The sequence below is a fragment of the Homo sapiens genome, chromosome 3, assembly GCF_000001405.40.
Source record: "Homo sapiens chromosome 3, GRCh38.p14 Primary Assembly".
Taxonomy (NCBI): Eukaryota; Metazoa; Chordata; class Mammalia; order Primates; family Hominidae; genus Homo; species Homo sapiens.
This window is the reverse complement of record NC_000003.12, coordinates 86,197,820-86,341,998: the sequence shown is the minus strand read 5'-3', so window position 1 is coordinate 86,341,998 and position 144,179 is coordinate 86,197,820. Positions and strand designations below refer to the sequence as shown.

General features: G+C 33.9%; 1 long non-coding RNA gene and 1 pseudogene across 3 annotated transcripts; one reads left to right on the top strand and one right to left on the bottom strand.

Moving 5' to 3' along the window:
- The first annotated feature begins 74,609 nt into the window (after positions 1–74,609).
- On the top strand, positions 74,610–136,787 carry LOC102723364 (uncharacterized). Of its 3 annotated transcripts, NR_188544.1 has the most exons (5): positions 74,610–75,003; positions 77,106–77,189; positions 82,774–82,855; positions 119,177–119,295; positions 136,066–136,787. It is a non-coding gene; the product is annotated as an uncharacterized LOC102723364 (long non-coding RNA). The 3 variants fall into 3 exon arrangements; NR_188545.1 differs by lacking the exon at positions 82,774–82,855; NR_188546.1 differs by lacking the exons at positions 82,774–82,855; positions 119,177–119,295; positions 136,066–136,787 and having other exon boundaries at positions 77,106–77,348.
- On the bottom strand, positions 106,575–106,678 carry RNU6-1129P (RNA, U6 small nuclear 1129, pseudogene; annotated as a pseudogene).
- Positions 136,788–144,179: the final 7,392 nt, after the last annotated feature.

The window sequence follows — 144,179 nt, the reverse complement described above, 5'->3', positions numbered from 1 at the left end:
CAAATTATATTACAGAGCTACAGTACCCAAAATAGCATGTACTGGCATAAAAACAAACACATGGACAAATGGTGCAGAATAGAGAAGCTAGAAACAAATCCACATGCCTACAATGAACTTATTTTTGACAAAGGTGACAAGAACATACATTAGGGAAAAGACAGTCTCTTCAAAAATAGTGCTAGAAAACTGGACATCTACATGCAGAAGCATGACACTATATCCTTATTTCTTGCCATACACAAAAATCAAATACAAATGGATTAGACTTAAATATAAGAGCTCAAACTATGAAATTACTTTAAGAAAACATTGGGGAAACTTTCCATAACATTAATCTAGGCAAACATTTATTGAACAATACCCACAAGCTCAAGCAACCTAAGCAAAAATGGACAAATGGGATCACGTCAAGTTAAAAAGCTCTTGTACAGCAAAGGATGCAATCAGCAAAGTGAAGACACAACCCACAGAATGGGAGAAATATTTGCAAACTACCCATCTGATATGGAATTCATAACCAGAATATATAAGAAGCTCAAACAACCCAATAGGAATAATTTTAAAATGGGCAAAGCATTTGAATAGACATTTCTCAAAAGAAGACATACAAATGACAAACAGGCATATGAACCCGTGCTCAATATCACTGGTCATCAGAGAAATGTAAATGAAAACTACAATGAGATATCATCTCAGCCCAGTTAAAATGGCTTTTATCAAAATATCAAGCTATAACAAGTGCTGCTAAGGATGTGGAGAAAAGGAAGCCCTGGTGTACTGTTGATAGGAATGCAAATTAGTAGAACCAGTACAGAGAACAGTTTGGAGGTTTCTCAATTCACTAAAAATAGAGCTACCATAGGAGCCAGCAATCCCACTGCTAGGTCTATATCCAAAAGAAAGAAAATCAGTATATTTAAGAGATATCCACACTCCCATGTTTGTTGCAGCACTGTTTACAATAGCTAAGATCTGGAAGAAACCTAGGTGTCCATCAACAGATGAATGGATAAATAAAATGTGGTATATACACACACACACACACACACACACAGTGGAGAACTATTCCGCTATAAAAAAAAAATGAGATTCTGTCATTTGCAACAACATGGATAGAAATGGAGGTCATTATATTAAGTGAAATAAGCCAGGGACAGAAAAATAAAAATCATATGTTCTCAGTTATTTGTGGAATTTAAAAATCAAAACAATTGAAGTCATGGAGCTAGAGAATAGAAGGATTGTTACCACAGGCTGGGAAGGGTAGTGGGGTGGGGAGGCAGAAGGTGGGGATGGTTAATAGATACAAAAAAATAGAATGAATTTGGTAACACAACAGGGGGACTATAGTCCATAATTATTTAATTATACATTTTGAAATAACTAAAAGATTACAATTGGATCATTTGTGACACAAAGGATAAATGCTTGAAGAAATCGATTCCCAATTTTCTTTGATGTGATTATTATGCATTGCATGCCTGTATCCCATAAATATATACATCTACTCTGTACCAAAAAATTAAATTGTTTTTCAAAAAGAAATAAAATGAACTTTTATAAACATATTTAGAATGATGCATACCTATTAAATTATCTTTTAGGTAATTCTCATCTTCTATCTTTTACTGCCAAAGACGTTATGTTCTTTTTAAGTTTTTTTTTTTTTTCCAATGGCAGATGCATTGATTTTCAGCGCAAATGTGTGCCAAAAGTTCAGTTCTGCTGTGTATGAAAGCCTCTTTATGGCCCAAAAAGTACATCTGTACTACTTTTATTATAAAGATAAAACATGACACATCCCAGCTGGGTAAATCTTCTGTCTATTTCTGGGTGCCCTCTGGGGGTAAGTTGGTTCACAGCTGGGGTACACAGGTTTCTCAAACTGCTGCTTGCACCGGGAGTATATAACTCCCAAAAGGCTGAACTTAAAACATTACCCTATCTGCCTGCGCTGGTTCTTTCTGCTGTTGATCCGTACCAAGTGTCAATCCCAGCCATTAGCTATCTTCTTTTCTTTGTTTATATTTTCCATGGGGGTTGCTAACAATACACCTCCCTCCTCCTAAGAAAACAACAGCAACAACAACAAAAACCTGCCACACTAATGGTACCACTAACAAGTCAACAGAAGAGAGAAAAATAGTATGTTCAAATGATAGTCCAGACCTTTGAGAAGCTTGTTTTAGCAGCAGCCTCTTTCAGTGTTCCTGGACTAATAATTTTGGATTTTGCTTGTAAGATAGATCATTATCAAAGACACCATTCACTAAACAAGAAACAGAGGCTAGGTCCTAGGAGTCATTATGTGGCAAAGTGTGTTTGTTTATTTGTTTGTTTGTTTACCATGTATGCAGCAAAGGGGCCTCAAACTAGAGCCATAACTGCAGCTCATTAAGAAAAGGAAAGCAACTGAAGCTTGATTTCTGCCACTCAAACTATCTTTTGCTACACTTTTGCATCCTGTATGTTAAAAAAACAGAGTGAGAAGAGCTTAAGCCAGCGATTCATTTGAATTGGGAAAAAGCCTATAATTCGGCAAAGGGTAGAATTTTATCATCTGGCAAACTATAACCCATAAAAGGATAGCCAGTAACCCCATAGGTTTGTGTACCTTTCATATCAGGGTCCAGATTTAGGTGAATCCTCTTTCCAACACACACTTCACACTCTCTGTCTCTTTGTTTCTGTCTCTGTCTCTGTCTCTGTCTCTGTCTCTCTCTCTCTCTGCTTACTGCATCTTTGCTTCTTTCTACATAAAAATCAAATTTGTTCTTATGGTCCCTTATTTTCTCCACTTGATAGAACAAATATGGCCAACAACATTTCCTGAGTATCAAAACTGCCTCAACTAAAAAGGATTGTAAGGATCCTATTTCTGATTTCTAGTTTATATAATAATGAAAAAATACTGTGATTGGTTCACGTTGGTTTAGGTGCCCACTCCAGATGAATCAATAATAGCCAGAAGAAAATGACAGACTCAAACAGAACTAAAACTGGTGGTGGTTGGAGAGGGGAATGTAGAGAATTTCTCAAACTCATAAAGAAGTGCTATATTCTAATGAAGGGTAGGGAAGACTGACTAGCATAAAAATTTGTCCAAAAACATGTGCGCTGTAACTTAAAGCCTTCTGACTTCAGTTATATATTCTTAAACCACAGTCCTTACAATTTTTTAAAAAAATTTCAAATTGTATTTTTAATGGAAAAATAGTAATTATATATATTTATTGGATTTATATATTTTAATATATTATATATTTTTTATGTTTACAATGTGGAATAATTAAGTCATGCTAGTTGACTAGTCTAACATCTCATTTGCTTATCATTCTTTTGCAGTGAAAATATTTAAGTTATGTGCCAGGAAAAAAAAATAGAGGACAAGTTTAAAAAGCACAAAATATTTGTACAAACTGGACAATAGATTTTTATACAAATTCCTGTGTCTTTTATTTATTTGCACGACTCAATTCCAATGTATCTTATTTATTTGCATATTTTTTGCAGGTTGTACTAATATAGTATTACTGAAAATCAAGTAAAAATTTAGCAACATAGCTCATCCTAATTGGGATATTTAAACAAATTAATAAATTATAAATAACTTGATAAATATATAGCAAATTGCAACAAAGTATAAAATTTTAACCTAAATTTATCACTTAAACACTATGTAAAATACCTATGGAAGGTTTTTATCTCAGTTAAATAATTTAGAGTTTGGGGAAAGATAAGATGAATATGTAAATTTATAGATTTTAACATAATAAGCATTTGCTAATTACTTCCAAAGAGGGATTTATGGGCGAGATTATTGTGTTCACAGTTGTATGAATAACTAACTCAAAATATAGGCAGGTGGAAAATAATGATTCCAAGGGAAATAAAATCTTACTTTCCAAAAGGTCAAATACAGAATTTATTGTTCAAAACTTTCCATTACTTGGGCTATTTACTACAGAGAGTATTAAATAACATAAGATGAAAGTGACAAAACCGATTTTTTGATATGCACACCATTTATAAGAAATATCTTCTGATAAAATGATGTGAAATCTAAAACATCTTGAAAATGAACTACCCTATTTCAAGTAGCTTAGAGCAAAAATGAGACATCTGCCAGGAAGTCAGCAAAAGAGACTGACAAGATCAACAGAAGTGGAGTGCCAGCAAGTTGTAATATATTATGACATGATCTAGGTGCTATATTTTTTTTCTTTTTTAAAATGAAAGATTGAAGGTGATTGTAACATAGAAAGGTATTTCTGGCAGGAAGGCAGTAAGGAAATTTCCTGATGGTCTCAACTTTGAAAGCCATCAGAGTGGGAGACTGCATATCTATAGTAGTATATCTAAAAAAAAAAAAAAAGAAAAGAAAGAAAAAAAAAGCTTTTTTTTTTTAATCAAAGGCTACATGATTTGAGAATTCAGATGACAGATATGACACAGAGAAGGGAGTCTTGCAGATGCTATTACATGTGGGGGTGTGCTAAGGATAAAAATCAAGCTGAATTTTAGAACATCCCATTCTCTTCAAGATCCCTTGATTGTTTAGTACTAACTGTACATTTCAAAAGTTCTTAGATACTTCACTGTGATCAGGTGTTAGATTCCAAAGTAGTAACTACAATCAAGTCACACGGAACAAAATGGGGAACATGTACTATAAACCCCCCAAATTTCCCAGGCCTTAAAATATTCTAGAGTACTAGAATAAAGAAAAAGTAAATAAATAAAATGGAAACTATGGCAGAATTGTTTTCCAGATTCATGCTTTGTGAAAGGATACTACCACTTATGATATAACTGCTATTTCTACTTTAAAAATTCAACCATAACCACTGCACGTTATCACTGAAATTTCGCTTTGTCTCCAAACTTGGCTTTATAAAGACATGGCACCTTATTTTAACCCCATAATCCCAGTGAAATTGATTCTACATAAGTAGCTTCTCCTCGCTCTTCCATTTTATGTTTAGACATAGAGAAGATCTGAGCTCTCTAATGCTGATAGTCTAGTTTTATTGATTAGACTGTCTCTTAATATTCTGGGTTTGCAGATTCCAAGCCCTTTCTATACATATTAGCTGATATAGATTGTGCCCATGTTATGTGCTTACCTTTTCCCCAAAAGGCCATCTTTTACAGCTCTCATTGTGGTTATATAACCCAGGTGACAGCAAGTTGGATCACGATAGTCCTAAAATCTTAGCATGCTTTGTGGCAAAAGAGTGTACATTTAAACTAGTAATGATGTTGCTGGTCTTTCAGACTTTCTCAAGCGATATATGCTTATTATTTCAAACTGATATATTATTTAAAACAAGATATATTATTTAAAACAAGAGCAAGGAGTCATAGATTCTCCATCTTTAGTCTTTTGTCCCAAGAGTAGGACTATTCAATATTCCCCACAGCACTGTATAATGATTTAATTTATACTGGTTGACTATGGATATGCTGTGTATCTTAAGAGTAGAAAAGAACTGATGAATATTTTGTTCTCATAAGATACACAGTAAAATTCCAACATAAAATAATTCCTAATATGAGCACGAAATATACCAAAAAAGAAAAAGAATTACAATCCTTAGATATCTCACAGTTTTACCCACATCTTATGGTCTGGTAAAGGATGTCTGCAGTGAAAGATGAATGAATATTCCATAAAACCTTATCATTTAAAAACTCAGCTAATCTAAGCAATAGTTGAACAGACAAAAAATATTGAATAGAAGATGTATAAGTTTGAGTTCTCCACAATCACATTCTGAGGCCAAAATATGCATTCAAAAGCAAGTTTATTTGGGAGATGATCCTAGAAGCTGGGTGAGGTTTTAAAAGCATGATGCTGGCTGGGCGCGGTGGCTCATGCCTATAATCCCAGCACTTTGGGAGTCCGAGGAGGGCGGATCACCCGAGGTTGGGATTCGAGATCAGCCTGACCAACATGGAGAAACCCCATCTCTACTAAAAATACAAAATTAGACGGGCATGGTGGTGCATGCCTGTAATCCCAGCTACTCGGGAGGCTGAGGCAGGAGAATCGCTTGAACCTCGGAGGCAGAGGTTGCAATGAGCCAAGATTGCGCCATTGCACTCTAGGCCAGGCAACAAGAGCGAAACTTTGTCTCAAAATAAAATAAAATAAAATAAAATAAAATAAAATAAAATAAAATAAAATAAAATAAAATAAAATAAAATAAAATAAAATAAAATAAAATAAAATAAATAATAAAAGCATGATGCAAAGGAAAAAGGAAAGCCAATAATGATGTGTTACCGAGCTAGTAAACTTTATGGACAAAAGGGAATAAATACTATTGGGGTTACTATGAGAGTCTGTGCAGAAAACACTTTAAAAGGTTCTCCCTGTGGTGTGGAATAAAGAATTTATGTATTGTTTCTGTATGGATAAGTTAAGCTTCTAGATTAGTGGTCAGCAGAATTTTTCTGTGAAGGACCAGATAGTAAATATTTTAGACTTTGCACGACATAGGATGTCTGTCACAACAGCACAACCCTTGTAACATGAAGGCATCTATAGATGATATGTTAGCAGATAACTGTGTCTGTGTTTCAATAAAACCTTATTTACGAAAACAGGTTGTAAGCTCAAGTTGGCCTGAGAGCCACAGTACGCCAACTCCTATTCTAGACCACCAAGTTCTCTGCTCAGCACAGCTGAAGATGATTATGCAGCTAGAGAATGCGGTTAGGTAGAAAGATGCAGGAAGCCACGGGCTATTATGAAAATGTCTATAAGTGGTAAATAGAAAATAAAATATTAAAAGTTGATTTCAGTAAGGGAGGTTATTTAAAAGAAAAATAAAAACTATGTTGCAGTTTTTAAATCAAAGAGCATCTAAAAAGTATTATGCTAGAAGGATCTCAAAATTATTATTTTTTACATTATAAATCTCCTGAATTAGAAAGAAATCTAGAATTCCTATCTATTTGATCCCTAATGATATCTAATTAAATTAATAATGTTTGATATGTTTAATCATATAAATACTCTTTGGAGAAGAATGTTTCCAAAAGCAAAACAAAACAGCTATTGCCCACTTATGTGTTCTGCATCTATACTATACCTAATTGGAAAGATTGCATGCTATAGTTAGTTCATTGCAAGTAACAAGTATTCAATTCCTATCAGTTTGGCTTTTTGTTTGTTTTTGTTTCTTAATCAGATGAGATTTAAATTAAAGATAGAGAAAAGAAGCTTGAGATCCAATGACATTGACTTATGTACCCTAAAATTAAAGCATCCTTGACCATACAAAAGGTTGAAGGTATAAAACAATGATTCAAGAAATAAAATTATCACTTTAGAAACATTAGCTAAATATATCATTGATGATTTGATGTTTTAAATTTAGTATTTATATTACAGACTTTTCATAAAATATCATTTAATAACAAGGAGGCACACATATATTCTATGTCAGTCAAATAAAGTTCAATAGTAGTAATTTGGGGAAATTTCAAGACACACAGATCAGCGGGTATTTTCATTTTATGACTTTTAATTTCATTTTCAGTTAGACTGCACCTGAAGAGCTTTGATTTATAACTATATATTTACTGGACATAATTTAAAAATAAATAAAAGATCAACCAAAAAATGTTTGTAAGGTAATAGCATTTCTTCTGTAGTTTTGTAAGACTGTAATCGAATTCACTTGTAAGCAATAAGATTATTGCTTCATAAAATAGCCCAGTAGTGTTATGGTATTTTCCCAACTGTGGTGCTCCAAGACCTGTTAAAAATGTGTGCAATAACTATGAACATAAACATATAAATGTATTGGATTTTTCTTTTTTCCACATCAAGATATAGGAGTAACAACACAAGAAAAAGGTTAAAAACTGACCAAACAAAATGAATTAGGCCAACCACAAAATATAGCCTAATGTGAAAAATTATAATATTTTCAAGAGTAAATATATTAATAGACAAAAATATCTGTGCTCACAATATACTTACAAATTAAAAGTTCAAAAGCTCAATTGTGAGTTTGATAGGGAACGGAGATGTTAGCATAATCAGAAGGTTATGCAAGTCTGTTATGAAAGTAAGATAATTACACCAGGTTTTGAAGAACTTGCCTTTGTATGTCTCTGTCTTTAATTTATCTGCGGATGGAGAAGTCAAGAGAGATGTGAAGGAGGCGGTGTGTGTGTGATAGACTTTCTAAGATGAACTCAAATTAGAACATTGTGAATGGAGATGCAGATTTCTACTTAGAATGTATTAGTTGTATTTAGAGGCTGAAAATATCACAAGAATTTATTTGGTTTGCTTTGTGTGTGTGTATTTTTTTAAATAAATTAAACTTTATTTTAGATTCGGGGGTACGTGTGCAGGTTTGTCACACGCGTGCAGGTTTGTATGCTGTGTGATGCTGAGCTTTGGGGTATGGATGATTTCATCACCCAGGTAGTGAGCATAGCACCCAATAGTTTTTCAAACCTTCCCTCTCTTTCTTTTTCACCCCTCTAGTAATCCCCAGGGTCTATTGTCGCCATCTTTATGTCCAGGATTATCCAATGTTTAGCTCCCTCTTATAAGTGAGAACATGTGGTATTTGATTTTTTATTCCTGCATTATTTTACTTAGAATAATGGCCCCCAGTTTGCTTTGTTTATTGCCTATTGATTTTGTGGGGGGTTTTGTTTGTTTGTGAGTTTGTTTTCTTAGAGAGAAATAATACCATGTCAGATAAAAATAGATTGCTGGACCTGTAACTTGCCATGTTATTTGAATATATCATAAAAATGTAGAGAAGAGAAAGGTAATTTGGAAAGCTAAGATGATCAACTATTCAGCTCTTCTCTCTTCCCAACATGTCTAAATGTGGTAGCCACGATTCTAAGATGACCCTTAGTAAACCCTCCCCTTGACTGGAGTATGACCATTGAATAAGATTTGATATCACTCCCATGATTAGCTTACTAATCAGTTAGGTTTAAGTGAATCAAAAGAAAAATTGCCTTGGTAGGCATGACCTAATCAGGTGAGCTCTTAAAGGAAGAGAAAGCATCAGAGAAATTATCCTCCTGGTATGAAAGGAGAAGTAAACCATCAGGTTTTGAGTAGGCCTATGAGCCACAGGCCCTTAGAAGCTGACACTGACCTGTAGCTGAGCAGCCAACTGGCAAAACAGAGATCTCTGTAACTACAACTTCAAAAAAATCTGTCAATTACCCCAAAGATTTTGGAAGAGAACCCCAAACTCCAAATGAAAATGCAATATGGCTATCATGCTTTTTTCTGCCTTATAAGACCCTGAGCAGATAACCAAGTGAACCCACTCTCATACTCCTGACTCAGGAAACTGGCTAAATAGATACCATTATTATTCCCAATCTACAGATGATAAATTGGGGCTAAGAGAGGTATAAATAACTAGCCCAAAGTTACACCATTGGTAACTGTCTGTGCTGGGATTTGAACCAAAGGAATCAGACTCTAGTCTGCCTTATTTTCTTCAGTGTAATAGTATGTTTGGTAGGACCTTGCTTTGTTTGCCTTCATACAAAGATCTCCTGAAATCGGTGGTGTAGCTGCTGATAATTATTTTGGCAACTGATTCGTTCATGGTTTTGTGAGGGTATGATTTATATCTTTTTGTATTTAATATCTAAGTAGTAAACCTAAACTAATTTTCTTTTTCAGCTTGTGTGTGTGTGTGTGTGTGTGTGTGTGTGTGTGCGCGCGCTACAGTTTGGGTAACTTTTATTGCAAGATTTACAAAACTCACTTTGGTAGTCGGAATTTTGAAAAGCCTAATATGCTGTTACAATATTCAGTGAGATTTTGTTTGTCATTGCTTTATACATTTCTGGAATTGCCATTTAGTTCTTTCTTGTTGGTTCTAATAACAGATCTAAACCTTCCTATTTGCTCATTCATTATATTAAAGTTTTATTTTAAATTTTTGAAGATATGTCTAATAGTTCTTTTAAACTCAATGCTTTTGCTAAATTTATTATTTTTGTTGTTTCCTAGTCTGCTTTTATTGGCCTGTTCTTACACCTGGTAACGAGGCACATTTTCCTGCTTATCGGCATACTTAGTAAAATTTTATTCTTTACTGTATGCTGCAAATTATGGACTTAACATTGTTGAGATGGAATTGTGTTTTCTTTAGTTAATACAGTATTTAGTTTTGTTCTGGACACCAGTTACTTTGGTAAAGAAGCAATTTTTTTTGGGGGGGGTTCTTTTATTTTAGCTGTGTTACAGCAGATCTAGTGTTGCCATTTGGGGATCAGATCAGGCCTACCAAAATATTTCTTTCTAGGTTCTTTCCTGAATGCCTGGTGATTTCAATGAGGTTTATTCAGTAGGACAGGTCAGAAATCATACTTTTTCTAGTGCTGGATGAGGTTCCGTAACTGTTAAGATCACAGAAAGCTAGCAGTTATTTTTTTCCCAGTAGTTGTACTTTGCCAGCACAATGCCTTGAGCTTTGAATGTACCCTTCAGTTTTTAGCAAAAAATTTTACAGTATCATGAAGATTTCTGGAGCTCCTTCTCTGCGTAATTCTTATCTATGAGGTGTTCTGCCCTACATTTCCATCCACAGAGTTAGAGTGACTCTGAACTCTTAATTTCCGTCTTGTCAGCTCAGTGAGACCTCTATTCACTGCAATCCCCTGCCTTTGCTGCAGTTAAGAAAATGCGTCTAAGACGTGCTTAACTCTCTACTTCTGCCTCTCAAGAGCCACAGTCCTTCCTGATGTGCAACTCTAAAAATTATTTTACGCATTTTGTTTAGTTTTAAAGTTATTTTCAGGCGTAGAGCTAGTCTAAGACAAGCTGCTCCATTATGACCAGAGACGGCAGTCCCTATTTTAAAATCTATACTATCCAAATTTTCATTTGAAACATTTCATCATATTCCACCATCTTCCACTGAAACCTCAGTCACCTCTGCCACCATCCTCCTTATCTATTAACCAGGTATTCAGTTCCCCGTCTGCTTAGCCCTGTACTCACTGATGGAAGGAAGTATTACTGTTTTTCCAAGAAATGTTTCTCCTACTGATTTGGCTGCAATTGGGTGCTATGTTCACTTTGTTCAAATGTTAATTTTTTGGTATGTATCTCTTAGAGATATTTTATTAAGGAAAACTTTGACTTCTAAAACACTTTGTATTTTCATATACTCACACAGCATATAAATATTTTATGTTGCATATTCTGTAGAGATTAATCTTTTGACATTTAGTTTTGGATTCTGATGAATTAGGACATACTTAGTTTTTGAGCTCAATATTATAAATATATATTCACATATGCATACACACACATAAGGACACACATATTTCAGTTAAAATATTAATGAAAATTGGACATTAAAATGAAACAGATTATTGAAACAAATTGAAAAAGAGAAATAGATTAGACAAATCTGAGTTTGAAAAACAAACACCTTTAGTGGTACTTTTACTAAAAATTAAACCACTGTCAAAAGTAGCAGTGAACTCATCAGTTGAAGCTGGAAACTATCATTCTCAGCAAACTATTGCAAGGACAAAAAACCAAACACCGCATGTTCTCACTCATAGGTGGGAATTGAACAATGAGAACACTTGGACACAGGAAGGGGAACATCACACACTGGGGCCTGTTGTGGGGTGGGGGTAGCGGGGAGGGATAGTATTAGGAGATATACCTAATGTAAATGACGAGTTAATGGGTGCAGCACACCAACATGGCACATGTATACATATGTAACAAACCTGCAGGTTGTGCACATGTACCCTAGAACTTAAAGTATATATATATATATGTATGTGTATATATACATATGTATGTGTATATATATATGTGTGTGTGTGTGTATATATATATATATATATATGTGTATGTATATATATATATAGGGCTGGGCACAGTGGCTCACCCCTGTAATCCCAGCACTTTGGGAGGCCGAGGCAGGCAGATCATGAGGTCAGGAGATAGAGACTATCCTGGCTAACATGGTGAAACCCCGTCTCTACTAAAAATACAAAAAATTAGCCGGGCGTGGTGGCGGGCGCCTGTAGTCCCAGCTACTCAGGAGGCTGAGGCAGGAGAATGGCGTGAATCCAGGAGACGGAGGTTGCAGTGAGCCGAGATCGGGCCACTGCACTCCAGCCTGCGCGACAGAGCAAGACTCCGTCTCAAAAAAAAAAAAAAAAGTTGCAGTGAAACTCATTTGTGATATGTTAAAATACTTTTAAAAGACATATCATTGGACAGTGTAGCACATCCAATATGCTCCCACTGCTTTTGACAGCAGAAACTTTCCAGACTAATGTCAAATATTTTTTACAGATATCTTAGAGGTTGACTGCCAACCACTCTAAGGGAGGCAACCAAACAGACATCACATTCATGGAAGTTTTGTGGTAGGGCCAGGAAGTAGGTGCATTACAATGACAAGGACAGTACTGATGAAGCCTTTCACATCAAACTTAAGAGTATTAACTAGCCGTTATAAACAAAAGTAAAAATTATCCTTAATTGAAGTCCTTATATTTATTTACTAAAAATCCTTGAAAATGAAAGTCCTAACATACCCTTGTTAAAATATCAATAGTTTGACAAAAATTTTTTTGTAGCATTCTGGCCAGGTTTTTATAGGGAGTTGCGGCTCATTATGTGCTTGTTTCTTTATAACGATTTCAAAAAGCATCTCATTCACAGAAAACTGTTGAAGAGTAATTGGGGGTGAAATCTCACTGAGTTATTGTGTTCAAACAGCAGAGACTGAATAGAGACAGAATTGCCTCAATTATATTTGGCGTATTTATTTTATCTGGTAATATATTTGTATGCATAATTCTTCTCTATTTGTTATTTACAAATAGCCGTCTAAAGTAAAAACCAAAAGTGTAATTTCAAAGAACACTTGACCAACCTAATGATACAGGTGCATTTTAAAGGTTAAAAACCAAGTTAAACTATAGAGAACATGCCATGCTTTGAAATTATCCAAAAGGTATTTTATAATAAATTTCAGAATATTAATAAAAATGAGATTTGTGAATAATCATCATTAATATTCAGCATAGTGTTATATAAAAAAGAAAGCAATGATTTTCAAAATTTAGCACCATTTCCTAACTTTTCACCTTTTAAACAATAGACATTGCGATAACAACAAAAGAAACAATGAAAAAGTATATGGCTTTCATAATGTGCGTAATATTTATATATATGTATGTATACGTATTTATATAAATAAGTATATATACATAAGCACACATACACACATACTCATATCTGAACTTCTTGCAGAGGTTGGTGTTCATAATTATATTGGGTATGTTGACTCAACACTGCAGAAACTGAATATTTCATGCTTATGAAAATGCTTAATGCAAACTGCACATGTTCTGTGTTATTAATGAGTGTGTAAAATAAGGAATTGGAAAATGTAAAACATTCCCATAAAGTATGCAGGGGCAGGTGGTTTATTTGTCCATGGAATAAATCTTTAATTTGTGCTCTGAAATATAATTTTGCAAAACAGTGTTTGTTCCTTCTTACCACCAAAAAAAAATACACTAAAGATATCTCTATCTCTTTAAAAAATAATTTCCTAATGTACTGTAAAAAGCATACATTTAGAAAATATTCTGTTATATTGTGGCAAAAAATTCTGATATATACACCATGATCACCGTAATAATCTTATTACTGAAGGTGTACTTTAGGTTGCTTTTTCCCCAAAATTTGAGAAGTAAGAGGTCAAGATAAGACTAGAAAATACAGTCATAACTTATATACCACATCACAAATGGGAATAGAAGAGGGAGAGAGAGAGAGAGAGGCAGGAATGTGTGTGGGGGCTGGGGAGTTAGATGTGGAAGAGACACAAACCTGTAGGTTAAGAAACCTAAGTAGTTATGGCTTCTGAAGAATGAAATGAGTTTGCATTTTTGAAATGTGAACAGACAACATTAATTAAGTCCAACATAAAAAGGATATCTCAGAAGGTTAGAAAGGTATACCTATGTAGAGTCTAAGAGCCGAAAAGGCAAAACGCAGAAAGAAAGATATAAGTAACAGCATTAACATTTGTGGAAATAAATAGCAGGGACTCATTCATGGTTTAGATACAGAAACACAATTCTCAAGAGAGGTCTTCAATTTTGCGGGAAAATTGTAAAGAAACCCCCACCTTTGGATTGTAGGAATATGGGGATGAAGCCACACCATCATTGAAGTTAACGGATTCCCACTGGCATTAAACCCAAACTTTCGGACACATGGTGCTCAACCATTGGCCTAGACCGCAGGACCTTCAGTCACTATGAGGTGAGTCAGAGGTAATTTGTTACAGTTATAAAAATGAAAATAATACAGAAAATATCAATGGAAATAGTTCTGAGTTAATTGGTATAAAAATGTCAGTCTATCTTACTGACAGTCTAATATGCTTTCAGGAGTAGGAAAAATAGAATTGGTTACCACTATCAGAAATGGCCACGGGAAGTGACACACAGGTGAATCCTTTCTGAGATGTCAACAGGAAGCAAAAAAAAGGGCAAAATTCTCTGCTTTAAAGAACAGAAGTAAGAAGCTAAAGAAGTTATATAAGCCTCTGGTAAACAACTATGGCTACAAACAATCAATCATCAACAGTTTTTTTTATTTTTTTTTTCCTAAACAGTTACTCTGGACAAGGTGCTATAGTTATGCAACAAAGTGAGGAACGCATTCTCTACTCCCAAGGAATTTATAATCTATTGAAAAATTAGGAACCCAAGGAGACATGATCAAATTTGATTTGTTCCTTGATGCCTTCTGATGTTCTTATAGCATCCTAGGAATTTTGCAGACCTGGGCACCTTGCTAATTTTCAGTAACATGATAAGAAGAAAAGCAAATGACTTGAATTCTGAAGATAAAAAGAAAGTGCAATGAATTCAACCAATTCACTCTTCTGAAAGTGTAGATAAAAAGTCAGGCAAAATGGCCAAATGTCCCTAGACATATGACTTCAAAAACTTTTGTTTCCTCATTTCAGAATGGTAGTAAAATTATTTACTTTGTTATGTTAATCTGAAGACTAGAGGTAACCTGGCAAAATTCCTAGTATTTTTAAAATTTTTAACTTTTATGGGTACATAGTAGGTGCATATATTTATGAGGTACATGAGATATTTTGATACAAGCATATAATGCATAATAATCACAGCAGGGTTGATGGGGTATGGATTGCCTCAAACATTATCATTTCTTTGTGTTAAGAGCATTCCTTTACGGGTTTTACATTATTTTTACATGTATAATAAATGATGGTTGACTGTAACCTCCCTGTTATGCTATCAAATAGTAGATCCTATTCATTCTAACTATTTTTTGTAGTTATTAACCATCTCTACATCCCCTGCATCTCACTACCCTCCTCAGCCTCTGGTAACCATCATTCTACTCTCTATCTCCATGAGTTAAACTGTTTAAAGTTTTAGATACAACAAATGAATGAGAACGTGCAAAATGTGTTTTTCTGTGCCTTGCTTACTGTGCCTTACATAATGATCTCCAGTTCCATCCATGTTATTGTAAATGACTGAATTTCATTCTTTTAATGGCTGAAAAGTTCTCCACTGTGTATATGTACCACATTTTTTTTTATCCATTCATCTGTTAATGGACACTTAGATTGCTTCCAAATCTTAGCTATCGTAAACAACGCTGCAATAAAAACGTAAGTGCAGTTATCTCTTGGATATGCTGAGTGGAATTTCTGGCTCATATGGTAGATCTATTTTTAGTTTATTGGGGAACCTCCATACTATTCTCCATAGTGGCTGTACTAATTTACATTCCCACCAATGGTGTACGAGGTTTCCCCTTTCTCTACAACCTCACTAGCATTCATTGTTGCCTGTCTTTTGGATAAAGGTCACTTTAGGGTGAGATAATACCCCATTGTAGTTTTGTTTTGCATTTCTCTGATGATCAATGATATTGAGCACCTTTTCATATGCCTGTTTGCTATTTGTATGTCTTCTTTGCTTTTGAGGAATGTGTATTTAAATCTTTTGCCCATTTTAAATCAGATTATTAGATTTTTTCTTATTGAGTTGTTTAAGCTCCTTATATATTCAGGTTATTTATCCCTTTTCAGATGGGTAGTTTGCAAATATTTTCTCCTATTATCTGGGTTGTCTCTTCACTTTTTTGATTGTTTCCTCTCTGTGCAGAAGCTTTTTAGCCTGATGTGATGTGATTGTCCATTTTTGCTTTTGTTGCCTTTGCTTCTAGGGTATAATCAAGAAATCTTCACCCAGACCAATGTCCTGCAGAGTTTCCTCAATGTCCTCTTTTAGTAGTTTCAAAATTTGAGGTTTTAGATTTAAGTCCTTAAATTTAGATTTAAGTCCTTAATCCGTTTTTATTTGATTTTTAATAGAGTGAGAGATAGGATTCTAGTTTCATGCTTTTGCATATAAACATCCAGTTCCCCAAAACAATTTATTGAAGAAACTGTCTTTCTTCAATAAATTCTTGGCCCAATGTATATTCTTGGTATCTTTGTCAGAAATGTTCACTGTAGATGTATGGATTTATTCATGGGATCTCTCTTTTGTTCCATTGGTCTAGGTGTCTGTTTTTATGCCATTACTATGCTGTTTTGGTAACTATAGCTCTGTAGTACAATTTGAAGTCAGGTAATGTGATGCTTCCAGTTTTTTTTTCTTTTATTTTTTTTCCACTCAAGATGGCTTGCACTATTCTGTCTCTTTTGTGGTTCCACATAAATCTTGGAATTTCTTTTCTGTGAAGAATGTCTTTGCTATTTTGATAGGGAATGTACTGGATCTGTAGATTGCTTTGGGTGGGATGGGCATTTTAACAATATTGATTATTCTAATCCATGTGCATGGATTATTTTTCCTTTGTGTGTGTGTTTTCTCCAATTTATTACATCAGGGTTTTGTAGTTTTCTTTGTAATCCTTTACTTCATTGATTTCTAGGTATTTTGTATTATTTGTAGTTTTTAATTGTAATTAATTTCTTGATTTCATTTCCAGGTTGTTTGCTGTGGGCATATAGAAATGTTATCAATTTTCATATGTTGATTTTGTATCCTGCAAATTTACTGAATTTGCTTATGAAATCTAATAATGTTTTGGTGGAGTCCTTAGGTTTTTACAAATATAAGATTATATTATCTGTGAACAAAAAATAATTTGCCATCATCCTTTACAATTTGGATGCCCTTTGTTTATTTCACTTGGATTGTTCTAGCTAAAACTCCCAATACTATTGAATAATGGTGGTGAAAGTGGCATCCTTGTCATGTTTCATATCTTAGATGCTAGACATACAGCTTTTCTTCATTCACTGTGATAGTAGTTGTGGGTCTGTCATATATGGGTTTTATTGTGTTGAGGCATGTTGCTTCTATTCCCAGTTTATTGAGGGTTTTTATCATGAAAGGATGTTGAATTTTATTCCATGCTTTTCCAGTATCAATTGAAACAATCATATGTTTTTTGTCCTTCATTTTGTTATTATAATGTATCACAGGTTGATTTGCATATGTTGAACTATTCTTGCATTCTATGATAAATTCCACTTAGTCATGATGAATGTCTCCTGGAATTCAGTTTGCTAGTAGTTTTTGGAGGATTCTTGCAACAATATTCATTGGAAATATTGGCCTTTAATTTGCTTGTTTGGTTGGTTTTTGAGGTGTGTGTTTTTGGTATCAGGATAATACTGGCCTTGTAGAATGAGTTTAACAGTACCTCTTTCTCTTCTATTTTCTGGAATAGTTTTCAAGTAAGCCTGGTATTAGTTCTTTGAATGTTTGGTAAAATTCAGCAGTGTAGCCATTGGGTCCTGGGCTTTTCTTTACTAAGAGACTTTTTGTTACAATATCAATTTTGTTACTTGCTATTGGTCTAGTGAAATTTTGAATTTCTTCATGGTTCAATCTTGGTAGCTTGTATGTGTCTAAGAATTTATCAATTTCTTCTAGGTTTTTCCATTTCTTTTTTTTATTATTATTATACTTTAAGTTCTGGGGTACGTGTGCAGAATATGCAGGTTTTTTACATAGGTATACACATGCCATGGTGATCAACCCGTCATCTACATTAGGTATTTCTCCTAATGCTATCCCTACCGTAGCCTCCCACCTCCCAACAGGCCCCAATGTGTGATATTCCCCTCTCTGTGTCCACATGTTCTCATTGTTCATCTCCCACTTATGAGCGAGACATATGGTGTTTGGTTTTCTGTTCCTGTGCAAGTTTGGTGAGAATGATGGTTTCCAGGTTCATCCATGTCCCTGCAAAGGACATGAACTCATCCTTTTATATGGCTGCATAGTATTGCATGGTATATATGTGCCACATTTCTGTTATCCGGTCTATCTTTGAGGGGCATTTGGGTTGGTTTCAAGTCTTTGCTATGTCTTAGTCTAGGTAAAAGTTTGCTGATTTTATCTTTTAAAAAAATTTAGCTTTTCCTTTTGCCAGGCTTTTGTATTTTTTTTTTGTTTCAATTTTACTTATATCTACTCTGATCTTTATGATTTCTTTTAAAAATTCTCAGTTTTGGCAAATAGGAAACCCTTTACTAAGCAAATACATACTTTTATGTAAATACGTGCATATAAGATCAACAGCACACAGTGCAAGAAATGGTAGCTATGTCCTCCATTTTGAAGGTATTGTTGTTATACAGTGAGAAACTGAAAAAAATAAATTTCTATACCCAGCCAATTATTGGTTATTTGAAAACATTCTTAATTAACTAGATATTTTTCCACTTACTCTACTAACTAATGCAGCCCACTCTGTTTTCTCTTTCTTATCTTCCTATTATCCTTGCTTCCCAATTAAATGCCCATTTTCTCCTAGATAAGGACTTTGAAATAGAACAAGAATCATAAATGCTGTTCTGATAAACACACAATAAAATTCTCCCTCCCTCAGGTATCTATTGATTCTATTTGAACTTGCTATTGCATTGAGGATAAATTTTCTGAGTGTCATCCCTATCATAGGGAACAAGATATGTAATATACATGAAAAATTTATAAGATTAGAATATGCAATGATGGAATTGTTTAAGTAAAAGGGCAAAAATTTCAAAATTATAAGATTAAACTATATACAAACTTAGATTATCTATTAAAATATTTAGAAGACTAGGCACTAGGCATTCATTCCTAAGTTAATGGCTTTGCTTGGTTTGTTTATTTTTTTATATGGTTTCTAGTTGGAAAGTCACAGCTTAAAAAATAATGCTTTTATATGACTTGAAATAAGATGTTTTGCTGTGTTTTTATAGTTAACTTAGCATAGATCCTTCTCGTTACTATTGAATTTCATGAAATAAGGATATAATAATCAAGCAAACTTTCTAAGACTACGATTTTATAAATAACTACTATTTAATGGATAATTCAACAACAGAAGGCAACCAACGTATAGTGGGATAAAAGAGAGATTTTAAATTTAAATTGCTCTCTGCATTTCTGATTATTTTTGAGTCTTAAGTTTAGTTTGTTTAACAGAAATGCAAGGACAGGTAAAAATACAATAAAGAATTCATTTAAATAGAAATATGTTTTACCTAATTCATGGAATTTTAAAACTGAAAAGGGACAATTTATTTCTTGTACTATGGAATGAATTATAGTTCAGAATGGTAAAGTAACACACTCAAAATTGTAATCTTTTAATTGCTGTAGAAAGATTAAAAACAGAGGGTTTTTTTAAAAAACTTTTAATCCCAAGGTGTTTCCAATATTTACCAAAAGACTCTTACACTCCAAAAATAATTTATATAGGATGATAATACAAATTCCTCATTATTTATATAATTATTAAAAATTAGTGCTTCTATAGAAAGTGTTCATACCGATTTAAATTTTGCTTACAATAACATTATATAAACAAGATACTGTTTTTTGGATTTGATGGAATTAAAGTTTATTTGTTATTTATAATGGATTATTATATTAATTTCAATACTTGCATATCTAAGTTTCAAAGAAAAATTTAGGCTGTCAATCTGACATATGGACAAACAGTAAAATCTATAAATGAGTTATATATATATTATACTATATATAGAATATATAGTATTTTATGTAGAAAGAAAAACTCATTAATATATTTTTATAATAGATTATATATATTATACATTATAGATTTTATATATAATATAGATTTTATATGGAAGAAAATAACTCATTTATGGATTTTACTGTTTAAAATACTATATGCAAATATAGTATTTTATATGTATATCTTTGTAATTTATGGTTGTTTGAGAGAAATTGATTGATTTGTACTCATCATTAATTCATCATTAACACACTATTCACATAAGACAAAATGTGTTTGCTAGAGGTGACTGATCAGTCTCCCACAGAAGAGTATTATAAGGGCTATAAGCTTCTTATGAACTTTTCAAGACCATTTCTTCTCATAAGTTCAGAGTGCTTTATCGATATTAGCTCATTAATCTTACAGCATCCTTGTGAAGAAGACAACAGGTATTATCACTGCTCTGCACATGGAGCAACACATAATAGAAAGGTCAACTGCCTTGTTCAGGTTTATAGTAAGACAATTATGAAACCAAGCACGTCTATGGATGCACATATACCTGAACTAAACTCCTGTGCTCTGAACTTCCCAAACTTTTTTGATAAGAATCTTGAGAGGCTTTTGTTAAAATGGATATGAATCTTTGGTAAACACATTGCAAGAACATGAAGCGATAATGAGAGGGAGTCCATATATTAAAAGACTTAAAATATATAAACATCAAGTAAATTAAGTGGTCTTGTGGATGATTCAGACAAACTAGAAAAACAATGTATTTATAAAACGATGAAAAATGTCAACAGTGATTGACAAATGCTATTTAGCAACTACTGGTGGATTTTTCTGAGTGATAATTTTATTGTGGCCTTATTAAAAGATAAGTCTCCTTTATGAGCTATATTCTGAAACATGTAGGGATGAATTGACAATGTTGTCTTGGATTTGCTAAAAAGTTTTGTCCAGAAGGGGACAGCATGGTATGTTCAAAGTTACCTTGTTTCATCATGAGTTGATAATTGTTGAAGCTGAGTGATGGGTGCAAATGAGTTTATTATAGTAACTGTTATATTTTTTACGTATTTGAAATGTTCTATCTTAAGTTTTTATTAATGTGGAAAAATTCTCCTGATGAGGCTTTGATTTAGTAGGTTGGTTTGTGGAGCCTAGGAGTGTTTTTAATATACCCCCATATGATTCTTATGATAAGGAAATTCTTGGAAATACTGCCCCTACTGACTCATTCTTGAGCTCTGTAGAGACTGACATAAAAAGTCAAATAGTTTAACATCTGGAATTTATTTACATGCAATTTTTATTTGTAGAATTTTAAACAATACCCAGTTATTGGTATAAAATAATTTTTAAGTTCCTTTTTAAAAGCAAATGACTCTGATCCAATATTTTAAAAATAACATAATAAAATAAATAATGTGTTTTTAGTAAAAATGTACTCTTGAATTGAGTGGGCAGTGCAGATATACCAGTAGATTTTACTGAAAATTGAAAAAGCAATGTTCATTTTTCACTATAAAATGTTCACACCCACCAACACACACTGGAGCCTATCCGAGGGTGAAGGGAAGGAGGAGGGAAAGGATGAGGAAAAATAACTATTGAATACTAGACTTAATACCTGGGTAATGAAATAATGTGTACAATAAACCACAATAAAGCCCCCGACACACGTTTACCTGTGTAACAAACCTGCACATCTACCCCTGAAATTAAAATAAAAGTTCAGATTAATTTTCTACTTCAAAGCAAGATAGCTCTGTTTTGACATAGAATGGTGTCAAGGCACATCTTATTAGACAAAGATGCAGGCTGTTACAGGGTCCTGAATACAGTTTTCATAATTACTTAAGCAATAGAAAAATTATGTAAAAGTAGATTTCTGCCTTTTCTTTTCCGAATAATCATATAACTGCTTATGCACATTTGGCATCAGAAATAAAAAAATGAAATGTGCTTTTGGAAAAGAACTAGTCACTCATGTTTATAAAATAGCAACACTATCATGTTGTTGATTGAATACAATTTAACTTAGTTTTTCAGGAAATCTTAAGCATTAAGCTGATATTAACAGATTGAATTATTATTTAACTCATTTGGTGGCAGAATTAGGCCACAAGAGGAATAATGATAGAAAGAATTTTAAGATATGATATACAGCCTTTAAATTTCCATTAAAGGATTATTAGAGAAAATTTCCAAATCAAAAACCCTTATTATTATCAAATTTCCTCTGGAAATTTTATGACATAACATTTTGATTTTAATTCTTTTTAGGATGTTTTTAATTTGGATACAGGTTTAAAATATCACATTTGATTAGAAAAATTGATTATTAAGATTTAAAATTATTTTATTAATTAGAAGCTAGCGTGAACCAGTAATCAATCTCTGTTTCTATTCTGTCCAAACTTAACTAGGAAAAATAATATTTCCTGAACTTATAAAACACATGCCTAGGCTTCCTGAGCACTTATAAATACTAACTGTAAAATCTGCATATATTTAAATAAAATCTTACTGTCTCCTATCAGTGGAGACACCTTTATACATCCTCCACTTAAAAATGTATTTCTCTATACTAATACATATTAATAATTATTTCAATTATTTAATTGTGCATTTACATAGCAGCTGGGTTCTGATCAGATTCAGAGATGTTCATTTCCAAAATTCCCTACCCATCCACTTAATTCTTTATTTCCATTTCATATTTTTGAATTAATGAGCGTTCTGCTTAGTGGTTAAACTAGGCAGTAGAAGAAGGAGCGCTGAGAAAGTGCCATCAACATGAAAATATTTTACACTATAACTAAAACGTGTTTTCAAAATTAAATTTGCCTAATTAAGCCTGCAAAAAACAAGTTTTTACCAATTGATGATTATTTAAAACTCCACCTTTCTACTATTTCTGTTCTTTGACAACACAAATTTCTGAACATATAAAGGTTATCTTTCTTAAATTTAAAAATCTGCATTTCTTAGAACTGAACTGAAGTGATTTAGAGGTGAGTAAATGAGGGGAGATATCATGGAGCTGGAACTTTCATAAGTGTTGTATACAAATAATACAGAAACAATTTTGACTAGAGTGATTTCACCAATTTTTAAAAATTTTTTATTCAGAGATAATAAAACAACTTGCAATATTTGTTTGTGTCTTAACCTGCTTGGGCTGCAATAACAAAATATCATGGACCGGGTAGCTTAAACAACAGAAATATATTATCTCACAGTCTGCAACTGGGAGGTCTAAGATCACAGTGGAGATCTAGTGGGGGCTCTCTCCCTGGCTTACAGGTGGCTGCTTTCTCACTGTGTCCTCACATAGACTTTTCTGGGTGCATCTTTTTCTCTTTTTACAAAACCATGAATTCTAATTAATTGATTAAAAAACTCTACTCTTATAAACTAATTTAACTGTAATTACCTACTAACTGTCTCACTGGGGGTTAGGGCTTCGACCCATGAATTTTGGGAGAACACAGTTCAGTCCATAGCATTTTCCCACTCTCTGGATTCTAGCATTGATTTTCAACCCAATCTAATATCAATCTTTCCTTGTGGTGGTCTAGCATAACATTGTATAGTTAGTGTTATTAGATTTCCAAATGTGAAGTCAGAAAGACTTGGTTGTGTATCCCAGCTCTAGTATTTAATAGCTGTGGGACTGTAAGTACATTAAATTTTGTAAGGATCAGTTTTCTCACCTCTAAATTGGGAATAATAATGTATAGGTGTAGATTAAATTAGTTATTACAGGTAACACATTCAATGCAGTGCTCACTACTTTCTAAGCACTTGTATGCTTTTATTAATTTGCTGCATTGCTCCATTGTCTAAGTATAAGTAAATTATACACAGGCATTCATTCACTCTACAAAACTTTATTGATCATCCACTCTGGTAATTCATTTTTTGTTGTCTTTTTTAAGAATGCAGCTGTGAGCAAGAGAAAGAAGTTTTCTATTGTCATGGGGTTTTTTGTGTGGAAAGAAACATAGTAAACATATAAGACCTTTACCCAATAAAGGCAGCTAGGTAGAAAATTCTATATAATGATGGAATAATGTGACAACTTTAGGTTGTTAAAGGATTCCTCTCTAAAAGATAAGTACTAAGAATTTACAAAAAAAAGAATAAACCAATTTTGCAAAGAGTAATATGCTCCATTCAAAGTAGATGGAGAATAAACTTGGTAAATTTAAGTACTATAAAACAAAAATCAGTGTGGCTAGAACAGATTAGGAAGAGCAAAGTGGATAAACTAGAAGAAAGATTCTAGGCATGAGCAAGTAGGACTTCAGGAGCTGGTGTAAGGGTGGCAACTTCTGTGAGGGATGCTAAAGCTTTTAAATGTTTCAAGAAAAGGAGTGATGTTTTGGGATGTATGTTTTAAAGGAACCACTCTGACTCCTGTGATAAATGGATTACAGAGAAAGAAAGGAAGCAGAAAGCTGCTGAGAGGATACTGCAATGTCCCAAAATATTGATGCTTATCAAAGGGCAGCCTCTTCTCATCTACTCCAGCCAGGGCTCATCAGTGCTATGAGAATTTTGGGGGAAAACAAATATGTCTTTTGAAGATTATTGTGCATAGAATCTTGCACAAAGCAGGTTATTTAAATCACTTTCTGCTACTCTGATGAAAAATAAACAGGTTCTCAATCACAGTATATTCTGCATACAGTTTGCGTTCAAATGTACCTATTGACAGACTGTGTGACAAGTAGTCTCTTTTTGATGTTGTTGACAATTAGAAGACCTGTTCTTTTTTCTCCTTAACTTTTCCTCCTCCTCCTTCTTTCTTCATATGATCATAGAAAAAATAATAAAATGACCAAAATATATATACCTCAAAATCAAGACGTCCTAGTTTCCATCTAGTTGCAAAATGAGGCAAATTTATATGATAAGACAGTATTATTGAGCTATATACAGCATAGCCAGATGGTCAGATTGAGGTTATGTATATGAATAATTTAAAACTTTAGGTATATATGCTGTGGCTGGCATCTACTACAATGTGAAGAAGCTAATTACATTAGCTTTCTTGGGCTGCCATAACAAAAATACCACAGACTGGAAGCCTTAAACAACAGAAATTAATTTTCTCACAGTTCTGGAGGCTTGAAGTCAAAGAGCAAGGTCCAGTAGGGTCAGTTTCTGGTGAGGGCTGACATCTGGGCTTGTAGACAGCCACCATCTATTTGTGTTATCACGTGACCTTTTTGCTGTGTATATGTGCAGGAGCATGCTCTGGTGTCTCTTTTTCTTTTTATAAGGACACAAATTTTATTGGCACAGGTTTAGGGTCCCACAGTTATGACCTCATTTAACCCTTATCACCTCCTTGCAGTCTCTATGTCCACATAGTCCCTTTCACATTTGAGGTTAAGGTGACAACATGTGAGTTCTGGGGAACAAAATTCTGTTCATATTAGTCTCCCCTGGCTCCCCAAAATTCATGCTTTTAGCCCATGCCAAATACATTCATTCAATCCTAACAACTCCAAAAGCCTTAATTCATTCCAGCATCTACTCTAAAGTCAAAAGTTCAGTCTCATCTAAATCATCGTATTTCCTCTCCAGCTGTGAACCTGTGAAACTAAACAAGTTATATACCTTAAAATATGAAGGTAAGACAGACATAAAATAGACATTCCATTTCATAAAAGAGAAATGAAAAGAAGAAAACAGTGATAGGTCTCAAGAAAGTCCAAAACCTAGAAAGAAAAAATTCAGTAAATCTTAAAGCTCAAAAACAGTTCTCTTTCATTTGATGCTCTGCCCTCCAGTCCCACCATGGTGGTAGTATCACACCCATGATACTGCAAGATGCTGCTTCACGGCCTTCTTTGGGGCCCTATCATGTGAAACTAAGGAGAAAGTAGTCTTGTCCCCTGGACCGGTGGAAGGAGTGACAGCCTTGATGATCTCTGAATCACCTTTGAAATTATTCTTCCATTTTTATGAAGGGCAAAGCACGTTTGCATATGGATAGCTCTAGTCATAATTTCTCATTTTGTAAAATTCTTGGAGTCCAATGTCTTCTTTCATTCCCTCTTTTTTATTCTATTTCATTTAGTCCCAGCAGGCGGTGTTTCTGATGGCATAATCTCATCTCTATTCCTGGCTTCTGCTGAGGTGGCTTGTCATATTTGCAATGTATACCCAAACTAATTTCCTTTACCAAATGGTTGTTCAGCCCATACCCTTAGTTTCTCTTCAGAACAAAGCTTATTAATATTTTGCAATATAGATGGTTGACAGTTTCCCAAGTTTTCAAATTCTGGTTCCTTTTTGCTTAACAAGTCCTTCTTCATTTCATGTCTTTTCTCATCACGATCCATCTTTTCCTCTTACATTTTAATATAAGCAGTCAAGAGGAATCAAGCTACTCCTTCAATACTTTGCTTTAGAAGTGTCCTCAGTTAAATATCCAATTTATTTACTCATAAATTTTACTTTCCACAAGACATTAAACACAATTTAGCCTGGCTGTCTGACATTTTGTGACAGTATTGCCTTTCCTCCAGTTTTCAACAAGCTGCTTTTCATTTCCATCTGAAACCTCACTAGAAAGGTCTTTAACATTGCTATTTCTACCAACATTCTGTTCATAATTATTTGTGTATTCTCTAAGAAAATAGTGACTTTATTTCTAGATCGTCTCTTTTCTTTTGAGTCCTCACTGGAATCAATCTTAATGTCTACATTTCTAGCATGTAGCACAAAACTCTTTCAGCCTTTTTTCATTACCCAGTTCCACAGCCACTTCCACGTTTTAAAGTATTTATTCTTAATTCTTAATGGCATATTATAAAATATAAGAATTACTAGCTTCAGGTATACGATTTTAATTTTCACTTTACTTTTTCAAGAGACATGTATTCAATTTGCTGTATACCTCACTTAGTAGAGTACACACAACATGATAAAAAATAATGTTGAGTCTAATCCTATGATAGGAGAATGTTAGAAAAACATGCTTTCTTAGATATGAACCTCTCATCTTTGTAAATTACCTGTTCTTGGGACCTTAATAGTGCCAAATTATAGTCAGTCTTTTTGTATCCTTGAAGGAGTAATTTACTTCAAGTGAACAAAAATTTGCTTTCAAAATAGAACTCCACTTTTATGACTGTAACTTAGCCTGATATTAGCTAGTGAAAGAGCAGTATCAATGATATTCTCTTTGGGGAAATCCTGAGTGTTTGTTTAATAGATAATGACAATATATATTTTTAATAAGTTAAAGAGTATTTTTAAAAGCCCTCAAGAGAATATGAAGAAATGGAATTTGATAATTGTTGTGTGTGTTTCTTTACATGGACATTATTCCATAACAGAACAGAATAAACCATTTAGAAAAAAACTCCGAGTGGACTTTTTTTTACTATTGGTCACTTAATTTATTCACTAATTTTTCAAACATTGTTAGATACCTGTCATTGGACAGAATCAGAGATCAATACCGAATACTGGGAGGAAGGGACAGAGGAACATCACTGGAAAAGCTGAGAGAGGCTTCACATGGGCAGTCAGTGGGCAAAATCTTATCTACAGATGTGCCTGTTTGGTCTGTTTAGTTCATCACAATTTCCACCACTTTTATTGTTTTTTGCCCCTGTCTGGACCATGCACCACTGTGTTTACAGTCTCTAATCATGTTTGTTCAGCCTTGGGGCTGAGCTGCAGGAAAAATGGGAAGAGTTAAATAAACTGTCATGAAATATCTACCAGTCAAATAGTAATATGAAAGAATATGATAAACTTGGATTTGAATAAAAGATGTCTTTTTATCCAATGACTTATCTCCTGAGTAAAACTGAGAGAGAAGGTATGGGTTTTTGAATTGGTATATTTGAAATGATGAAAATGAACTAAATCAACTAAGTGATGGTGTATGTGGTTTTGTTTTGTCTTTTTAATCCACAATTTTTATTTAAATAATATTTAAAACAATGTGTAATGTGGATGAAAGTTAAGTTACTGTGATTGAGGTGTTCGTGGCAACATGTAGCATTCCAGACTCTATGTGTAGACTGTGGATGGCACAGGAAGAGAAAGGGGTAAAGCACAAAGTTCTAATCCTACATTACAGTGCCAAAGAAATACAGAAAACGGCAACAAGATTAGGTGAGAGGCTGTGGGATAAAGAAAGCAAGAAGAGGGATTTGTACTTAGAAAAGACAGATATTCATATGTCTATGTAGGAAGGGAAGGATGGATTGTTTGGGGGTTGGAGGAAATTCACACTGGATAGCCTTTGTTTTCTCTGTGATATGGAGAACAAGATGTTTTTTAGACTGAAGTAGGTACAGATGGGTAAACAATCTGAATAGAACTATGAAAGAACACATGAAAAGAGGCCAAAAGCAAATGATCCAGGACAAGCAAAAACAAATTGCTGTGCTGTCCTGAGGGACTAGCTATTGTTACAAACTATACAATTCTTACGTGTCACCTTGAACTGTTAGCATCCCTAATATAGTCTTAGCATATATTCTGCTGATCATATGTTTTATCATTGGTGAAGCAGTAATTATTATTATGGCTTTGAAATAAGAAAGCCTTTGCCCTAGGGTATTTCATGTATCTTGGGGTGATGTATTAATGCAGAAGATATAATTTCACTCAGATCAAATCATAATATATTTTTAAATGTTCTAAGATCAATTTTAGATCATTTTAATCAGCAGTTAATCTTTGGAATTTAGAACTAAAATAGGATAAATTCAAATTATAGTCATATACTGGCTTATCCTTGTGATGGTTTCTGAACTATTTCCTTTGACAGTTGAGATAGATCCACCTTAAAAAATGCTATATAAATATTTGGATTTAAATGAAGAGAGAGTACTTTATCTGGTATGAGTTTTATGGCCAATAGCTTCTTGGTCTTTAGCTGATACACAATCCAAGAGTTTTGCTTTTTTAGAGATGATAAGTTTCAAAAAATAGTGAATGTAATATATCTTTCTATCCATAACGGTGACCATTCTAGGATCATTACTTAAAATCCTGCGAATATCTATTTTTATACTGGTTAATAAATTTTAATTATACACGGCAAGGTTAAAATCATTATACATATTGCAACTCTTCTTCACAGTTATGAAACTGAGCTTAACTTCATATGCACGATGCTACTGCAGATCTATTATTAGATCTATTATTTGTAGAATATGTACTTTGAATTACTTTTCCCAGATCCATGTATGCATGCTCTGAGCTGCTTCATTCTCTTTCCTGCTTCTAATATGAGTCTAAAGGACATATTGGCAAAAGACCTACATTATGAGTAGCATTATGATAAGGAGAATTTTTTTTAATTCAAAGCTAACTGGCCCTTGTGTAGATCTATGGCCTTGGCTACATGAGAACAGTCTCTAGCCAGCTTAGCATACTGCTTCAGGCTACAATTATTTATGTCTTTCTTGCAGAAAATTCCTCAATTTCCATTTTAAATGTTCTAAATTTCATAAGGTTATTTTAATAGGTTTTCCGCCTTATTCCTCGCACAGACTTTCAACCAGGATAGCTAAAATTATTTAACCTCCACTTTTAGCCTCATGTCCAAGCAGCCAGATTCTGGGACAAATCAAGAAAACAATTCTTGCTTATCAGTCAGTCACCCACTAGGTTAGCCGTGTCTACAAATCATACTTCAGTTTTCTGCCAGGCACCAGTCTCATAGAGAAGACTAATTACCCTGAACTTCAATCGTATCAGAGGCTAATACAGGCCTGGCCATATGCCCAATCCCATAATTACTAGAATAACCAAAGAAAGTAAAATGGGAAATTAAATAACTAAAAGTAAAATTTTGTCAAGATTTTAAGGCAGAGGTCTGAAGCTATGGGATGATGGGTTATTAATCAAGAAAGATGAGTGTAAGTGAAATAAGAAAGACAAAAGAATGCAAAGGATCCTAAGGAACTGTTACGAATAATTACACACAAATAAATTAGATAGCCTACAAGGAATGTATAAATTCCTTGATGTATACACCCTTCAAAGGCTGAAGTATGAAGAAATGTAAAATTTTAACAAACCAAAAATGATTAAGGAGATTGCATCAATAATAAAAAGTCTCTCTTCAAAGAAAAGCCCATGATCTGATGTCTTCAATGTTGAGTTCCATCACACATTTAAAGAACAGCGATTGTCAACTCTTTTCAAAATCTTCCAAAAATTTGAAGAGGAAGGAATACTTCTAAACTTATTTTACCAGGCCAGCCATCACCCTGATACCAAAGCCAGATGATGACACTACAAAAAATAAATAAATGAAAGAAAACTACGGGTCAGGTCAATAACCTTTATTAACATAAATAACATATATGCAAAAATTCTCAACAAAATATTAGCAAATTGAGTTCAGTAGTACATTAAAAATATCATTCAACGTGATCAAGCGAGATTCATCCAAAGAATGCAAAGATGTTTCAACATACATAAATGAATAAATCACATGAACGTAATTAAAGACAAAATCCATATGGTCATTTCAATATATGTAGAAAGAATATTGGACAATTTTTAACATTTTCATAATAAAAACTTTCAGCAAATAAGGTAAAGATGGACTGTACTACAACACAATAAAAACAATATATGATAAACCCGCAGCTAACATCATACTCAATGGAAAAATGCTGGAAACTTTTTGTCTAAGATTCACAATAAGACAAGAATGCCCATTCTAATCACTTCTATTCAATATCATACTGGAGGTCCTATTCAGAGTAATTTGAATGAAGAGAGAAATACAAAAGTATCCAAATTAGAAATAAAGAAGTTAAATTGTCTCTGTTTGCAGATGACATAATTTTATAATATAGAAAACCCTGAAGACTTCACCAGAAAACTGCTAGAACTAATACAGAATTCCAATAAAGTTGAAGAATACAAAATTGGCATGCAAAAATCAGCAGTATTTCTATACACAAGAGCAAACTACCTGAAAAGGAATTTTTTTTAAAAATTTCATTTATAACGCTACAAAAAACAAAATACTTAGAAAAAAGTTTAATGAAGGAGGTGAAATATCTGTACACTGAAAACCATAAAACACTGATGACATAATTTGAAGACACAAATCAACGAAAAGATAACCCATGATTATGGACTGGAAGAATTAACATTGTTAAAATGCCCATGCTATTCAAAGCAATCTACAGAGTCACTGCATTTCCTATGAAAATACCAATGACATTCTTCACAAAAATAGAAAAAAAATTCTAAAATTCATATGAAATCAGAAAAAAAGACCAAATAGTCAAAGCAATCACAATTTTAAAAAGCTGATAGCCACATGATGCCTAACTTCAAAATATACCACAAAGCTATAGGAAGCAATACAATATTGTACTGGCATAGACACATAAACCACAAACACATAAACATAAACAGACATATAAACTAATGGAAGAGAACACAGAATTCAGGGATATGTCCACACGTTTACAGCTGACTGATTTTCAACAAAGATTCTAAAAACTTGCAATGGAGAAATAATAATCTCTTCATTTATTGGTGGTTAGAAAATTGAATATATACATACAGAAGAATTAAATTATACCTTATGCTCACACACTATATAAACATCACCTTAAAATGGATGAAATAGGTGAAATATTTAAATGTGAGACCAAAACATGAAAATACTACAAGCAAACATAGAAGAAAAACTCCATGGCATTGCTCTGGGCAATGACTCTTATAATATGACCCCAAAAGCACAAGCAACAAAAGCAAACATAGACAAATAAGATTATATCAAACTAAAAAGCTTCTTTACAGAAAGGAGATAGTCAACAGAATGAAGAGACAACATACAGAACTGGAGAAAATATATACAAGCTATACATCTGATAAGGTGTTAATATACAAATTATATAAGAAACTCAAAACACTCAGTTGCAAGAAAAAAACCCGAATTTTAAAATAGACTAAATACATTAACAGACATCTCTCAAAAGAAGACACGCAAATGATCAAGAGGCATAAGAAAAAATGCTTAACATCACTAATCATTAGGGAAATGCAAATTAAAACCATAATGAGATATCACTTCACTCCTGTAAGAATGGCTATTATGAAAAGACAAAAGATAAGTGTTAGTAAGGATGTGGAGGGAAAAAAAACACTCTTATACTGTTGGTGGAAATATAAATTAGTACAAACATTATGAAAAACACTATAGAGGTTTCTCAAAAAATTATAAAGAGAACTACCACATGATCCAACAATTCCATTAGTAGGAATATTCAAAGAAAATGAAATCAATATGTCAACAGGTATTTTCACTTTCATGTTTATTGCATCATTATTTACAAGAGTCAAGATATGAAATCAATCTAAGTGTTCATCAGTGGATGAATGGCTTTAAGAATGTGGTATATATACACAATAAACTATTCAATAATAAAAAAGAAAATATTGTCGTTTGCAATATGGAGCCATTATGTTAAGTGAAATAAGCCAGGGACAGAAAGCCATCTGCTGCATGCTCTCACTCATATGAAGAATCTAAGAATGTTGATTTCATGGAAAGTTAGAAGTAGAATGGTTTTCACCAAGGTCTGGAGTAGTTGGGGAGGTGTTTGTCAAAAGATACAAAATTTCAGTTAAATAGGAGAAATATGTTCAAGAGATCCATTGTACACATGTTGACTATATCTGATAGTATATTGTATTTCTGAAAAAAATGCTAAGAGAATGGATGTAAAGTATTCTCACTATGAAAATATGTGAGGTAAGGTATATGTAAATTTGCTAGATTTAGTCATTCCTTAATGTATATATGCTTTAAAACAATATGCTGTACATGATAAGTACATGCAGTTTTAAGTTCCAATTAAAAAAAAAAGAATGATGGGAAAAAGAGATCATAGAATATAGAAGATAATAGCAGCTCAGAAAGAAGTTTCTCAAGGAATTTATGATGAAGCTGCCCTCAATGAATGAATAATAATTCAGCACTTAAAATTACCACGTTTAGTTTTCTCTTGATTATCCTTATGTTTTCTAAAAGATGCGCATTAATAAATTTAGAATGAGGATTTTTTTGGCAGAATTTTACCTTGATACTTAATCCACAAATATAATGTGTTACATTTTCACTCTTTTAATTAATTAAACTAATCATATCACTATAAATATATATTTCAAAACTTGCAAACAAATAATGGGAAGCTTACACGTTCTTTTCAGCAGTATGTCCTATAGGTTGTGAGAAAAATATTTTCACTGTTTTATTCTTTTATTTAGTATCTATTATGAGCCTAGTACTAGGTACAAGTGTGTAGTATTAAATGACACTCAGTGACTACCCTCATGGAAATTATAGTCTGAACAGTTAATATGCACTCCCACCTCACATTAAGGATGAAAAAACAAACAAAATTTAACAAAAGAAAGAATTGAAGTTTTCAAGTTGTAACGGGTTTCATAAAAGCAGTAAATTTTGAGGGGAGAGAGTAGATTAAGAGACAAGAATCAGAAAACTTTCTGAAGACAATTTGCAGGAATTTTCTAGATGAAGACTTTGGGGCAGAGTGGAAAGTGTATTCATGGCAGAGGAAACAAAGCATTGATACAATTACCCGAAATGGAAAAGAACTTGGTGCATTAAAAGAAGTAAAAAAAAATTCAGGATGGTTGTAATATAGAAGATAAAGGAGCTAGTGACATGAAAAAAGGGAGCAAGGTCAGAACCTTCTAGGTTATGCTAGTAGATTTGGGAAGAATTCAAAGAGCAAAAATTAGAAGAATGACATAATGTAATCTACTTTCTATATAACCAGCAAAAGAGTTGGGTAATTCATCAGTTGGAATCTATGCATGTTGGAAATAACATCTTGATTTTAAAAAAATCCCAGAAATCAACCAATAGTATAATATCTTATTAAAAATTGTTGAATACTAAAAAAAATCCAAAATTTAAAAACACCACAATAATATATTTTTAGATACATACAAATGTAGAAAATTATTTCAAGTATCTAAGTAAAGTTTCACTCAGTATTCAGGGTAATGATAACCTCTTAGAGAAGTGAGGGAAGGCAAGATGTGGGATGAGGTGGAGCCCACCCGTAGATGCATCATTTTGGTAACATTCTACTGCTTAATTTTGGTGTCAGCTCACAGTATTTATTGCATTATTTTGCTTTCTAAGTTTCTAAACTAGGATGGTCTATTTTAATATGGCATGCACTATGTTATAATAGAATGGATTGGTGTGTGTGGGCTGTGGGGAAGAATAAAGTAGAGGCTAAGAAACCGGTTAGGAGGACGATAAACTTCTTAAATTGACGGAGTTAGGTGAAGAAGACAAATGTGTAAAAGTTGGCTCCTAGGATTCTGGTTCCATCAGTAGGAGGAAAGGTGTGGCCTGTTTCTGAGATGGAAAAGATTAAAAGAGGGCTGGTGAAGACAGAGTGTTCAGTTATAAATATTTTGATTTTGAAATTCCAGAGAGTAATCTCACAAGTAGCATTGGGGCTTAGAAATCTGTCATCCAGAAAGAGGTCTGGCATGAAGATACCCAATGTGAATCCATTCATGTATAGAATGTATTTGAAGCCATAGGAATGGATGCGGGAGGAAGAGGGGAAGAGGAAGGAGGAAAAAAAGATGAAGAAAAACAGTCCAGTTTTAGAAATATTTTGAGGAGCTGAATTTTGTGAAAGAGACTAAAGGATGATCTTAAATGTAAGAAAGAATTATCTAAGAGGGTATAGTGTCATGCATTCCAAGAAAAAATATTATCTTATAGAATGTTCTTGATAAATCTAATTATGTGACAGAGTTACTATGCAGTTTTGCAACACTGAAATAATTAAAGACTTCAATTGAGGTACCTTTGTTGGTGCAAAGGGAATGGATTCCAAATTGGAGCGAGTTAAAGAATAAGTGGGAAATAGGGATATGGAGGGTAAACTTTGAAAGAGTCTAGAGAGATAAGATGGTAACTGAAATCATTTTATTTTCATTTTAGTTTGCTGTAGTTCTCACTTTCTTAAGATCAAAGATTGTAAATATGTAATACTGATAGAAATCCCAAACCTAAGAAAAAATAGACTGAGGATGCCAATGAGAGGTAAGTAATGGTTGGTTAGAGTGGAAGAACAAGCTAAACATAGATCCTCTTCTAACATTGCTGCATGACCTGAAGTAATTTTAGAGCTGTGTGATAACTTCTACTTATCTGGCTTTAACTTTTCTCCAGGAATCTTAAATAATAAATAATCACTCATCACGCTACAGTATGCACTTCTTCCTCCTCTATTAATTTATGTTGATATTATTATCATGATCACCCAATTCACCCAAGTTCCAAATCCTAGAAATATTGACATCTTCATTTATTGACAATTAGTTGCCAAGTATAAATTGTATCTCACTGAAGTGTATGTCTCTTACCCATCTTTTTACTTATGCAGCTACCAATCTAAAACAGACCATTATAACTTCTTATCTAGACTAAAATTTCATTTTTAATCCAAATTAGATGCTGTATCTACATTATTCACTCTAAAATGCAGGCTGAATAAGTTCGTTCCTTAAAAGTCTTCAAAGACTCTCCTGGTCTTCTACACAACTTATAACTTTTGTATCACACATACCTGGATTTTAGTGATATGATTTAACTTTTTTCTGGTCTCGTCTCACACTTTTTCACTATGTATGCTTCCTAATTCTTCTAAATGAATGTATCTCTTTTACCTATTATAGTCTAAATTTTTATTAAGCCATTGATCATTAAGCTGTGACTCTTAAAACTGTAATACTCCTACCTTTTAAGTGAATTTTATTTACATATACTTTAAGCCAGTCCCAAATATTATCTTCATTATCGTGTATTTTCTCATCTGCCCAGACTGCTAAGACCTCTTTTTCCTTCTTTGCCTCACTTTCCAGTTTTCTATAGTCTTTATTTGTGCCTTATTTATGTTATTGTCATATTCTGCTTCACAGAAACAGATGACATGTATTCAAATGTATGCTTTATATTTTTAAACTGTTTCATCATGAGCAAATAACTTAGGACTTTGAGCTTAAGTTTCTTTATTTGAAAAAAAAACACAGGAATGGTATTACATTACTTTGAAAATGAAAAAATACATGAAAACAATAAAATATTAGATCCCAACCCTCTTTTATCATTCATTTTTACCACTCTATTATCTAAAATCATGTTTTTCATAAAATATACATTCTATTAATGCTTGTCAAAGTAACTTGAATGTGTCAAAACTTGTCTTGAATAATTGTCTTTAATCTCTAAAACTGCTAATGAAGAATTAACATATATAGCATTAATCATGAGCTCCTTGGAAATTATATGTAGGGATTTTTCCATTCACAATAACCAACTAAATTGTAGATGATAAAGTGATGGGTTTGTGTTTGCGTTTCGTAGTTGTTGTTGTTGTTTTTCTTTTTTTTGAGATAGAAAATTGAGGCCAAGTTGTAGTGTCACCAAGAGACTATAGAAAGTGAAATGGAAGAAGGAAGGGGAGGGGATATGAAACCAATTTTGCTTTAAAACTTTTGTTTGGGCTGATTCTGAAAAGAAAAAAAATCATGGAAAAAATACAATGCTCAAGATCTAGAATTACAAAACGAACGCAAGGTCTTATTAGGTCCCATTTTTTCTTTTTGAGAGCCACAATTGAGAGATCAGCCTTCTAAGCAATAAAATATGTATATATTGAAAACAGAAACCACACACAAGATGTGATAATCAACTCCTATTTCTTAATTTTCACAAACATTTGAAATACATTAAAATATTTCCTAACTAGCAATTACAAAGTAAAAAGCCTTTTTAAAATAAATCACATAGGCATTTTCATGTCAGTAGAAGCCTCTTGATGGCAACAAAGCTTTGTAATTCACAGGTGCCCGTTTTTATCCCACATTTTAGCATGGTTATCAGAAATATTTCTAATTTTCTGTTAAGTACAAAAACTATTATATAATCAGTTTGTTACCTGAAGGGTGGATTATGGCTTTGCATTTTTGTGAAGTTTTAAGCTCATGCTTCAAATGAAATATACATGCTTGATGTAAGTAATACTCAGTTGCATTTGTTGTTTACCATTTCAGAAAACTGCAAAAACCACAGTGTTTTAAATCTGCCATGGAAAGTGAAGGCACCTTGCCAGAGATTCAAGATGCTGTAAATGTAGGAGCAGCAAGAATGATATGTCTAAAAATCCTGGACAGATTCCTGAGTATCTCATGACTGATAGGGTCAGTAGGTGGCTTTGAAACTCTACAAGCTACTGCAGGAAGTGTTCAATTTAGATGCAGGGAGCTTCAAAGCTTTGGAAATCAGATATTGGAATGTCGGATGAATTTTTTCCCCATAATATAATATTACAAGTAGTAGTAAATTTCGTACGCTCTCCACTCCAGAGCTCAATGAAACCTTATTTATGTATGTGTGTGTGTGTACATACACACACATAGATGATAGATAGATAGATAGATAGATGATAAATAGATAGATAGATAGATAGATAGATAGATAGATAGATAGATGATAGATAAATTTAGAGAGAACAGTGTCTAGCCTAGGATCAGCAGCTGTGCCTTATTCAAAATTCCTGCCAGGGATCCGCTGTTTTTGGTGAGTAAAGCATATAAAGAAGCCTGGTACTTTAAGTGAAAATATATTAAATATATATTTAATTTTTAATTATTATATTAAATAATTAATTAAATAATTAATTAATTATTAAATAAATAAATAAATAATTATATTATCTATTAAATAAAAATATATTTAATATATACTACATAGACATATATAAAGCATATAAAAGCCCACTAAGTTTGGCATTTTAAAAAATCACAGAATTCTTTGTATGATCAAGTATTTATACCCAATGACATAATTAACCTGTATAGGCATACTTGAAATGATACATCAGCTTAAGGAAGAGCAAACAGAGAAAATACTAACTTCTCTTTAAGAAGATCTTCATTAACAATAAAGAAGACAATAATAATGTCTGTCCATGAGCCTGATTGCTGGATCTCTTTAGCATTCAATAGTTTCCACTAGCCTTTCCTCTTGATGGAGTGGGATGGATATCTCTGTGAATTTCTGCATTTTCCAAACTTCACCCACATCGTGATCATCTTAATCTTTACTTCCTAATTTCACATCTTATTTACTAAATCTTCCCTTATTCCCAGATGCTTTCTCAGGATTCAGAGATTGATGCTATTCTTTTCTTTCATCATCTGCATTATCTTGGGGGGATCTTGTTAATTTTAAGTAGTTTCACATTGCTGTGTAGATGAATATATATGTATGCTTCTAGATGATCACATTTGAGGCCAAGCAGTTATGAAAGCTCAGACTCATAAAGTTGTAATTTTACACACTGGCATTTCACATGCCCAGTTTCATACTCTCTGCTCCAGGTAGGCATATAGTTTTACTCTTTACTATTTGAACAAAATTATTTAGCCTCCTTTGCATTCCTTGTTGTCATAATCTCCATAAGGGCAGGAATTTTGTACTCTCTGCCTTTGAGTCTCCAGTGTCTCACACAGTATCTGATATTAGTGATTATTTAAAGAAGAAATATACATAAGAAAATATTTTAAAAATATATTCATCCTATAAATTAGAGATAGAACCCAAGGCTTTCAAATTGTGTGTGTGTGTGTGTATATATATATATATTTTTATTACACTTTAAGTTCTAGGGTACATGTGCACAACGTGCAAGTTTGTTACATATGTATACATGTGCCATATTGGTGTGCTGCACCCATTAACTCATCATTTACATTAGGTATATCTCCTAATGCTATCCCTCCCCCCTCCCCCCACCCCACAACAGGCCCTGGTGTGTGATGTTCCCCTTACTGTGTCCAAGTGTTCTCATTGTTCAATTCCCACCTATGAGTGAGAACATGCGGTGTTTGGTTTTTTTGTCCTTGCGAACGTTTGCTGAGAATGATGGTTTCCAGCTTCATCCATGTCCCTACAAAGGACATGAACTCATCCTTTTTTATGGCTGCATAGTATTCCATGGTGTATATGTGCCACATTTTCTTAATACAGTCTATCATTGATGGACATTTGGGTTGGTTTCAAGTCTTTGGTATTGTGAGTAGTGCCGCAATAAATATATGTGTGCATGTGTCTTTATAGCAGCATGATTTATAATCCTTTGGGTATATACCCAGTAATGGGATGGCTGGGTCAAACAGTATTTCTAGTTCTATATCCCTGAGGAAATCGCCACACTGTCTTCCACAATGGTTGAACTAGTTTACAGTCCCACCAACAGTGTAAAAGTGTTCCTATTTCTCCACATCCTCTCCAGCACCTGTTGTTTCCTGACTTTTTAATGATTGCCATTCTAACGGGTGTGAGATGATATCTCATTGTGGTTTTGATTTGCATTTCTCTGGCGGCCAGTGATGATGACCATTTTTTCACCTGTCTGTTGGCTGCATAAATGTCTTCTTTTGAGAAGTGTCTGTTCATATCCTTCATCCACTTTTTGACGGGGTTGTTTGTTTTTTTCTTGTAAACTTGTTTGAGTTCTTTGTAGATTCTGGATATTAGCCCTTTGTCAATGAGTAGATTGCAAAAATTTTCTCCCATTCTGTAGGTTGCCTATTCACTCTGATGGTAGTTTCTTTTGCTGTGCAGAAGCTCTTTAGTTTAATTAGATCCCATTTGTCAATTTTGGCTTGTGTTGCCATTGCTTTTGGTGTTTTAGACATGAAGTCATTGCCCATGCCTATGTCCTGAATGGTAATGCCTAGGTTTTATTCTAGGATTTTTATGGTTTTAGGTCTAATGTTTAAGTCTTTAATCCATCTTGAATTAACTTTTGTATAAGGTGTAAGGAAGGGATCCAGATTCAGCTTTCTACATATGGCTAGCCAGTTTTCCCAGCACCATTTATTAAATAGGGAATCCTTTCCCCATTTCTTGTTTTTGTCAGGTTTGTCAAAGATCAGATAGTTGTAGATATATGGCATTATTTCTGAGGGCTCTGTTCTGTTCTATTGGTCTATATCTCTATTTTGGTACCAGTACCATGCTGTTTTGGTTACTGTAGTCTTGTAGTATAGCTTGAAGTCAGGTAGCGTGATGCCTCCAGCTTTGTTCTTTTGGCTTAGGATTGACTTGGCAATGCAGGCTTTTTTGGTTCCATATGAACTTTAAAGTAGTTTTTTTCCAATTCTGTGAAGAAAGTCATTGGTAGCTTGATGGGGGTGGCATTGAATCTATAAATTACCTTGGGCAGTATGGCCATTTTCACAATACTGATTCTTCCTATCCATGAGCATGGAATGTTCTTCCATTTGTTTGTGTCCTCTTTTATTTCATTGAGCAGTGGTTTGTAGCTCTCCTTGAAGAGGTCCTTCACATCCCTTGTAATTTGGATTCTGAGGTATTTTATTCTCTTTGAAGCAATTGTGAATGGGAGTTCACTCATGATTTGGCTCTCTGTTTGTCTGTTATTGGTGTACAAGAATGCTTGTGATTTTTGCAAATTGATTTTGTGTCCTGAGACATTGCTGAAGTTGCTTATCAGTTTAAGGAGATTTTAGGTTGAGACGATGGGTTTTCTAGATATACAATCATGTTATCTACAAACAGGGACAATTTGACTTCCTCTTTTCCTAATTGAATACCCTTTATTTCTTTCTCCTGCCTGATTGCCCTGGCCAGAACTTCCAACACTATGTTGAATAGGAGTGGTGAGAGAGGGCATCCCTGTCTTGTGCCAGTTTTCAAAGAGAATGCTTCCAGTTTTTGCCCATTCAGTATGATATTGGCTGTGGGTTTGTCATAAATAGCTCTTATTATTTTTAGATACATCCCATCAATACCTAGTTTATTGAGAGGTTTTAGCAGGAAGAGTTATTGAATTTTGTCAAAGGCCTTTTCTGCATCTATTGAGATAATCATGTGGTTTTTGTCTTTGGTTCTGTTTATATGCTGGATTATGTTTATTGATTTGCATATGTTGAACCAGCCTTGCATCCCAGGGATGAAGCCCACTTGATCATGCTGGATAAGCTTTTTGATGTGCTGCTGCATTCAGTTTGCCAATATTTTATTGAGGATTTTTGCAAAAATGTTCATCAGGAATATTGGTCTAAAATTCTCTTTTTTTGTTGTGTCTCTGCCAGGCTTTGGTATCAGGATGATGCTGGCCTCATAAAATGAGTGAGGGAGGCTTCCCTCTTTTTCTATTGATTGGAATAGTTTCAGAAGGAATGGTACCAGCTCCTCCTTGTACCTCTGGTAGAATTTGGCTGTGAATCCATCTAGTCCTGGACTTTTTTTGATTAGTAAGCTAGTAATTATTGCCTTAATTTCAGAGCCTGTTATTGGTCTATTCAGAGATTCCACTTTTTCCTGGTTTAGTCTTGGGAGGGTGTGTCTGTTGAGGAATTTATACATTTCTTCTAGATTTTCTAGTTTATTTGCATAGAGGTATTTATAGGATTCTCTGATGGTAGTTTGTATTTCTGTGGGATCGGTGGTGATATCCTCTTTATCATTTTTTATTGTGTCTATTTGTTTCTTCTCTGTTTTCTTCTTTATTAGTCTTGCTAGTGGTCTATTTATTTTGTTGATCTTTTAAAAAAAGCAGAGCCTGGATTCATTGATTTTTTGAAGGGCTTTTTGTGTCTCTATCTCCTTCAGTTCTGCTCTGATCTTAGTTATTTCTTGCCTTTTGCTAGCTTTTGAATGTGTTTGCTCTTGCTTCTCTAGTTCTTTTAATTGTGATATTAGGGTGTCAATTTTAGATCTTTCCTGCTTTCTCTTGTGGGCATTTAGTGCTATAAATTTCCCTCTACACGCTGCTTTAAATGTGTCCAGAGATTCTGGTATGTTGTGTCTTTGTTCTCGTTGGTTTCAAAGAACATCTTTATTTCTGCCTTCATTTCATTATGTACCCAGTAGTCATTCAGGAGCAGGTTGTTCAGTTTCCATGTAGTTGAGCAGTTTTGAGTGAGTTTCTTAATCCTGAGTTCTAGTTTGATTGCACTGTGGTCTGACCGACAGTTTGTTATAATTTCTGTTCTTTTACATTTGCTGAGGAGTGCTTTACTTCCAACTATGTGGTCAATTTTGGAATAGGTGTGGTGTGGTGCTGAGAAGAATGTATATTCTGTTGATTTGGGGTGGAGAGTTCTGTAGATGTCTATTAGGTCCACTCGGTGCAGAGCTGAATTCAATTCCTGGATATCCTTGTTAACTTTCTGTCTCATTGATTTGTCTAATGTTGACAGTGGGGTGTTAAAGTCTCCCATTATTATTGTGTGGGAGTCTAAGTCTCTTTGTAGGTCTTTAAGGACTTGCTTTATGAATCTGGGTGCTCCTTATTGGGTGCATCTATATTTAGGATAGTTAGCTCTTCTTGTTGAATTGATCCCTTTACCATTACGTAATGGCCTTCTTTGTCTCTTTTGATCTTTGTCGGTTTAAAGTCTGTTTTATCAAAGACTAGGATTGCAACCCCTGCTTTTTTTTGTTTTCCATTTGCTTGGTAGATCTTCCTCCATCCCTTTATTTTGAGCCTATCTGTGTCTCTGCACGTGAGATGGATTTCCTGAATACAGCACACAGATGGGTCTTGACTCTTTATCCAATTTGCCAGTCTGTGTCTTTTAATTGGAACATTTAGTCCATTTACATTTAAAGTTAATATTGTTGTGTGTGAATTCGATCCTGTCATTATGATGTTAGCTGGTTCTTTTGCTCATTAGTTGATGCAGTTTCTTCCTAGCCTTGATGGTCTTTACAATTTGGCATTTTTTTGCAGTGGCTGGTACTGGTTGTTCTTTTCCATGTTTAGTGTTTCCTTCAGGAGCTCTTTTAGGGCAGGCCTGGTGGTGACAAAATCTCTCAGCATTTGCTTGTCTGTAAAGTATTTTATTTCTCCTTCAGTTATGAAGCTTAGTTTGGCTGGATATGAAATTCTGGGTTGAAAATTCTTTTCTTTAAGAATGTTGAATATTGGCCTCCACTCTCTTCTGTCTTGTAGAATTTCTGCCGAGAGATCAGTGTTATTCTGATGTGCTTCCCTTTGAGGGTAACCCGACCTTTCTCTCTGGCTGCCCTTAACATTTTTTCCTTCATTTCAATTTTGGTGAATCTGACAATTATGTGTCTTGGAGTTGGTCTTCTTGAGGAGTATCTTTGTGGCGTTCTCTGTATTTCCTGAATTTGAATGTTAGCCTGCCTTGCTAGGCTGGGGAAATTCTCCTGGATAATATCCTGCAGAGTGTTTTCCAACTTGGTTCCATTCTCCCTGTCACTTTCAGGTACATCAATCAGACACAGATTTGGTCTTTTCACATAGTCCCATATTTCTTGGAGGCTTTGTTCATTTCTTTTTACTCTTTTTTCTCTAAACTTCTCTTCTCACTTCATTTCATTCATTTGATCTTCAATCAACGATACCCTTTCTTCTAGTTGATCGAATCGGCTACTGAAGCTTGTGCACTCGTCACATAGTTCTCGTGCCATGGTTTTCAGCTCTATCAGTTCCTTTAAGGACTTCTCTCCATTGGTTATTCTAGTTAGCCATTTGTCTAATCTTTTTTCAAGGTTTTTAACTTCTTTGCTATGGGTTCCAACTTCCTCCTTTAGCTCGGAGAATTTCATTGTCTGAAGCCTTCTTCTCTCAACTCGTCAAAGTCATTCTCCGTCCAGCTTTGTTCCATTGCTGGTGAGGAGCTGCGTTCCTTTGGAGGAGGAGAGGTGCTCTGATTTTTAGTATTTCCAGTTTTTCTGTTCAGTTTTTTCCCCATCTTTGTGGTTTTATCTACCTTTGGTCTTTGATGATGGTGACGTACAGATGGGGTTTTGGTGTGGATGTCCTTTCTGTTTGTTAGTTTTCCTTCTAACAGTCAGGACCTTCAGCTGCACATCTGTTGGAGTTTGCTGGAGGTCCATTTCAGACCCTGTTTGCCCGGGTATCAGCAGCGGAGGCTGCAGAAGAGCGAATATTGCTGAACATCAAATGCTGCTGTCTGATCGTTCCGCTGGAGGTCTCATCTCAGAGGAGTACCCAGCCGTGTGAGGTGTCAGTCTGCCCCTACTGGGGGGGACCTCCCAGATAGGCTACTTGGGGGTCAGGGACCCACTTGAGGAGGCAGTCTGTCCGTTCTCAGATCTCAAACTCCGTGCGGGAAGAACCATTACTCTCTTCAAAGCTGTCAGACAGGGACATTTAAGTCAGCAGAGGTTTCTGCTGCCTTTTTTTCGGCTATGCCCTGCCCCCAGAGGTGGAGTCTACAGAGGCTGGCAGGCCTCCTTGAGCGGCAGTGGGCTCCACCCAGTTCGAGCTTCCAGGCCATTTTGTTTACCTACTCAAGCCTCAGCAGTTGTGGGTGCCCCTCCTCCAGCCTAGCTGCCACCTTGCAGTTCTATCTCAGACTCATGTGCTAGCAATGAGTGAGGCTCTGTGGGCGTGAGACCCTCCAAGCCAGGGGTGGGATATAATCTCCTGGTGTGCCGTTTGCTAAGACCTTTGGAAAAGCGCAGTGTTAGGGTGGGAGTGACCCGATTTTCCATGTGCCATCTGTCACAGCTTTACTTGGCTCTGAAAGGGAATTCCCTGACCCCTTGTACTTCCTGGGTGAGGCGAAGCCTCGCCCTGCTTCAGCTCATGCTCAGTGCGCTGCACCCACTGTCCTGCACCCACTGTCCAGCACCCACTGTCCAACAAGCCCCAATGAGATGAACCCGGTACTTCAGTTGGAAATGCAGAAATCACCTGTCTTCTGTGTTGCTCATGCTGGGAGCTGTAGACTGGAGCTGTTCCTATTCAGCCATCTTGGAATGTTTTCCATTTCTTATAAATTTGGATTTTGATTAAAATCAACAAGAAAAAAATAAGAAATTATAAAATTAAAAATATATACTTTAATTTGCTACTCTTGGCTCGCATATGGATAAAAAAAGTCTGTAAAGGGTATTCTTGTCATTAAAAATGGAAAAATCAGAAATAAAATCACAAGTGATAAGAATGAATGAACAATGTTATATTCCCCATATAGCTTCAAAAGGCACAGCATAGCTTCAAAAGGCACAAGAATACCTTCCTGTTCAGGTATTCTTATCTGACCAGATTGTGCTCCAATACTTTTCTCTTCTTAATAGGCTCACTGTTAACCTGTTTTGGGATCAGAGAATAGGCAATGGGAATAAATAGCAAGTCTTCAGCTTTGTAATGTTGCCCAAAAGACCTTAATCAACAACCATTGATTTTAAATCTAGGAGGAGGTCAGCCACAGTCATGTGCATTAATATTTATTAATAGTTGTAGGTAAGGTATAATAAAAATTAGATTTTCTATTTATCCACATTTAGATGGCAAGGAAATTAGTATGTAAAAGCACCAATAATTGATTGCAGCTATTTTCTTAACTTTAGCTTGGCAGGCTTCTGGTGCTGATTGTGAGTGCATTCTGAGGTGATGTTTACACAAATCAGACCTGAGAACAGGAGGGCTCCAATATTTTTATCGTAAAATCTGAGTCAAGGGACAAGCAGTTGTTTACACAACAGTAGGAAAGCAACCTAAACTTCCTGTAATCTGTGTTTCTTCTTCTTCTTCTTCCATGGGGAATATTGAACTCACAGAAGACTAATAAGGGTGATAAGAGGGAAGCTGACATGACTCCACACATTTAGGAATCTTATATACCTCAAAAATGTAGACGTCAACTGAGAGGAAGCCAGTCAAAATCAACATAAGGTGACTTTACGTATTGAATTGGATGTTTACAAAATGATGTAGAAAGAAAGGAAAGAGGAAAGAAAGGAAATGAAGATTCAGTTTTTACATTTCAATTATTCTCTCCCACACTTTTAACATCTCGATATTGATGAAGCTGATTATTGCTGGGGTAGGGAGGTAGAAGGTATAGGGCAAACAATGCTATATAGAGAACTATAAGGATATCGTTTCCTAAATAATCTCATACTCATAATGATGTCCCAAGGCCATTGAGGCCACACTGAGGCAACCTGCAAGGCCATGTATTAAAAAGTTCTCATCATTTCTATATTTTAGAGACTAGGCAGACATTCCAACTTCATCCCTGTCATCTATATCTTTTGTCCACAGAGGTCACTTCAGGGGTCTACTCTCCCACAAAGCACAAAACAATGGATACCTAGAGTACATAGTAGCACAGGAAAGTACAATAGAAAGGAGACAGCATTTGTATTGGAATAAAGTAGACTCACAGTACCTCGTGGTTTCCCTTAATATTAACTTGCATTTACATAGTAACTCATGCTTTTTCAAAGCATTTTCACATGTCATTAGAAATGCATAACAATTATCTCCAAGTTGTAGATTGCTAACAGATGTCATATTAATTATGTTAACCTCCTTAACACATTGACAATCATATTTCAAGCAATCATTATTAGAGAGTATTCAGTGACCTTAAAGGAAATTGCAGAAAAAAAAGGAAAGGATTTCAGAGTTGGGATAGAATAGGAATAGGTAATCTAGATTACCCTCAAGGAAACTTGAGAAATAGTAGACAGCGAATCCAGCTATAGTACATGAAAAATATGTACAGATCAAGATCATCACCAATCAAAAGAGGTGCAGATTGAACATTTAAACCCAGTTCTCTAGAAAGATCAATGTCAGTCATGTGTCTTTAAATAACGGTGTTTATAACAATGACTAGCTAACTCACCACACCCATTTATTCTTTTACCTAGGTGCACAGACAGTAATCCTTGAATTATTACTAGGTTGTATAGACTGTGGAGCGCAAATACTATTTTTTGTAGTGTTAGGTGAACAAGAAATAAATTTCTAACATGTTTCAGCCACTATACACTTTTCATCCGTCTTCAAGAGCAGCTAAAATAAGCTTAGCTTCTATCACAGCCCAACTACGTAAAGTCACCTAAAGGTCAATCAAGGTGTCTCAGGCTCTGTAGACTCCTTTCTAGAAAATGACTGGAAAATTATCTGATTTATTGTTTGTTTATTTTTGCCACTGTTGGCTTCATTTCAATGGCTTCTTGTCCCCCTTAAATCCCTTGAAATTAAGAGAAGAGTTTCCTTCCCCATTTTAATTTATAGTGTGCTCTAGGACAAGGTTTACACATAATTCTTAATCTCTGGCGTTTGCTGCTACTGGATATTTTGTACAACGTTTTTTACCCAATTTAGGTCTGAGGCCTGGACCCAACCAAGCATTGGCCCTTTCACTGTTGAGCACCACAACCATTTTTGCCCCACCAAGATGTTGTAGATTCTGCTTCTAGTAAGTTAGAACAAAAATGTGATTCTTCATTGGTGAGTCACTATGCAGTAGGATAGTGATAGCCACAATTCAATACCCAGAATTATGAAAGCTGAAGTCCAACCCCTGCGGAGAAAGAAAAAGGAGGAATTAATAATGTGTCAGTACTCAGGTCAAAACACCTGGAATTTAAAAGTTAAGAAAGAAAAATATACTGACAATAACATGGCATAAACACCATTGCATATGAAAATATTATTTATAACATTATAAACATATTATTTATAATTTTTTTTTTCTTTTGAGATGGATTCTTGCTCTGTCGCCCAGGCTGGAGTGCAGTGCCGTGATCTCAGTTCACTGCAAGCTCTGCCTCCTGGGGTTCACGCCATTCTCCTGCCTCAGCCTCCCGCGTAGCTGGGACTACAGGTGCCCGCCACCACGCCCGGCTAATTTTTTGTATTTTTAGTAGAGACGGGGTTTCACCATGTTAGCCAGGATGGTCTTGATCTCCTGACGTTGTGATCCGCCTGCCTCAGCCTCCGAAAGTGCTGGGATTACAGGCATGAGTCATTGCGCCTGGTCTATTTATAATATTTTAAAATTATAGTATGTGTATATGTTTTTCTGTTTTTGTTTATTTATTACGAGAAGTTAGTACTTTATATCTAAACACCGTGCTTCTAGCTCCAAGACTAATTGGAGACTTTGTAATAGGTAAATGTAAGTCTGTGAAAGCCTTGGTCATAAATTAGTCAATAATTGAGAGGAACTGATTTCACAGATTCAGAGAACAGATTCTATAGGTGAAAAAGGCTTGGAAAAATAGGTTGACAATAATTTGGGTTAAAAAGCCATTCAAGAAATGAATGTCTGTATAAACAACCAAATCTGATGTCCATAGTGTCACAGTTATCATCTGTAGCAGGTGAGTTGGATGTGAGTTTTAAGAAGAAAAATTCTATTTTAAAAATAAATACATTTATCAACAGTTATTTTTAAGTTTATTGTGTACTGCCAGACACTTTGGATATCTTCACTGCATTGTACAGATTCATGAAGCAAAGTGCTCTTGGTTGGCTTTTTTAATACTAACTTAAGGGTTCATGCTAAGTTCTTTCTTATCACTCTTTTCTCATTCAGTAACCCTCCAGGGAAGAAGATTGCAAGACTTCAGACTTCATTTCAAATAACACATAGACAACTCTCATCTTCACATTTATTTTCACTTAAATACCAATTTCACAAGGTTTTAATTTTCCTGGCTCTGCTTAGCACATTTAAATGCAGATATAAAGTAATGAAATTACCATAGTCCCAATATGTGTTATTAACAAACAATATTTATTGAGACTCTTTATAAGAGTTGCATTTCTATAGTGACCTTGGTCTTTTATGTTTCTTTATTCTAAATTACTACTTTCAATAATTTCTCTTTATTGTTACTGCCTCAGAATTTAAACAGAAAACCAATAGAACCTTTTAACATTTAGAAATATATTTAAAATAAATTGCATATAAATATGTACTTTAAATAATTTTTTAATATATTTAAAAGCATATGTGATACTCATGTGAAAGCATACCAAATGTAAAATGTATTTTGTTAACATGAGCTCCTAAGTGTTATGATTTAATATGTTTTCAATTACACTTTTGAAATTGCCATTGGCAAGAAAATGCCATGAATCGGAAATGCTCAACTAAAACGATTATAGCAAACTGGCCAAATATGTTGTATAACACTTTAGCAAAAAATTGAACTTCTGCATGCAAACTATGATAGTTTATACTTCAAGTTATTAATGAATGCACTGATATGCTCACAGAAAGCATTAAATAATTGATATTGAACAAAGACATTTTAGCAAAACTGGAACGCAGAAATATCTAAATTAGGCCACAGTCATTAAAGCTAATACATGGCACTGTATAATCATTGTTTATTAGTATTATGATCTACTACCTTTAATATCTCCCCAACAAAGGACGGACTTCTGTACATATGTTTTCTCTCTCTCTCTCTCTCTCTCTCTCTCTCTCTCTCTCTCTCTCTATATATATATATATATATATATATATATAAAACAAAATAAATACATTCTAATGGAATATATTTTTTAAAAAATATGGAAGTCTGTAAACTTCATCATACACAAATTCACTTTTCAATAAAAAGAAAATAATAGCATTTGTATGTTCCCATATGTTCTCTGAGACCTTTTCCTGTACACATACACATAGATCATATGAACTCTTACATGTTTGTATGTATGCACACATTATTTAGTGTAATAATGCTATATATCTTGTTCTGTGATGCAATCTACTTTTTACCTAACAATACATTACATGTAAAATTATCTATACATATTCTTTTGAGGGTTTTATTATTCCATATTTCTTTATCCAATAATTTACTCATTATTTCATTAATTGCTATATGGTTTATTCCTATGTTGCAATATGCCCATCACACTGCAATGAATATTCTTAAAGGTATTTTCTGCAATTCTGTGAGTATTTTTGTAAGACAAAATTACTAAATGTATTGATGGATTGGGTAATATACACATTTGTTTTGCTCTTTATCTTATGTTCTAATCACTGAAACTTATAACCTTCTTTTAACTCTGACTATGTACCTCCTCCAGGTATTATTTTTTCCATACAAACAACGGGAAAATGTGCTATATATGTATTGTTTTTGAAATTCTCACTGGGCTTCAGTTTCTCAACCCTAAAAGGAGTGACTAAAATGGCCACCTAAACATTCCTTTCACTACTGATATCTTAGCCACCTAGACACAAAAATTATATTCTGGTAAGAGAAATGATTTAAGTAACTGTCAATGGAGTATAATATCTTGGTGGTCAAGGAAGATTTACTTTTAAAAAATGTATAGCAATAATATATTCAAATGGAAAGCCAATGTAAAGTTGTGAACTTAAAATTAATTTTCTAGCTCTGTAACTAAATGTGGCCTACCAGCAGTGGCTTCCTCACTGAAGCCCGCCAGCCAAAGTCCACCTCCATTTTCATGTCTAATACTTTCTACAAAGAAACCAGAAACACTTAAGGTATAACAATATCAACAACAATGACAATAATAAAAAATATCTAGTTGGGAGACCTTGAAGGGAAGCAGGCTCAGAAATGCTGCCCTTGTCTCCTTTGGAGAATAAATTCTACTAGAGACCGCTTGGTAGGATGCACTGATTAGGGAAGGAAATTGCACTTGGGGGTAAACTCAGCCCTTATGGGGTTCCTCAAAATGTTGTTAGAAATTTGCACTAAGATACAAGATGAGCAGTTGCAAAGAAGACAGTGAACTTGAGGACAAAGAAATTAGCTTAGGAACTGGGTGCATCCATAAAGTTCTCTTCCATAACTATTTATTTTCTTGAGGTTTTTGTTCAGATTAGATGAAAATCTATATAAAGAGTGTAATTTAAAATCTCTTTACCGCATTTGTGGCAATACTTTCTTTCTCATTAATAAAGTATGGCACATCAATATGGCACATCAATACCTGCAGCATATGGATGCTGTGAATAAAAGTAAAGGGCAATCTAGAAAAGATAGCCTGCCCTATGAAAAGCCCCAGGAAATGCATGTTGGAAGCCCTTTTAGAAGCTGCAGAGGTGTATCTCTTGTGAACTTCAGCTCATGAGTTGAAGAGGACAAAGGAAGACATTGCCTAAGGAAGAATAGAAAACAAATGGAAGAAAGTCAGAGCAACAATGCCAGCAGATCTGATTTGGGAATGGTCATCTAGTTTCTCAATTATACTAGAAGATGGCTTTAATAGGGGGTGTTCTAAATGATGCTCAGTGTCGAAAGATATTTGTAATTAAGTTTTCATGTAACTATATATACATAAAATGTATTGAAATATAATTATGAACACTTAGATACCCATTATCCTATGTGTCTGGCACTGTTATAGAGACTGTTGATATAGAAGTTCTTGTTTCTTTCTTTTTTTTTAATTTATAAAGAAAAGAGGTTTATTTGGCTTAAGGTTTTGCAGACTGTACAAGCATGGCACCAGCATTTGCTCAGCTTCTGGTGAGGCCTCAGGAAGCTTTTATTTGTGGCAGAAGGCAAAGGGGGAGCAGGCATGTCACATGGTGAGAGAAGGAGCAAGAGAGAAAGGGAGGGTTGCCATGCTCTTTTATTTTTTTTATTTTTATTTTCTTTTAATATATCTACTGTCTTTTTTTTAATTATTATACTTTAAGTTTTAGGGTACATGTGCACATTGTGCAGGTTAGTTACATATGTATACATGTGCCATGCTGGTGCGCTGCACCCACTAACTCATCATCCAGCATTAGGCATATCTCCCAGTGGTATCCCTCCCCCCTCCCCCCACCCAACAACAGTCCCCAGAGTGTGATGTTCCCCTTCCTGTGTCCATGTGATCCCATTGTTCAATTCCCACCGATAAGTGAGAATATCAACCATTGTGGAAGTCAGTGTGGCGATTCCTCAGGGATCTAGAACTAGAAATACCATTTGACCCAGCCATCCCATTACTGGGTATATACCCAAAGGACTATAAATCATGCTGCTATAAAGACACATGCACACGTATGTTTATTGTGGCATTATTCACAATAGCAAAGACTTGGAGCCAACCCAAATGTCCAACAATGGATTAAGAAAATGTGGCACATATACACCATGGAATACTATGCAGCCATAAAAAATGCTGAGTTCAAGTCCTTTGTAGGGACATGGATGAAATTGGAAATCATCATTCTCAGTAAACTATCACAAGAACAAGAAGTTCTTGTTTCTTGAATCTTATATTTTAAAGGGGGGAAGGGAATACATAAAAATGGTCAACCAATGGGTGCTCAAGGTAATTTCAGAAAATGGTAAGCAACTGCAAGGAAAATAAATGGAACGAGGGGATAGGAAAAGACGCAAGCAGTGGAACAAGGTTGCTTAGACTGGAGTATGGAAAAAAATGTTTGAAGAGAGTGAAATTTGATTGGAGACGTGAAAATAGAGAGGAACCATAGAAATACCAAAGAAGGATTTCCTCAGGCAGAGGAAACAGATACTCCAAGTGCTTTAAACTGGACCTGATTTAGCCTGTTCAAAAAGACAAAAGGAAATAACTATGGCTCTAGGGCAATAAAAAAATAGAGACATAAAATGAGGGCAGAGCAGTTGGACAGTTAATTAATCATGTAGAGGAGTGGTTTTTGTACTTGAGCGAAACAGGAGAGTGTTACAGAAACAGATTGTACTTTTTACAAGTTCCCAGGTGATACTGATGCTTCTAATCTGGACATCCACCTGTTGAACAATGTTGTAGGGCTTTAAACACAAGGCAAACTTTGGAATTTATTTTATTGTTTCTAAGTGTAATTGAAAGCCATAGGTGAGTTCAAGAAGTAGACTCCGAATAAAGAATGGATTGGAAGGAGTAGAGTTTGAAAGCAAAGTGTACTCTCAACCTATTTTATCTTTTTTTGTGTTTGTTTTTTATTTTATTTTCAGTATAAATATATTTATTTTTCATGGGATTATTTTTTAATTTTAGATGCAGGGGATACATGCTGCATGTTTACTGTATGGATATCTTGCGTGATGCTGTGGTTTGGGTTTTTCATGATCCTGTTGCCCAAGTAGTGAACATAGATAGTACCTGATATTTTTGGATCTAAATTGTGTCTCCTGTAAAAAGCATATTGTTAGATACTGTTTCTTTTGTTTTTTGTAACCCGTTTGACAACCTCTGTCTTCTGATTGAATTATTATCAGAACAATATGGTTGTCCTGGTATCATTGATATGATTAGATTTGTGTCTGCTGTCATGCTTTTTTTGTCTATATATTCCATTACTAGTTTGTTCCCCTGTTTCTTCTTTACTAATTTATTTTTATGAAGTGTATATTTTCCTATTAAGGTATTTTAACTCATTTAATAATTTTAACTATTTTTAGTTACTTTCTTGGGGGTTGCTTTAGGACTTAGAAATCATATTGTATTAAATTAGGTGAAGAGACTGTTATAGAAAATAATGCTGCAGAATATGAGTGGTTTAACACAATAATTTTTTTATGACATGTAACTCAATATGGATGTTTGCCTGGCACTTTTTAAGGCAGTGACTCAGAGACTTAGCTCCTTCCATATCTTGACTCCTCCATCTCTTGGACTTCACAATCCTTTGTTTTTAGCTGGTGGGTGAACAAAGATAGGTTAAGAGAAGTCACTTGCTTCTAAGCCAGCTAGGGCAGAAGTAACATTGTTCCTTTCAACACATCACCCATTGGCAAGAAATTGTCTCATCATTTCCCTGTGTGCTGGTGCAAGGAATTTCAAAATGTAGCACCTAGCTGGGTAGCTAATGCAACAATTCTACACAATCGAAAGGAAGCCTAAATATTTGGTGGACTGCAAGTTGTTTCTGTCATATAAAACACATTTTAGGAGAGTATTTTAATAATCTAGGCTAGAGAATTTAATGACTTAGGCTAGCAGTGTAGTAGAAGAGGTAGAGGAAAGGATAGATTTATAATATTATAAAGATAAAATAATAGATTTGATAAAGAAATGTGAGGTGTACTGTAGATGGTAAAATTATTTACTGATATGCAAAAAAAATTTAAAAACAAACAAATGAAAAGATGGATTGAGGATTAATGAATAAATTAATTTTTGACCCACTAATTTTGAGGTAATTTTTAGATGCCCAAATGAAAATATAAAGTATATATATAAATACTTTATATATATAAACATATAAAGTATTTAAATACATATCTAGAGATCAGTAAAGGTCTGGATATATTCACTTAGAAGATATTAGCATGGAGCTAATATTTAAAGCCACAGACAAGATTTTCTAGGGAAAATGAGCAGATAAAGAAAGAGAAGTCAGCCTGATATCCAGGGGCTTACTGATATTTTGGAGGACAAAAAGAAGGTAGGCTGGGCATGGTGGCTCACACCTGTAATCCCAGCATTTGGGGAAGCCGAGGCGAGTGGATCATTTGGGGTCAGGAGTTTGAGACCAGCCTGGCCAACATGGTGAAACCCCATCTCTACTAAAAATACAAAAATTAGCCAGGCATGGTGGTGTGTGGCTGTAATACCAGCTACTCAAGAGGCTGAGGCAGGAGAATTGCTTGAACCCAGGAGGCAGAGGTTGTAGTGAGCCGAGATAGGGCCGCTGCACTCCATCCTGGGCAACAGAGTGAGACCCCGTCTCAAAAAACAAAACAAAACAGTAAAGACATTAAAAGAAACTAAAAAGGAGCTGCCTTTATTAAAGATAAGACTTTTAACATGTGCTGTTATGGAACTCAAGAGAAGGTATTGTTTCAAGAAGGAAAGAGTGGTCCATTGTGCTTAATGTTTCTGACATTTCAAATAAGAAAATAAGATAAAGAAATCTTACCAAGGTCATTTATGACCTTGACAAGAACATTGTCCTAACTTTTTCCTTGATCTAGATGTTGTGATTGTTTTAATGAATAGTATATGAAGGAAGTAATGCTATATGACTTCCAAAGATAAGTCACAATATGAAATACGCTTTCTTCCTGGTTCTCTTTCTCCAGACTCTCAGGTAAGTCACAATATGAAATACGCTTTCTTCCTGGTTCTCTTTCTCCAGACTCTCACTTTTGAAACTCATCAGCATTATGTGAGGAATGCAAAACTATCCCACATGCTAAAACCACGTGAAGAAGAACATATGAAGAGAAACAAGGTCCCCAGCTGATAGTCATTATCGATTGCTAGATATGTAAGTGAATAAGCCTTTAGATGATTCCAGCCCATGAAGGAGTGACAAGCCATCCCTGCAGTACTTTTTCCAAAATCATGACCCTCAGGATCCGTGAACATAATTTGCTATGGTTTGAATGTGTCTTCTCCAAAATTTATGTGTTGAAACTTAATAACCAATATGATAGTTTTAAGAAGTGTGACTTTAGGAGAAGGTAACACATCCCCTATTTTGTTCTTCTACTTTCCGACACATAAAGACACGGTAACAAGGTTCCATTTGGGAAGCAGAAAGGGCCAGCCTTCACCAGATGCAGAAACTGCTGGTGACTTGATCTGGACTTCCTCCCCGGCCTCCAGAGCTATTTATATACGTATAAATCCAGTCTCATGCATTTTGTTATAGCAGCACACATGGACTAAGATATAGCTGCTTTCTTCCATTTCATTTTGGGTTACTATGTTATGCAGCCATAGCAACCAGAATATAAACATGGGATTCAAGGGCTAACCAAGAGGTAATAAATGCGGTTAGGAAGAGGGGATAAGAGGATGTTGATAAGTGTGGGTAGGGGGTAAAGGGTGAAGGCTTTTGAAGATCTTTGTAAGGACTTTGAAATTTACACTGAATAAGATGGGAGCTTTTGCAGGGTTCTGAGCAGAGAAGTAACATGATTCGACTTATATCAATATATGTATTTGCTTTTTCTTGAGATCACAAATTCTTGATTTTTTTTGTGTTTGTGTGTGTTCTTTATTAAAAGGAAACACAACTCTGTTGCAGTAACTTCTTGCCTGGTCGTAAACTTCTACCTCCATTTTCTTGGAAATGTAACGTTAGGTTAATAGCAAAATAATCATAAAATACGGTAGACAACTCTATATTATTTTCAGTTTTGTTTTCTTCTTTAGAGAAAGTTATTTACAAAAAAACTATTAAGGAAGACATTCACCTAGATGGCATTCCTAATATTTATCTTTGTTTCCTAATTATGCCAAAGAATAATTCCTTTTGAGTGGAGAGTACTTTGGCTGTACTGCAGATTCTTATCTAAATTAAATAAGAAGAGAAAAAAAAATCTTTTGTAATCTCATAAGACTGTTAAACTGCAGCTCAAATGTTTGGCTTCAACTCTGCTTGGCTGAGGCAGGAGAATCACTTGAACCTGGGAGGCAGAGGTTGCAGTGAGCCGAGATCGCGCCACTGCACTCCAGCCTGGGTGACAGAGTGGGACTCCGTCTCAAACGAAAAAAAAAAAAAAAAATTGAAAGTATCAGGAGCATGCTACTCAGAAATATCATTTAGAAATATTTATAGTTGTGATATAGTTATTTTCAGGATGATATATTTATTTCTCCCGACAAATAGTACATAATCATATTAGCAGTTTCGCTAAAAACTTTTTGCTATCAGCCATATTATTTTTCAGAGATAAGAAAATTTAAGGTTGCCATAACTACAAATATTGAGTGCAATAATATTTTCTAGATTACTTGTGCTTTATTTCTCTGTGAAACTTTAAAATGAAAGATAGGAGTCCTACTATAATTAAATGGTGAGCAACCCCATTAGCAATCCCATAGAACGCATACTTCTCATAATGTATAAAATATGTTTAATGAAGAGCGAAGATTTCAACACAGTATAGTGTTCCTATGATATCTGAAAGTATTTAGGTTTGCAAGAATTAAATCACATGCTTAATAAAATTTGAATTCCAGTCAACCGTTTTTTTCCTCTTGATAACAAACAAATTTTATTATGTCACGAAATAAAACATTCCCTAAAATATGTTAGATAAATAAGTACATTTTGTAAGCACATGAGAGTGTTTATTATTTAAATACACCTCTATATTTCTGAATGGCATAATCATTTTCAATGCCACAAATTATTTGGATGTTTACTTAGTAACGCTATCAATGTTGCTCCAAATTATTTTAACTCCCTAAGAATACAAAATACATAATTATTTTCACAATGCATTTTCATTAGATATGTATGTCAAAACGTAGAGTCATTCCTAGATGAAATAGATTTTTCACAGCTACAGGTTTAATCAACGCAGTTCAGAAAATGAACCCAAAACTCATTATTTCCATCTCTAAATTGCACCATGAAAACACTAGAAATTGAGTCCGACTCATGTTTACCACTTGTTACCCATGAGCTTTGATTGTTACAGTTGTTATATCAAACCAATATTATGGAAAACATCAGATAATACATATAACTCAGGTCTTCTCATCAGATAAAAGACACCACAGTCAGAAATAAATTCGATTATTTATTTATCCTGTAGGCATAGATAATTATATTGTCTAATATATATACTTTTCCTCTGTGGTTTCATGTGACTCTAGAAACTGCCAGCTGAAAAGTGTGTGCTGGTATTTTTTTGCTAATGCTAATTATTGAAATTTACCATTGGGTGAGCTGGTTTGAGGTAATTACATTCTCTATGTATCAGGACTACAGATTCTAAATGAAATAATCCCTTGCAGTCAAATCTATTTCCTAATATGAGCAAAGTTAATTTCAACAATGACCTGGAAGAGCTAGGCAAAATTATTTTATTACAATATATTGATTTATCTAAAAAAAGGTACTAGACTAGCTGAGAAAGATTTGAGCCATTTAAAGATATGACTACGGATTTTTCTAAAGGTTAAAGAATTGAGTCATAATAGAATGCAACAAGAATAATATAGAGGACTTCCTCTGTGATCAGACATGGGAGGCTTTACTTTTCTGCCTTTCACAGTTTATGAAGGAACTAAACTTATTGGTGTAAAGTTATTAAAAACAACTTTGGCTATACAGTGGTTATCGACTTTGTTTTATGAAAATAACTGTTCTGTCTTCTTTTCCTCCAAACAGGTTTTACTGAATTTTGCTTCGTATGTATATAGTTTGGATTGTTTTTGAATCAGTGATACCTTTCTTTTCCTTTATAGTAAACAGTAATTCTTGAGAGAGATACTCTTAAGTCAAATAGAACTAACAGAATGTGATGCACTCTTTTCATTTCCCAGTTAAATCTCGTTCTTTTTTGGTCATGTAATGACTACCTTGAGATATGTATGCTTTATGCATATTTCAATATGTGTAAAATGTACATTTTGTGTGTGTATAGTTACATTCCAATACTCTGTCGTGCTTTATAAAATGATACAGATATTATACAATGGTGCATGGCATATTATCTGATGATATTGTGTCCAGAATTGGTGTGTTCTTGGTCTCACTGACTTCAACAATGAAGCCATGGGCCCTCGCAGTGAGTGTTACAGTTCTTAAAGGTGGCGTGTCCGGAGTTTGTTCCCTCTGATGTTCGGATGTGTTCAGAGTTTCTTCCTTCTGGTGGGTTCGTGGTCTCGGTGGCTCAGGAGTGAAGCTGCAGACCTTCATGGTGAGTGTTATAGCTCTTAAGATGGCGCGTCTGGAGTTGTTCCTTCCTCCTGGTGGGTTTGTAGTCTCCCTGGCTTCAGGAGAGAAGCTGCACACCTTTGCGATGAGTGTTACAGCTCACAAAGGCAGTGTGGACTGAAAGAGTGAGCAGCAACAACATTTATTGCAAAGAGCAAAATAACAAAGCTTCCACAGTGTAGAAGCGGACTGGAGCAAGTTACCACTGTGGGCTAGGCAGCCTGCTGTTATTCTCTTATCTGGTCCCACCCACATCCTGCTGATTGGTCCATTTTACAGAGAGCCCAATGGTCTGTTTTACAGACAGCTGATTGGTCCATTTTGACATGATGTTGATTGGTGCATTTACAATCCCTGAGCCAGACACAAAAGGTCTCCAAGTTCCCACTAGATTAGCTAGATACAGAGTGCTGATCGGTGTATTCACAAACCCTGAACTAGACACAGATTGCTGATTGGTGCATTTACAAACCTTGAGCTAGATACAGAGTGCTGATTGGTGTAATCACAATCCCTTAGCTAGACATAAAAGATTCTCCAAGTCCCCACCAGATTAGCTAGATACAGAGTGCCGAATGGTGCAACCACAAACCCTGAGCTAGACACAGGGTGCTGATTGGTGTGTTTACAAACCTTGAGCAGATACAGAGTGCCGATTGGTGTATTTACAATCCTTTAGCTAGACATAAAGGTTCTCCAAGTCCCCACTAGACTCAGGAGCACAGCTGGCTTCGCCCAGTGGATCCGGCAGTGGGGCCGCAGGTAGAGCTGACTGCCAGTCCCACCCTGTGTGCCCGCACTCCTCAGCCGTTGGGTGGTGGATGGGACCAGGCACATGTAGCAGGGGACGGCACTTGTCTGGGAGGCTCCCATACGCAGAAGCCCACTGTGGAGGGAATGAGGGGAGGCTCAGGCATGGCGGGCTGCACGTCCTGAGCCCTGCCCCACTGGGAGGCAGCAAAGGCCCGGCAAGAAATCGAGTGACTGCTGGGGGACCCAGCTTACCCTCCGCTGCTGCTGGCCCCGGTGCTGAGCCCCTCACTGCCCAGGCGGGCAGGCTGCTCCCAGTGCGGTGCCCGCCAAGCCCAAGCCCACCCGAAACTCTAGCTGGCCCGCAAGCGCCTGGGAGACCGGGTTCCCGCCAGGTGCGTCTCCCTCCACACCTCCCCGCTGGCTGAGGGAGCCGGCTCCGTCCTCAGGCATCCCAGGAAGAGGTTCTCACAGTGCAGCAGCGGGCTGAAGGGCTCCTGAAGCGTGGCCAGAGTGGGCGCCCAGGCCAAGGAGGCACCAAGAGCGAGCGAGGGCTGTGAGGGCTGCCAGTACGCTGTCCCCTCTCAATATGAGCAGCAGAAGAGAGAAAGCGTAGTGCCACCATGAGAAGGATAAAAATAATTTCTACCAGAAATGAGGAAGATACTAATTCAAGAGAAACAAAACAGTAAGAGGTAACAATTTTACTTGGTTGCGGTGCTTAGTGAGGAATCGATTTTCAACTCTAGGACTGCATTCCCAGAATGACTATTTTCTCTTGCATTAAGTATATATTTAATATATTTCCTTTAAATTGTTGATTTTCTTTATCCATCTCCATCCCTGAAAAGTCACAGATGATAATAATAATAGTGTAGCTTCATGAATCCACTGAGTGTGATTTGATTAGTTTCAAACAGAAACTTTATTCATTATCTCCTATTTTAAATGTTTATTGTAGGTTTTACCCCCTCACTGTTTTAGCTATTTAACACGTGATATTCAGGATCTTGAGATTGTTGAGCGTAGGGTCTTTTACCTTGGATAAATTTATATTGAAAAATAAAGAACAGGAGATATGCAAACTATCAGGAAGAAAGCAAAGGAACATAGAGGTGTTGAGGAGGAAAAGATTGCTGTACCTCTTGGTTGAAAGCAGCTATTAGGTAGACAACTGGTGAGAAAAAGAAGAAAGAGTACTTTAGGTGTGGATTTACTATAACTTAATTGGCAATTGAAAGACAGAAGGAAAACGTATGGGAAGAGAGAAGACAAGAGAAAGGAGAATGATAATGGAGTAGGATGTTTTGCACCGTCATAACTGGTTTGGGGAAAGGTGCTGCAAAGGCTAGAAAAGAATTTAGTTCAAAAAGAATGGAGGATTATTTTTTAATTTTAATTTTAATAGTTTTAGGGATACAAGTGGTTTTTGGTTACATCAATAAGTTCTTTAGTGGTGATTTGTGAGATTTTGGTGCACCTATCATTCAAGCAGTGTACACTGTACCCAATATATAGTTTTTTTTATCTCTTATCCCTCTCCCTCCCTTCCTGCCGAGTCCCCAAAGTCCATTATATTATTCTTATGCTTCTACATCCTCATAGCGTAGCTCCAATTTAGAGGTGAGAACATACCATACTTAGTTTCCCATTCCTAAGTTATTCCTTAGTTATTCCCATTCCTGAGTTATTTCACTTAGAATAATAGCTTCCATCCAAGTTGTTGCAAAAGACATTATTTCGTTCCTTTTCATGACTGAGTAGTATTCTATGGTGTGTGTATATATATATATATATATATATATATATATATATATAATATATATTCTATGGTATATACATACACTATGGTATATATATATATACCATGGTGTATATATATTCTATGGTATATATATATACCATGGTGTATATATATTCTATGGTATATATATTCTATGGTATATATATTATATGGTGTATATATATTCTATGGTATATATATATTCTATGGTATATATATATATATTCTATGGTGTGTGTGTGTGTGTATATATATATATATATATACACACACACCACATCTTCATTCAGTCGTTGGTGGATGAGCACTTAGGTTGGTTCCATATATTTGTAATTGCAATTACAAATTGCACTGCTATAAACATACGTGTGCATGAATCTTTTTCATATAACGACTTCTTTCTTTTGGGTGGAGGTGGATATCCAGTAGTGGGATTGTTGGATAAAATGGTAGTTCTACTTTTAGTTCTTTAAGGAATCTCCATGCTGCTTTCTATAATGGTTGTACTAATTTACACTCCCAACAGCAGTGTAAAAGTGCTCTTTTTTCACCACATCCACACCATCATCAATTGTTTTTTGACGTTTTAATTATGGCCAGAAGGAAGGATTCTTGAAGAGGAGAAGTGAAGAGAACAAAGTTTTCTTCAATTAAGGAAGCATTCAAGTTATTACAAAAAATAGTTTCTTTTAACTGCTCTTTGCTTAAAGTAATAATTAGAATGAATAAGTCCATCCATAATAACAAAAATATTTAGGTCTCTTATGGATTATAAACTCCTTGAGGGCAAGAACCTTAATTAACCTTTCAATTGGCTTAGCGTATGATTATATTCACATTGTAAGGGTTTGGGTGGCATGAGATATTAATTATCATAACCTAAGTTTTGTTACTTAATTTGTAGTAGAAGAAGAGGTCTGACGGCTGTCAATATGTAAAGGAATAAACATACATCAAAGACTTCTTTATTAAAACAGGAGGGCACTGTTAATGTCTCTATTTAGTTTATTGAATGCATTTTGTCACTTTCATATTGTATCTTTTGTACAATCTTGATTATGAAAATGCCTATCCATCAGTCTGTGTGAAATAGTAATGTGAAACCAGTTCCGGCCACCATTCATTGAAAATGCAAACGCAAAAGGAACATCTATGGTGTTTTCATTTAAGATGAACTTAAATTTGCTCATGCTTACAAGCAGAATAAAGCACTCTGCTTTAAAATCTAGCGGTTTAGGGGAAAACAGCGTTATTCAAGTGGTAGGTATACAGTTATTTGTGTAAAAACCTTTGTATGTGTGGTTAAACAACTATAATAACCATAAGACACTGCAAGCAGCTGAACAGTAGTCATTTGTAGAGGTCACAGGCCAATGGGTGTTAAAATTACTTCAAGCAGGAAAAAACCACACCATGGCATCCAGGAAGAAAACTTACATCACTAATAAGCAGGTTTAAACCATGAAAAGCAGTATGGAGGCATGACTGAGCATGAGGACAACATATTTTGACCCATACATGTTAAGAGAGTGGGTGGGGTGGCGGGGAGAGATAAAGAGATAGTATATATAGAGAGATTGTCAATTGGATCTGGAATCCTACAATCCAAGCAAGAAGGGACTCTTGATTTGAATAAGTCTATTTCCTCTCAGTGCAGAAGAGCCTTCTACACAAATATTCAACATTGATAGTTCCATTATTAGAGAGTTTTTCTGGTTTTAACTTAGAAGTCATGCGTGCATAAGTCTTCGCTTTAGTTATGTCTTCTAATGGTTCATTAATAAAAAGGCTTTCTTGTCCAAATAGAAGAAATGTATAATTTTGATGAGAGTATTCATGTTTCACTAATCCATCTCGTTTCCCAATAAATTACACATAATATTATATTACATTGTTTTCCATCCTTTAACATAGGATTTAGTATGCTTTATTTTTTTGTTCTTAAAATACGTCTTAAGGTAAAATTCCTTCTATGAACAGTTCTTGTTTTTAGGCTTTAAATTTTTACTTCTAGAAAAGGTTTAGGTATTGCTCTTCAAGTGAGTATTATTCTGAGCACATTGTCAATTGGTTGAATTGCTTTCTAACAGGATGTTAGCAAATAGCTTAATTAAAAAGCAGCGTAGTTTTCAGTTTGTCACTGTGGGCTTTTGGTAGTTTTAATTTGAATTTACAGAATATCAGTCTCTTAAATTCAAATTTAAGTACAAAGGTACATAACCTTTGTATTTTCTGTACTCTATTATATAGACATAATAATCATATCTCTTTTCCCATTGCTAGATTTATTGCTAAGACTACTGTAGCAAAAGACAGATTAACAAGAGACAGTTATTCACATTTATTTAATATAAGTTTTACACAACATGGGAGCATTCAGATATAAAGACCCAAAGAAACAGAGAAACTTGTGTATTTTTATGGACAGTTGTACAGAAGTATGACTGGGCAATAAAAAGGTATGATCTAATGGTAACATATTGGGAGAAACTTAGCAAGGCCTGTTCAGGTTCTTCTTGGCATCTTTTGTGTCTGCCTTCCTTTCCTCCAAGTATAGGGAGCACCCAACTGGGAATGAGGGTCCTATGACCTACTTTAGAGGCTGGTCAGATAACTTTTTAATGGCTTATTTTGGGGAGAATGGCAAGAAAATGTCTGAGAGACCTTCCTGTTTTTACCGTTTTCTCAAATGCCCAGGTGCTGTATGTTGGGATACCATGTCCTGAATCCCATCAATATACTTATATATGTATATACATTTATCTATATTTGTTTTATATTGTTATATTGATGTGAACATTTCTTTAATGTTCACATCAATAATTAACTGTGCATATATTGATGTATTCATATATATTTATCAGTTTGACTGTTTCATAAAATGAAATGACAGTTTAAAAAACTTTTCAGGAAAATAATAAATTTGTAAGCATAATGTATGCCTGTATGGTATCCACAAAATATTTGAATAGTGTGTTTATATGTTTGTAACAAAGAAAAGAAACTTTATTTAACATGTGAGTCAGAGAAACTCAGATAAACTAAGGAAAGTAGACATTCATAAGAGAGTCAGCCTAGATTAATTATTTTGTACCATTCTGTTAAAAGGTTGCTTTGAATGACTTCACTTAATCATCATGTCACTTACTGCTGTGTGACCTTGGACAAGATCTTAGCCTCTTCTCATCTCAGTCTTGGCTCTAAAATTAGGGAGCTATGTTTGAGAAACTCCACTATCTTTCACTATCCCCAAAGCATGTGCATTTTACAGTCTGAAAATTCTTACATAAAAACTTACCAAATGGTAATATATTTAATATATACTTAGTATTCCACAAAGACATATAAATGCCTATTTAATAATTATAAAACATTTCAATGATAAATATTATATTGATCATTCTCAAGTTTTATTACAAAAGACATGGTCAGAAAAATAAGAATATGATTCAGGATGCAGTAAAAAGGAGAGATGAATGAAGAAAACATTAGCAAACCTTGGCTTATAAAATGTTCAGTTATCTTCATCTTAACTCCAGCATGTATTTTAAAATCACAATACTTTAATAAAAGAAAACTGAATATTTTAAAAAGAGATATAATTTATATTTAATATAATATCTAGATTACATTTATGTTATACTGCCTCTAAATTACATCTAACATATTGGTACCTAATAGATGCCCAATAATTTTTTGAATAAATTATGTACATTATACTGGAACTTTTATTTTGTACTTGTGCTACCAATTAGAAAGTAATATAGTATGGTGGTTAAGAGTAGGGATTTGAGGGCCACATTAACTAGGTCCAGTTCCAGTCTCTGATACTTCTAATTGTGAGATATTGGATAAGTAAAATGAGCTTTTTGTGACTCAGTTTCTTCACACAGGTTTTGTGAGGGTAGATGTGTTGTATATACAAAGTACATAGAACAATGCCTGGCACATGTTAGTACTATACAAGTTCTAGCTTCATATAGTAATTAGTTGTTATTACTTTTTTAAAGCTTTTAAAATTATGTGACTACAGAGGAAACGAATTTTTCATATCTCTAGCAAAGTTCCATATTTAGGTTATGACTTTCACAAGTTACACTGAAGTTTTTAGCTTTGTTTTGTTTTAACATGGATTGCTTGGACAAAAGGAAATTTTATTTAACTAAACATATATCATTAAAATATGCCTATTACTTCCTTTCACAATAAGAGAATGAGAAGAAGAAAAGTACAACTCTTAAGACTTTCTTTACAATAATAAGTGGAGGCTTTATAACAAGCGGTAAACCCTCTATGTTTCAGATCTGAAATTAAGGCATTTTGGGCACTCATCTAACAAATATTCATGAGGCACCAATATACTGACACTGGGCCTTACGTTCTCAGCCATACCTACATAAATATGAAACTGGCCCTGCCCTCACGGAGTTTACTGTCTATGGATGAGAAAAGATTTATCACAAGCATGTATATTCTGTAGTGAAAAGAAACTTCATGATAAAGTATTTTGGAATTTGAGACTTTCACATTCAACAGGGAAGTAGTGGGGAGACGTATCGAGGAAAGCATCATACATAAGACAGCTGGCATTTTCAGTTGGGAAATAAAAGATAGACAAGATAAAGAGAGATGAACATTCCAGGCAGGAGGAATAATCTAAGGAGAAGCAGAGAAAAAGATAAGTGATGTGAAGGCCAGAGAAATTCGATGGCATTTGATTCTCTTGAGTGAAATTAAAGTAAATTAGCAAATAAATTATCTTGGATAATAGAAATATTTAAACATAACTACAACTAATGAATTTCTATTTTTTCTTTTATTCTGAATATTAACTTATAGTACACTTTAATAGAATTAAAGTCCTAATTAAAACATGAAGAAGAAAACACGAAACACTTAAGTTAGACCTTTCCCAGTTTACAATAAATTCTTATCTTTTGAGTTAATGGGCTCTCACAAAAAAATGCATTTTCAGCAAGAATAAAGAAAAGTTCTATATTATAGGTTAAACACAAGAGAAGACTTCAAATAAGTTCAGAAATCATTTTCTACCTGTGCAGTACAGTGCAGTGCAGTATTTTATAGCAGTATAGGATGACTTGTAGAAAATTAACAATTAGTTTTATCCATTTTGTTTCACGCTTGAAACCTTTTGCTACTAACAGTAAAAAAGTAAGAATCAATGTAAACACGATTGTGTGTTTTGAATTCAAAGGTTTTTTTTAGGTTATTCTCTTACTGTTCAGTAATCTAATAAAACATCATCTGAAACACAATATTAGTGAAGTACTTCTAAATATTTGGGAAGGAAGGAGGGAGGGAGGGAAGAAAGGAAGGGAGAGAGAGAGCAGAGCAGGAAAGAAGAACTAAGAAAAGGAGGCAGGTAGGAAGTGGGAGAGAGAAAGGAAGAAGAAAGGGAGAAAGGGGAAAAGAGAGGTTAAGGAAGCAAGCAGTGGAGACAAGGGAAAGAGGAGGGGAGAGAGTTTTCATAACAATAATTTTGCATTTTTATATATGGAACAAAAATGTTCTTGAATGATGATTTGATAGCAAGCATTTCAAAGGAAACTGGTAGCATTGTTCTTTCATTAAAATTCAAGACCACTGAGAAAAACATATTTTTCCCATGGAAATGAGCAAGTTCGGGACCCTTCTAAAGAGCATATGGTCACCACTAATCTAGTGACTTAATCCTCTCCTTTGGGCCTCTTATTCTACTTCAGGTTATCTGTCCTTTGCCTCCAGGCAGGACTACAACTAAGCCATGTAAGACAGATGTGCTTCTAACCTAGTCAAGATTTCTAGGGAAGTCATTCCCACAGCTTCTCAATATTAATCAAAATAACCAGCCCCAGAATTTAGGAGAAGCAAAATATCTCAAGTAGGCAAAAGTTTTTGGTACACTTTTGTGTGTGTGTGCAACGTCTGACAAGCAATAATTCTTTTATTTTTCTAATAAGACCTGTGTTTGAAACATTTTAAAATATATGGTAGCTGATTTGATCAGGAGCAACCTACTAAATCTCTGTTTTAAAATGCATTTATTCTTTCTTGCTGTAAATGTAAAACTCTAGTTGGTAAACAAACACAAATGAAATGGTTTGCACAGTATATAAGGCTCGTTACCAATAGAGAACCTAAGCTTTTTGTTTTAGAGATTGTCCTTTTCTTTATAATCTTTAGAGCTTTCACGTCACTGTGGTGACTTTTCTTTTGATCAATTCAAACTTCAAAGCATTTGGACATTTTATTTCTAAGCCAAAATGTATCATTTTACAAAAAGAAAGTTCATCTTCCACAAAATAGAATTTAAGCAAGATGTAGAAAAACCCAAACTGCTACCTGACTCTTACGACTTTACATAATTTTTTCTTAATCTTATCATCTGTTTTTACAGCAAGTTTAATGTTTTCTTAAATCATAATTTTCTGTCGGCACTGAAAACCTCTTCCTGTGCTCCAAATACCCATTCCAAGGCTTTGTTGGTGTATACCTTCCACATCACACGTTATCCCAATTCCTTACATAATGGTTATATCTAAAGCATCCATAAAAGTCTCACTAAAAATGACTCAAGCAAAATAATGTCTTCCTCCATCCATAGTGATAACAATAAGGTAGGTTTTTATCAAACTGATGCAGGGCATGAGAGCCCCCAAGCTGGGGCTTAGCCTGGGAGGGTTCTTGGCTTTGCCCAGGAAAGAATTCAAGGGCAAGCTGATAGTGTTAAACAGCAATGTTTATTGGAACGCCAGTGTACAGCAGCAACAGAGGTACTTCTCCTTGCAGAGCAGGGCTACCCCTTAGGCAGTGTGCCCAGAGTAGCGGCTCAAAGGCAGTTCTGCAGTCACATGTATACTCACTTGTAATTACATGCAAATTAAGGGCTGATTATGCAGAAATTTCTAGGAAAACGGTGGTAACTTTTGGGTCTCTGGGTTGTTGCCATGGAAAGGAGCAGTATCTTCCAGGTGTTGCCATGGCAATGATAAACTGACATGGCAAGCTGATGGGTGTGTCTCATGGAAAACTGCTTCTGCCCAGGCCCTGTTTTAGCTAGTCCTCAATTTGGTCTAATGTCCAAGCCCTGCTTCCAAAGTTGAGTCCAGCCTCTTACCTCAAAACTCTATAACTATTTTACTACCTATTGTTGATGTAGTTCAAGACACAAGAGAAGTATAACATGTGTATTAACACATTTGTTCCAAAAGACATCCAAGGAACTATTATTATCCCTAATTTGATGATGAAAAATAAAAAAAAAAAAACCTTAAGATGAATAGGAATAATAATGTTTACTGGGATTTTATTATGTTTGAGGTCCTTTTCTAAGCACAGTTTTCTTTCTGTTATACTAAGCTGTTATCCAATTAAATAATAGGTTAAAGATGAACAAATATTTTCAAAGTAGTGTTGGATTTTTATGTCATGTTAAAACATTCTCTTTAATTTTAGGACACATAACAGATCATGATGAAAATTTTTTTTTTTCTCAGAGTGAAATCGTCTTCTCTGAAAGATCGACAGTGTGGAGTAGTGATTCGTATTTAGAACTACTTACTGAATTATTAACATAGTAAGTAATATTAAAACTTGTAAACAATGAAAGCAGAAAGCTGGTCAGTCTGTGACAACATCATGTTTTAAGATAGCTGTTAAAGATTCTCATGGACTCTGGATCTAACTACATAACTAAGTTATCTCTGATTAATAGAACATATATATATTTGTATGTATATACACACACAGTTAAACACACTTACATATATAATCACACCCACATGTACACATACACATGTGTACATATACAGTACCCAATTACCCATGTCTGGGTACATGACCAATCAATCTAGTGTGTTTTTTTTTTTTAAGTCAGACATTCATTGTGATGGACGTGATTATGCTAATAGATCTCGCAATACCTAGACTCCAGGTTAATTTCAGAAAAATATTAGTTACCTCACTATATTTTAGTAAATTCTTATCAATTATATTTGTTAATGCTTTCAGTCTATGGTAGAAACTCAACCTATTTGTGATGCAATAAACACAAACTAAATACTCCTATGGAAGGAAAAGGTCTATCATTTGTTCTTTACTTTACATAAAAGTTGATGTGCATAGCATTCTAGATCATATTCTCTATTTCAATTCTCAACTAAAAATTAAATCTGAAATTCACTAAAATAAAGACAGATAACTACAGCAACGAAAACCTGACAGACACCCAGCCACATTGGAATTTTTAACTATATGTTAAAGGTTTATATTCTTGCTGCTCTGAAACTTTCTACAGATTTGCAAATAAATGACATTTTAGGTAGAAAAAAATGTTCTAATATCAGTTTCACTTATATGTTTTGAAGATGTACAAGAATTATTCATGTCCTACCTTGTTCAAATAGATTTTAATAGGTTCTCTTCAAAGAACCATTACTATCTTCGTAAAGAAAACAAATCGATTCTACAAAATACATGTCCAGCATTATTTCAAAGTTATAAACTTACATAAGTAAAGTGTTTTGCAAATTTAAAATAAGTTTTTTCCTGCAAACACTTGCTGAGACTTAAATGGTGTATGTCACCTGATTTGGCCTCATCACTAATTGCCTTCTTAATAAACTATATTAATAAAATATATTGACATCTACTTCAATTTGATTGGGAAAAAAATTTAAAGTGATTTTATATAGACACTTTCCTCCTCCAAAATATTTCAGCAATACCAAAGAGGAACAATTTCTTTTATCCCAGCTTTGATTAAGCAATGTAAACTAGCCTTATATTGAAGAAAAAATTTTCTCTGTTGTTTGTTTTTGGCAAGAATTCTATATTAAATATAAATACCATACTCTGGGGTGGATGGACTTCAGCTGAGTATGAAGCATTTTCTTTCTTGGAAATTGTTTTGGGATTCTTTAAGATAAAAGATCTGTATAGAAGTTATTAGTATTGGTTATCTGTCTTGGTTCCTTGATTCCTATACTGACTATTTCCCAAAGGTAATTTTCATTAAACCATACACTGTTACACTGCTAGACCTTCACCTCTTTGTGTTCATTTCAGTCAGTACTCTCAGACTCAGAAATGTATAGGGAAAGAGCAATCTTTCTTTGATTGATTTAGGGAAGCAAGTAGAATATTTTGTGACCTGACTTTTTTTTTCCCTGCAAGTCTTCTCTTTCAAGTCCCTCAATCTGATATAAAGGACATAGTAGTCTCTAATAACACCCTAATCTCTCTTGGTCTAAATCCAAATAATTTCCTTCTACACCCTGCTCGGTTGAGACTTAAATCCCTTATTATTCAATGATCCTATTTTTAAACTCTGCTTGGGAAAGCAGTGGTGACTTTTGATGCTAATCCTATTCAGTCCACTGACTCTATCCCCTTCAGGGAAATGGCCAAGGATTTTTAAGGGGGTAAATATACAGCCAGCTGCCTAACAAGAAAGAGAAGAAAGCTAAGTTAGAATTTTCAAAACTATAGAGGATTATAAAAATGGAGCCTTTATATTAAAAGCTAAGCATATTTATTCTGATGAGGTATCTATTAATTCCATTGGAAATAGCTAGTTAAATCCTTTAGTCACAGTTTTCACTGCCTGGGATTGAAGGATAAGCATTTGGTTTCATATTCAAGGCAATAGCTGGCAAATCCTGTCAGACCCTTCAAATGAAAATTGAACCCGACCATATTTCATGTCAAAGTACAAATAAATATATCAATTAATATGATAATAATCCTTAGGTTGTTCATTTTTGACTTTCTGTTTGGCAGTTAAAAATGGCCAAAAAATAAAACCATGTAGCAGAGGAAGTTCTGGGCTGGGAGACAGGACATCTGACTTCTACATTTGAAATTTCCATGATGGTCAGACAAGTATATAAAGTTTAGATTTTAAACCAATTTTTAATTAAAGAGTTCAGATGAGTGATTATGATGCCATTTTTAGCTTTAAAAGCCTATTAAATTTATCATAAGATAATGCCGTTCTGGACCTAACACAGATAATGTAGTAACAATCCATTTTGATAATACAATCTGCTCACCTCTTGCCATAAGAATAGAAATAATGTTGGTCCTTTATTTTCTCTTTCATGCTGTTGTGCCTTCTGGAACTTCCTGTTTCATATCTGTTTTCATTCTCATTGTTTAAGGGCAAGGTCTTAGTAAAATTTTTTCTAACTTTCCCTCTTCAGGGAGAGAGAAATGTTGCCATTCTGTGCTGCTTCTGAGATTTACACTTAACTTTGCCATAGCACTAATCACACTGTCTTGTAATTGTGTATTGATTTGCAAATTCACCTTCTATATTAGAGTAGGAGCTTTATAAGAGCAGTATTCATGGCTTATTAATAATATTAATATGTGAATCATAAAGTTAAATATATGAATCATTAATAACATTAATATGTGCATCGTAAAGTCCCCAAAAGTATTTGAGATTGCCAGTGTGGAGTTAAGTCTGCATTTTCTGACTTCTGGTGCAGGCTAAAATGCAGCAAACCCACTATAATCCATTTCCCTCTACTGATTGCAACAAAAAGTCTGGATAGAGTAGAAAAAGTAACTCCACAAGGACTCTGAGAAGTAAACAATAGCAGACAGATTGAAAAATCAAAACCTAAGGAATGACTGGAAGGGTAGTCAGGTTGCTCTTGTTGTTTTCTTTCTTTATTACTCGGCTTTTACTAGATGAATTGCAGAATTGCACAGTGAAAAGACAGCAAAATCTCTTGGGAAAAACCCCTCTGTCTGGCCAGAAGGGTAGAAAAGAGGAATTTTTAGATCCCAGGGATGTGAGAGAAATCCTTTTTTGTTTTTTGTTTTAGATTTTTCCTGTCTCCCTGCTCTGAGGCCAGACCCAATCTCAAAGCTGTGCTGCTATCGTGCTGGCAGTGTCATGGGCTCCTAAAACCGTAAAGAGAAACAACCTTTATCATTAGCCATAGACACTGGAAAGACAAAAGTCTAAAGTGTATGCCAGAAATTCCTACTATTTTTTTCTCTCTCTTTTTATTTGACATCTTGCCCCAAAGATAGACTTAGTATTGTGGAATTGTTTGACAGCAGAGGGGCTAAAATTCTGAGAAACTATTTTTCCACCTACAGGATCTGGGAAATTAGGCACCTCAGAACTGGAAATTGTGGAGAAAATATAGACAAAGACAGCACTAGAGAAGCAGATCCCAAATCCTGTGTATAAACAAACACGTGAACCTAGGCTCACTCTCAGGGTCAGCACACATGGAGCAGAGCAAATAAGGCAGAGCAAAATATTTGAGAATTGAACTGTACTGTAAACTACCAACCAGATTGTTCCCAGATGAACTTCAGAGTGGCTCAAGAACAGGCAATACACAAATGGCAGAGCAAAGTCTGAAGGTGTGCTGACGTTGTAGCTAGTGCCCACAGAAGGTGAGATAGAAGTTTCAGTCTTAACCCATGCATGTCAATTACCTTCTAAAACAACAATAACAATGTTACAACAAACATTCTCCATAGGATTTGATCAGGGTCCAGAATTTCATGATGTACAAAATCTCCTGAGTACAATCCAAAATAATAACATACCATAAAGAAGAAGCTGATAAAGAATTAGGAAAAAATCAATTAGATATTAACTTCAAGGTTGCCTTGATGATGGGTTTATCACACAAAGACTCTGTAGAAGCCTTTAATACATACTCCATGAGGTAAAGATGAATACTCTTAAAAGAAATGAAAAGTAGTTTTATAGAAGGTAAATCAGAATAATGGAAAACATTTAAATGAAAATTTAGAAAGTAAATACATGATATCTGACATTTTAAAAATACTAGATGGCCTCAGTAGCAGAATAGAGATGACAGAAGAAAGAATTAGTATACCTGAAGATAGATTAGTAGAAATTATGCAATCTTAAACATAGAAAATAAAAGATTGAAATATAACAAATTGGCCTCTCCAACTCTTATTCAATATCATGCTGGAAGTCCTAGACTGTGCAGCAAAGAAATAAAAGGAAATTAACGCAATGGCAGATGGGCAAGAGGGAATAAAACTGTCTCTCTTTGCAACATAAACATCTATACGGTAATTTTCAAATGGAATCAACACGAAAGTCTCCTATAACTGATAGGTGAGTTTAGCAACATGGCAGTATACAAGGTCGGTTCTAAAAAATCTATTGTGTTTCTGAATAATAACATTGAACATTTGGAAATCAAAATTTAAAAACAGTATCGTTTACAAGAGCACACAAAAAAAGTACTTAGATGCAAACTTTACACGATATGGCCTGGATTGAAATGCTAAAAGCCATAAAACACTGATGAATAAAATCAAAGAAAACAAATAAATGAAGAGATACACTAAGTTTATGATTGGAAGTCTCAGGAATATTATATTTTAACACCCCCAATTTCCCTATATATCAATGTAATCCAAGTCCTATTCCCAGTATACTTTTTCTATTGATATCAAAAAGATTCCAAAATATATATCAGAAAAACAGCGAAAGGATTCACACTGTCTGATTTCGAGATTTACTATTACCTACAGTAACCAGGACTGTGTGGTTTTATCAAAAGAATAGGCATATACATAAATGGAACAGAACGGAGAGTTCATAAATAGACTCAACGGGTTAAGAACAATTCTTGTTTCAGAAAGGTGAAATGGTAACTTAATGGTAAAAGGACAGTCTTTTCAACAAATGTGCTTGGAAAAATTGGACCTCCATGTACAATAAATTGAAGCTCTACCTGTACCTCATGCTTTATGCAAAAATTAACTTAAAATATATCATAGACCTAAATTTACACTTTTAAGGGTAAACATAGGAGAAAATATTTATGACCATGTTGTAAGCAAAATAGTCTTAGATGTCACACAAAAGCATGACTCATTACCCCAAAATTGATAAATTAGAAATTTATCAAATTCATATTTATTTCTATCAAAACAAACAAGTAAATATCAAAAAATTAAGTAACACAAATAGCAATAGCAAAACTGACAACACAAATATGGGTGAAGATGCAGAGCAACTCAAACTTTCATATATTCTTAGTGGGAATGCCAAATAGCACAGCCTCTTTAGGAAGGAGTTCAGTAGTTTCTTATAAAGTTAAACATGTACTGACTATATGACTCAGTAATTTTGACTGTGTATGTAAGCCCTAGAGAAATGATAAGCTCCAAGTGAATGTTTACAATGGCTTTATTCTTAATTGCCCAAAATTGGGTACAACTCAGTCTTTCTTCAACTGGTGAAAAAATAAACACTTCATGGCATATTCATGTGATAAAACACTAGTCAACAATAAAAAGAATAAATTATTATTACATACAACATGTATAAACCACAAATACATTATAAGTAAAATTATGCTAGACTAACTTGACTACAAACCATGTAAGTCCATTTTTATGCCATTCTAGAAAAAGGTAGAACTATAAGAATGCACAGTTCTATGGTTGCTAGGAGTTAGGAGTAGGGAGACTGATCAACTACAATGAAACCACACAAGAAAAAGTCTTGGGTTGATGGTGCTGTTCTGTATTTTTATTATGGTTGTGATTACATAACACTATGTACTTATCAGAATTTATAAAACTACACAAAATCGGTAAATTTTACAGTAGGTAAAATTTTAAAATTGCATCTTCTTAGCAGTACCTGCTCTTTCATAAGTTTTCTAGCTCCATCTTCTTTTCCATTTATTCACTGAAAAAGTAATTATTAGTGGCTACAAGTTGCCATACATTGGAATTAGAGATAAACATTAAAAAACAAGATGAAAATATGTTTGCTTTCATGGAGCTTACTATCCACTCAGAGGAAATAGGAGTTACGAAGGAAAATGTATAATGTCGTCTGATGATACAGGTTAGTAAGGGAAGGGATTAACAGTGTGGTTATATTATTACAGAAGATGGTCAGGGAGGATGTCATTGGCCAGAGAAAACTTCACTGAGAACATAATATTGTAATTAATATTGCATCATCATGTACTCTGTATCAGTCACCTCTTTCTTTTTTTTTTTTTTTTTTTTTTTTTTTTGAGACAGAGTCTCGTTCTGTCGCCAGGCTGGAGTACGCTGGTGCGATCTCAGCTCACTCCAACCTCTGCCTCCCGGGTTCAAGCGATTCTCCTACCTCAGCCTCCTGAGTAGCTGGGATTACAGGCGCCCACCACCACCCCGGCTAATTTTTGTACTTTTAGTAGAGACAGGGATTCACCAAGTTGGCCAGGATGGTCTCGATCTCTTGACCTCGTGATCCGTGTGCTCTTCAGACAACTGAGATACAGGAGAAAAAAAATAAGTGTAAAAATATAAATGTGTGTATATATACATATATATGTATATATATAGCATGATAATAATGTAGAAAAAAATCAATAAATGGTAGAAGATGCAATACCTAATGTTTAAATATAGTACTTTTACTATATTTTTACAAATCAGACTAAAAATAAGTTTGAAATTCATAGCCATACTTTGTGCTAAATGGCCCTGAAAAGTCTCAGATAGTCACATCTCCTGTTATTAGGAAGCAGTGGTGTAGAAAGAAACAAGGTGTTTCAGTGAAATATATGGACACTTTGACTGCTGATATGACATTTACAAGACTAGAAAACAATGTGATATTTTTATATTGTTGCATGATAATCCTGGCGGTTGGCACTAATATTATCAGGCAGTCCTATTAAATACCTATGAATAAGAAAAAGCATAAATTCAAAATTCAAAATAAGAATCAAGTCTTTATTTTGAAGAAGCAAAAGTCTTTCTTAATGTGCTACTGAAAAAACTGTAAATATCAAGATTCAAAGGCATTAGAAACATGAACCTCAACCCGAAGACCAATATAAAAACGTGAATTAATCATTAATTTTTTTAATGGATGCAATTTGATGTTGTCAATTTTAAGAAATTATTTATTTTAGCTATAGATACTTGCTACTATTTTATCATAGTATAGCATAATTCTGTTAAAATAAAGTATGTTAATGAATGTCACTAAATGTATTAAATGTTCATACATCCTATTGACATGTTAAAAATGGTCTTTGCGTTTAAATTTCAGTGTATTAAATCCTTTTGGTTTGAATATTGTAGTATAACAGTAAACTGGTCAAGATAACTCTCTACAAAATATTTGTACTTGTTATTTACAATCTTTTAAACACTATATTCATTAAGAGTATACATATAAATTTATGCTTTTTAAGATTAAAGTATAAAAGGTAATTTACCCTCTTCTCAAAAAACAAAAACTGAGGCTTCTTGTTACATAAAGTGGGCATTGCACTGGGTCCTATATCTTCATTGTTAGGTAACAGGCACTTTGCTATTTAACTGCCTTGAGGATGCTTCTGGCTTTACCATTTCTATTCTGTCTGAACGTTGCCTCATTTTGATTTTCATCTTTTTCTACTGAGATTAAATTTAATCTTTTACTATTAGCACCTATATGTGCTTGAATGGAGGCCCATAAACTCCTGGCTCTTCTATTTCAGATGTATATGTCTCCTTTACTTCGTTTAATTTTAAAACATCATATTTATTTCACTTAGTCATGCATCAACTGGAATATTAAGTTATTTAAAAAGGCAAAATAATCATACAGATCTCATTTTCACCCATTATTTTTTGATCACACAACCCTTTCTTCTTTCAATGCCCATAGCTTTCTTTCCTATAAATTTGAGTCATAACATATATGTGCATTATTAATCTCTGTGTGTTAATATGTTAAGTTCCTAGACAAATATTAAATTATTTAAGAACAGAAGCAATGTCTTATATTTCCTTACACATTACCCCCAAAAACGTGCTAATTAATTTATTTAAAAAAGACATGGCAGCATAATGAACATATCCATATGCACAGATTTCATTTGCCTTAATGCAATAATCATTTATTGAGCACAAATTCTGTTATTCATATTTATATTTATAAATATTTTCTTTATTCATTTTCAGGGATATTATAACCAATTAATGGAAAGAAACATTTAAGACAACACCTTCCTCTATGTTTACATCAGGATGCATTTTTGTAATTGAGTATGTATATTAATTATATTACAACAGACAACAAGTATACCACAAATAATTCAACAAGTTGAATTTTTACATCCCATTACTGTAAACTCACATTCTTAAGAGGATATAAACGTCATGTTATGAACATACACCAATTAAATTTTCCCTACATATATCCAACATCTTTTTAATGTCACTTGCTTTATTACAATCTACACTCACTTGTTATTGTGGCCATTACTTTGCTGCTGCTTAATAAAGGTCTTGTTCTTATTAATTTTTATGATATCCTTCATTGAGAGAATTAATTTTCAAACACACACAAATACACACTTAAGGATTCTGTACTAGTACTGGTACTTGTATGTTTTAACAAACTTGAATCCTTTACCGAAAATATTGTATAGTAATATCAGAAATCTTATAAGTGATAATATAATTTTTACTATACTAACAGAAAATAAAGAATAGTTGTTAGAGACCTGAATTTTGTATACAGAGCTCAGTTTAAATCCCATTTTAATTATTAATTACCTATAACAGTAGGTAAGTCATACTCTGGCTGAGCTCCTTCATCTGTAAAATTAGTGTTTGGAGAGGGAAAAAGATAGATTACTTAAAATGAGTTTGAAGATGACTACCTAATTATTTGTGAGAAAATAAACATGGATACCAAATGCCTTAAACCAAAATAAATCCCTTGTGTTTAAAGATTTAAATCTAAATACAAAACCATAAAGTAACTAAAATTATTTTACTTTGGTTATTATATATGTATATTTTAGAGTTGAGGAAATCCTTTATACCCATGATGAGAACCCAAAAGCTACATAGAAAAGAATGTATTTGATAAATGTGACCACACAACTTGTAAAAAATCCTTTAACAAAATATATACAATTTTAAAGGACAAAAAATAAATTAAATTAAATATACAGAAAATAAAATGAGCAAAAAGCATCTAATGTCCTTAATATGTCAAATGCTCTTAAAATCAGTGATCAAAATTTTAAACTATAAAAAATGAGCACAATATTGATAGCAGTGAGATAAAGACATCAAGAAGTGAAAGAAATCTATTAAAATATATTTAAGTATATTTTAAACATGAATAAGATGTTTAAAAATGCTTCTCTGTCTTTTAAATATAAATCATTTGGCAAAACTTTTGCCCACTAAAAGCATCTGGAAATTGGAGATAAAATTATTTTAGAATCATAATTTAATTCATAAAGAAGAGTAAGAGGAGGAGGAGGAGGAGGAGGAAATAAGAAAGAGAAAGGAAACACAAAAGTAGAATGGTAAGAATGTAAGCAAATACTCTCATTACCCAGGGAAGCATATATTGCCCTAGGGAAGCTAAAGGATTAGTTTTGACTTTATACAGGTAGATGAAAGGGCCATAAATCTGTAAAGGATGAGAAGTAGAAATGTGACCAACCCTTGAAGAGCTTACAAGTACGTAGATGGCTTGATGAGAAAAAGCAAAAACAACAATAACAATACCCACAGGGGGAGGGAAATACCAAAGAACCTTGTATCTTTTTGTTGAGAATTTGACGTGTAGCTGTGCCAGTGACACCCGCAGACAGGGCATGAAACTTTACAATAACTTTCAAGGTCTGGAAATCCTCAAGTTAAGAAATCAATGTAAAATTTTGTTCCAGCAGGTGTGATGGTTAATTTTATGATTCATCTTTGCTAAGTCATGAAATCAAGATATTTGGTCAAACTTCACAATGTGTCTGTAAAGGTATTTTTTTAATGGAATTAATATGTAAAATAGTAGACTTTGAGTAAAGTCAGTTGCCCTCCATAATGTCGATAGGTCTCACCTAATTAGCTGAAGGCCTTAAGAAAAAGCCCAATCTGCCTCAAAGAAGAGGGAATTCTCCCTAGAGACTGCTTTGGACTTGAACTGCTACTCTTCCTCCTTGGCCTGTGCTCCAGCCTGCTAGCCTGGTGCTTTTAAATATGAATAACATCAGTAATATGGTAATATACCCTATGTAATATTATAGTAATCTGAAATCGAACATAAAATAAGTATATTTAATATTATTACAGTCATAAAAAACATACTTGAATGCTTAAGAGGAAGAAAAACTACCAGGAAGATTTGAGAAAGACACAAATAGAACAATTACAAATAAAAATATATAGACAGTGAAATTAAAAAAAAACAAAATTAGATTTATGTTTGTAATACGTAAATTATAAATAGTCCAAAGATAATTGGATAACTGAGTCACTGCACTAATTAGCTAGAATGCAACAGAGAGAGACAGAAAATATCACAGAATAGTGAAAAGACATAAAGACATTAGGACTAAAATGAGATAATCTAACAAAACACTTAATTTCTTAAGGAAAGTATGAAAAAGAGGCCAAATGCGAAGATAACACAATAGCACACACATTTCTTATTACATCATGTATTCTTTGTCACACCACAGTGAAACTACATAATAATAAAACATACAAAATGCTATTGAAGCCACTGGAGAAAAAAACCACTTATTTGAAAAAAAAATCACACTTAGATTCAAACTTGAACCTCAATCACAGCATTAAAAGATGACCAAAAAAATCTTCAACTTACTAAGTGAAAAGATATATAAATCTAGATGTCTATACTTTGAGAAACCCACTAAAAACTGAGGTTGAAATGGAATTTCAAATGGTGACTGCATAATAGTTACTGTTTCTGGACCCAGGCCTGCTATTCAACAGGTATACCAGAAAAATTGTATTAGCTGTTAGAATACTGAAATAATTCCATATCAGTTGGAAATCTGCTGATGCACCAAATCTTGTGATGGCCTCTATCTGAATAACAGAATGAGACAGGAGAAAAAAATTAATTATATAAATTGTCAAACATTTAGTTAAAAATGAATCCAAAACTGACTGAATACAGCAGGAATATTATAACAAAAAATATTTCAATTACGAAACGAAGATGGAATTAAAACACTGGTAAAAAGTAACATGTAAGATAGAAGAAAATTTACTTTAACATCATTATAGTATCCTTAAATTTTTTAGTTAATTTTAGAGATTTTTAGTTTATTCTTTGCTAAATCAAGTATGCCAGTTAAAAAGAAATAAAAATTGACCACCAAAACCCACGTCTCCATAAATGGCAAAGAGTAATCAAACAGACCTAATTATCTGACTCCAGAAAAATTAAGAAATCAATAACAATAATAGTGATAATGTTAAATCATTCTATGGGAACTTACCTTAAAATGTACGTTAAAAATATTCAGAACTCAACCATGAAATCTCTACACATCAATGCCTGTAAAATGCAAATAAAGAATACATAGAAAGCCATTGTGGGAATGGTCCAGAAATAATATTGGCCTAAAACCAAATGGTTTATAAATGTAAATAAAATAGGGCTTGTAAAAAGCAAGTACAAATCATGTTGGAAATAGCATAAGTCAATGATTTTTTGGACAAAATATAATTATTCACAACTTACTTAAAAAGCTATAGGAAAATCTCAGCAGCCCTGTGCCATTAAGAAACTCAAGTCATTAGTTACAATTCTTCATCCTTTCTTACCCATCTTCTACAATAAATATTTCAAAAATATCTAAATCCAGCCATTTTACAAGGAAGTATCTGAAAGTCTTTTAGAAAAAGATATTTGTCTTATTCAAACTTAGACATTAGAAAACAAAAGGAAATATACCCAACTAATTCTTGCTTTGATATAAAAACTAGATAAGGACATTTTAAGAAAAATTGTAGGTAAGTTTCAAATAAAAATACAAGTGTAAAAGTTTTGTAAGAATATAATTTAAATGAATAAAATATTAGCAAATCATCACTAAGTCAAAATTATTTGAGGAATACATGATTTTATATTTAAAATATTTAAGAGACAAAGAGTACTATCAACTCATTAGAGAAGGACATCTCTTTCTATTTTATAGTAGTCAATGTCTCTTCTTGATTAAAGAAAAATATTTTATACAAGTAATTGTGGTAGGCTAAATAATGGTTCTAAAGATATTTGCATTGTAATTTCTGGAATCTATGAATTATACCTTTTATGGAAGACAGAACTTCTCAGAAGTGATTGAATCACACATTTCAAGATGGGGAGATTATCTAGATCATCAAGTGGGTCTTAAATGTAAACAGAAGTATCCTTATAAGAGGGAAGCAGAGGGCTTTATTACCATAAAAGAGAAGGTGATATGATGATGAAAGTAGCAAATGGAATGTTGTGTTTTGGCGATGGAGGAAGAGGCCACAAGCCAAAGTAAACAGGCAGCCACAAAAAGCTAAAAGAAAGGCAAGGAAATGGATTTTCCTACCAGAGCTTCCAAGAGAAACCAGCCTGCCATTACTTTGACTGTAGATGGTAAAACTGATTTAGAACTTCTATTTTTGGGGCTTTAAGACAATCAATGTGCATTCTTTAAAAGCCTGAAATTTGTGGTATTCTGTTACCACATCAATAAGTAACTAACACAGAAATATGTGGGTGCTTTGTATGTAATCTTGTGAACATTACAGGTCAGATAACAAAGGATGAACTGATCAGTGAGCATTCTAGGACAGGTGAAGATACCTTCAGATCTTCATCATCTCCAGATACCTCTTCATTTTGTTTATAAAAATTATGGGAGATGTACACTTATCAATAATAAAGGTTTATTACAAGCATATAAAACTTTTTAGATGAAAATAAAACAACATTTATGTCCTTGGGTAAGAAAAAATAAAAAAATAGCTTTATAAAGGAAAAGAGAAAATTCTGAAAAATGATCATTTTGCATCAAAAGTGCTATCACCAAAATAGACTATTTCTAGGTAGAGGAATAGTATCCAATACACACAAACATATACACACACGTATATACATATATTTACTATATGTGATATATTTTCAGTTAGTAAGGAAGAGGCAATGATGTGATGATGTGGGGAAAAAAGAAATATAAACAGGCCCCTAAAAAAACCCAGTGTATCCAAATAACCAATAAAATTTGAAAGATCCTCAATCAGATAGTGAATTAAGCAAATGTGTAATAAAACAATAATAATTATGTGCAATTTAGTCTCACTAGTTTGGCACAATTTGTGTAAAAAGAGTTGGTGAAGATGTAGACGCACTCAAATTCTGGAAGGATATAAATTAATACAAAAACTTTAAAGAAGAATGAGCAATACTAGTATAATTACTCTATGGCCGGGCAATTGTTTTTTGGCTATCTCATTTGTAAGTGAAAAAGTAAGAAACAACCTAAATAGAACTACCTAACTGCTCCTTAGTATGGAAATGAATAAACCATTCTAATGAGAATAAGTATTGTAATAGTACCAAAAGTTTCATATGAATGAACTATATCAAAAAGTATTAACATGACTAGGTTTCAAAAACCTAATGTTAAGTCAAAAACATTTTCAAAAGCAAATATACATTATGATTACATTTATAATTTTTTGTAGAATATACAAAATATTGTTACATATGTTTTGGTAAAAGTAAAACATGAGTGTGAATACATACCCCTATTAAATCATTCAATATTCTTTTGACATTTATTTATTGAGTACCTAAAATATGCCGTTTTCATCCTAGGGACTGGGGATTCAAAGTGAACATGAGTCACTGCCATAATGTTGCTTACATACTAATGGAGAATGAAGACGAAAAGATAACTGTAAGAAATATAATACGTTAAACAGAAAAAAATTCTTCAGGATAATGTTTATCTGAAGTGGGGAAAAGAAAGGAGAAAATATAGGGTCAGAATTAAACTGTATATGGAAATTCTATTTTCCAAAGGACATAAATAGAAAAAAAAAAAAAAAAAAACTAGAGACCTGAGACAGCAATGGTCAACTATTAAAATCATTTCAAACTTATCAGTACCTACACGTATTTTATATAATTTTTTGATATATTTAAAATGTTTCATAGTTTTAAAAATGTAAAACAAAAAGTGGTGCTGAAACTCTTTAGAATAATAAATATATACTTAAATGAATTATCATTTTTTTAAATATCTAGTGTTGATGAGAATGTGGAAGAGAATAAATGGTTATGCTTTTCGGCTACTCATTTACTAAAAACTATGAAATAGTACATACTCTGACTAAGCAATCCTTCCTCAAGTAATCTGCATTAGAGAAATAATACAAGGACAAATAAACTTCTGTGAATAAGGATGTTCACTTTTGCATTACCCATAATAGCAAAAACTGGAAATAACCTAAATCAAAAAGTGATTATTTAAATAAATTACGCCTCACAAAAACAATAGCATATTATGTCACTGTAGAATGAGATAGATCTTTAAGTACCAGCATGGAAGTCTGCCTGTGATTTATTGCTGAGTGAAAAAAAGTAAGTACCAGAACCATATGAATAGTGAGAAGCAATATTTTGCTTAAAAAATCTACCTATTTATGTATTCATAGAAAATGTCTAGAAGGATAGACACAAAACTATTTATAGTGGCTACCTCTGAAACCTGGAATTAGAATGGGTTTTAATGAGAATTTGTTTATTCTACCTTTATACCCCTTTATAGTGTTGAATTTCACTACTAATATTATTTAAAGAATAATGATATTAGAATGAGCAGTACCAGGTGAATAAGTTATACATGTGGGAAATTGATCACTGACCTTTCACTTTCTACTCCTGTTATTACTCATCATACTAATTTAGCAAAACTCCACCTCTAGTTAAGTACAACTCACTGCTTATTCTATGTCTGTATCAATACAGCTGAATATGCTTGGAGAAAAATAGCCAACCATGGTGCTGGGCACACTTTAAATTCATAATCACTAAACTTCCAGTGTGCCCTTTAGTGGTGCTAAACAATCAAACTGCTTTTTCCTAAATCCAATTAATACCCCATGCTCTTCAGAAAGCTATTGTTTTTCTATTTCTCTCCAGACTTCTAGCTCTGTCTCCCGAGTTATCACTCCCAGTAACCTTCTTTCCTATTTCACTGAGCAGGAAAAGAGCAATCAGGAAAGAATTTTCACCAGCTTCAACCAATCTACCTGCTCCATGCTCCTTCCCTTCTGTTATTATGCATGAATTATGTTCTGAGATCAATCCTTCCCATATGCATTTCACCCTGTTCTTTTTCATCCACAAAAAGGCATGACTTTAGTAATTCTTTTCTCATTCTGGTACATCATTATTAATTAATCTCTACTGAATTACTTCCAACAGCATATCAATTATCTGTAATTCTCCCTATTTAAAAAAATAAAATTAAAATACAAACTTCTTGGCTCCATATGTCTTTCTGACAATACTCCATTTCCCTGCTCTATTTTTAAAGCAAAAACTTTCAACGTTTAGTTCCCTTTATTGGTTCTCTAATTTTCTTTCTTCCATTTTCTCTGGAATTCATTGTGTTCAGCCTGTTGTCTTTACCACTTCATTTAAGATTATTCTTATGAAAGCTACCAGTCACCGGTTCTCAATTCTCCTATGACTTGGCCTATCTTAACATACTCTTGACTTTGCTTCCAGATCACTCTTATAGTTCTTTCCTACCTTCCTGGTTATTTCGTTTTCTTCTTGAGCACTTCTTTATTCTCTTGTCTTGCCATTGGAGGGCCTTAAGGATTAATCCTTTCTCCTCTTTAATTCTCTGTCTTCACTCGCTTGGTAATTTTATTCAGTCTCATTGCCTTAAGACCTACTCCATGCTGACAACCCCCGTACATGTATCACTACTTCAGACTTCTCTTCTGAACTCTATGTTGAGTTCCAGTTATCAATTCAATATTTCCATTCAGAAGTCTCATAGTCATCTCCCATGGTCCTTCCACCTTCTCCAGTCTTTGTTTTTGGTGTGTCTGTTTATTTTTTATAAACGGAAACTAGATCTTTTTAAGTGATTAAGCTAAAATATTTTTGCCATACCCACAGCCTGTTGTCAGAAAATACTATTGTCTCTATTTTCAAACATGCTCAGAAACTGACCATTTGCATTGTCTCTACCATGAACACCCTGGTTCCCACCATTGTTACTGCTAATCTGGATTACTGATATCGATTCCAACTTGTCTTTCTAGTCCTCTTTTCTCCCCTACTGCCTAGTCCCAACAATGTTCAAACTGTTTTCTTATATAAGTCAGATAACGTTATTTCTCTGCCCAAAACCCTCCAATGGCTTCCCATCTCACTTACAGTAAAAGCCAAGTTTTTTTTTTCAATACCCTACAGGGCCCTACATGATCTATTTTCCTTTTTATTACTTTTCTGACCTCTTCCCCAACTACTCCTCCCCTTACTCAGTTCATACCTGCTGCTTATTGAGAACACTAGACAAATTTCCTCCTGGGTGACTTTGTCCTTTCTTATCTTCTGTCTGAAATATTCTTCCACTACAGAGACACATAAATGCTTGTTTTCTTATCTATTCCAGCACTTTGCTCAAATTCTACCTTCTAATTGACAACTTCCCCACCAATCTTACTTAACATTGTAACCCTACCCCCTACCCTGGTACTTCCTTGCCCTCTTCTCTGCTTTATCTTTTTCCAAAGCACTTGTCAATATTAGAAATATTAGAGTTATTGGTTTATTCCTTATTGACTATAGTATGCAAAAAAACCCCACTTCATGATATAATGACTTGATTTTATTTCCCATTCTATGCTCAGCATTTAGGACATGTTTGCAAATAGTAGATTTTTAATAAATACTTCTTGAATAATGGATGAATTGATCCAGTTATAGCAGATCCGAGACAAATATTTTCAAGTCATTAAAGAGCAAACAAAGGTAATTAACTATTTTTTTAGACAACCAACCTAAAGAAAAATATAAACCCAATCACAGATACTTGTATATGTAATAAAATAATCTTAGTTATTAAAAGATTCTATTTTCGGCCGGGCGCGGTGGCTCACGCCTGTAATCCCAGCACTTTGGGAGGCCGAGGCGGGCGGATCACGAGGTCAGGAGATCGAGACCATCCTGGCTAACACGGTGAAACCCCGTCTCTACTAAAAATACAAAAAATTAGCCGGGCGAGGTGGTGGGCGCCTGTAGTCCCAGCTACTTGGGAGGCTGAGGCAGGAGAATGGCGTGAACCCCAGGAGGCGGAGCCTGCAGTGAGCCGAGATTGCGCCACTGCACTCCAGCCTGGGCGACAGCGAGACTCCGTCTCAAAAAAAAAAAAAAAAAAAAAAAAAAGATTCTATTTTCTTATTAATATAAATAGTTTAAAGCATTAATTTTCTCAATCAATGATAAGCAAACTTATTTTATCGTTAGGACTTCGTGTTCTGCTGAGGATCTAATATTTATTTTTAGGTCATTTAATGATCGTTATTAATTTATACAATGACATAAAACCAGATATATTACAAATATATTATTTAATTTTATGTTGGTCCTTGGTATGAGCATAAAAACTCTTTATACGAACATTGAGAAAATCTCCCACCTATGCAGTAAATATCCATATTAGCATCAGATGGTAATATTATGTTAAAAAAATAGGAATTATTATTTTTTTTTTAGTGGTCTTGATATGTGATCCTGTAGAAAAATAAAGTGGTAGCTTGGTCAAAACATTGTAAAGCTCTGCAGGATATAGACTCCTATCCAAAAGACACAAAACAAATTATTATAATATGAGAATAAAGATATTCAGTATTAATCTATTTAATGGGGTTTAATTCACAATTTCCTCAAATCATTTGAACCTGGAACTTTTTTACTTTCCTAAAGCAAATTGATATACCATGGACTTAAAATTCTATTGAACATACATAAATATGTTATTGATTTGTTTGGTACATTGAGAATTTTGTGTTCAATATAAAATTCAAGAAATAGATGTATGAGAAAATTATTTTAGAGGAGAATGTGTCATCAATATCGTATTTAGGGAATCATAAATTTTGTAACATTTAGCATCTTATCATGGAGACTGTGAATTTGTCAATATGTTATTTAATAATGATATGGACAGGAAACAGGGAAATACTGGGTAGAAGAGGGCACTTCCCTGGCAGAGGCCCCACCCTCAAGCCTGGAAACTCAGGCCTGAAATGCCTAAATGGAAACAGACATTCCTGTTTTCTTGCCCCAAAGTTGCCTTTTGGCCCGCCACGCCCCCTTATCTTGTACCCATATAAACCCCAGACCCTGGGCTCCTGCGCCTGCCCATCTGTGTGCTCCCCATCCCATAAGGGTTTTGAGCACACACAGTGGCCTAAGAGAGGAGCCATACCGCTGTCGCACGACCTGCAAGTGGGGTCAGGGAACTCTTGCTTTCAGTAACATATATAACAGTTTCTGAGTAACTTTTTACAAGGAAAAGAAAGTTATATCATTTCTGAGTGGATGTGCATCAAGTCAAATTTGTGCTCACATATATGTGCAGACAAAGAATATATCAATATTTAGCAAGAGAAGTCTGTCTAGAAGCTGGTACTGAATAGTTTTCTAGACTTCTTTTTTCACAAGCAAATAAGCTATATATAATCAAACTTAATAAATTTATTAATTTTACTGAGGGTAGAGTTGATAACCAATTTTTTAAGTACTCAGCAAGAATCAGAAATTTGAAAAAGGAGCTACTCAAATCTTGGCTAAAAAACTGCGTTTAGCCAGGCGCGGTGGCTCACCCCTGTAATCCCAGCACTTTGGGAGGCTGAGGCAGGTGGATCACCTGTGGTCGGGAGTTTGCTGAGGCAGGTGGATCACCTGTGGTCGGGAGTTTGAGACCAGCCTGACCAACATGGAGAAACCCCATCTCTACTCAAAATACAAAAATCAGCCGGGCGTGGTGGTGCATGTCTCAGGAGGCTGAGGCAGGAGAATCGCTTGAACCCAGGAGGCGGAGGTTGCAGTGAGCCCAGATATGGCCACTGCACTCCAGCCTGGGCAACAAGAATGAAACTCCACCTCAAAAAAACAAAAACAAAAACAAAAACAAACAAACAAACAAAACTCTGTTTAACGTGGAAAAAAAGTTCTCCCAGTCATATATATTCAAGTGAATATTGTTTTCTCAAAATAGTACCCCAGGCTGACCATAGACTCGTTCAAATTTCACTGCTCTGCTGATCATGCTCAGTAGTGAAGAGTTTTCATTTTTTGAAAATAATTTGGTAGTAAAAGTTTGGAGATTACAAACAATGGAATTTACTTTGTCTCAGAACTCTAAGCCATTTTAAAGGCAATTCCCCCCAAAAGGATGTAAAAATGTGGCTTGAATAACAGTATTTTAACAGTGCTACTCTCCCACAGTGAGTAAGCTAACACCTACTTGGATATTTAAATTATGTTGTAGCCCTCAATCAAACATATCATGAGTTTGGAATTATGTTTCTTGCATATATGTACAACCTCTATCTACATTCACAGGCATTTCTCTTCCTAAAACTAAAAGATGATGTTGTAAACCTCCAAGGACTTTAAATGATTCCTTGTTACCACTCAGATATCATAGAAAGAGTCTAGTGCAGCGTGCAGCAGAATTTCCCAAGCAGGGGCATCTGCAAACTAAATCACAGGGAATTCAAGACTTCTCTATCATATTTTATAAATATTTTGTTTTCACTTTGATATAATCTACAAGATTTAATATATCTGGATCTTCTGAATGATTGCTCATACAGCCAAAAGCCAACTGACAAAGAAGTTCATTGCTTGAGTTTGTTAAAATCACACTGACACCTTATTGAACTATTATAACTTGCAGATTAACCAATAAAAGAAAAGTGGTGACTCCATATAGAAAAAAATCCATTCTTGCCTAGAAAGAACAAATAATAACACTACGTGGTTTACTAGCAACCATGTAGTAGTTTAAATCAGTATGTGACAGATGTTGAGCTAAAAAGAACATGCTCAAAGAAGCCAAGTTTTTATGCATGCTTCAAGCATTGGTTACGTTTAAGCAAAACATATTCATCATATCAAATGTATGTTGATTATAGGCATGTAAGCGTTTTATACAAATGTACACTTGTGTGGATCCTATAAACATATAAGGGCTGTAAGCTTGAGAGATGTTCAACTAGGTTTATGCTTGCACATATTTAATAGTGTATATAAAATTAATCAGAAATAAAAATAATTTGTCCAAGTAGGGAACTCCTGAGAATATTTTTCTTTTATTTATTTATTTAAAAACTTGTACACATTTATAGGGTACATGAGAAATTTTGTTACATGTATGTGATGCTTTTTTCTGTTAAAATGGATCTCTATATTACCTTAATTAAGGAACTATGTCATGTACTATTAACAGAGCTGTCCAATGAGAAATCACTAACACCATGTCTAAAAGGCACTGAAATATGGCTAGGCAGAATCTAGATGTGCTATAAATAGAAATTACAATCAGGTTTCAAAGACTGAATTCAAAAACAGTGCAATTTGTTTCATTAATAATTTGTGTATTGACTATGTTGAAATGATAACATTTTGGGAATATTGGGTGAATAAAATATATTCTTAAAATTAATTTACTAGTAATTTTTACCTTTTAAGTGTGGCTTCTAGAAAACATATACCTGTGTGGTTTGCATTACATTTCAATTGGGCAGCATTGCTTACAGTTATCTCCAGCCTCTGTGTCAAATGTACACCTTACTCCAGTTACAGCAAACTTTAGGTCATCTTGAACATACCATTGTGTTTTATTTTCATTCCTCTGTGTTTTTGCACTGGCCCTCATATCTTCTGTTTTTCAAGAAGCCCTGCTAATTCTTCATTACCTAACTCAAAAGCTAATATCTTAATGAAAACTCTGATTTGTTCCAAGGTAGAAATTTTCAGAGCTCCTCTGACCCTTATGCATTTCTATAATTCAGCACCTGTCACAACTGTCACTCTTTCTACATGCTTCTTCCCTGTCGAGATGTTGAAGATAAGGTATTGTTTTCATTAGCTTTTCATTCACAGGCTTTAGCACACAGCAAATGTTTGGTAGACATTTGTTGAATGAATTATTAATTATTACTTTAAATCAACAAATATTTACAGCTGAAAGTGTATACTTTATATTGATGTATAACTCTGATGTCTACTGGGTTATCTTTGCCCTTCAGATCTCTGAAAGGTAGGCTAAATCTGAAAAAGTTTACAACCCTCTTTATTAGAGATATGAATTCTCATGTTGCCTAGATTTTTGATGTTCTGCTTTGTATTATCCCACTTAACACTGCCTCTCTTTTCTATGAATGCTATTTCTATTCCTCATTTTGTCTATACATGGAATTTACTCAATTTCCTAAATTTCAAAAAAAAAAAAAAAAACCACACACACATACAAAATCACACAAAGCACTTGTGTTTGCCATACATCTTCTCTGGGTCTTAGATCAATGAAATGAGTTTAGAATACAAAAATAAAACAGCTTTAAAAGAAAAATCAGAAATAACCACTTAAACATCTTTTTAGGTATTCCAACACTGGAATATATATATATATATATATTTAAATTTTTCCCCACATAGAGTCCCAATCGTGTATCTTTTCTTTTTTGCTCCTCATATCCCTTCTCTCTAAAACTATTTTCTCCTTCCTTTCACTCTTAAACATCCAGGTATTTTCTTTGACTTTTTTAGACATTTATTTTTAATTCCTGACCTTACTTTCAAGCTCAGCTCAGATGTGTCATAACTATCAAGAGAATGCAAAGAATAGAAAGATATTTTATGTATCTCTAATCATCATTTACTGGATGCACATACTCCTGTTTCAGAATAGGAAGTTTTGTACTCTACAACACATAGATGGTTAATATTATTCTTTTGTTGTTGTTGAATTTAAAACATTGTAATGAATTCAGCATTTGTAAAAACAATTGCCTAGAAAGAATACTGTAAATTTTTATATTCTTTTCCTGGATTCTAAAACTAATTGCTATATTCAATTTAATGTTTTATGGGATAAATGTGAACTGTCCCAGATTTAGATTTTCTACCAGTCTGCAAAGTATTTAAAGTTTTTGCCAACTGGCAAATATACTACTAAATAGTAAGCAAATTTTGGTAAGTGAATCGGTAACAGGGTAAAATAGTAGCTATTTTCATAAAGTAATTGGCATAACAAATTCTAGAACCTCAACACATAAATAAGTTTTCAGGTTCAACATAAAATAATCAAGAGTTTAAAAGAACAAATAAATACTTTGATTACCTCCACTTAGTGTTAACTATATATTTAGAACAGATAAATATAACATTTATTTAGAGGAAATTAAACATCTGTTATTCTATTGCAAAGTAATTGCTCTCAAGAAAAATATATGTGTGTATATATATTTAAAGCAATTTTTAATTTTACTCCATTCTGTGGAGCATCAGAATTAACTCAATTTTATTTTTATTATTTATTTTTGAGATACAGGGTCTCACTCTGTCACCCTGGATGGAGTGCAGTGGCAGGAACATGGCTCACTGAAGCCTCAACTTCCTTAGCTAAAGTAATCCTCCCACTTCAGCCTCCCAAGTAGCTGGGACTACAAGCACACACCACCATACCTGGCTAATTTTTTAAATATTCTGTAGAGAAATGGTCTTGCTCTGTGGCCCAAACTAGTCTCAAACTCCTAGGTTCAAGAAACCATCCTGCCTCAGCCTCCCAAAGTTCTGAAATTACAGGCATGAGCCACTGCACCTGGTCTAATCCAATTTTATTTTAAAGTGTGTGATTCACTAGTGCTATCCAACAGTAATGTGGGGCTTCACTAAGTCAAGAGCAGTAGCCAAGACGCTTCAAAGGGAAAAAAAGTATTTATGATATATTTAGAGGATAGAGTCAACATAGCATTAAAGTGAACTGGATGTGGAACTTGAAGGATGACTCATCAAAAGATGAGTCTCACCTTTTGAGGTGCATACAAATAAAAGATACATTTACAGATATGAAAGGCAGGAAACATTATCTCTATTTTACATGAAAATTAGAAAGTGAAGTCATGTGTTTTGAGACATGAAGGATCTGGTGGAACAGGGTGTCTTAGTCAGCTCAGTCTGCTATAACAAAATATCGTAGCCTGGGTGGCTGAAACAACAGAAATTTGTATCTCACAGTTCTGGAGGGTTGGAAGTGCAAGATCAAGGTGTTAGCCAGTTTGGTTCCTATGAGAACTATCTTCCTGCCTTGCCAATGGCTGCCTTTTTACTATGTCCTTACATGGCAGAGATACAGAAAGAGCTCTGATCTCTTACTTTTCTTATAAGGACACTGATCCATGGGGGCGCCCATATAATGGCTTCCTCTAAACTGAATTACCACTCAAAGTGTCCACTTCTAATGTTATCACATTGGGGATTAGGGCTTCAACACATACATTTTTGGGGGAAGCAAGTATTCAGTCCATAACACGGAGTAAACATTTAGAACAGCAATTGTTAGGAATTTTGGAGAAAGCTCAGCCTAGATAATTTTGGAATGACCACAAAATGGTGCTAAGTATCCACTTGAGGTTGCAGGCCATAGTTCCTCAGTGGCAACAATAAGCACATTCTTGAGGTCTTTTCCAGAAGTGTTCATGGGACAAAGATATTTTAGCTGAATAGATTTTTAGAATAGGTATGACAAAACGAGTAAGTGGAAAGTAATTGAGAGTTGAAAATGATAGGACTTGAAAAATGCATACTGTTTTAATATCAATATTTATTTATTTACCCTGATAGAAAATACAAGTTTTCTGGATTAGAAAAATTCCAATTATTTACTCGTGTAACAATCTTAGCTCTGATATCCCATGCCCAAGTTCCTCAAGGGACACACAGTGAGGATCAGACAGTACCTTGTATACATGGTTTGTACAAAATTATCTTCTGACCTAAGCATAGAACTTGAGTTAATGTTTGTTAAGCAGTTATTTGCAATCTTATATTAATTTCCTCAACATTCCAATTCATTTGTAAGCAAGTACTCAGAAGAGATAAAAGAATGGTAGACATTCGTTTTGAAGACACCGTAGAAAGCATCTCCACACGCAGCAGATCTGTGGCTGTGGGCAATGAGGAGGGCTCTGAGAGGACGCTGGGGTCCGGATTAGGAGGAGCACGGAGACCTCTCTCAGGTCGGGTTTGTCTCACAGCCTTGGACAGATATTTAACTAAAAATCAAAGAAACTGGAGAAACCGCTACTATTTTACTATTTTTCCTCCTTCCTTTCTCCTTGAGCTTCACTTGCTCTTTCTTTTCCCTTATTTTTTGCTTCACCCCCCTTTTTTTTTTTCTTCTGAGATGGAGTCTCGCTCTGTCCCCAGGCTGGAGTGCAGTGGTGCGATCTCAGCTCACTGCAAGCTCCGCCTCCCGGGTTCACGCCATTCTCCTGCCTCAGCCTCCCGAGTAGCTGGGACTTCAAGCACCCGCCACTGCGCCAGGCTAATTTTTTGTATTTTTTTTTTTTTTTTTTGAGACGGAGTCTCGCTGTGTCTCCCAGGTTGGAGTGCGGTGGCGCAATCTCGGCTCACTGCAAGCTCCGCCTCCCGGGTTCACGCCATTCTCCTGCCTCAGCCTCCCAAGTAGCTGGGACTACAGGCGCCCGCCAACACGCCCGGCTAATTTTTTGTATTTTTAGTAGAAACGGGGTTTCACCGTGTTAGCCAAGATGGTCTCGATCTCCTGACCTCGTGATCCGCCCGCCTCGGCCTCCCAAAGTGCTGGGATTACAGGCGTGAGCCACCGCGCCCGGCCAATTTTTTGTATTTTTAGTAGAGACGGGGTTTCACCATATTGGCCAGGATGGTCTCGATCTGCGGACCTTGTGATCCGCCTGCCTCGGCCTCCCAAAGTGCTGAAATTACAGGCGTGAACCACCGCGCCCGGCCTCCTCCTTTTTTTTTTTCTTTTCTTTTTTTTTTTTTAACTTTTCTCATTTTCTTCCTTCTCTTTTCCAGAACATTGCTGACCACCTCCCATAAAAAAGGGAGAGTTGTGTTTGACCTTTTCAGCCTGTTCTGGTCCAAGGAGTAATATGCTTCTCAGAGGTTCTCTACATGCTCTATTTAAAAATCTATATTTCCAGTAACTGCTGATTGGCCTTAATTCATGTGACCCTATGCTGAGATATTGGTCAGTAGGTGGAAGAAGACTGAAGTGTTATGACGTGGTTCCTAATTTATTACTGAGTCCCAGTTTAAGTGAATGATAGTGCAAGTGGCAGTGTTGGAACCTTAATAATTAATTCTGTAAGGCGAATTCCTCTAGATTACTCATCTGTATTAATTCTTCTTTTGGCAATTGAGTTTCTGATACTAATATACAACCTTGAATCACATTTCTTTTCATTGAGATCCTTACCCCTACTTTAATCCATATTGCAGAACAGGCAGCTGTGTATTTATTCAGTCTACTCAGAACATGACTCATCTAAACAATGCTGCAATGATCATTGAAATGGGAAATAAAACAAAATGTACATTGGCATGCAATAAAATATCCAATACTCTTCCCCAAAAATCTTGTTGAAAACTTAAATGTTTAAGGTTTTTTTTGTCTTTAAGTAAAAGTTTTTTTCTTTCTTTCTTTTTTTTTTTAATGTTTACTTGAGAAAAAGAGAAAAAGACCCCAAAATGAATGGACTTAAAACAGTAAAACTCATCCAACTTAGGGTTTTAAGTTTGGATTATTAAATTTTGGTATATGTTTCATTTGATTTTTTTAGTACTTCCTATTTAATCAAGTAACAAGATGTCCTCAAATTTTCATTGTAAAAACAGGGCATATGAAATTTGAAGAAAAAATGAGTTTCTGAAACTATTTTAATTTTTTTTTTTTTTTGGTGTCATTTTAGTTCAAGTTTTGGGCAGAGATTCAGGCCAGTTCTTATTTTATCCAAACTAGTGCATCCCTAATCATAATGCTAGCAACCAGCTGTGTTGATTCACTTGCATTTGGTACATGTTTTATTGGGTTGCAGAGAAAAAGAACTTAATTTTATTATGTGCTCAAACAAGGGTACTTTTTAAGTCAAAAACAACACAGGGCCATCTTTTATTTTTGCCACACTTCTTATGACAGTAATTAATAATCACATTATTTGCATCTTTTACGTTAGTCCATAACTAATTTGAAATAAACATTTTTCCTTACTAGAATATAAAATGTCTTTAATCTGTTTTATTATTTAATAATTTAAAATATCAAATCAACAGCCTCTTCCTTAAGTTATTGGTTAGAAGAATATGTTGAAAGATGCCCAAAATGACATTATATCCTATTATAAAGTCATCTGTCCTGTTATTTTTATTTATGTGCGTTCAAGAAAAGATAATGAAAATGTGGAAATTGACGACATAAGAGTTCACATATATAAACACACACACATGCAGGTACACACACACCATTCAGCATTAGTTAAGTATCAATTTGTTTCCACATTATTGAAAAGAGACATCACTTTCAAATTGACTTTATACATAAATTCAGCTGACTTTGATTCATTTATAAATAAAATGTAAAGTAGAGTCAGCTAAATAACTGGCAGTATCTCAGAATATTTTACCTCACCATGTTATTTTAAGATACAATTTTAAATATGTGTGACTATGGACAAATTACCTGCTCAATTAGGTGCCCCATGCACACATCATATTTGAGACTAACTCCAATTAAATTCTAATTAAATGCAATAAAATTATATTGTGTTCTTCAGATACCCCAAAATTGCAAATTAGGTAAACTGCTTCTAAAAATAAATGCAAATATGTATATAGGTGAGGGTTTCCATGATATAATCTAAATAAACTGGAAAGCCTATTAAGTTAGAATCTATACTTTGTAGTACTTCAAAATTTCCTATATTATATTCATAACAAAGTTATTTTAATTACCTTGATATATAGGACTAGTCTGCATAAAATATTGTGTTCCTCCAGAATTGTTTTATGTAAACACATTTCTGAAACATCAGCGAATACATATTATATTTCCATTTTATTTTTATGATAACAAAAGCATGCATACCTGTTTGATAAGCAAATGATACATATTGTATAATGCATAATTCAGCATTTTAATATCAAAATAAGACTTTACATGATGCAACTAGGACTCAGAATCTGAGAATATAAAATAATAAAAACAGTCTATATTGTTACTGAGCAGTCTCAAACTGTAAAATTATTCATTTCTTGTCAAATTACTAACATATTAAATAAAACAATATTAAGAAAACAGTTTTGTCCGTGCATGTAAATAATTCTAATTCCTTTTCTCTTCACATTTTTCAAATCTCAGTCCTAGGAATCTGTGGTCAGTGAAGGGCAATTCCAGCAGGTGGAGTAATAGTAAAGGAAATACTCTGTGTGACTATAACTCTCTGCTTCTGTTGTCATCTTGGGCAAAAATTAGCATAAATCAGATGAGGTTAATATAGAATAGAAGCAAAAAGCATAAGTATAGATAAACACATTGCTTTGCATGGTAAATGTATTGCTGTAGAACAGAAACATACTCCCTTTAGTCTTCAATTTTCTCTGTATTTTTCCTGTGCACTTTCAAAAGTTTCCTGGAGAACTTGCGTTTAATACAAAAGTCTGAGAGACTAGCTCATTATCGGCAGCACCAAATTTGACAGAGAGCTCCTGTGTAATGTGTTGGGGGAAATCAGAAAGGACAGGCTCAGGCAAATTCAACGTTGGTATTAGGGTCGTTTGAGACTTCAGAGAGAGGCTTTTCTAATAAGGTCATGGCCTTGCCATCTCACACTAGTTTAGCCTGGTCAGAGCTTTCACTGTCCTGTGCAGAAGCATGACAGAGAGCTCTTTGCCAAGGAGAGGGGAGAGAGAGACACACACACACACACAGAGGATGGATGTTCTCTATGCATCTAATTCTGTTTCTCCTAGGAATCATATTGAGCTTAACCAGAAGTTTACTTACCAAGCAAATATAGATAAATATAAAAATGTTAATTTATTTTATATCTGTTTTGAAAACTGAAGAAGAATATACATTTTCATACTTGACTGCCATCTTCCATGATTCAGAGCAGAAGTCTCCCCACCCCACACCTAAACTCTGGTCATGAAATCTTACACAGAGCTCCACTTGAACAAGTAAATATGTGTCTGGTGCCAAAAGGAAGGCCTGGGATCACTCCTGGAATGGACGGCAATTTACAAGGTCTCCTTCTGTGTGCTTTTTAGTTCCTGTAGGTAAATGTAGAGACTACTCCTCAGCATGCCAGAATATTCTGGTTTAGAATCGTAAAGATCTGATGGCTAGCTTGTTTTTATATTTTTTCTTTAGCCTGTGAAGCGGAGTATTTTAGTTAATGCCTTGAACTCTAAATTACATATACTCCTGTAGTCATACACAGAAACATAAAGCACCTTCAATCTTTTTATATATTCAAAGTACTACAAATAAATAATTGAGATCAATTGAAAAAACATACATTTCATTAGTCTAAATGTTGCTTCTTTGTGTTATGTCTGACACTGTCAATAAACCAGATAAATAAATGTAGGCATTATTTTACCAACTATGCATGAATGGGAAAACATTATTATAAACCATGGATCCCATATTCTGTAATAATTATTTGTTATCAAATATGTTCCTTTAAGATAGTTTAACATTATAATTCTGTATCATCACAGAAATAAAAAAGATGATGAAATAGTTAACTAGTATTCTACTGAAATTACTCCAAATAAACCACAAATACTTAAATTCATACTCTCACTTTTATTCTCTTTATCTCCCTGTATGTAGCTTCACTAATTTAGGGGAAAATATATAGGATGTGGCTTGTACACTTCTACAGTCTGTCTGAATTTACCTCAGTGAGACTCAGACAAATGAGCATAAGATTCCGAAAATCCAAAAGCACCTCATAATGGGCATTTACATCAGCATAATTGAATAGCACAGAAGTTAACAAAAAATGTCTTAAGATCTAAACAAAAGTAAGCCTTTAATCAAGACACTCTTGATTCTTTTTATAAATGTTAAACAGAGAGAAAAATCAGTGCTTTCATGTAAATATTTTCCACATCATAATCAACTCAATTTTTTGCTAATTTCTCTTGTCTGTGTAATTCCATATCCCTCACAAGCACATAACCATTTTTGAACAGCAGAGCTGTAGAATCCCTGAAGACACATTGACATTTTTTCCTCATTTTGAGGGGATAAAAAATTTATGAGTTACTACCAGGAGGATAAAAGTATCTTATCTGGGAATAGCCAATCAATTAAGTGAAATAAATTTTACTGGAATATATTGTGTTGGTGGGAACTCTCCCTCTCTCTGATTTCATATGAAAATACTTGTGTTAGAATACTACCCTTATGACTCTCACCAGCTTTTGTTTCTGTATTTACTGATTACCTGACTGGTTGATAACAAGACTGTCATTCACTAACAGGTTCATATGTCTTGAATTTGTAGAATTAAAGCATTGAAAGTTTTCAATTACAGAGCATTTGCTTCTTTTTTTCCAACTCAGCCAGAAGAGGCAGCTGTCTTGAAAGCTCAAGTTGCTTTGCAGACACAGTCTTTTCCTCAGAGAGATGGGTTGTTCAAAGATATTCACAAGTATAGAAAATGGCGATAATGTAGGAAATGGAAAGAATAATACCAAAAAAAACCCTTTTAAACAGAAATCTAAAGTGACCTATACATTTGTGTGTTTATACATTTATATCCATCTAACTGTCTCTTGTGTCTTATTTCTCAATTAGCCTTTAATTTAGGAAGGAAGGAAATAAGTGCTATGAATCGACTGACACCCTCAATCCCTAGATAGCTTGAAGACATTCTGATAACAGCTCTGCTCTTAAGTATGGTATCAACTTCGAAATACTTTGCTTGAAATAACTCATTTTGGTTTACTAAAAATAAGAACATTATATCAGAGAAAATTTACATATTATCTATCATATAATCTAACTAGTAGTGTCTTCTAAAATTATCTTTAACCAGAAGATAGTTGTAAAATAACAGTACACTCAGCTGATGACATGACAATATTTTCCTTGATGAAGCAGCCATTTAAATGTTAAGGCCTTCTTATTAGGCCAATGTAACATTAACATGTTGAATCTTTTCTAATAAATTTTGGTTACTAGATCATGAATGAATTTTTGATAATATATTTCAGTTTAGGCTATGCAAATAGAAGAATTCATTTTGTCAAAAGATATCATACTGTAGCTTCCTGCATATGAGGCTTTAATTTACTAAAAAGCTTCAATGAAAGCATTGATAAAATAATATTATTTAAGATTATATAAAGGAGTGATAAATTAGGATGATACTCTCAGCACAATTAGAAGTATAATTTTATAATAATTAGGTCAAACTTCTGTAATGTCTTTCTCTTCAAACTGATATGCTATATTACCTTACAATCTCCTCTAGAGAAAAATGGGTAGTTCTGAATAATTTTACAATCTCTACTTAAAGATAGCACCAATAGTCTTGAATTTTAAGTAAAAATTAAAACTGGCAAAAAATTGGTCTTATGGCCCTATTAATATATTAAGTCACAAAACTCAGGAGAATTAGCTCAACAATAAGGAAAAAAAAACCTGCACGTCTATATTTGCAGACTATTGTTCAAGGATAGAAAGCAGACTTTTTTCCCTTACAAATGTAAAAGATTAATGAGTTTGTGGATAGGAAAGAAATTCTAGAGACTGTCTTCCTAATCTCTCTGACATACAGGCACACACTTGTACAATTTTCAAGGCATAGCATGGTTTAAAGTAGAATATTATACATGGCACATTGTGACTTGAAAATGATGTTTCCAGTAGGAATGTAATGCTAGCACAAAGAAAGTACATTTTGGGGAAGGAAAAAAAATCATTATGTAGTAAGATCCATCTTATCTAGATGGCAAAAGAGGTCATGTCAGTCATGAAGGACAATTCCAAACTATAGCAGCTGAGCAAAATTCCATTATAAATCATCTCAATATAACATCTCAATCTACATAGAATCAATTTTATGAAGTCATCAAATCGTGACCTCATTTTGATAGTGATATTATATAAAGTAACTGCAGACCTGGTTTCACTACTGACTGGTTGTACAATCATGGATTGACGCTTCCGCCTTTTGAATATTATTCTCCCTATCTGTAAAACATGAGGATTAGAATAGGTGATCTCTAAAGGCCCCTGTGGCATGAACACTCTGTGTTTGCTTTCCTAAAAACACAGAAAGAATGCACTCAAAATATTATTCTTGTTTCTCAGTCAGCACTCTTGAATGTGATTATGTCATATTTTAAATGAAAAATAAACTATAGGTTTAGTTAAGCTACATACATCAATTACCTAGAAATGTGAGTGAGTTCTCCATCTTCTCAGAAAAGAAAGTCACTTATGAAATTATTTATTTAAAAAGCAATGCTTTTTGATATTTTGAAGCCTTCTAACTCAAATCTATATGAGTTACTAGTTCTCAACATATATACATTACCTACTAAAAGTATGGATATATAATAACCTCAAATGATTAAGTGGTTTAAGTTATAAAAGTAACTTGTATGCTTATAAAATAGTCTTCTGCTGGATTTCTCAATGTCAACACTATTGACATATTGGGCTGGATAATTTTTTGGTGTGAAGTGTCCTGAGTATTGTAGAATGATTAGGAACATCCTTGGCCTCTAGATGTTACTGTCAACCCCTCCCAATGAGTTGTGGCTATCAAACACGTCTCCAGGGAAGCAAATATCTTCCAGGAAGTAAATGGTCCCTGACTGAGACCCACTGGTCCACTGAAATGCTGTCTATGTATGTATGCTATCAGGAAAGTGTTCCTTAAAACACTGTCATCCTAATGGACATAGAAAGTAGAATAATAAACATTGCCAACTTAAAAAGGTGGGTAGGTGGCAGGGATCAGAAATTACTTAATGGGTACAATGTACACTATTTGGTTGGTGGCTACATTAAAGCCCAAGCTTCATGTATACACAATATATCTATATAACAAAACTGCACTCGTACCCCCTAAATCTATTATTTAAAATAAAGTTTTTTAAGAAAGTTTTCATCCTAATTTTCCTGAATATATGCTTCAATCAGTTTTAAATGTTTATTATATTTTGTGCAGAATTCTAGCAGTATAACAGTTAAAAATCCAAGATTGCTTAATCTTGATTTTCCTAAAACTTTGAAAAAAATTATAGTGAAGCCACATACAAACCCAAATAGGGCTCCTGCTGAAGAACTGAATTCAACAAAGTACTTACCTCTGCACAAAATCTCCTCTTTACTGGACGAACAGTCTTATGTTCCTGTGTGCTGTATAACTAAGAAGCAGCTGATTGAATTTTATGTCCTTCTTCATGACCTCTGCACTCAAAATATTTTATTATGCTAAAGAAAATCATCCTTTTTACTACTGGTTTTGAGCCAGCAAGTTCTTTGGTTCCTAATGAAAATGCTTTATCTACCAAGAGTTTTGTTTTGTTATGCCCTCGTGAATCTGTGACATTCTCATTATTATTCATTTGCATATATTGAGGCTTATTTCATATATAGTAACATTTTAACAGTAAATATGATCACAGCTACCATGCATCTATGCCCTGGGGAATTCTATTGAGGCAAAGTCATAACTGGTATTAAACCTAGAGAGAATTATGCATGTCCATAGAGAGAATGTTATTCACTCAGAGCATGGCCACATGGTGACTTCAATCAGGTTTACTTTTCAAGTGTTAAATGGACTGAGTGACTCTAAAGGTTTTTGGATCCTGTCCAAAACCGGAGTTGTGTAGCTTCTGTTGTAAGTTCAGGTTCTGTGGTTAAATTGGAAGAATCTTTAATATGAAGAAAATAGGTCTAATTCCTAAAAGAAAAATGTATTACGCAAAATAAGATTGTAATTTATTTATATGCTAATTAGTAAAGCATGTTGCAAATCCAAAGAAGGCCATGGAGTTTTTTTCTTCTGAGCGTGAAGAATACAACCAGTGCTCCTTATGCACTAATAAGGTTTGTTTTCTTTAATAGTAATGATCCTCTTTCCTTCATGCCTTACTCATCTACTGAAAAGCATGTCAAATAGTGCATTTTCTTATCAAATGTATAATTTCTAAAACTTACTTGCCACATTCATTCTTATTAAAAAAACAAATATAAAGAATGTTTAAAACTATAATTGCTATAGATCTAAATACAGTTTAAAAGAGTGAACTGAAATATTCCCCTGCAGATTTAGCTGTTATTCTCCTCACTATCCAATTACGTAGTGAGTTGAAATTACAACTGACCATTTATCCCAGCTACTATTTATATTAAAATTCCACATATATTTCATAACCTGTTTTCTATTTGTCATTCAGGTATGTAATTTTTACCAAGTATTCTAAAAGCAAGGCAAAGTTAATGTTTAATGTTTTTTGTTTTGCTTTAACCCAGGGGAAAAAAAGATTTATTTTTAAAAACTATTTCTAAGTTCATATAATTTAAGGTATACAAAGAAAAAGGTTAATCAGATATTTGCAATAATTAGTTAATGTAGATAAATGATAAAGAGAATTCAAGTTTGAATGCTGACATTACCTAGTTATAAGGAGAATTATTCACTTTGTATCAATATTTTTAAAAAAGGTAGCAGTATTACAATGGACTACCAGCTCCGAAACAAACTGCCTGCATTTATCTTCTCGCTTCTATTTTCTTGCCTTCAATCATGGGCAATTTAATTAAACTCTCTGTCCCTCACTTTCTCTAGCTTCTTTATCCTTATTTTTGTCTAACATGTATATGTGTCATTTAAATTAAATCAGACAGTACATGTATGTTATTTTGAACAGATAAGCATAGTCAGCACTCGATAAGCATTAGCCCTATTACTATGTAATTCCCACTTTTGCTGAAAATTATGAAAATATTAATTCATCTTCAAACACCAAAATCTCATCTTAAATTAACATGCGTTGTGAGAGGGACCCGGTGGGAAGTCATTGAATCATGGGGGCAGGTCTTTCCTGTGCTATCCTTGTGATAGTGAATAAGTCTCACAAGATCTGATGGTTTTAAAAAGGAGAATTTACCTCACAAGCTCTCTTCTTGCTTGCCGCCATGTGAGAGGTGCCTTTTGCCGTCTGCCATGATTGTGAGGCTTCCCCAACCACGTGGAACTGTTAGTCCATTAAACCTCTACTTTTGTAAATTGCCCAGTGTTGGGAATGTCTTTCTTTATGAGCAGCGTGAAAACAGACTAATACAGACAATGAAATATATTGTGTAAGGACAATCATGCAAATTATTGTACATTTCATCATAAAAAATATATTTATTTGTATATTTCAACACAACCTTAATATTTGATGGATACTTTTCCTCTACAAAGAGTAATAGATTCTAAAAATGAAAATCAATTATTGTAACTTACTTTTTATTTCTAGTTGTTTATAAATCATGAAAATAAATGTTGATCTTAAAGCCACTTCTGAATAAAGAGTAGCGGAATATGCCAACCAAAGTATATCATTTGGCATAAGGATTACTTTGAGCTGAAGACAATTGAAAAGAAGCTGATACTAAAAAAAACCTCTTCTCCCCCCAACCCCATTTGCCTAAAAGCAAGGCATAAATTTACAAAGGTGTCCCTTCTCCCCTTTATACTGGGAAGGACAAAAGTTGATCAGCAAAGACAACCTTAGACCCTTATTATCCTGAAGACTTATTCATCCAGAGGAATCTATGTAACAAACTTTATTATCCTTTATCTACCATTAGTTCTCCTTATATTTGCCTTGCCGCAATTTGTTGCCCCTAAAGGCTTAAGGTCCTTTGCCTTTGTCTTTTCATATCTCTAAAACTGAATTGCCTTTTGTTGAAGATGACATATAAGCTGATGTTCTAAGTCTTTGAGAATTGCTTATTGCCTGGGTATCTCCCATATATATAAGAAATTAATGTCAATAAAACTCTTGTTTGTTTTTCTCTTGTTAATCTGTCCTTTATTATAGGGTTCCCAGATAAAAACTCAGAACGGTAGAGGGCAGTTTATTTTTTCCCTTACATATACATAGGTATAATCTCTTTACCTTACTTTCAACTATAACATACACTAAAAATTGTTGGCATCTCTTGCATTGTTTCCTTTTGTCTGGAAACGTTTACGTATGTTGTAATTTAATCTTCACAATGACCTCATAATTTAGATATTGCTATCCTAATTTGTGGTATAAAAAAACAGAACCCATAAGTTCTAGGAGGAAAACTATGATTCAAAATCAAATCCATGTGATTCTTAACATATCGTAGCTTGAGTGAAATGACAGCCTTAAGTGTTGAGGAGCCCTCTCACTTGAATGCATGTATTTGCTTGAAGATTTATTCCAGGGAAAGAAGACAGAGAAAGATAAATACAACTTAAAATAAAAAAGATAAGTATCCCGAGTTTTCATGGCACACAGAAGCAAAGTAAAATTAGCCTGGGGTGACTTTCTGACTTTTTCCACCTATTTTTAACTCACCACTCCGATTTATCAGTCTCTAAAATATTCCTGTCTGAAATAAAGATGTGGGGGGAGTGAAATCTTTCAAAGTAGCTGAGACATGTGCCAGGGGCTGTGCTAGGAATGATATCATTAACTACATGTTATAAAAAGAAAATCTTGGGGGAGATAGGGAGACTGAGGCTTACAGAGATCAGGAAATTTACCCAAAGGCTTGGCAAGTAGGGTTGAGATTTGAAAGTGATTCTGTGTAACACGAAAACCCAAACTTTGGAAGTGAAAATTTGTTCTTTTCAGTAAACTAGTTCAAGGATTTTCTGTTCCTGTGGACATAGATCCTTATTTTAAAACAAAAATGGTCAATAAAAATAATTGTATTTATTCTCTGTAACTCACAGTCACATCCCTTCATTAACCAGCAGTGGAATTAGATACATTGATTTCTGAGTTAAACTCTGATATCCTGAATGAATATTAATACGTAATAAATATTTTTACACTATTTGCACGGTAACTTTATGCTATTTAATTCAACTTCAAAATACTAATACATAAGAGTATTAAATATCATTCACCATGATGGTTTACAATTTTTAATGCAAAAAAGAAAATTATGAATCATTGCTATGCTTAGTGCAATCCTTCAAAAACATCAAAGATATTTCAAAAGATGAAATAAGTGTTACTTTTTAAAAAGATAAGCTAAAATATTATCAATGAAACAAATTCACAGTAAGAACAGCTTACAGTGGGAGGCTGAGAATTAAAATTGCTCTCATTATAAAGGATTCTCAGTAGGAAGTTGGGTTATTTCTGAGCTTAGTACAATAGCGCTGAAGCCTGACATGAACCTATAAGCAGTAGCAAAAACGACTTTGGATAAGGACTTTGCAATAATTTGCAACTACCAGATCAATATTTCAAGGAAGGCATTGAATTCTACTTAACCTAATTCTGGTTTCTGAAAAATATCTAAATATGTAAGAGTTCAAAAACATAGAATACAATTATATATACATTTACAACTATTTTCCCTACCGTAAGTATTTTCCAAATAATTGCTTTATATTATAGTCATGTAATGACTATAATTTTTTTTCTTAATTGAAATTGGTTCTCTATTATATTTGCAGCTCATCTCTTCAGTAGGTGTCAAAAAAAAAAATCCAAGAAAGCAGCCATAGATTTATAGTCTACATCATGAGATTAACACTCACTTGCTGAATAAATAAATGAGTGCATGAACCGGTCGTAGATTTTTAAGACAATGTTTTGAAATGGAGATGTTATTTTCAAGGTGAAATTTTAACTACAAATCTGTGAATAATTTGATTTGATCACTTAAATATTTATTTCTGTAACATTAATCTTACCTGTTTCCCAAAAGTAGAAGTAATAATTAAGTTAGAACTAATAAGCCAGAAACACCTCCTGCAGGCTCACAGGAAAAGCAGTAATCTCTCTTTATATTTTGTTACTCCTATCTTGCTTGCAAAGTAAAATGGCCTAGCACCTGCTCAAACTTGAGAAAGAGTTCATTAATATTTAATTTTGAAGACTAAAAAGGGAAAAACATTATTCTTATGCAAAATTGTCTTTGTTTTCTCCAAAATGATTTCCCTGTTTTACATAAATGCCACAAAAATTCCACACAGATTTTCTTTTACCTAGCACCAATAAGACAAATTAAAAAAAAAAAAAAGTTTTACATACTTTTTCAGCTTTGTTTGTTTTCAGCTTTGTTCAGGTGTGATTGACAAAAAACTTAATTATTTAAGGTGCACAATACATACAGTATTTTGATATAAGTATATCTTGTAAAATGATTCCCAAAATAAAAGTAATTAACATCTACATCACTTGACATAGATAGATTTTTGTTGCGGGGGGGTAGTTTTTATTCATTTATTGCTTATTTTTTGGCTAAGAACACTTAATATCTATCTACTCCTTTAATAAATTTTAAATATATAAAACATACAGGATGCTTCATGAATTTGCATGTCATCTTTGCAGAGGGGCCATACTAATCTTTGTGTCATTCTAATTTTAATATATGTACTGTTGAAGTGAGCAGTAGGCCTCTTTTTTTGTGAGAGGAAATACTCCTTCTTTAGAAAATTTGCTTTTTTGTAATATTGAGATTTCAATAATATTGACTAAAACTTATTGCCTATGAAAACCTTTTAAATTGAATCCTAGAATTGATGAGATATAAACTTGGTGAGGCCATCATCTGTACGAAACATTATAATAAATACTAAAATTACAAGAGACATTTGATGAAAAGAAGAGCCCAGTAGCAGCAATAAAGATGACATCATAGACAAACAGATCTGCAGAAAAGCTGTCAACAGCAACAATGGAAGCCAGAAGACAGTAGAGTGATTTCTTCAGAATGACAGAAAAAACAGCTATCAACCTAGATTCACTGGCACAACAAAACTATCTACTAATACTGAAAGTAAAATAATGATATTTTGCAATGAAGTAGGCTTGATTTTACTACTAATATTTCCTACCCAAAGAAATTTCTAAATGATATATTTCAGGAAGAAAAAGAAATCCCGAACGGTCTGTGTTGCAAGAAATAATACTGAAAAAAAAAGTAGTATAGTAAAGACGTGAAAATACAGGGGTTTGAGGTGAACATGAAAATGCTATCTACAAACCTAGAGGCCTAGAGCAGATTCTTCCCCAACAGCCCTCAGAAGGAAACAGCTTGCTGACACCTGGTTTCAGACTTCTAAGTTCTGATTGTGAGATAAGAGATTTATGTTGCTTAAGCCACGAAAAAATATATAAATGTATGAAAATCAAAATGTTATTTTTATACAATGATAAAAGTAATATAAAATATGTTTAGCTAAAAGGAAGGAACTAAAATCATGAAATCTAGTCTGTTTGTGAAACAGACTAGGGTTGATCAGGTTGAAAGAGTTCTAAGGTCTTTTAATCATTCATGTGGTGACTGAGGTCAATATTAGAGAATGAATTGAAAATAAGAGCCAGAACTCAAAACTTTCATGGTTTACAAAGTAAAAATCAATGAAAAATAATGGAAAAAAAGAAATGTTTCAGTTGATATATAAAAGGAAACAAAGGAGGAAATCAGGTCATAAAAAGGTAGAAAAAGCAAAAAACCCTAAATAAAATAGAGGTAAGTCAAAATGTGTCAAGCATCAAAATGACTATAATTGTCAATTAAACAAAAGCATAGATTGTGGAAAATCAAACAACATTTCACAATACTGTTTACGAGCAGTATACAGAAAACATAGAGACCATAAAAATTGTTTAAATACAGATTAGAACAAGAAACCCAAGTGGATATATTAATATCAGAAAATAAGACTTTAGGACAAATACATACAAAGGAAGGTGAGGTGCAGGTCACTACATAATGATAAATGTTCAATTAAATGGAACCCTATGGCAGTTCTATATTTGTTTACAGCTATTAAAATAGCAGTGTTAGGATTAGGTAAAGCCATGTGTTCTAAAATTGAAATAGTAATGGCTAAGTAGTTTATTTTCCTCTTATTTATCTAAAGTAGAACAGCTAGGACTATCCAGTGCTGGTGAGAGAATTTTGCGCCTCAATTCCTCAGGGATTAGACTTCTTCTACCTCATTTGTTGGTCACACTTAGGTATAGCTTTCATCATCATGGTCCAAGAAGGTAGAATTTCGTGTCCTATGCTGTAAACTAGAAGGGACCATAAAGAAGACAAAAGGTCTCTGCCAAGTATCTTTTAACAACTTTCAGAAGATACCATATTACACTACTTATATTCCATTAGCCATTAGCTGTATCTTAGTGATAACATCATGTATAGGTGCAAAGGAGGCTGGCAATGGTAATCTGTACAGCTCCTATAATATTGAAGTAGAGAACAGGCTGGGCAAGGGGGTACAACCAGCAGCCTCTGCTTAAATAATCTCAAAATATATAAAGCAAAGGTTGATAGAGCTGCAGGGAAAAACAAAACCGCTACCATAGTGAAAGATTTCAACTTTCCTCTTTCAAACATTGAGAAGCTAAAATCACAAAAATATTAGTATGTATATAATACTATATATACAGTATTATATATATATAATTATCTAGCATGGTAGTTATATATATTTGTATATAATAATTATCATGCTAGATTAAAAGATATATATATATGTAGCACTCTGAAACTCTCGAAAAATGTGTTTCCTCAAGAATAAAGTACACTCACAAAGTTGTTCAAATACTAGGTCATGAATGCGATAGATATTAACAAAATTTCAAAAAGTCTGTGTCAATTAGATCATGAATAAAATTTAAATGAATTATGTAGTAATTAAATTTATCAATAATGTAAATGCATATACTTAGAATTTGTGTCTTCTAAATATTAATATTTAATAGATCAAAAAGTCTATAGAAATTTTTAAATAATTATATATATGTGTAAATGCATACACTTAGAAATTGTCTTCTAAATATTAATATTGAATAGATCAAAAAGAAAGAGAAATTTTTAAATAAGTATATGTGTGTGTGTGTGTTTCAGGCCTTCCTTGATAAACAAAGTGAAAACAGTTCTTCTGCTATTTTAAAAAAATGGAAATTCTTAGAAATTCAATGATATCACAATTTAAAAAAATGAAGCTCAAATATTCCTGAAAACAAACCGACTGAATCAGTTTTTTAAAATATTCAAAAAAGTGAATTCTTGGACCAAAATGTTTTCTCAACAAATTATAACCTTATTTAAGTCTTACATAAATTTTACTAAATAACTAAAATGAAGGAATATGATGCAAGTCATTATGTGAAGTTAGTGTAACCTTGTTATCAATGCCAGAAAAGGATATAATGAGAAGGGTAAACTAAAGATCAATTCTCCTTCTAAATATAGATGCAAAAATTCCAAACAAAATTTTAGTTAACTGAATCCAGCAGTGCATGAAAATGTACTACATCTTGTCTATGCTTGGTTTATTACAGAATTGCAACGGTGCTTCCTAACTAAATTTTTTTAAAAAAGGAAGTACATTATCATATTAAGAGACCAAAGAAATAATTAATTTAATAAATGCAGGTTTATTTAATTCTTAATTCAGTTTTTAAAAATAGAGACAGGGCCTCACTCTCCCACCCAGGCTGGAGTGCAGTGGCACTATCATAGCTCACTGCAGCCTCCAAACCCTAGTCTCAAGTGATCCTCCTGCCCCAGTCTCCCAGATAGCCAGGATTACAGGAATCCACCACTGTGCCTGGGTTATTTTTTGAAATTCTTTGTAGACATATCCAATACAGTAAGACATGAGAAATAAATAAAGTTTATATGGATTAAAATAAAAGAAATAAAATCCTCATTATGCAGAGATTATATGGTTGCAAAGAAAATCTGAAATAATATTCATTAAAATTATTGGCATAAAAACAGATATTAAGAAAGTTGCTAAATGTAATAGTAATGTAAAAATATTGATTGCATTTCTGGAGAACTAAAATAATACTTGGAAAATGAATTCTAAAGAAAAATATTGGACTTCACTCACCATGGTAGTTACAATGTCATCTCTGGATAACCTAAATTATAGTAATGTATGATTGCAAAAATTTAAAATTGATTGTAAGACATTTAAGAAGACACAAATAAAAATATATAGTGTTTGTGGATGGCAAGGGCCTATGAAGTCACGTCTCTCCAAATTTACTATAGGTTCAATGAAATTACTCACACATTTTCAGCAGATGTTTGTAAAACTTTTTGGAATTGCAAGGCGCAGGATCAGCCAAGAGACCCCCGAGGAAGAGAAGCAAGTTTAAGGCATCTTCTTTTATCAACTATCAGGATGTTTTAAAAGACGAAAATATTTAAATTAATATTGTGTTAGATTAGGAACAGACAAAACAGCTCCAAAATAAATCAATAACTCCATGAATTAAAGGTCATTTAACATATTATAGAAGAATCACTGCAATCATTAATAAATGATTGTTGAAAAAGAGACTGTTTAATTAGTGACACTGAGACAATTGATTAGACATTAAAAAGAAAAACACGAAACAAGAAAAAAAAGAAAATAAAATTGGGTCCCTAGCTCACAAGTTCCACAGCAATCTACTTCAAATAATAATAATAGTAATAATAATAATAAAACCTTTAAAAGATGAGATAAAAGAATTTCTTATTGGCTTTGGGGTAAAAATAATATCCCACAACATTAAGTATTTACTAATTGAACCATATTAAAATTTAAACATATGTTCACCAAAAAACTCTTTAAAGTGTGAAAAAGGAAAACAAAAACTTGGAGAAGATATTTGCAGCACATATAGTTGAAAAGGTATTATTATCCAGTATATTTTTCAATATACAAAACATTATGTTTTATAGAATGTCTCTAAACAAGAACCAAACAAGAAAACCAAAAGAATAAATGCTGACACTGCATTACTAATTAGGTATATGCAAAGTAAGAGTATAATGAAGAGTTTCTATTCATAAGACTGCCAATATTTAACAATTCCACACACGATGGAAATAGAAAACTATGTATACTGCTAGTTGGATAAATTACTTAAGAAACAAATGTCATTGTTTTATAAAGTCATACATGTAAATTCTTAAGCTAGCAACTGCACTTATAGGATTAGATAAATTTATGCAAATTTGCACTAGAAAACACCTACCAGAATATTTACAGCAGCATCATTTGCATTAGCAAAAAATTGGAAAAAAGCCCAAAGTATTGGAAAACACAAATAAACATAACACATTGTAAGATATTGGCATTAAGTAAAAAAAAGTCATAGCAATAACATGGATGAAACTTAAGAATGTTGAATAATTAAATATAAAATAAAAGTATCAAAACTACATAAAGTATGAAAATACTTTTAAAGCTCAAAAGAAGTAAAATTAATAATACATTGTATAAGAATGCATACGTATAGTAAATACATACATAAAGCAATACAAATAAAATTCTGAATTTAAAAAATTTCAGATTAGTTTCAACTACAATGAGGCATGGCAATGAAATGGGAAATCAGTAATGATTTTGATTGTATTAATATCTATTTTTATTATGTGTTGTAATTTATAAATTTGTTACATATATTTTTGTTTCAAATAGTGCATAATTGTTCTAGAATGAGCAAATGCAAAATACTGCTGATGCCAATTACAGCTACTTGTATTTTTTGGTAAAAATGACAGAACTTAATTACCAAGGTGTAGTTACAAAATCATAACTATTTTAATGTTTTTCTTTACTGTGCCATCAATAACTGATGATAGTTCATCTACTTTGTGTGAATTAAAATAAAGACTTTAGTTAAAATTAATAATACACTTACATAAAGGAAAAAAAGAGAGTGCATGAGGGCTTTGAAATTAAATTTTAGATTCAAATTATATTTCCTGAGTTAATATCCCATGTCATTTGATCGAAGTCTGGCTATCAAGTTAGAAGCAAGAAGAATGCTTCTTTCCAAACAAAAATTTCCTGAGTGTCAGCAAAATGTCCAAACCATCTATTTCACATCGATGTGCTTTTTAAAACTTTCCTCTTCAAATCAAGGGCACTTCTTTGTTCCAGATTTAAGAAGCAGATGAAATATATTCTAATAGATTCATATCATAAATCTCTAGTGTCTAAGTAGACCTAAAGAAACATCTATCTGTCCTGATCAGTATCTCCAGAGGCTATTATATTCCCATTTAAAAAAAAAAAAATGTCATCTGTGTGGAGCCCAGCTCAGTCTCCAGCTTGTCAGTTCAAGAATATTAGAATAGTTTTTCAGTTTTGCTCATTAAGATGTATATCTTTTATGCTTCATGATAAGCATTAATATTCAAAAAATCCAGGAAAAATGCCATACGGCAAGTGCTTAAGCTAGAGACTACTACTATGCCAAACATTTGGAGCTCCCCAATTACTACTGGACCCTATTTTTGTCTGGCAACTGCTGTGTTATAAAACAAGTGCCATTTTGAGGCTCAAGTCAGCAGCGTCAATCTAACTGCTAGTTCAAGATGACTTTGTAGCCCTCAAGGATTGCAAGATGTGGATGATTGCTCCTTAGAGGAATAACTGTTGACAGGTCTGGTGAAACAACTCATGAATGATGAACTGAGAAAGCATCCAACTGTTCATGCAGACCTGTAAATGTGCCATATCGCAACCTCAGAAAGGATTACAGCAATTTCCCCACGTCTTATTATTTGCCTCTGACCAGGAATGACAGAGATGCACAGACATCACTAGGCATATCCTGGATATATATCACACATTCTGATCCCTTAACTTCTTTGTATTAAGCAAAGGTATCAAACTCTTAAAACTATTACATATTGAACACACATCTATTGCCTTTGTTGTAAGATTAATGATTCAAAACAACTCTAGCAATGTGTAAAATGAAGGAAAGACTCACCAAGAGTTCACCAATGCACTTCAGCTTCTGTCCCCAAGGCTAGTAGCATGTGCAATGACTTTGATTAGAACCAACCAACCAATGACAACATTTTTAATCAATCTGATGCTTTATGAATTTATGTAAATATAAGCACACAATAGGCATGTTTTGAGTAGCTTTAGTTGTGGAAAAACGTTTACATAGTTTACATATCAATCTAAGAAGAATATAGACTGAAAAAAGAAGCATAATTTATTTCTCTGCTGTTAGTGCTCTCATTCTGGTAGCAATAGCTATAGTATTTACAAAAGGGACAATATTTATTTATGGTTTTATAAAAAGTTATTTCAGCAATTGAAAAAAAGGGTTAGTATACTTACAAGGAATAGAGTGATATACTATTTGACACAGAGATGCCATTCTGTGATGTGCCTGATACAAACACCACTTTAAACTGCTCACATTTGCTCAAGTATCACAACATACACTTTAAAGTAGCAGTTTAAAATTTAGCAGTTGAATAATACAATCAGTATATAAGCAAGATTTTATTTTCCTTACCACCCTACATATTGTGTCATCCATCTCATTTATTTTGTATTTACTGGTGACCTCCTTGTTAGCCACTAATGAGCTACGTTATCACAGCCTGTATCCCTCATTGCCTTCTACTTCTCATGTACTTTGTCTTCTCTGCTTCCCAGGAAAGATACTCTGCGGCCCTTGCATTTACCAGCTGCTTTGTTCCTTTATGTCCCTTTGTTCCTCGCTAAATTCATTTGACATCTTTCTTTTATTAAAAATTTCAAATAAAGAACCAGTTCTACATTTGAACAATATTTGAATTGTCAAAAGACCTAAGCTGTAAAAAGAAAACCGTTGTCTACTGAAGAGATTTTGTTTGTGTACTAATTTATCTAGTAATAAATCTTTATAATATCAGTATTTTGTTAAAAGAAACTCTGCTAAGGAGGAAAAAATAGTCTGTGATACCTAAATATGTTTCTTGTCATCTAATCCATTAAACTTATGCTTTGTATCTAAATGAAATTTTTGATTGTTGTTTTCACTTTTCTATATTATTTCAATTGAAATATTATTTCAATATTTTCTAACCAGAAATAACTAATTTAGCATTTAAATGAAGACCTAGTCTCCAGGACGATGAGGTAACCAAACAAGAATTGCACTATTGCGGCTCTGGAGGGAGTAATTGAAATGATCTGCTTTCATTTTGTTTTTATTATTTACTGTAGTTTAAAACTAAGGGGAAGGACAATTTTGCTCTATTGATCTATTGGTTGCTTGATGGTGGTTTTGATGAATATAATTAATTAATATTGATCTTACATTGTTATAAAACTTTTTTCAGCAGCTGTTATGTGAGAATGCATATTTAGTTATGTTCAAAGTACACTTGAAAACAAAAAGTAACAAATAACTTAAAAGTATGGAACATTGAGAAACTTGTTATAGAGATTATTTTTACTTATTTTCAAAAGGAGCCATAATCCTTATGTATTACTTAATCCCTTGGATGAAAAATAAAAATGTGAAGCAAATATCTGTCTGATCCACTTGCCAATTTGAGAGCAATATTGGATCATACACATTTGAAAATCAAAGGTCCTGGTAGAGACATAAAACATCATTTCCTAAAGAAAATACTTCTTAAATGTCAGCTTCTAGGTTACTTTTTAAGAAATTTCCACTCTTCCCTGATATCCTATTTTGACATGACCTTCTAAGGAAACAGGTTGTTCATACTAAGTAAATTTACTAGAAAGTAATTTACAATGAAAATATAAAGGTCTCGATAGCTTTATATGTGGACTATGCTCTAACATCTCCACTTAGAAATCCATGTTAATCAACATTTATTAAATATGTATTTGCCAGTAGATTATAATTTGTGATATATTTACGAATTAAAAGTGATGAGTCTTTGCTCAATCACCGTTTATGTATTCAGTTGGTTAACTGAGAGTACCCATTTATAGAAATAATACATTAATCAAAAATGCTTTCCTCTCTAACTTTCTAAGCTTGGTATTGTTTATGCTTCTAGGAGACACAAAGTGCTAAATTAAATAACTTGTATTACCTATAGTATTCTTATATCTGTTACAATAACAATGACCTATGAATGCATGCAATTAAAATAAAGTATGTTGATTTTATTTTAGTTTAGTAATTGAGAAATTTTGTAAACTTTTGTAAAATTACTTAGTACATGTAATAAACATAAAACTGAAAACATAAATAAACTGTGATCATCTCTTTGCTTGTGACAATTAAGTGGGTCATAATAACTAATTTATTATGACCATAACCCTTTTATCTGTAAAAGGAACAGAGTTTATTTAAAGAAAACTCTTTTAATGTTTGAATGTGGGAAAATGTATATCCCTTTAAATTTGACAAAGTGTGCTTAAAATGAACATGAATGTTGGAGACAGAGAAACATTTTATTAAATCTTGAATTTGCTAATTACATAAAATGTAACTGTGGGTCAAAGTGTGAGTCATAACATCATCTTACTCTAAAAAAGTAGTCAAAATATGTGGTATAGATTATTATGGGAATTATATGAAAAAAGTTATATAATAACACAGGCAGTGTCTAGGTATCTCAACAAATATTAGCAAAGTTTCTGCTTCCTTTATTAAAACTGCAGATAAACATTAGACTATTTTCCCCATTTTTTTCTCAAAAAGTTTTGCTAAATACACATAACCAAATTTACTAAGATACAATTTTTATGTGTACAATTAAGTAGCATTAAATATATTCACATTATTGTGCAACTATGACCCCATGAATCTCAAAACTTTTACATCATTCCAAATTGTAATTCTTCCCATTAAACAGTAACTTATCTCCCTACAATCCCTGGTAAACACTATGCGATTTTCTGTTTCTATGAATTTGATTATTCTATACATCTTATATAAGTGGAATAATAAACATTTGTCTTTTTATGTTTGGCATATTTTTCTTAAAATAACATTTGAAAGGTTCACTCATGTTGTAGGATGTATTAGAATTTAATTCTTTTAAAAAGCTCAATAATATTCCATTGTATGTCCTTACCATCTCTTGTTTATCCATTCATTTATGTGTAGATATTTGGGTTGTTTCCATCTTTTGAGTATTATGAAAAATGCTGCTATAAACATGGGTATACAAACATTTGTTGGAGACCTTGCTTTAAATTATTTTGGATGTTTACCTAGAAGTGAAATTGCTGAATCATACTGTAATTCCAGGTTTAATCTTTGGAAAAAACACCATATGATTTTTCACAGCAGTTTCACCACTTTAAAATCCCACCAACAATGTGCAAACATTCCAGTATTTCCACATCCTTGCCAACATATTTTTCTGTTTGTATAATAGCCATTCCAATCGGTATTAAGTAGTATCTCACTATGCTTTTGATTGGCATTTCCCTAATAACTCGTGACATTAATTAGTGATGTGTGTCTTTTTATGTGTTTATTGGCCATTCGTATATCTCCTTTGGAGAAATCTATGTTTAAGTCTTTTGCCTATTTTCAATTGTGTTGTTTATTTTATTTTTGGTTGTTGAGTTTTAGGAGTTATTTATATAGTCTAGATATTAATCTGTTTTCAAATTTATTGTACACAAATATTTTCTTTTTTCGTGAGTTGCCTTTTCACTCTTATTATTATTATGGGTTTTGTGCCTGATGGTACAAAAGCTTTTCATTTTGATGAAGTCTGTCTTATTCTTGTCTCTTCTTTGTTGCCTGTGCTTTTGATCCCATATCCAATAAATCAATTGCCAAATCCATCATCATGAAGATTTTACCTTATATATTCTTCTAATAGTTTTGAGTTAAACCTCTTGTTTAGGTTTTTGCTCCATTTTGAGTTAATTTTTTATATAGTATAAGGTAAGTGTTCAACTTCATTATTTTCCACATGGAAATCCAGGTCCCCCAGAACCATTTTTTGACAACGCTATGTTTTCCCCTTTGAATTGTCTTGAAAGATCATTTGACCATATATATAAGAGTTTATTTCTTGGCTTTCTATTCTATTCTGTTGGTCTATGTTTATCTTTATGCAAATACTACATTGTTTTGATTTTGCAGATTTAAAGTAAGTTTTAGAATTAAGGCATGAGAGTCTTCCAAATGTTCTTTTTTATTCCTAAGATTGTATTTGATTATTTAAATTTATATGAGATTCCATATGAATTTTAGGATAGCGTTTTTTCTATTTCAGCAAAACTAAATTTGGATTTTGAAAGGGGTTGCATTGATTTGTAGATCACTTTGGGTAGTATTGGCATCTTAACAATATTAATTTTTTCAGTCTATGAACACAAAACATCTTTCCATGTATTCATGGTTTAAAAAAATTCTTTCAGCAATATTTTGTAGTTCACAATGTACCAATCGTTTACCTTCTTGTCTAAGTACATTCCTGAGTTTTATTCTTTTTGATGCTATTGTAAATGTAATTGTTTTCTTAATCTCCTTTATGAATTGTTTATTGTTAATGTATAGAAATACACCTGATGTTTATGTATTCACTTAATATCCTGCAACTTTGCTGAATTTATGTGTTAGTTTCAGTAGGTTTTTTTGTGAAATTATTAGGGCTATATATATATATATATATATATATATATATATACATGCTATAAACATGGGTATACAAACATTTGTTGGAGACCTTGCTTTAAATTATTTTGGATGTTTACGTAGAAGTGAAATTGCTGAATCATACGGTAATTCCAGGCTTAATCTTTGGAAAAAACACCATATGATTTTTCACAGCAGTTTCACCACTTTAAAATCCCACCAACAATGTGCAAACGTTCCAGTTCATATATATATATATACATATATATATAAGTATATATATATATGGTTACATCACCTGTCAGCATAGATAATTTTACTTCTTCCTGTCCAATTTGGATGTCTTTTATTTCTTTTCCTTGTTTAATTGGTCTGGCTAGACCTTCCAATACTAGATTATATAGAAATGAAGAAAGCAGACATTCTTGTATTATTCTTGGTAGTAGAGTAAAAGCTGTCAGTCCTTCACCATGGTGTATGTTATTAGCTGTGGGCTTTTCTCATGTATAACATTTATTATGTTAAGAAGAAATTCTGCTGAATTTGGTTTGTTAATATTTTGCTGAAGATGTCTCCATCGATATTTATAAGAGATATTGGTCTGTGGTTGTTCTTGTTTGTTTGGTGTCCTCATCTGGCTTTGGTACCAGTGTAATTCATAAAATGAATTAGAAAGTATTCCCTCCTCTTCAGTTTTTTTAGAAGGGTATGAGAAGGGTTGTTGTTAATTGTTCTTGAGATATTTCATAAAATTCACTGAAGCTATCTGATCCAGGGCTCTTTCTAAGGAAAGTTCTGATTACTGATTCAATCTAGTTACTAGTTATAAGTCTATTCCTATTTTCTATTTCTTTATATATACTTTTATGAATAATTTGTTTAGCTAGTAAACGAAGTAAGCTATGAATCCAGGCAAACCAAACTTTGCTTCTAGAAAATTTGCCTTCTGCTTTATGTACTTTTGTATTAGAACCACAGCAAGGGAATATATTTTTATGTGACTACTCTGTGACAAGGACTACTAAAAATGTTATATGCATTATTTCATTTGAGTCATCATGTTTATTATTATTCTTCTATATTATATATATCCTATATGCTCTTCTAAATTTATCACACACTTGCTATGTGTCTTCAAAGACATATAATTCTTTGAAACCTCATTATTTTAAATTAGAAATGTGTCTATTTGCACCATATTTGATTATTTTAGAGATTTAAAGACAGTATATTTCAAAACTTCTAGCACAATCTCTAATAAATAACAAATTTGGTTATAGTTATTTCCTCTTGTTTTCTTTATATTTTAAAAGACAAAACAAGATTTAAAATATCTAAAACCTAAAAGTAAATAAGTAGTGAGTGACAGCTTTATTTTCCTTTCATTTCAGTAGTTGACCTCCTACATATATCTAATAAGTATTTCTAAAATGAAAGGAATAAACATTCACTTAAACATAAGAACTACATTTTAAATATTCAGCATTTTTGTCTCTCAATTTTTTATAGACATAACAGTACATGCATTTGCTTTTTTCTTATTTTTTAGAGATGGAGTCTTCCTATGTTGCCCAGTCTGAACTTGAACTCGTGAACTCAAGCAATCATCCTACCTCAGCCTTCCAAGCAGCTGGGAATAAAAAAGTCCACCACCACGTCTCGCAGCAGGTGCCTTTTTTTAAGATTTTATGTTTCTTGAATAGCTACATATATCAATTAATCCTTATTTTAAATGGTTCCTTCATGAGAGGAAACTTTAAAAAATAGCATTTAAAATATATTATTGAAGTTCATTTTTACTCAATTATATGAATTCTGTGGAAAGTCTTTTATCATTGTGACACTCATGGCTTAATTTTTCTCTAACATAAAATAAATTCAGAATGCTAAATAATAATTTGATTTTAGCTATTTAGTCTTTTAATGCATGCTCTACTTGGAGGTTAAACTGAAATTTTAGAATAGTGGAGAGTTCATGAGGGTTATTTTTTCTTTCAGAGTAAAAGGGAACAAATTGTGTTTAAAAGAAACAAAAAAAAAGTCAGTCATGGTATAAAAGTGCCCCAAAGATTAACTACAAATAAATTATAAAAGTAAAGGGATAAGTTTGCAGTATATAAAGTAATGTTATTACTTAAAAAATCGTGGACATATAGGTTACCTTAAGAGACTTACCTTAGATTATTAGATGAATGTAATATTTTTAAATGCTAATGACAAAAATAAAGCAGGCACACACGACACTGGAAATTATTCAAGAGAGTGAATGGAATTTGCTCTCTCAACACATGCTTAAATTGTGTAGAGCAATGCCTTCATTATCTTCCTTGACTGCAATTTTATTTTCTCTGTGTGTGCTTAAGAGACTCCTGTACCCCTGTGTTCAAAATATGAGCTAGTCAGATAATTCCCAACCATCAGTGCAAATGAGACCAAGGTAGGATTGAATAATTTTACAGATCATATGAGTATCTCATTCTTGTAAACCTCATCAAGTTCTCTTACTAAAACATTTGGCCCTCACAACCGCATCCATGTTGCTACAAAGGACATGCTTTTGTTCCTTTTCATGGCTGCATAGTATTCCAAGATGTACATGTACCATATTTTTTCTATGAAATTCATCGTGCATGGTAACAGTGCATTTAAAATAAGGGAGAGGGTAAATTTAAAGTCCTGAGTAGCAGAATGTTGGCTTTAGTGTATATTTGCTACTTGTTTATTATAAAAACATCTATATCTCTTGTAAACCATTATGCGTATCTGTTGTAAAATAATTTATAAAGTTTATATGTCATAAAATAATTTATTTCAAGTCTGTATGACTAAAATTATTAAATAGCAAGGTTATTAACATTTTTGATAGTGTAACTCTGATGTCAGTCATCCCACATCCAATGCCCTCACTGACATTTGCAAAGTGCTAAGATCTTATGTATTTCTTTCACTCAACTACAGTGTAAATTCCAACTTTGGCTAGACTTTGATTCTCCAATTCACATGTTTTAAGTTACTTTAGACTTTTTCTGATCTTCACACTGCACGTTTATTTTTCTTTTGATTTTTATTTTAGGTCCGGATGTATTTGTGCAGGATTGTTATATCGATAAATTGCATGTTACTGAGATTTGTTGTATACATGATCCCATCACCCACGGAGTGGGCATAGTACCAAATAGTTAGTTTTTCAACCCTTGCCCTCCTTTCATCCTCCCCCATCTGGTAGTCCCCAGTGCCTGTTCTCATCTTTGTGTCTATGTGTACTCAATATTTTGTTCCCATTTATAAGTGAGAACAGGTAGTACTTGGTTTTCTGTTCCTGCAGTAATTTGCTTAGATTATGGCCTCCAGCTGCATCTGTGTTGTTACAAAAGACATGATTTTCTTCTCTTTTTTGGCTGCATAGTATTCTATTATGTACCTATACCACATTTTCTTTATCTAGTCCACCATTGATGGACATCTAGGTTGATTCCATATCTTTGCTATTGTGAATAATGCGGCAATTAGCATATGTGTGCATGTGTCTTTTGGTATGATAATTTGTTTTTCTTTGGGTATATAACCACTAGTGAGATTGCTGGTTCTTTTTTAAGATCTTTGATAAATCTCCAAATTGCGTTCCACAATAGTTGAACTAATTTACTTCTCACTAACAGTGGATACATGTTCCATTTTCTCCACAACCTCTCCAACATCTATTATTTTTTGACTTTTTAATAAGTGCCTTTCTGACTAGTACACTACACATTTTAGATCTGCATGATATATTTCATACCTGTTCATCAAAAATGTGTTTACTAAGGTTCAAAAAACTTATTTGATTTGTATATTATACAAGCACTATTCAGAGAGTCAATACATATTTTAATAGGAGGCAAAGGCTAAAATAATGCTCTGCCATCCATTCTTCCTGCTCCTCTTCAAAAGCCTTCACACTATGGTAAACCTATAACAAGAGAAATAAAATATTTTCTATACTTATCTTTAATTGAGTATTTGAGGGTTCCCAAGAAATATGCGTATGCATTTAGAGTTTGTACCCACACTTCCCCCGCATTTGGTTAGTGGCTATGACCACAGGCACATCCTCAGAATAATCCTTCTTGACATTCTGAAAATCATATGCAGATAAGAAAGATTATAAATTCAACCACCTCTATCATATAATGTCATGACAACACACACATTTAATGAATAGCCTCAAAATGAATGGCTAAATTTCATGCCCCCACAGTCCTGTGTGAAAGAATAAGGAATTAATTCCTCTAAGAGGGAGCTAAACCTCCAAGGCACATTTCAAAGCCACTTTCAATGACCATAATTTGTGAGATTCCTTCAGTTATGAATAAATAACAATAGCTTCCCATTTCCAAAGTCAAATCTTGATGTTTTTAATTCTTCTACCCCACCCTCCCAAAAAGACAGAAATACTGAATCGATGAAATGTGTAAAATTTTAAAACTCAGAACTTTGCTACACACTCTGTTTTCCTCTGTGAAATATTTATTCCATACATAAAAGTTTTCTTGTGAGATTTAAATATACTGAAACAATTATTTACAAAGGAAATACCTACTAACAATAAATTACCATCCATGAATGCTTCCTATTCTTAGTGATACTACTTGTAATATCTAGAATTATTGTATATTTTCTAGAAATACAATATTCTGTATAATATCTAGAAATATTGTATCAGTAAATCATCATACAGCTCTCTTATGCCAGGCTTATAGATAATACAATTTTTAGCTCCTCTACCAACAGAATTAATTGGTATATATTTATCTAAAAATAAGAATCTCCTTGTCATAAGATGGCAAATTTCAGCTTGTGTTATGTGGTATCTACATACCTAGTTGGGACTTGAATTATTGTGCTACTATGGTAGACTGTGAAGGCTAAACATGTACCTCTTTACTCAATTTTACTTACATTAAAGACCCTTAAAAGGCAAATAAAAAATCTAATTATAACCATAATACAAATGGTTATACAAATACAATATGTGAAATCTTTTCACATATTCTTCTATATGTGAAGTTTCTAGAGCTCCTGGACTCATTGGTTCTCAAAATATAGTGTGCACTAAAATCACTGTAGGAGCTTAGATGTAGGCCCCTCTCTCCAGAGATCAAATCAGCAGGCCAATGATAAGGCCCAGGACACTTCGTGGTCAAAGAGATTTGTTGGATGATTCTGGTGTCGAGACTCTGAGACTCAACAATTCTGGGATATAAAACTTCAGGTTCAGGATCCAGAGAAACCTGGGAAAAATTATTTAGAGATAATACTTTGATCTTTCTTTCATTATAGTTCAGTCTTACATAATATTTTGCATAAAATCAAAGATAATTGATCATGAACCTTAAGTTAAACTCAATAAAAATATAGATACTTCAAACAAGTGTTATGTAGAAGGTTGGCTTGCAAAAACTAAGTGGGTTATGCCTCTGAATAATATGGATGCTTTGAAGCAAAGAAGAAGAGGAGGAAGAAAAGGAAGAAGCAACCTCAGAAGAATCATCATTAGATGTGAACGTAGCCATGGAAATCTCCACTAGGGATAATGACATAAAATAGATGTCGAAATTAAACAAAAGCAACAATTAAAAAAGGAGCAGGCCGGGCTAGGTGGCTCACGCCTGTAATCCCAGCACTTTGAGAGACCAAGGCAGGCAGATCACGAGTTCAGGAGATTAAGACTATCCTGGCTAACATGGAGGAAACCCGTCTCTACTAAAAATACAAAAAATTAGCCGGGCGTGGTGGTGGGTACCTGTAGTCCCAGCTACTTGGGAGGCTGAGGCAGGAGAATGAAGTGAATACAGGAGGCGGAGCTTGGAGTGAGCCGAGATCGTGCCACTGCACTCCAACCTGGGCGACAGAGCAAGACTCCGTTTCAAACAAACAAATAAATAAAAATAAATAAAGGAACAATGTGAAGTCAGTATAACTAAGAAAAAAATTAAAGTAATTGGTAAATACAAGTATTAAGAACTCAAATACTGTATAAGTTGTTACTAAAAATTCATTATATGATGAAAAATTTAGAGAAATCTTTTTAATCTTGTATCTTAAGCCTAATCAAACCTATAAAAATTATGTACATTGTGACTAATCACATTGTTTTCAAGTATAAACTGAGCAACACATTCATGGAAAAGACTAGGTGCTAGTAAAATGTCTTGTGGCAAGGTGATAATATATTCTTAGTGGGTATAGTTTAGAAGATCAGAAGAGAGCAATACACAATTACAAGCAACAAAAAATGTGAAAAGCTTCATGGTGGTTCTGACCAATTATTTGTGTTCTTGTAAAGTTAGGTACAATGTAAAGAGTGATCACAATCATAATTAATGTGTCCAATTTTTGTGGTTCTTTGTATTTGAGATGTTTTGTTGTTTCTTCTGATTTTCTGGTTTCTCCTCTATATTATAATATATTAGTAGAAAAAATACTGTTTTTTTATTATGAAATTTTGCTGCTGTATCATACCATCTTTAGCTACTTTACATACTGCTTTAATACATCAGTGAGGTGAGTTAGGTAGACATCTACCAAGATATTTGCTTGATAAATTGACTCCAAACATGGATGCTATCATCAGGTGGACTGTGCTTAAAACTGGATATCACCAACAGATACATATGCTCTGCCCTTAGCAAGCTGTGATGTAATTTTGGACATTGGCACTTAAGATATTCTTTCCTTAGCAAAATCTTCTCACCTGCATTTCTTGACCATTCTCAACTCTCAGCTTGACATGAGAATTCATACTTGGTAGTGAATACTTAACAGTGGCCAGTAAAAAGCTAATTTCATTTTAAATATTTTGTAATTTTTCAGTTCCATTCTCTGTCTGAGTCTTGTCATTTTCTGATTAGCAAAGAACATAAAATAAGTTATGTAGAAAACACTATATTGAGCTATAAATTTTCAGTATTATCTTGTCCTCAGACTCAAATTATTCATATTTAAATTGATGGGCAATGTTTATTATATTTATTGTCAAATTAAGATCAAACTTGCCTTCAATAATTTTAGCAAAGATTTATTAAGTGCATTCTAGTTTCCAGAAATGGTTTCTGCATTCTGGATATGTAGCAATGTACAAATAACCCTGATAGATAAAGACAAAGCTTATATTCAATAGAATATTAAAAAAAACAGACAACAAATAAACAAATGTTTGATATATCAGATGTATATGAGGGATAAACAGAAAAATAACACATGGTAATGTGGCTGTGCATTGTGTTATATAGGGCAGCGAGGAAAGATCTCTATGAGAAGATGGTTTCAGAGCAAAGATCTTGCTCTACTTAGTGATGATCATTACTCTTATTGTATTTTGAGTGGTATACTTTTCCCGGATAGTCCCCTTACATTGCTCATCAGTACTCTTTAGGTTTAAAACAAAGAGGAAGCTGTAAATAAAGATAAAATACCCAAAGAAACAAACAATCCACATGCCTGAGGGATGAATCCATCCCATCTGACCGAAGAGTTTCAAGTCAGTTACACAGGTATTGTGAAACTGAAACTCACTCTCCTGAATGGTTGGTCATAGCTCAGGTCCAATTTTTCTCATAGGTACAATTTAACCAGCAGTTGGAAATTTCAGTGAGTATGCATTTCTTTCTAAGCTGTTGACTTTATTAAGGGAGATCAGATACAGTTCTGTCATAGCAAGGCTTCAAATTACAACTCTGGATCCCTCAAGAACAATATCGCAGGCTCTCAGGTCTGTTCTGGCCCCTGTTCCCCTGTGAGCCATACAGCTTCAACTCCATTTTACTGCCACAGCTAGGAATCCCTTTAAGTGCCTGAAGATTTCCCCTTCTCCTCTCCTTTTCTCTTTTTTTACAGTTATATCTTCTCTTTGATATATATTTTAATTTCAATGCTGTATGTTTGAACTTTTAAGTATGAAACTTGGTAGGGATGGAGGCATGTTCTCGATTCTACTCAGCATCCCATCAGAAGTCTCCTTCATTAGAAGTTAAAGAGTTTGCAAAGTGTTTTCTGTGTGCTAAATCCCAACCTTAAAACAATTCATAAGAATAACGAAGTATATGTAATATATTTGAAGTACTTTAAATATTCATTTCGACCATTTAATTTATAGTGACAAATACTACCTTACTAGTTGGAAAGTACCTCAGTCGGTACCCAACATGTAAGACAACAGTCAAGTGTGTATTACTGCTGAAAACGAAAAAAAGTAATCTTAAGGATCAAAGTTTGGACAGGCCAATATTCATATTTGGCCTCCCTCCTTCCCTGCTAAATGTAAGGCTTAATTGGAGGGATATAACATACTGGCTTACTATCAAGGACATATTGGGTCATTGAAAATACACTTCAAAAGGCCAAACAAAACAAAGTCATTGTAGGACTTTCAGACAAAATCTGAAAGCCCACTGTGTAGGCTTCAGACAAAGACCTCAAGAGATTTAAGTTATGCTGCAAGTTACACAACCCTCAACTACAAACATTTATACATCATGGTTATAAAATCCTCTCCTACTAAAGATCTTATGGAGCCTGCAGAAATACCTCCTTAAAAATATAAGAAACACATTGATTTAAGAATATTTTTTCCACTGGCTAGGTAGCAAGAAAAGTTTTCCTTTGAAGGGAATAAACAGACTTTCATTTTTAAGGATAAAGAAACACTCTAAGCTCTTCTAAAATTCCCTATCACACTGACATATTAAAATGATCAGAACCAAGAATGTGCACTAAGTTCAAATGGAGAGTTATTTACTACTAAATCCAACAAATTTCACACTACAGTAGTTCCTCAGTATCTGAGGGGGATTGATTCCAGGAACCCCCAACAAAATGGAATCATATTTGAATATAACCTACAAACATCCTCCCATATATGTACTTTAAATTATCTCTAGAAACTCATGATACCGAATTTAATGTAAATGTTACATAAGTAATTGTTATACTATATTGTTTCTTATTTAAATTATTTTTATGGTTTTTAATTTTATTTTTAAAGTATTTTTAATCCACAGTTTGTTGAATCTGAGAATTCACAATCAGTGGATGCAGAGTGTCAATTGTACATGTTTGTTATATTTTCCAAGGTAAGTGGAAATCTATTTAAAATTATATCACCAATTTTATATATATTTCATCAAAGTGTGCTAAAAATACATTCTATAAATCCTTGAAATAGATCTATTTACTGTGCTGCTTTAATTCTTTTTTAACCATCTGTCACTTTTGTTTTGTGAGTTTATTTGTGTAAATATAATTATTATTTTTTAAACATAAGAAAAATTTCAGTTGAGTAGCTTATCTCTCCACCCTTACCCCTTCTAGAATTAATGTCTACATTGCAAAAGAAATATCTCCTTAAGATGTTTTGTGAAACTATGAATTAAATAAAGAAAGCTATCAGGAAATTTATCTCCACCAAAGTTAATGAGACATAAGTTTATCGTTGAGATTGTTGTGCTTATATTTCATCTTTACTTATTTAGCTAGAATTTCCAGTTTCTACATACTTACATTTCAGGTCAAACAGAACCTCAAAAATGTTTTTGGCCCAATTCACACTTTGAGAAATCCAAGCTAATTCCCAATTATAGAATCTCACTCTCCTAAACTTCTTGGCATTTAATTTCTCTAGAATAAGCAGATAAGCACAAGTTGAGTGTAAACAATTTATTATTGTACTGGGCCTCATTTTGCTTGCCAGAAGATGGAGTGGATGAGAAATGTACCCCTTTGGAATGGGCTCAGAGAATGAGGATATTCATATTCCTTTTAAAAGCTTATTTTTAAATCCCCTCTGTATTAGAGATTCTTAACAATCAAAGGGATAAAATGATCTACTCCATAAATGAAGAATCAGTACTCTTGCCATCCAGCTCAGTGCATGTTTTATGGGCTCTTAAAAGTGTCCAAGATGGCAGAGATGTGGGTTTTTAAGGGATTTCTACTCACTGGGACTGACCTGACTACTCTGATTTACAGTGTATATTTCCAGCAGTGAAAAATAAGTTAAAAAAAAAAACTTACAGTCTCGATATGGCACCATGTCTTTAAGAGACCATTCTGAAGGCAAGCTACTATCCTACGTATTAATACCTTTTATATTAAAAGTTGAAGTTAGTTTTCTTTCCTAAAATAGACCTTATTCTGGCAATGATGTACTTCATCTGCCTCTAAATGCTTTTGTCGGCACCTCTACTAATGAATTTACTAGATACCTCATATGCTCTCCTGTTCTCTTATATAATTTTGACTTCACTCAGATAGATTTTCCAATGGAAAAACTGAAGCAACACCCTTATCCCCTTTGGATTCTCTAGTACTGTCTACTTTATCATCTAAATAAAGTTAATGTATTAGTCTGTTCTCACACTGCTAAATAAAACATACCCAAGACTGGGTAATTTAAAAAGAAAAGAGGTTTAATTGACTCAAAGTTCATCATGGCTGGGGAGGCCTCAGGAAACTTACATTCATGGTGAAAGGGGAAGCAAACACATCCTTCTTCATATGGCTGAAGCAAGGAGAAGCTCCAAGCAAAAGGAGGAAAAGCCCCTTATAAAACCATCAGATCTTGTGAGAACTCACTATCACAAGAAGAGTAGGATAGGAGTAACTGCCCCATGATTCAATTACCCTCCCATGACACAGGATTATGGGAGCTACAATTCAAGATGAGATTTGGGTGGGGACACAGCCAAACCATATCAGTTAATTTTACTAAATTGTGTAATGACACAAATTTATCCATTGTGATTTGATTCAAATGACAATTAACAATGCAGTTTTTCCTATAGATAGAATGAATGGGTCCCAGAACCAATGTTTGGGGTTGGTGGTGACTTCAGGTTTATACTCAAATATATACCTCCATAATATTGTTAATTTTTCCAAGGACCTCAGATTCTACAGATTTTTAGATTTTTATTGTCCAAGACATAAACACTTTCTACTAGTGGACCCAACAATAGCTCCAATGGTTAGGGATCTAAGAGCTGGTCACTACGTGCTATGTGCAACACTAAACAATAGGGAGAAAAAGATATTTCATTGTTGGTTGGTGATATGGTTTGGCTGTGTCCCCACCCAAATCTCATCTTGAATTGTAGTTCTCATAAGTGGAGATAATTAAATCATGGGGCAGTTCTCCCATCCTGTTCTTGTCATAGTGAATTTGTCCCCATGAGATCTGATGGTTTTATAAGGGGCTTCCCCCTTCACTGGAGTCTCATTCTTCTTCTCCTTGCTGCCACCATGTCAAGAAAGACGTGTTTGCTCCCCCTTCTGCCATGCTTGTAAGTTTCCTAAGGCCTCCCAGCCGTGCTGAACTGTGAGTCAATTGAACCTCTTTCCTTTATAAATTACCCAGTCTCAGGTATGTTTTTATTAGCAGCATGAGAATGAACTAATACAGATGGAGTATTTTGTAGTAATGAAACAGTAATAAAGAACAGTAAGATAACTACCATTAGGTAGAAACCTAGAAAAGTACAGTTGGAACCCAGGTGACCGGGATGCCGTCTTTTCTGTACAATGTCCAATGTTATAGTTAGATTACAAAGATTACTTTGAAAAGGTTTGGTTCACACTCTCAGTGAAAAAGCATAAATAAACTTATAGACCTGGTTCAGAAAGTTGTTACCTCTGCCACAATCAGTGAGGTAGGGAAATCAAGAAACAGCATTTGAGATGATTATATTCAGGAACATAGGATTTTTTTTTTTTAATTATACTTTAAGTTCTAGGGTACCTGTGCACAACATGCAGGTTTGTTACATATGTATACATGTGCCATGTTTGTGTGCTGCACCCATTAACTCATCATTTACATTAGGTATGTCTCCTAATGCTTTCCCTCCCCGCTCCCCCTATCCCACAACAGGCCCCAGTATGTGATGTTCCCCTTCCTGTGTCCATGTGTTCTCATCGTTCAATTCCCTTAACTTCAATTTAGATAAACAGAAACTACTATCATTCCTGCAACTGTTGATGCAACAACAATGTCAACTGCTGAATCTGCGAGGGTAATCAATCAAGGAACACATGAACCTCCCCTTTGCATGCTGACACTAGAAAACACAGCATCTCCATGACTGACATGAACAGCATGTCAGGAGAACCAGTAGAAAGGCATTTCCAACTCAATTTTACCTTTTAAACTTCACGCAAGATTGGCATTTCACACAAGTGCTACAATTGGTGGAAATTAAATCATAACCCAAAACCTAGTTACAAGGTCATCTGAGAAGTGAATTTGGTTTGTTAGTTGGTTGTTTGAATGTTTGTTGGGTGGGTTGTTTTTTTTTTTCAGACTCTGGAGGAAGCTAACGCCCAAAAGTGGCTTAATGAATGTATTGATCTATACCATATGAAAAAAATCAATTATAGCTTGGGAACCAGTTGCAGAAAAAAGATTCATACCTTCACTTCATAATCCAAATATATTTTTAATTATGCGTGGCACTGATTTTCAACTAATCTTATTTCTACTAGTATATAAAGTGTATTTTAGGTAGATAAATTTATGTCTACAGTTTATAGACTATTACATTGCATTACAACATACCGTAAGAAAATCACCCAAGGCATCACCCAAGGTGAAGGGATTGTCAATGGATTTAGGCTGTCACCCTGTAGAAATAAGATAAGCAGAGTGCATTTATGGGTGTGTGTATACATGCAGGCACAATAAAACAATTATATAAATTGGGGAGAGTGGGAGCATTTTAAAATTTTAAAACTGTAGTGAGGAAAAGAGTTATTTCTGTGTGAGTGTATTTTTTAATTGTAAACAAACAAGGGGTGGATATAATAGATATCTGTGGTTCCAACCAGTCTCTCATATCCCTGTTTTTTAAAAAAAATTTTCTTCTTTTCCTTTGTGGAGTAATTTTCATACCCCCTGTGTTATTTATGGAACTGTACATCAGAGATCTACCACTCTGCATGCTCCTTCCCTTTTCCCTTGCAGAGTGCATGTGACCCAAGTAGACCAATCATACTCTTCCTCTCAGAAAATTGAATCTTGAGCAGAATAACATGTGGATGAAAGGCAGATGAAATTTTCAAAGGAGATTATCATTATTGTGGAAAATATTAAGAAAAGTCTATGGATTCCATGATTCCTATGCTTTACTCCATAGCTTTCTCTTTCTCTTTATTTCTGTATCAAAGTGTTCTTCTAATATATTCATTTATCCTCAGTTATTAGACTGATTCATACAATAATGAAATATCATTGATCAATTAATAATCGTTACAACCAAACATATACCCTGAGAAGTATGTTAAAAATTTCACATACTTCCTCACATTTAATATTTGCAACAATTTGTAAAATAAATATTATAATTTTACAGACTGGGAAATGAAAACTTTAGAGAATCTAAGTAACTTGAGTAAAAAATCAAACTAGACACTAGCAGAGACAGGATAGAAGCCTATGGCTCTGTGACACAAAAACTGTGCTCTTTAATAATTACACACACACACAAGGTCATGTTTAGAGCTGCCTTGCCCTTCCTTGCTATAACAAAACTGCTATAAAAATACCATTGAGTTGGCAGCTTGTAAACAAACAAGCAAATAAACTATATATATTTCATATATGTATGTTTATATATCAGTATATGTGTATATTTATATATACATTTATATATAAATACATATTTCATATATATTGTTTGTTTTCCTGTGTGTGTATATATATTGTGTACACACACACACACACACACACACACACACACACATTTCTTTCAGCTTTAAAGGTTGTGGATTCCAACATCAAGGTGCTGGCAGATTTGGTGTCTGACAAGAGCCCATTTCATGGTTCATAGATGAAACCTTCTAGCTACATCCTCACTTGGTGAATTTATAAGGGCACTAACCCCATATATATGAAAGTTCCACCTTTAGGTCACCTAATCATCTCAGGTGACCTAATCACCTCCCAAATGCCCCATCTGCTAACATCATCACAACCACATTGGCAATTAGTTTTTAGCTTATCAATTTTTGGTGGGACACAAACATTCACATAATTATATTCATATAAATATGTTTATTAGTAGTAAAAATATATTAATACTTTCATAAAACCAACACTGTATCTTTATGCCTGCTATTTTCCTACACAGGATATAGGAGATTATTAAACACTGAACCACAACTAGAATTGGGTCGTTTGATAGAGACAAAGGCAAAGCAAAAAGGACATTTTCACCTTCTACTTTCTATGAAAAGAGGCTTAGGCATCTAAAGTTTGGGCTGTTAGGAAAAGATCAGCAAGACATGTTAAATGCTTTACTCAGTGGAAACACTAGTACTCAGGAAAAGGTAAACACACATATTTACATTAAATGTATCTTATTACACACTAATATTTTCTAATGAGAATCAGAATTCTTAGCAGCAATATGTGTGCTGAGAAAAAGCTGTAAGAACAGGAAAATATTGGCTGTCAAGTGATGAAATGAGAATTCTATGCTATATATAACATGCCTTAAGGATGCTACCTATCCCAGTCTGGATAGAACTATTCTAAACAAAATCTATTTCAACAAGTAAGATTAACATCTTGTGACCTATTGTGACCATATTAAACAAGTTTTGAATATTAAACAGTTCTTTCCCAAATTGTCTGTGTATCATAATCAGATATGACTTTGTCACTCCCCAGGCCTACTGAATAGAATGCAAGAGACTGGTGTTCTGGCATTTGTATTCTGAGGAATAAAAATGGGATTCAGATGGTCAATTAGTATTGATATATGTTACATGATAGTGATGAGTGAAGAGTCAGATTTGAAGCTAGTCCTGGATGTGCTTGCTCCAAGAAAACTGTGTGGTCGTAAGTAAGTTATTAAAATTATTCAGGCTATGTTGGTAGAATTAGGTAGCGTGGGTAAATATTCACCAAAGGTATACTTTGCCTTTCTCATAATAAATTATTGAATTATAACAAGTCTGCTATAGCACTAGTATACCAAAAATGATTTTTTAGGGTTGCCATAGAGATAACGTCATCCATATTTATTTGGTTAGTATGTTTTCTTGTTTTTTGTTTTTTTTTTAAAGCATCTTATTTTCTTCAGAATTCATATGTGTGAACTTGTATTTGTGTTCATAAATTTAACAATAATACCTATTCTAAAGTATACCATCTACATAAGATCACTGAGTTTAGGGGAGAAATTATAAGACAGGTGCCAAAAGATTAATTTAGATGTGTCTCAGCCTTATGTTGCTCACTTAACAGTTACAGATAGTATTACAGAATTAGACCTTGCTTGAACTTTAGTTTTAGTTTATTTCTTTGCTACAGCAAAGTACAAATGCCAAAAGCATCATTTGGGAAGCACAGCAGGGATCAGGGAGAGTGGGCGGCTGCATTGTCTTTCTTCTCTCATACTGAAAAACTTATTTTGAAATGCTGATGGAAAATTCAGATTGTAGTTTGCCAAAAAAAAAAGAACAAACTGTATTTTCACAAAAGTCTTTCTTTGTCTCTACATTTCACAGGGAAAAATCATTTTGTTATGAAACTAATAATTAAGGCTAAATTCCCTAGCTCAATGTAGGGTAATATTATGGGTTTTTTTGTATCTGGAAAATAAAATGGCAGCTTTTATAGTATTCTGGACATAGGAACTGAGAGGCTTGTATACATTAAAATACAATAACAACTTTATAATATTTATTATAAAAGGCAATATGACCTTTTTTGGTTTTATTTGAATTAATCATTTTTATATGCTTGTGGTGTTTACCTAGATAGAACTTCAACTTATTTGCAGAACATTAAAATCTATGTAGAAAATATAACATATGTTAATTATTTTTCTGTTGAAGAAAAATAATGGGTAGACTTCTAATAATTAAATGAAAAAGCTCCCTAGAAGTTTGGTTAATTGTTTATCTATGCCCATATTTCACAACTAAAAATGCAAATTACTCACAACAGCTGTAAGTAAAATGTAGGCTTCAAATAGTCACGTGGAATTCGGGGAATTGAAGAATGCTTAGATAGTTTGTAAAACCAGCTTATTAAACAGTTAAGTTACTTCTTCAGAGGGACACAATAGATGTTGTAAAAGCTGAAGGTGGAATGTCACTTCCAGGTTTATTTCAATTCAGTGTCAGTTCCTGGATGATTTCCTTTACTCTTGGCCTATTATTAAAGAATAAAGAAGAGGAAACAGATGTTGGGAAACAAAGACTAATAAATGCAACCGAAGAAAATAATTCAGATGAAAATATACATCAAAGGCTGAATTGGCTTTCACCATATGGAGATTAGACAAAATGTCCAGACTTTCCTTCTCCTGAAAAGGAGATGCAAAAGGCTCATAGGAATCATGTCAATAACATTGTCATCACCACCAAATGGATCTCAGCTTTCTTCAATTTTTTTCAGGTCTACAATTTTAGTTCTGACTTTTCTGTTCTCTCTTCAACTCACTGCAGTTTGGCTTTAGCCTCCCATTTCACAGAAAGTTCTTCTGTTAAGTTTTTAATGATCTTGATGCCTTTAAAATGAAGGACAAATTTTATCCTTACCTTATCTGACACCTTAACTGTGGATATATGTTGCTGCTATCTTCTTCTGGAAATATTATTTCCTTTAGTATTTGCTTATGATTTGCCTCCAATATGTCTGACCTTTCTTCCATCTCCTTTGTTGACTACTCTCCTATCCCCAGGACTTTACATAATGGAGTGCATCAAAGTTCATTCATAATCTATTTTTGCTTTCCCTATACTCTCTTTAGGAGACCCAATACATTCCATGGTTTCAGTTTTATTCCCTACATAAAACATAGAAAGATGTTACATTATACCAAACCACTCTTCCGTGTATGAGAAATCTAGTATCTAACCTTCATTTGTGATATACATGTAGATGTCTCCAAGGCCCTTTGGTGTTCACTGTCCAAAAGTAAACTTATGATCCTCTTCCTTGGACACAAATTGCAAAATGACATTCAGCTGGTATATCCCTAGCATTATTCAAAAGAAACTGTATCCAACACAAATGCAATTCCTATAAGCTCCATGAAAGTTATATTTAAGAAAATAATTCTATCAAATTCCCTTTAACAAATCTCTATTCCAAGCCACTACCAATCTTATATTGGTTTCTCAAAAAGCCTTGTCTGCAAAAAAAGAAATAATCCTCTGTGTTGTAAGTATAACATATAACATTGTATAACATTGTATGTAAATATCACTTATAATTAATTAATGGGTAACTCATTATTTGTTTAACAAATCCTGAATTTATAGCAATGAAATACAGAAGATCAGGCCCCAGTCTCATGCAATTTATAGTCTAATGGGAGGGAAATTATTAGTAGTTCTGTGTGCAGCTAAGATGATGTGACATAGCAATTAAACTTTATGTAGAAAATTAATCAGACAAATGTATACAAGTTGTCATGAAACTTGGTTCTTCTCTAGCTTGAATGTGGGAACAGGTCTTTAAGGAGGCAATGTTTCTGGCATAACTAAAAGGATGAAAAGATCCAGGGAAGCAAAGACCAGAGAGAAGAACAACTGAAGCTAAGATGTAGAAGAACAACTGAAGCTAAGATGTAGAAGTTCAAGTGGCCTAGTGGAGCAGAACATAGCTGAGTGTGCATGCTCAGAAAAAAAAAATAATAATACAAGAGTGGACAGAAAGTGATAAGGAGAGAGTTTGTGTGGGGGAGGGCAGTAAACCAAATAAAGTATGGGGGATTGAAAGAAGCAATAACTCATCTAAGGTCTTTATCTGTGGAAAGTTTGTATGTTATTCTAAGTATAATGAGAAGCCATTGGAAGTGAGGAGTTTAAGAAGGTCAATGATGTGACTTGATTTACCTATTTATTTATTTATGTATTTATTTATTTTTATTATATTTTATATTCTAGGGTACATGTGCACAACGTTCAGGTTTGTTACATATGTATACATGTGCCATGATGGTGTGTTGCACCCATTAACTCGTCATTTACATTAGGTATTTCTCCTAATTCTATCCCTCCTCCCTTCCCCCCACCCCACAACAGGCCCTGGTGTGTGATGTTCCCCTTCCTGTGTCCCAAGTGTTCTCATTGTTCAATTCCCACCTGTAAGTGAGAATATGCCGTGTTTGGTTTTTTCCTTGTGATAGTTTGCTGAGAATGATGGTTTCTAGCTTCATCCATATCCCTATTTAAATGCTTATTCTAGTCAGTTAGGGAAAGAATGTGCTATAAGATGTAAAGCAGTTAAAGACCATGACCTCCACCTTATGAAGAAGCCGAGCTACAGTAAAAATTAAACCACTAGTCAGAGAAAAGAAAAATGAAAGACAGTAATTGTTCTTCATTAGTTTTAGATGAGTAACAAATTACCTCAAATCTTAAGTTAAAAAACACATTTGTTATTTGTAGTTCCTCCGCATCAAGAATCTGGCAAATTTATCTTGGACCTCTTCTTCACGGTGTCTCACAGGCTGCAAGCAAGTTGTTGGCTGGGTTTTGGCCATCTCAAATCTCAACTGGGTAAAGATTTGCTTCCAATATCACACAGTTAATGGCAGGATTCGGTTCTTCACAAGTCATTGAACTGAAGACCTCAATTATTTGCTATTGGCCACAGGCTGCCCTCGGTTTATTGCCACATGGGCTTCTCCAGCAAGGCAAAAACACACATGCTGAGAAGGCAATAGAGAGAGCCTACTAGCAAGACAGAAGTCTTTTAAAACCTAATCGTGGAAAATGACATTCCGCAACTTTTGCTATATTCTGCTTATTAGAAAAGAGGCAGGAATACCAGGAGATAGGGATCATTGGAACTGATATTAAATGACTATCAAAGTTCACCCTCTGGCCTCTAACGATTTTTTATTTCCCTACCAAATGTGAAATAACTCCTCTCAAGGTTCTCAGACGTCTCATTCCATTATAACATCAACTTGAAGTATAGAATCCTCATCGTTAAAATCAGCTCTCACTCTTTGTTCAGTGTCTCTCAACCTGTGACCTGTGACTATTCAGACCAGCCCCATGACACCTATTTATGCCATATGGAGAAAAGCACCACCTAGAAAAGCCTTCCCAAATTCCTGAACCTCAAGTGTGCAGAATTTAATAAAATGGTTGTTTTTTAAGTAGCTAGATTTTGTGGCATTTTGTGATATAGGATTAGAAAACCAGAAAAATTTCCTAGGAGTTCCTGGAACACAGAAGTGCAGGACCACAAAATATACTTCACAATAGGAAAGTGGCAAAAGTCTTGAAGCAAAATATTCTTATCTTTCATGATCAGATGTCTAGAGCATTTCCTCTGGGAAGTAGATTTTGAAGGCCTAACAGCACACTGGGCAGGTGCAATCACTGACATTGCTCGCAGAAGGCTTCTCAATATGGCGCACACAGGTAAAGCTATTCAGAGGCTGAAAAGAAAGTAATTCTGTCAACCACTCACATGAAATCCATTATTTCTGTACACATCAAGGTAGTGGAAGAGACATTGTTTTTTCATTTCCCGTTCTCCCCAACCTTCTCATACAGAGTGGGTAACAAGTAAATAATATTTAGCAGCTCATTGTTTCTGAAGTCAAACAGGGCCCTGGATGTTACTGAAGCTCCTATAACATTTCACTGTTTAGGAGAAACATCAGATGCCTCAAGGTCTAAAGTTGGTTGAATTGGTTCAACATGGTTATGTCTTAGGAAGGCCACATACTTAGTTTACCAAGTCTGTAGACACAAATAGTCAACTTTGGTTTATGAAGCTTTGCCTGAGCAAGAACTAGCTGTTTGTTTTTGGTTTTGTTTTTTTCAGAAAAAAAAAAATCCTTGGACTAACTGCTGAGTAAAATTTGCTTTAGTTAAGGAAACAAAATGTACCACTGAAGGTTAGCAGATAGGAGCAGTAGGATTATCAGCCTGGTACTAAGGAAATTTAACAATGTTCATGGTTGTGGCAGGATTTTTTATGGTAGGATTTTATGGTAGGATTTTGACTCATAGGGAAGGTCTTTAACATAAATGTTTTCTATGTTAAGGGCTTAGTCTTGAGACCATCTCCCCCAATATACGCACAGACTCTCTCTCTCCATTTCTCTCTCTCTCTCTCTGTTTCTCTCTCTCTCTCTCTTACTCTGTCTCTCTCCATACTCACTCTCTAGCTGCTATCATACAGTCTTATTATCCTAAAGATCTTTCTGTTGATAAAACTCAGATTTTTCTTTCTAGTTTCTACCTATTGAATAATACAATATTCATATTTCTACCTGCTTACATCTTCTCTTGGATTTCCAATTTACATCTCAAACTTTACATATCTAAAACAAAATATTTTAGTTTTCTTCCTCCTAACTCAAATCCTCTCTCATTGATTCCCAATTTCATATGAGATGCCTCCATTTACTCACCTAGCTGCATAGACAAAAACGTTGAAATTACATTGGCCCCTCTCTTTTTCTCACATCCCATGTCCATCCATCAGATAATCATGTTCACTATATCTTCAAATTTATCCTAAATCTGATTACTTGACTTCATCCACAGCAACCCCTCTAATTCATGCCACCATATTCTTCAAATGAATATTGAAGTAGCCTTCTGACTCGTCTCTCTCCTATTATTGCAGCCTTATAATCTAAACTACTGTGATACTTTCAATGTAAATCTGATTATGTTAAATTTCGGAGTTCAAAAATGTATGCTTTCTATTCCTAACACATTAGGTTAAAGTCTTTCACGTGTAGATGTTGTCTCTGGTCTCCTCTCCTGCTTTAGCTGCATTGCTGGTATTCATCACCAGTCAAACCACTTCAATAAGCCTTATCTTCATCATGATCATAAGCATTGTTTGAATGCAGATGCATTGCCAAAGATACTTTCTAGTCATTTCTAAAGTTATTGATAATTGTTAATTGCAGCCTCCTTTCCAATGCTGTGATACTATTTATCCCTTCCCTCTGTCCTTGCTCAGAGCTTTCATTCAGTTCCCACATATTTCCCTTTATGTCAGGTCCCCCACTTGAACCCCCTCCACTATGGGCACATTGCACCTGAGCTTGAGGTTCCTTGAAAAGTCTTTTGGTAATAACAGAAGGCAAGTATAGTTCAATACAATGTCAGGGGAATTGGTGCTATATTTTATTAACAATATTCTCAGACTTGGAAGGTTTGCCTGCTTTGAAGAGAAATATGAAAGGTAATGTGATGAACTGACTTCCTACTGTCGAGTTTACAAAGCTCCTTTTGTTTGTAACTTATTGTTACTTTCAGTCTTTATGTTTCAAAGGTTTTAGATTGCTCCTTAGAGTTTGGAATTTATCTGTTCAGAACATTACAATGTCATAAAAAAAGGGGGAAATATCCCCAAGTTCAAACTTCTATTTTCTATAATAAAGGCACAAAAATCCCACAGAACTCATTCTTCATGGTAGAATTGTGTGCCCCACAAGCTGAGACTAAGGACAAAGAAGTGCATACATCTCCTCTCCCTCCGTTCCCAGCAGTTTTCATTTTCAAGCAACCACTACAAAGTTCTTTTTCTAGTTACCAGAATGAATACAGAAAAGATTTAATGCTTTGGGGCATTTCTGTATAAAAAAGAAATCATATCACCTGAATAACTAATGCAGACTTTACTGTGATATTCAACTTTATGATTCTAGTATAGACAGAAAGAAAACAGATAAATTACACTTGAATACATACCAAAATATATTCGACACTTCAACCTATAAAGTAATTTTTCAAATGAAAACAAAAACTGTATATGTCTTTTCACATGTCAGGGGAGCCTGATTTATGACCATTTCTATGTTTATTCATACCAAAATAAAACCAACAAAAAACATCCCACAAAATGTATCACCACCACCACTTCTCATGTGCTACAGTGACAGCTCCTGATTTTTATCTGTATCTTCATATAATTATACTGATCTCTAATTAGAAAACAATTATAAAGCATCAATTTCTATAGTTCAGGAATCTAAAGTACTTGGAAACTTTTGAATGCACATAGTCCATGTGAGCACTTAACTAATACCAGAGTACTTTATGGAGTAATTATTACTAGTAAATTCCCTTTGATTAAGAATACCCATCTTTTCAGAGGACTTTCCATAATAATTATTTCAAAAGAAAAAGGAAAAAAACTTTCTTTAATTGCATTTAAAAAGCAGCTATTTACTTTTATTATTGTATACATGTTCAAGTTGTTAAAATCTAACAGCTCTAAAAACAAGAAAAAAATCCGAACATGAGTATGTAAAAGAGCCACTATGTACAGTCATTTTATTTAAAGCTTCCCATCATATACTTAAATCATGATTTCTCAATTGCAAAGGGTAAAATAATACATAGATACACATTTTAACTTTCCTCTATTTGTCAATGACAGCAGTAGTGTTGTGGAAAGAATCTGATTTGAGAAAGTGAGTTTGAAATCTGCTTTGCAGCTTACTGCTCAATGATACTAGGCAATCTAGTTGGCCAATTGCAGTCTCAGTTGCAGTACAGAAACAACTTCTTTTAAAAATATGCTACGGGAAGGAAGATATTTAAACATGTGTCTCTGGATTTCAATTGTTATGACAGAACTAACATGTACAAACATCATTTTAAAATTATTATTATTTTACTTTAAGTTATGGGATACATGTGCAGAACGTGCAGGTTTGTTACATAGGTATACATGTGCCATGGTGGTTTGCTGCACCCATCAACCTGTCATCTACATTAAGTATTTTTCCTAATGCTATCACTCCCCTAACCCCCCACCCACCAGACAGGCCCCAGTGTGTGATGTTCCCCTCCCTGTGTCTGTGTGTTCTCACTGTTCAACTCTCACTTATGAGTGAGAACATGTGGTGTTTGGTTTTCTGTTCCTGTGTTAGTTTGCTGAGAATGATGGTTTCCAGCTAAATCCATGTCTCTCCAAAGGACACAAACTCATCCTTTCTTATGGCTGCATAGTATTCCATGGTGTATATGTGCCACAATTTCTTTATCCAGTCTATCATTGATGGGCATTTGGTTGGTTCCAAGTCTTTGTTATTGTGAATAGTGCTGCAGTAAACATACCTGTGCATGTGTCTTTAGAGTAGAATGCTTTATAATCCTTTGGGTACATACCCAGTAATGGGATTATTGCGTCAAAATTTTCTGCAAGGTAGAGGTGCTGAATTAGTCAGCATTCTCTAGAGGGACAGAATTAATAGGATAGATGTATATATAAAGGGGAGTTTATTAAGGAATATTAATTCACACTATCACAAGGTGGGGTCCCACACTAGGCCATCTGTAAGCTGAGGAACAAGAAAGCCAGTCCAAGTCCCAAAGCTGAAGAACTTGGAGTCTGATGATCAAGGGTAGGAAGCATCCAGAACAGGAGAAAGATGTAGGCTTGGAGGCTAAGCCAGTCTAGTCTTTTCACGTTTTTCTGCCTGCTTTTATTCTGGCCATGCTGGCAGCTTATTAGATTGTGCCCACACACATTAAGGGTGGGTCTGCCTTTCCCAGCCCACTGACTTAAATGTTAATCTCCTTTGGCAACACCCTCACAGACACACCCAGGAACAATACTTTCCATCATTTAATCCAATCAAGTTGGCACTCAGTATTAACCACCACAGGTAACCAAAGATGGTATGGGTTGTCTCAAGAAGCAGTCAGGGTACATACCTACCTTAAGCTGATACTGAAGATCCCTTGGCAGAAATCCTGGAGAGGAGACCCAAGCATTGAAAGCTACACTGGACTATAATTTCTACTAATGCTAAGATTTATGACTTTCTGGCTTCTAATCTTCCTCAAATACCACTTCCATCAGAACACTTCGTTTTGCAAAAGCTCATTACTTTAAACCATATTGAATCAAGTTTCTTTGAATGATTGATATAGCTCATGATCTCCATTTAAATGTATTATCTCTCAAAAACGCTTTCTCCTCTAGCTGGAACAGGCTTGTTCCCCAAATACACCATAGTAATGTCTACCTACCTCCATTCTTTTTTTTTTTATTATTTCTTTTCAGTTTAGATGCCTGCTTACTATTTTGTTTTGGCTAATTCCTGCATTCTTCAAGAACTGTTTTTGTGTTTTAAACACTGTATTAGTCTGTTCTCAGGCTGCTAATGAAGACATATCTGAGACTGGGTAATTGATAAAGAAAAAAAGGTTTAATGAACTCACAGTTCCACGTGGCTGGGGAGGCCTCACAATCATGGCAGAAGGAAAAGGAGGAGCAAAGTCATGTCTTACGTGAGAAAGCTGCGCACAGGGGAGCTGCTCTTTGTAAAACCATCAGATCTAGTGAGACTTACTCACTATCATGAGAACAGCATGGCAAAGGCCTGCCCCCATGGCTCAATTACCTTTCACTGGGTCCCTCTCATGACACATGGGAATTATGGGAGCTACAATTCAAGATTTGGGCGGGGTCTCAGCCAAACCATATCAAATACCTCCTATTTACCCATTAGTGTGGGAAGATTCCTACCCTAAGGTTATAGGAATGGCTGAACACACGATAGCCAACTTGGACCGATGATATTGGCAGCAGTTTACTAGTCATATACTTCCAGCCTGGGGGAGGAGATCACACAGCAGGCAGGGACACACAGGGGCTGTACTCAGAAACAGGGTGAACAACCAGAGGCTGAAAAAGGCCAGCACTGTAGTATCAAGAGGGTGAGATGTTTCCCGGTTCCTGGAGAAGAATGTTTCCATGGGCTGGCAGGGAACTGAACCTGCTACTTTGTAATAAGCAAGAAATTTACCTCATCTGTTTGATAAGGAAGTTTGCTTGGCTAAGGTACCTATATCTATGCAGGAGCAGCGTGGAGAACAGAACTTGCCTTTTGAGGTCCTCCAGGTATCAAGACAGTACATAATACTGGATCTCTATTTTAGGCCTTATACCACAAGTATCTCTTGTGTTCCCAATAAATCCTTTTGATCAAATGAGATAAAGAACATGGATATAATTTTTAAATTACTAAACTAACTCGTTTTGTAATTTGAACAAGTTACAAGTTACTAGACAGGGAATTACTTACTTAATTTCCCTATTACAGCTTTCATTTATATCCCCCACCAAATAAACAGTAAAAATGTAAAACATTCTTTACATATGCATTCTTATTATGAATATGCTATTATGCTCTTGTTCTCTAGATTTTACATCTCTTATACTTTTATGTATAAAAGCCATACTTTTGATTTGCATTCTCTACTGTACAGCATTGAGGAGCTAGCAGTCATTTGACTGATTTCATCATTCCAAGGGAAAAAAACCTAACTAATAATTTTTAAAATACCTAGTGCATTGTAATAAACTTGTTCATTCATTTTCACTTAACGGAATAGATGCACTTCAAGAAATCTAGTTATAATATGGTTTCCCTTTCCTAGTGCCAGCTGTTATAAGATTGGAGATTTCTTTCCATGTAAAACTATGGCGTAACAGACTGTGTTAAACATCTCTAATGTGAAAGTGATTAAAATAATAGTCACATGAAATGCTGAAAAAGGAAGAATTATTAAACAATGTTATGGACTTTAAAAAAATTAAAATAATTGGAAATCAGCAAGGATTTATCACCAACAAGTGGCATCAAAATTGACTGACTTGCTTTTTAGCAGGTTTGCTGGTATTATTGATTTGGAAAATATCATATAGTATATTTTAACTTTGGTGAGGTATTTTACACAACTTTCTTAATATCCTTGAGGATCAGGAATAAATTTATAACTGGTAGAGGAGTACACAGAGCGTATTGATTCATGTCAAGTTGACTAGAGACCTGATAGTTTGATGAAAGATTGTGTCTTTGGTCCTGATCTGTACAAAAAAAAAAGTTTAATGACTAGAATAAGGCACAGAAGGTATAATCATCACATTTTTAATGACATATAGTTGGGAGAGATGACAAATGAAAGCATCAGATGCAAATCTATCTCAATAGGCTAGAAATCTTAGTCCAACAAAACAAGATTAAATTTAACAGGAATATTACAAATACATTTAGTTTAAGTTGAATTTAAATTCAGTTAAGTAATCAGTTGTGGAAATATAATATGGGCATAACTGGAAAAATATATATATTTAGCCACAAGGTTAATATGAAACTTCAGTGCTATAAAGTTAATATGATCAAAGTGTAGGGCCTGGATCAATGAAGCGAGACGGTGAGGCACACTGCTGCGCCAAGCTGCTCTGGTCACTTTTACAGGCTCCTCTGTTCTGAATGTCCAGAGAAGACTATGCTATGTCAACAATCTGACTAGGTAGAAGATCTCACTTGGCTTAAAGTGAGAGAAGTTAGAAGAAAGGAAAAACACAGTATATATATATATATATACACACACACACACACATATATACTTTTTTTTTTTTTTTTTTCTGATGGAGTCTCGCTCTGTCGCCCAGGCTGGAGTGCAGTGGTGCGATCTCGGCTCACTACAAGCTCCGCCCCCCGGGTTCACGCCATTCTCCTGCCTCAGCCTCCCGAGTAGCTGGGACTACAGGCGCCGCC